The sequence below is a fragment of the Dama dama genome, chromosome 33 (genome assembly GCF_033118175.1).
Source record: "Dama dama isolate Ldn47 chromosome 33, ASM3311817v1, whole genome shotgun sequence".
Taxonomy (NCBI): domain Eukaryota; kingdom Metazoa; phylum Chordata; class Mammalia; order Artiodactyla; family Cervidae; genus Dama; species Dama dama.
Genome location: NC_083713.1, coordinates 33,078,258 through 33,221,662, shown reverse-complemented (window position 1 = coordinate 33,221,662; position 143,405 = coordinate 33,078,258). Strand labels below are relative to the sequence as shown.

At 38.3% G+C, this 143,405-nt stretch overlaps 1 protein-coding gene and 1 non-coding gene across 3 annotated transcripts; one reads left to right on the top strand and one right to left on the bottom strand.

The window, feature by feature from the left end:
- Positions 1-54,861: 54,861 nt before the first annotated feature.
- On the bottom strand, positions 54,862-142,916 carry TTC21B (tetratricopeptide repeat domain 21B). Of its 2 annotated transcripts, XM_061135712.1 has the most exons (29): positions 142,780-142,916; positions 137,280-137,409; positions 137,080-137,190; positions 132,792-132,958; positions 130,549-130,671; positions 127,678-127,835; positions 122,495-122,579; positions 121,318-121,416; positions 119,738-119,930; positions 119,231-119,328; positions 118,747-118,947; positions 115,206-115,335; positions 110,802-110,959; positions 108,593-108,817; positions 107,285-107,523; positions 105,624-105,696; positions 104,553-104,663; positions 103,699-103,837; positions 101,126-101,232; positions 99,547-99,735; positions 96,644-96,754; positions 95,669-95,750; positions 81,022-81,172; positions 80,722-80,883; positions 78,415-78,610; positions 64,604-64,828; positions 60,781-60,901; positions 56,812-56,879; positions 54,862-55,413 (listed from the first exon to the last, which is right to left on the bottom strand). In XM_061135712.1, exons 1-29 carry the CDS (start codon positions 142,798-142,800, stop codon positions 55,336-55,338), a joined length of 3,951 nt encoding a protein of 1,316 aa, XP_060991695.1. In that variant the 5' UTR covers positions 142,801-142,916; the 3' UTR covers positions 54,862-55,335. The 2 variants fall into 2 exon arrangements, with proteins under 2 accessions (XP_060991695.1, XP_060991696.1); XM_061135713.1 differs by lacking the exon at positions 99,547-99,735.
- On the top strand, positions 68,731-68,922 carry LOC133051382 (U2 spliceosomal RNA). The gene has a single exon (XR_009691869.1). It is a non-coding gene; the product is annotated as a U2 spliceosomal RNA (small nuclear RNA).
- Positions 142,917-143,405: the final 489 nt, after the last annotated feature.

The following is a 143,405-nucleotide window of genomic DNA, read 5'->3' as shown; positions in this document are numbered from 1 at the left end:
ATATTTGACCTTTCTTTGCCTGCTGAGATTCTAATACTTTGCTGAGGCTCATTTTATTTGCAATCTTGTCAAACAATCCAACTTCACAAATAATGAGTAAGCAAGTACCATGTGCAAGACATTCATTCAGAAAATATTTTCAGCCTCTACTGTGGATTATGCATGTGAGATGTACCTACAAGAAAAAGAAGAGATAGAGATGAAGAAGAAGAGGGAAGGGGAAGAGGAAAAAGAGGAAACTATCCCTGCTTTTAAGAAACTTCAAAGCTTCCTGGGAAGAAGACATGTAACCATAACAGGAATGTAATTCATGTGCTACCTCCATGTACTGAGGGTAAGACAGGGTAGATCCTTGAAGGAATAACATGGTGTTATTAGAGAAAAGGAAAATGGATGCTGGCAGGCAAAAACTACTGCTGAAAAATACAATCTGAAACTTGAGTCATGCCCCACAAAGAGATTGATTGAGTTGAAGCACAGGCAGTGGAAAATACATGGATTTTGGAATTAAACATAATTTGGATCCTGTTTTTGCCAACAGGCTGTGTGACCTTGAACAAGCTATTTTGCTCTCTGAACCTCATCTCCAAAACAGGAATTGTGATGCCTGGCTCTAAGTGTTAATGTAAATGTCTGCTCAAACCTCTAGTCATTTTCAAACAATGGCCCAGAGTATCTGGTGCCAACACTTAACATTAAACTTGGGCAAATATCAAACCTGTCAGTGCCTCAGTTTGCACAGTATTACCAAGTCTACTTCCCACAGTTGCTGTGAGAATTAAAGTTAATTATGTAAAGGGCCTAAAAGAGTGCCCACACATTGTAAGCACTATGATCCTTTGCTATTATTACCAAGTGTTTAATGATGCAACCCAGGGATTGAACCCAGTTCTCCCGTATTGCAGGCAGATTCTTTACCAACTGAGCTATCAGTGAAACCCTAATGATGCCACATGAGCCATTAAATTAGCATCCTAACTGGATGGCAGACACCCAGTAAGCTTTTTAAAATTAAATACAGAGCAGTGTGCTAAAAGTTATGAGAGATATAAACTTGTACTTTTGGGAGAAGTCAAAGAAAGAAACAATAGCCTACTTGTAATATTCACAGGTAACCATGACAAAGACAGTATGTGAAAATATTGCAAGAAAGAACACATAGCTCAGAAATACAAAAGATCAGGAAGAAAAAAAAAAAAGAAGGAATTCCCCCATGGTCCAGTGGGTAAGACCTGGCACTTTCATGACTGTGGACCTAGGTTTGATCCCTGATTGGGGAAGTTGGGGAATTAAGATCCCACAAGCCACATGGCATGGCCAGTACACACACACACACACACACACATTTAAACTATGATGGAGATATTACCCTAGAAGCATAGGAGTGTAGGGGAAGAAAAGGATATGTTTTCCTGGGTGGAAGAGAAAATAATGATCCTTGAGTCAGCAATGCAAGGATAAACAGGCTATTGCCAGGTGGACTAACATAAGGGAGACATTTAAAGGCAATGCAATAGGAGAGTGCTGCGTGTGTTGGACAGAAAAGCAAATAATTCATGGTAGATGAGTCATAAGGTGTGAACTTGGGGCCATCACTTGACTGATGGAGATACAAAGAAAAGAAGTCTTTCTGGATGATGCATGCTGGAGATCGTTTTTGTTTTTCATGTTCTTTTTTCCTTGCCTTCCTCCATTCTTTCTTCCTTTATAATATTTGAAATTAACACCCATAATGTGCTAGAGAAATATGTCTTCCCTTATATCACCGCTGACATGACACAACTTTGTTATGTGAGAACTGGTATGATATGATAAAGATTTTTACATGTTACAATAATCCCCTTTTCCTCCAAAATTAGTCTCTTTCACTAAATATCTTGCTTATGCAGTGATCATACTCTCATGTTCCTGGTGAGCAGGGACAGCATACAATTCTTTTTACAGTCCACTGGGATTTATAATGAATAGACAGGCAATAAATTCTTGCAGTGTTGAATTGAATTGCTTTGAGACCTTAAATGCTCTAGAAAATATCTTCTTCACAACTTAGTGCCAAATTCTTTCAGAACTAAAAGCTGGATTTTTTTTTTTTAAGGGAGTGTAAGCTTGTAGAGATTCTTTCTCTCTGGTTTAGTAGCATCTATATGAGATTTTCAGGAGCATTGAACATTCAAAGGGCTTCTTGGGTGGCTCAGTAGTAATGAATCTGCCTGCCAATGCAGGAGATGCGGGTTTGATCCCTGGGTCAGGAAGATCCTCTGGAGAAGGAAATGGCAATCCAGTCCAGTATTCCTGCCTGGGAAATCCCACAGACAGAGAAGCTTGGCAGGGTACAGCCCACGGGCTTGTAAGAGTGGGACACGACTGAGCGACTAAACAACAAACATTCAAAACTGAGTGTTTTGTTGACCTGAAATCAACACCCATCACTGTTTCCATTTTATATAGTAAATTCTTTGGTTATTCACATTTTTATTGTGAAATGACTCAAGTGAAAATCAAAATTTTATCAAATTTATTATAATAGGGAGAATTTAAAATGAGGTACAGACTTCAACCTAACAACTCTACTTCTAGAACTTACCTACCCATTCTTACATGTGCATTCAAAGACATATATATCTGAATGTTTAATGAAGCATTGTTTGTAGAAAAAGAAAGAAGCAAGTAACAACTCTCTATCCTTCAACAGATACCTGATCAAATAGATTATGGTACATTCATATAATTAAATATTTTGCATTCATTAGAAAGAATAATACAGACCTACAGAGGCTTATTTGGATGATCTCTAGGACATATATTTAATTTTAATATAAAAGAAATAAAGAAAAAGTAAAACTAGGTAAAAGCAAGAAAATTCCCATTTGTGAAACATATATATTTTTATACATTAATTTATTACATACAAATGCTGTGTGTGCACAGAAAATTTCTGAAAAGATAAGCGAAAAAGTATGAAGGATGATTACTTCTGGATGGGAACCTGGGAAGCAGGTATACTTTTATTGTAAATCCTTTGTATTCTGCATTTTTGCAATGCCAATGTATTTGCCGTTAAAAGTTATTTAATTGAAGAAATGGAAAAAAGGTCATTTTTAGTAAATTTTATAGCAGCTTTCTGGAGAGTAAGTTAATATACAATCTTGGTATGAATGTCTATATTTATATACTTGGTTACATTATAAGAGCATTTCCAAATAGCTCAAGTCTATATATAGGATTATCTTAAAGATCTCAAAATAAAGATAATTTACTATTGTTTTAAAAGGAAACATATTCTATACACTTTGGGAGAGAGAGAGAGAGCAGTGCCCTAAAGAGCAGCTTTTTTGCTTTTTTATATTTTGTTAAACTGAGTACAAACTAGGAAAAACTGTTCTTCCAGACTACACAGTAAAATTGCTTTTATTTTCCTATATTCAAAGGTCAAAAGAGCCTGTTGCTCTTCAGCTCATTTGAGTACAGTTTCTCCTTGCTCTGGAACACAGTTGGCTCCTGGGGAAAGAGGCCAACTTTTCAGTTTCTGCTTTTCATGGTTTCTGTCCTCCCCTGGGCTTCACTGCAGGTCACTCACACAGATAAGCATTATGCCCAGAATAAAACTGGCTTTGTTTATCTGGACTAATAAATGAATGGAACCAGTTATTTTCATTGGCTTGGTCTGGAAGGAAACCAAACTAATTTCCACAGACCTTAAATTGGACCTAAACCAAGATCCTTGTCCTTATTAGTAATAAGAGCAATAACGATGAACCCCTGTAAAAAAGTTAAAAAATCACAAAGATAATACGTATTAACTACCAGGAATAGGAATTTGGCTAAAACTAGAAACTGACACTGGGGCCTCTGAAAATTCAGAGATGTACTTCATTTTCATTTCAATGAGTTTGAGGCTCACAGGTCAATGGAACCTTTCTTTTTTATTCTAGTGGCTCCGGTTTCCTTGTGGTCAATTACCCTAATTAAGTTATTCTGCCTTGTGCCAATTAAGCAGGTACTATTTGTGTGGTATCCTCAAAACTTTTGTACAGGCTTCTGTTTTACTCTGGAAACTCTAATAACTCACAGTTGCATTTCTAGGGTTTCTGACAAGGCATCATACTTTATTTCCCAACTCATTAATGGTGCAGTGAGATTCTGACTTCCATTATGCACATATAATAAAAGATTATACCAGTGATCTTCACTCAGTTGATGAAAGCAGTTACTTCTACCCAAAGGGTATAGTTGTCCCCAGTCAAGATTCATGGTTGGAAATGGCAACCCACTCCAGTATTCTTTTCTGAAGAATTCCATGGACAGAGGAACCTGGCAGGCTACAGTCCATGGGGTCACAGAGTCGGACACGACTAAGCAACTAACACTTTCTAATTATACTCCCTATATTGCCCCTAAATATATTCCCATTAAAATATTTCAGAGTATTATCTTGCTCAAAGATAGAGACAGTTTCTTAGTCCTACTTCCAGGACTATTGTTTATAGTTTTATGATTTGAAAGTTATTTATCTATTTTCCCCAATAGTTAATTTGGATATATTAAGAATGAAATAACCTCTTACTGAAAGGATTTTTAAAGAACTTAAATCATAATTTCCCATAGTATGCATTTTTAAATGAAAATGATTTGTTCTTTCTGTGATTAAAGAGTAATGCCTATTTATTGTAAAACAAAACAGACAATTCATTAAAATGTAAAAAAGAAAATTCACCCATATTCGTAAGCACCCAAAGAAGTCACTCTTTTCATGTACCTTCTTTCAGACATTTATGTGGACAGATATTAAATACATACACATTTTAAAAGACAAAGATGAGGTCATACCATACTCTTTCAGGTAACAATATACTCTGAGCTATTTAAAATACATAAAGATAGATGATTAGATAGATAGCCTATCTCCACATCACTATTTATAACACTACATGGTACTATTGTACTTATTTCACCAATTCACTCTTTATTAATATTTAAGTAATTTCAATTCAATTTTAAATAATGGAAATATCCACATGTGTTTGTCTGATATCTCTTTTAGAAGATCACTGACCATGAATATTTAAAATGTTTTAAATGTATTTTCAGCTTTCCCTCCAAACATGTTAAAACCCTAAGTGTGATTTTAATATCCTTAAAGAGTAGTTTCTACTTCACAGGAAAGTTATCTGGAAAGAGCCTTTGGGTGACAGGTGGTGAGGAGGGAAAGTGCTCTAAGAGATGAAGACAATAAGAAATGCATTTCTTAAAGAAAAGTCATCTGTGAGAAGATAGAAAAATGAGTATAGTTTGGAAATTTTCTTTAAAAATCATGAAAAAGATACGAGTTACATGAAGTCAGGCACCAAATTCAGAGAAGTTGCTGAGAGAACACTCTTGCGAGCCAAGTTACTCAAAGGAGAGAAACCCAAAATGTTTAGTTTTAATGAGCAGGAATTTTATTATTTTGCTCTGAAGACTGGATAAGATAGCAGATCTTGCCTACATCTATTTTCAGATTATAATATTCCCAGTTTTTCAGTGAGCCATAAAAACAAGTCCAAGTCTGCCTTTTCCTATTTTACTTGAAAAATGCATTGTCTCTTTTTCCCTCACACATCTTCAGTTTGGACCAGAAGGTACTGAGTTAAATCTAATTAACAAATGTTCTCCAGGAGAAAGTACATCTAGAAATAGAATTTATTTTGAAAATATTCCAAAGCGAATTAAGATACTTCTCAAACTTCTTCTAGTATTTAAATCCAGATGTGTTTATTAAATGGCTAAAACTATAGAAGTTACTAGCTTCCTAAAACAAGCTCTCAGCAAACCCATGAACTAGAAAAATGGATCCTTTTGGAAACTATTTTTCAATCTTCCTATCCTTTTTCAGATGTCCAAACTCACCAGTTGACACCACTTTGCCCCTGTAGACCTCTTCTCTCCCAGTCCAGTGTGTTCCATTCAGGTGGGGATCAAATTTTTTTCAGTCTTTACACCCACTGAAAGCTTTAGTTTTTGACAAAAGTGAAAGTGATAGTCATTCAGTCATGTCCAACTCTTTGTGACCCCACGGACTGTAGCCCGCCAGGCTCCCCTGTCCATAGTATTTACCAGGCAAAAATACTAGAGTGGGTAGCCATTCCCTTCTCCAGGGGATCTTCCTAACCCAGGGATCAAACCCATGTCTTCTGCGTTGCAGGCAGATTTTTTATTCTGAGTCACCAGAGAAGTCCTTGTTTCCTCAAAGCACTCCTAAATGGTGCTCACTTATCAGATGAACTCCTTTCAAAATTAATGACTGATGACAGTTCAGCTCTATTACTACTCCAGATAACCAGAGAAATTTAAAAGGGACCCTTCATGCCTCAGTGGAAAGAAAATCTGTTACATAAAGAGAATTCAGGCTTCTTGCAACAGAACGTTTTCAAGTAAATGTCTAAGTTTGCCAAATGAGGCAACAGTTCCTGGTTGCTATTCACATTTACAGACGCTGGTAGAGAGATGTAGGAAGATGCAAGAGACACTGGGTTCACTGAGATTATTCTTTGATATGCATCTTAACTAGATTTCCCAGGTATGCTCATGGTAAAGAACCTGCCTTCCAATGAGACACGGGTTCCATCCCTGGGTCAGGAAGGTCCCCTGGAGGAGGGCATGGCAACCCACTGCAGAATTCTTGCCTGGAGAACCCCATGGACAGAGGAGCCTGACAGGCTACAGTCGATGGGTCACATACAGTCAGACACAAGTAAAGCAACTTAGCACGCACACACGGATCTTAACGGTTTAGAGCCAGTATCCTGTTTTTCTCCATCCTGAGTTCCTGTCAGAGGGCAGGGGGCAACTACAGTGGTGGAAGTCTTGACAGCAGGCAACATTTTTTGGTCCACAATAATACATATCCCCAATTTTTTTTTACCTATTGTTCACTGTATTGACTTTTCAATTTGAGATATCTTTATTGATTGATTTCCCTGCATTTAAAATGATGATCAAGGGGCCCCCCAGCACAGCCCACAAATATAGGTCCCTTTCTCAAACTTCCCACTGTATTTACAGCACACTTTCGAGTTAACTCAGTGCTTAATATTTATGTTGCTAACTGCACATACCACTCACAGCTGAGCCACACCATGTTTTGCAAGTGCAACTTTCTTCTCTTGTAGTAATTTTTGTTTTTCCTGGACTTTAACAAAGTCCTGTACTATTTTGTGTCCTTAGCCTCCCATGTACCTATTATTCACACATCCTCAAATTTTCTAACACTGCTGTTAAACTTCTGGTAAAATCAGACCCGTCAAGTGACATATCAGTGCTGCCTTTTTCACGGTAAAAGTCTCCATGGGGCTCTCTGTCCTTCTGTGCTCCAGGCCTGCTACACTGCAGCAGTCCTGGAAATTTCCTCCACCCCGGAAATGGATGACCATGAGCATCCATTCTCATCTGCCATCTACCCCTCAGTGTTTGGATTTCATACCTTCCTCTTTTTTTATTTCCTCTGTTATTTGGAAGAAGCAAAGTGGTCTGCTGAGAACGGGGACTTGAGAGAGAAACATGTCGAGGGATTACATGTCAGAAAATACCTTTACTGGGTGCTCTGGTCTGGCTGTGGTTTGGCACCATACAGCATTCAAGATTGGAAATCATTTTCCCTCGGAGTTGAAGGCACTGCTCCAACTGGAACATGGCCCATGTTGCTGTTGAGAAGTTCAGTGGGTTCTAAATCCTTTTAAGAGCTTATTTTTCTCTCTGGAAAACATTTAAGGTCTTTATCTCTGGCTTTTTGATGGTGAGCCTTGATATAGATCTTTTTTTCACTCATTATGCTAGACCCCTGATTGTTGCTGTTTAGTTTCTAAATCGTGTCCAACTCTTTTCAACCCCATGGACTGTAGCCTGCCAGGCTTCTCTGTCCATGGGATATCCCATGCAAGAATACTGGAGTGGGTTGACATTCCCTTCTCCAGGGGATCTTCTTGACCCAGGGATTGAACCTGAATCTCTGTATTGCAGGTAGATTTTTTTACCATCTGAGCCACCAGGGAAGCCCCTAAGCCTCTCATTTTCCTGTGACTTCTATTAATATCTTATTTTCTAGCTCAGCTTTTTATTCAAATTTCTGAAAGTTTCCCTCAAAATTTGTGTTATAATCCCTCTGTTTTTATTTGTATCACTGCATTCTTTTTCATTTTAAAAATCTCTTTTTTCCCTAAATGTTCTTTGTAAAATAGCACTCTTTTCTTGTTTCATAAGTGCAAAACCTATTTTTGTCTTTGCAGATACTATATATAGAGACTTTTCCTGCTCTTCCATGAATGGTTTCTGGTATGTGATGTAATGGTTATGAACTTGGACTCTGCAACCAATTCAAATGCCAGTGCTGCCACTGACTATGACAAGTAACAGGCAAGTTACCTGACCTCTGTTTATCAATTTCCTCAGCAAAAAGAGCAGTAATTAGAGTGCTTACTGCATAGAGTTGTTTGGAGGTTCAAATGAGATTAATAATATACTACTCACTTAGAACAGTACCTGGAAAATGGTAAGCCCATATGTTATTCATCTACTTCCTCTGAGTCCCCTCCCCCCTTTTATTTGTTTTGTTTTAGTCTTTATCTTTTGTGTTACTTTCCTCCCATACCTGATAAACCTTGGCAATGTGATCATATTTAAGAATGAGGAGCTAAAAAGCTGACTGGAAGCTCTTCGTGTGTCTTTGGGCTCCTGAATCGCCATGTTGCAAATCTGATTCCCTAAAGCTGTCCTGCTGGAGAGGCCACATGATGACAGAGATGTCCTAGGAGCACCAACTGTCAGAATCACCACATGCAACCGCATGAGACACCCCAAGTGACAACCACCTGCTGAGTTCAGTTAACCTCCAAAACCATGAGAAATCCTAAAAATAATAAATGATTGCTGTTGATTCACGTCACTAAGTTATGCAATAACTATGCATGACTTACCCAGAGGAGAAAACGGCAACCCACTTTAGTATTCTTCCATGGAAAATCCTGTAAACAGAGGAGCTTGGCAGGCTACAGTCGCAAAGAGCAACTGAGCTTACATGTGCATAACTTAAATTATACAATTTAGAAATAATACATAGAAGGGGAATAGGCTCTGGCATGAGTAAAGGCCCACCTTTGATCAGATCCCGTCACTTGTAAGTTTCAATTAGTTGTTCAGAAACAGCATCTTAATCTCTATTCTCTGGAAGTCTACTAGACAACATCCTTGTCTGATTCTCTATAGACTTCAAAACTGCTTCTCTCTCTATTCAGGTCAAAATAGTCATAGCATCATGACTGAGGTACAGTAGGAGATGCCCTCTAAGACATAGCCATCACTTGTTTTCTAAGTATTGAGAGGTACAGTGCTTAGTTGCTCAGTCATATCCGACTTTGCGATCCCGTGGCCAGCAGCCCGCCAGGCTCCTCTGTCCATGGGGATTCTTCAGGTAAGAATACTAGAGTGGGTTGCCAAGCCTCCAGAGGATCTTCCCGATGCAGTGATTGAACCCATGTCTCCTGTATTGCAGGCAGATTCTTTACCATCTGAGTTACCAGGTAAGCCCGAGTCCTGAGATAATGCGTAATAATAGACAACCTGCAGCAGTGTAACTGGTACCATCTTATCAATTTTCTCACTCATCTAAATTCATTCTTGTGCCAGAAATAGGAGTTCAGGAAAGAGATTTATTGCAAACTCAAACAGTACTTAAAATTAAGGAAAAGGGAAGTGAGATGAGAAAGCCAGAGAAATCCGCTCAGAAGGTAAAAGAATCCTTTGAAAAGAGATGCCCACCAAAACTGGCTTGACTTTTAGACACAGATAGTCAGCATTAAATGATGTGCAACATAATTGCTAAGAGTGCATTTGCTTAAACCTTGGTGCAGCTATTACTCTGTGAAGAGAGATTTTTGGACTTTGAATACCTTGACAGAGACTTGTGTCTCCATGTATTTCTTTCAAGTCAATAGAGGTTGTTTACATTTCACTGCTCATTTTCTTCTCTCACTGAGAACAAGATTAGGCTTCCCCTAAAGAAGCCACTGCTACAAGGATGGGTAAAAGCAGATAGGAGTCAAGGAGATCTCACAAGCAAGAAGGTAACTAAACGTCCAATATGAAACACAAATCTAAGTAGCTATAAACCGTGAGATCAGCCATTCAGAATGTAACTGTCAGATTCAGTTACACTTAAAATTTTACTGTGTTTATTTGAACTGTTTCAGAGCTCTGAGTTTAAGATAAATATCATAGTAGGTTAGCAGGGAAAATTTTTTATCTCTCCTAATCTTATTCAATTACAGTGAACTGTGGGGAGCTATCCTAAGTTGTCCAGAAGTTATGTACTGAAAGTACTGTCATTACCATTCACTGTGTAAACCTTAAGCCTCAGCAGTTAACTGCTGTGCGTAAGAACATGCAGAGGGTGAAAATCTATTCTGTAAGTAATTTATATTCAAAGAAAAGATTTATGCATTTTAAAATCTTACACTGCCGACAAATAATTCAGCCACCTGTTTTTTTGTTTGTTTTTTAAATTTAAGGCAAGGGATAAACTTTATTTTTTTTTAATTGTATTTTCTATCACTTTAATTTTTTTTTTTTTTTTAATATGGAGCCCAAGTCTCATCAGGCTTTTTTTTGGGGGGCCTCACCACAGCATGCCAAACTTCCCCAACTGGGGCTTAAACCCAAGCCCCCTAGAGTGGAAGCTCAGAGTCTTAACTACTTAAGACCTCCTGAACTCACAAACAGTTTGAACACAGCCTGTCTGCAGATGGGAGCAGCTGTATCCCTGCCGTGTTAATTGCTTGACCTGAAGTCTCTCAGCACTGGGGCCTACAGGTTATTGGGTAGGGCCAGGTGTCGACACTAATGAACAGGAGGGACGGTTTTGAAATTCACCCGTCAGCCTCTGCATGCGCCAGCATCCACGCCAGGTTTCGCTCCCAAGATCGGTTGCTGCCAGTGCCTATGTCTCCAGTGTGAGCCACAGGCGACCTCCACGTCTCCAGGAGACTCTCCAAGACCAGCAGGTAGGACTGGCTAAAGTTTTATCAAATTACTGCTTTTGTTCTGTGCATGTGGGATTTAGTGTGGGCCTTTCAAGGGTAAAATCTCTATTTCCCCCAGTCCCGTGGGACTCCTGAAATTAAACTCCACTGGCCTTCAGAGTCTAATACTCTGGCAGATCATCTTCCCTGTGCAAGACCTTTGGGCCAGGGACCCTGACATGGGGCTCAGGACTCTCACTTCTTCAGGAAGAACCTCTGCAATATAAATCTCCAGTTTGTGAGTCACACATCTGTGTGTGGGGGGCTTGAGTTTGCTGCCAGTCTGCCCCGCTCCCCATCTCGTCGTAGTTTCTTCTTGATGTTGTTAGTTGTGGATCTTTTCTGGCAGGTTCCAGTCTTTCTCATCGATGGTTCTTCTGCAGATCATTGTGATTTTGGTGTGTTTGTGAGAGGACTCAGAGATTTTCCTACTTGGCTACCTCTGCCAATCTCAGAATTGGTTTCTGGAGCCAAATCTCTCACCTATCAATATAAAAGGTTAAGATGATGAAGTCAAACCCGTGACTTCACTCCAGAGTAATCTATGTCTCATCAAGCAGTAACACATTTTATGAAAGGAATATATGCTTCCACTGGTGGAATTTTAATCATTGACAAGTATCCTTAGGAGAACTTTTGTATTTTTCTTCCTTTTAGAGCAAGGAAAGAAGACAGGGATAGGATGGTAGGATGTGAGGTAAAGAGTAGATTGAAGGAAAGGAAATCCTCTCTTGCCATAGGTCCCCCAGTTTATTTATATTTTAAAAACTCTACCTGTTTTGTGAGCTTTGTGAAAAAGTTGTTATTGAAAGTGGATTGTTGTGAGGAAATAGAAGTTTATTAGTCTTTACATCCATGTCTACATACATTTATGTGTATGTGTGTTATGAATTTGCCACTAAAAATATCAAGCATCCATGGGACGAGTTGTCTGTCTCGCTAGGTAAAATATCACTCTCAAGGCAAAGGGCCTGAAGTGCTGGGAAATGGAGTGAGATGGCCTCATGGAATAGCAGGAAAGAACTCTCACCACTGATAAAGGGTCCTAAACTGAGTTGCTTCCATAACACAACCACATTCAGTTGAGTGGTTGAAGCCTTTGAGTATGCCACCTGAGATTTGGCAGCTTCAAGGGCCAATTCCACTTAGAATGTCAAGAAAAACACCTCTACATCTCTCTCAGCTGCACGGAGCCCAAGGAGCTGCTCTAAATGAAAAGAAACCGCTTCCTCCCCAGCCCGAAAAGAGCCAGCTGAGAGCGGGCCCTTCTCCCTATCCTTGGTTTTCTGGTTTTCTCTCTTCTGAATCAAAAGAAGTTGGAAGATTGAGGAGAACTAAAGACATTTTGGTTTTTCCTTGTCTTGGGATAAAATTATCTGCCACGAAGGAATGGTAAAAGAATGGAACTGATTAAGGGCTTTAGGATGAAACCCAATATATGAAACTTTTTAGCACCAGCTGGTTATTAGTTCTGTGAGTGACCTGCGATTAAAACTTATCTTTGAAGACAACTTCATCGCAATCTTCAAGATGAGAAAAATCTGGGCTCATTCATTCCTTTTTCTTATTCAACATAATTCATCATTATTCATCAAATACTGACTGATGGACATGGAGGTGGCATAATACTTCTAGGTCTTTTTGTTTCATGTTAGAGTATAAAGTGAGTGGGAGCCTAACTCTGACAACTCAATACCTAATACCAAGAAAATGGAGATGGGGTTTGGTTTTTGTTTCCTCCTAATATTTTAGGAGGCTTCCCTGGTGGCTCAGCTGGTAAAGAATCTGCCTGCAATGAGAGATACCTGGGTTTGATCCCAGGGTTGAGACTATCCCCTGGAGGAGGACATGGCAACTCACTCTAATATTCTTGCCTGGAGCATCTCCAAGGACAGAGGAGCCTGGAGGGCTACAGTTCATGGGGTCACTAAGAGTCGGACATGACTTGAGCGACTAAGCAGAGCACAATATTTTTAGAGGCCCCTGTCTCTCCTTCCAATTGAATTTCCTGATGAAGTTATAGAAGTTTCATTGTACAATGACTAGGGAATGACCTTGGTCCTTAGCCCTTTAGAAGAAATGATCAGGGCAATGGGTCACAGTGGTTCCCACTTGCTTACAGTTAAGAACTTTGGGGAAATTAGAGGGCCATTCGGAAAACTCAGCAGTGGCCACAGGACTGGAAAAGGTAAAATTTCATTCCAATCCCAAAGAAAGGAAATGCCAAAGAAGGCTCAAACTACTGCACAATTGCACTCATCTCACACGCTAGCAAAGTAATGCTCAAAATTCTCCAAGCCAGGCTACAACAGTCTGTGAACTGTGAATTTCCAGATGTTCAAGCTGGATTTAGAAAAGGCAGAGGAACCAGGGATCAAATTGCCAACATCCGCTGGATCATTGAAAAAGCAACAGAGTTCCAGAAAAACATCTATTTCTGCTTTATTGACTATGCCAAAGCCTTTGACTGTGTGGATCACAACAAACTGTGGAAAATTCTTCAAGAGATGGGAATACCAGACCACCTTATCTGCCTCCTGAGAAATCTGTATCTGCATAGATAGAAATCTGTATCTTCATGTCAAGAAGCAACAGTTAGAACTGGACATGGAACAACACACTGGTTCCAAATCGGGAAAGGTGTACGTCAAGGCTGTATATTGTCACCCTGCTTATTTAACTTATACGCAGAGTACATCATGAGAAATGCTGGACTGGATGAAGCACAAGCTGAAATCAATATTGCTGGGAGAAATATCAATAACCTCAGATATGCAGATGACACCACCCTTACGGCAGAAAGCAAAGAACTAAAGAGCCTCTTAACGAAAGAGGAGAGTGAAAAAGTTGGTTTAAAACTCAACATTAAGAAAACTAAGATCATGGCATCTGGTCCCATCACTTCATGGCAAATAGATGGGAAAATAGTGGAAACAGTGACAAACTTCATTTTTCTGGGCTCCAAAATCACTGCAGATGGTGATTGCAGCCATGAAATTAAAAGACGCATACTTCTTGGAAGAAAAGCTATGACCAACGTAGACAGCATATTAAAAAGCAGAGACATTACTTTGCCAACAAAGTTCCATCTAGTCAAGGATATGGTTTTTCCAGTAGTCATGTATGGATGAGAGAGTTGGACTATAAAGAAAGCTGAGCGCAGAAGAATTGATGCTTTTGAACTGTGGTGTTGCAGAAGACTCTTGAGAGTCCCTTGGACTGCAAGGAGATCCAACCAGTCCATCCTAAAGGAAATCAGTCCTGAATATTCATTGGAAGGACTGATGCTGAAGCTGAATCTCCAATACTTTGGCCACCTGATGCGAAGAACTGACTCATTGGAAAAGACCCTAATGCTGGGAAAGATTGAAGGTGGGAGAAGGGGACAACAGAGGATGAGATGGTTGGATGGCATCACCGACTCAATGGACATGAGTTTGAGTAAGCTCAAGGAGTTGGTGATGGACAGGGAGGCCTGGCGTGCTGCAGTCCATGGGGTCACAGGGAGGCCTGGCGTGCTGCAGTCCATGGGGTCGCAAAGAGTCGGACACGACTGAGTAACTGAACTGAACTTACTCCCGAGCCTCAATTTCCTCAGGTTTCAAATGGGCATCACAACAAAACAAAACCAACTTCACAGAGTTGGAGATACCTTCCACCCAGAACCTGATCATCATATGTGAGAGAATGCATCCAAAGTCACTAACTCAGAAACTCGAACCAAGTTCTGTCTAGTTCAGTTTGTAATTAATCTAAAATGCTGGCAAAATGCTTCACCAGTTCAAAAGATGAGTTGATTTGTTTCTCCCTGGAGCTCCCCACCACTCAGGTGTTTTGAGAAATGATATTATAGCAGTAAAATTAGATGACTCAGCCTGGCCTTCTTCCTAGAGGCAAGTCCTAGAAATTCCCCCCCTGGTGTTTCTGCTGGTCAGAAACAAGTTCATGGAGAATTAAAGCCTTACTCTCCTCATTTGATGAAGATATTTGGCAAACATCATCATATAGTTCCACAGGCATTAGTCATTAAGGGATTTAAGTCACTGAAGAATGGAAAAGCCTGTTAATACAAGTTTTAGACCTAGAGTGGCTTGGACTGACCTGTCTGGCTCTTTCATCTAATTTGGCTGCTGATTCTCAAAGATGTAAACTTTAGGGGTATGTTTAGACCATCTGTAGCTTGAAGCTGGGCTTCCCTGGTGGCTCAGTGGTAAAGAATCTACCTGCCATGGCAGGAGACATAGATTTGACCCTGGGTTGGGAAGATCTCTTGGAGTAGGAAATGGCAACCCAGTATTCTTGACTGGGAAATCCCATGGACAGAGGAGGCTGGCGGACTACAGTCTATGAGGTCACTAAGAACTGGCCATGACTTAACAACTGAGCAACAGTAACAACAACACAAACTTCAAGCATATTGAACAGCCCTACCATTTTGACAAAACTGAGGATATGACTTGTATGCATGTGTCTTCTGTGTCTAATGGGAAGAGAGACAGAAAGTTCCATAAGAGCAAGAACTGTGTTTTGTCTGATACATCACAGGTGCTCAATAAATGAATAAATAAGTGAATGCCAGCAGAAACCTGTGACAAGATTAATGTCTTATCATTAATTAATATTTGGGAAATTTGAATGATGAAGAGTGGAGTAAGAAACAGAATAAGAAGAAATGAAGCCACATTTCTTATATTTGTTACATTATTAAACACAATGTAACATTATTTGTTACATTATCAAACACAATTTGAAGAGAAGCCAACACACCTAGGAAGGCAGAGCTTGAGAAGCCTGCTGACAAATGGAGCCTGATCACCCAGAACTTGCCTAATCTCTGGCCTTGGTGTTAAGATAACATATTTCCTTACGGCTGAAATCAGTTTTTCTATTATTTGCAGTCAAAAGCCTCATAACTGACTGTACATCAATGCATTTACTTCCACTAAAGCAGATTCTTTCCAGTAACCAGAAATGCACTTATCTCCCACTCCAGATGCTCCTTCCTATACTAGAAGATCTAGGAAAGCTCAATTAGTCATCAGATGATTCTCTCTCTCTCTTCTCCTCCCTAAGGGTGGAATCCTTTACAGGGAAATAGGATAGTTATAGAATTATTTTCCAGATGATTTTAACTACATGTTTAGAAATCCTGTTGAAATATTGCTACTCAGAAACAGAGTGTCACTCTTGTCACTGGGAAATTCAGTTCACTCCAGAGCAAGACTTTTTTCCCCTCTGGGACAATGGTAAAGACCCTCTGTCCTTGTTCTTTCCTTTGATGCTGTTTGTATAAATCATTTGTCTAACAGAATTACAACATGAACCTTACATGCAAGAGCAAAATTTTCTAGTAGCCATATTTTTAAAGGTAAAAAGAAATAGGTGAAATGAAATCTAATGATAGATTTTATTTATTCCAAATATCTAAGATATCTTTTCATGGAAATTCCCTGGCAGTTCAGTGGTCAAGACCCCACACTACCACTGCAAGAGCTGTGGGTTCGATCCCTGGTCAAGGAACTGGAATCCTATAAGCTTTGTGGAGCAGCCAAAAAGGAAAAAAATGTATGTGGGTATATATACATTTTTTTAACATATACTCAATACAAAAGTGTTGATGAGTTATTTTACTTTCTTACCTTTATATACTAAGTCTTCAAAATTCTATGTGCATTTTATATGTACAGCTCTTCCCAATCTGGACTGGCCACATTTTAGGTGCTCAATAGAGAGTGCAGTTGTAGCTGGACATGAATCTCCTTTATTTCTGTTTCATCCCAAGACATATTTGATTAGGTTATTGTATTATCTTTTCCTCGCAACCATCATTAAACTAGTGTCATTCCATCCCTTTTTTCTGATCTAATGCAACTTTATATATGTCATAATTTCTAATAAAGAGCTATAAGCCAAACTTCTCAGTAGATTTGGAGGAGGCTATTTCTCTTTATCCAAGGATTTCCCTATTATTCTTTACTGAATATCACTTTTACTGGTATTAGATGGAAATAATATAATTCATGAAATGGCAACCCACTCCAGTATTCTTGCTTGGAGAATCCCATGGATGGAGGAGCCTGACTAGCTACAGTCATGGGGTCGCAAAGAGTTGGACATGACTGAGCAACTTCACTTTCACTTTTAAACTGTGTATTGACCAAAAGTAGACATGGTGGAGTGTTTATGCCTGGTAAGCAGAATAACTAATGCAGCAAATGAACATTCAGTCCAAAAGCAAAGTTTGCTAGTTGATCTTTTGGTTAAAAGGTGTTTTTATCTGATTAATTGGATTTTAACCATGTTGAGAAATAGACTAGCTGAGATAACAAGAGATAGTGTAGCATGAGAAAGAGCATGGGCATCAGAGTCAAACAAACTGATCTCTATTGCTTACTAGCTGTGTAGTGTTCAGTGTATTAACTTCTCTGTACTTGTTTGTAGAATGAGAGTAGCATGAGAATGATAACGTTGAAAAGTGAAAGTGTTAGTCACTCAGTTGTGTCTGACTCTTTGAGACCCTATGGACCATAGCCAGCCAGGCTCCTCTGTCCATGGCATTCTGTAGGCAAGAATACTGGAGTGGGTTGCCATGTCCTTCTCCAGGGGATCTTCCTGACCCAGGGATTGAACCTGAATCTATGCATTGCAGGCAGATTGTTTACCATCTGAGCCACCATGGAGAGAGCATAAGCAACAGAGTCAAATTCAACTCTATTGCTTACTAGCTGTGTAACATTCAGTGTATTTATTAAATTCTCTATACTTCATCTGCAGAATGAGGGTAGCTTGAGAAAGATAACATACTATGACTGAAATTGTTAGTTCTACCCCAATTTCCACTCTTCCCTTCCTGGTCAATAACGACTCCCTGAAATGTAGCTGGACACCAGGAAGCCCCAAATCAAGGCCTTTGCCTCCCTCACAGCCAGGTGTGTTTATGCCATTAACTTCTGGCCAAATGGGTAAAAGTAGATGTTGTATCTGAAACTTCCAGAAAGTATCCTTATAAAAGGGAGGATGCCCCCTTTCTTCCCTTTGTTCCTTTCTGCAAGCTGGAATTCAGGTATGATGGATGGAACTGAAGCAGTCAGTTTAAACAATGAGACAGAAGCTGTGTATTGAGGATAGTAGAGAAAAAACAGGAATCAGGGTCTCTTACGATCATCACCACAAATGCCCTAGATTATTTGCCCAGGCTTTTAGAATAGAAATGCATTTATATTTTTATTATTTATTTGCTTTTGGCTGAGCAGGGTCTTCACTGCTGTGCCCAGGCTTCCTCTAGTTGCAGCAATCAGGGGCTCCATTCTAGTCGTGGTGCTTCCTATTGTTGTGGCTTCTCATTGCACACCACATGCTCTAGGACACTCAGACTTCAGTACTTGTGAGGTGCAGGTTTAGTAGTTCTAGCTCCCTGGCTCTAGGGGCCAAGCTTAGTTGTCCAGTGGCATGTTGAATCTTCAGGGACTAGGGATTGAACCCATGTTTCCTGCATTGGCAGGAGGATTCTTAACCACTGGATCACCAGGGAAGTCTTGCATTTCTAGGAAGTCATTGCACTTCTAGGAAGTCATTTGGCTTCCCAGGTGGTGCTAGAGGTAAAGAATCTACCTGCCAATGCAGGAGAAGCAAGAAATGTAGGTTCGATCCCTGTGTTGGGAAGATCCCCTGGAGGAGGAACTGGTAACCCACACCAGTATTTTTGCCTGGAAAATTCCAAGGACAGAAGAGCCTAACAGGCTACAGTCCACGGGGTTGCAAAGAGTTGAACATGCCTGAGCAACTGAGCACTGGAAGTCATTTAAACATTTTTATTAATTAACTTTTGTAAAATTATTTGCAAAACAAATGAGATTGTCCTTAAAATAGTAGTAGTAGCAACTTCTTGGCATTGTGAAGATTTCATTAGGTAATTCAGGGAAGTACTTTGCAAAATGTCTGGTACACAGTGAGGGAGTAATAAATATAACCTGTTAAGCTCAATAATGATGATAATTGAGGTTGACCATCTTTCTTACCTCAATCTTAATAAATTGATATTGTCAGAGAAGTGATTTCTTACCCCTGTATAAAAGAGAGTCCAGGTGAGGTCTTTAAAATGAACGTAATGTAATTGAAACGTGATGAAAGTATGTAATTACTCACTATATATAATATTCCTCATCTTATATGTTCATTTTAAAGACCTCACCTGGACTCTGTTTTATGGAGGAACGGGTGTCATGTTCTGGGAGGATTGGCAGACTGTCCAGGGTCACCCTGGCCATGACTACCCAGTTCAGTGCCAAAACTGAGCATAGAACACAGTCCATCCATTTACCAACTGGTGAGGCATCTAAGAAGGCATTTAGCTTCTAAGGTCATTTGAGAACCTAAATGAACCCTTGTAGGAAGGAGAGATACTTGCTGGGTGGGGCTTCCTGGGCCTTTGAGACCAGTGAGGATTTAAATGAGCCTAATTACTCCTGAGAAGGCAATGGCAACCCACTCCAGTACTCTTGCCTGGAAATCCCATGGACGGAGGAGCCTTGTAGGCTGCAGTTCATGGGGTCGTAAAGAGTCGGACACCACTGAAGAGATGCAGCAGCAGCAGCATAAAAATATCAAACAATTAGGAAGGGTGAAAACAGAAAGCTTCACGTTTCAAGGACATGACTTTCACTTTTCACTTTCCTGCATCGGAGAAGGAAATGGCAACCCACTCCAGTGTTCTTGCCTGGAGAGTCCCAGGGACGGCGGAGCCTGGTGGGCTGCCGTCTCTGGGGTCACACAGAGTCGGACACGACTGAAGCGATTTAGCAGCAGCAATTACTCCTGAATAGCTACCAGGCAATCAGTGACACAACCTGCCCTGGGGAGAGAAATCACAGGGTGTGGTGGGCAACAAGTCCCTCGGAGGAGCTGACAAGGGTTTTAAGAAGGGTTTGACTGAAGCTGACTGAGGGCTCTGGGGCAGAGGAGGGGCTGTGACCAGAACTGTCACTCAGAAGAGGAAAATGATAAATTTACTTTTATGAATGCTACCCTTCTTATTGTAAGTCTCATAATTTTGCCATTATAGATTTTTAAGTGTGATTACACTAGAGCCTGAGAAAAGACTAGGTAAGGATTACAGAAATAGATTTTTAAAAATGCAAACACATAATTCTACCTTCAAAAACATTAGGTGCTCAGATAAAATGTTAAAAATAAGTCCAAGTGTACCTTACTTCCTCTACTGGAGTGTTCAGGAACTTAACATGGATCTGAGGTGGGTTGTGATAGGCAACAAATCACCAGCTAATCCTCTTCCACTGTATCTCTGATTTCTTGTGAAGCTGGAGCTTTGAATGGTTCTAACTGGGTCAGAAATAACACTGAACTTAGTACCATCATATGCTTCTTCTGCTCCACCAAGAGCCTCTGAGGCCCTGAACCCAACCCTCACAGCTCTCAAAAAGCTCTGTGCCTTGAAGAAAGGACACCTTTCTATAAAACATCCACCAGAAGGGGGAGCCTTATGATAATTCACACAAAGATGTTGCTAGTGGAGGTCTTACCTGGACTGGCTGACATGGGCTTGGGTCTCAGCTAAAGTGTCCTCTAGCACCATCATTCCTGTTTAAGTAATGCCATTTTAAAGCCAACAGGCTCATGGAATCACAGAATTTAGAACCAGGATTGAGAAGTCTGATGGGCTATAGGCTATAGGGTTGCAGAGTTGGACACGACTGAAGTGACTTAGCAAGCACACACTCACACAAACATCTTAGAAATGACTAATCCCAAATCTTTTTATAAATGAGGGAACTGAGCCATAGAGAAGTAAAGAATTTTGACTAAGTTTTGATAATAATAACTTTTATTCAACAATATTATAATCTTTATGAGCTTGTTCATAGACTCACTTTTACTAATACATCACAAAAGCTGATGTACTTAATCTTAAAAAAATTTTACTGGAGTATTGTTGACTGACGATGTTGTATTACTTTCAGGTATACAACAAAGTGATTCACTTATGCATGTACTGAATATATATTCATTTTTTTTCAGATTTTTTGCTTGTATAGGTTATCATCAAATATTGGATAGAGTCCCCTGTGCCATACAGTAGGTCCTTGTCGGTTGCCTACATATACTGGTGTGTATATGCTAATCCCAAGCTCCTGATTTATCTTTCCCCACCTTTGATTCCTCCCCTTTGGTAACCATAAGCTTGTTTTTAACATCTCTGAGTCTGTTTCTGTTTTGTAAATAAGTTCATTTGTATCATGTGAAAACAATTCGATTCCACACATTAGTGATATCATATGATATTTGTCTTTCTCTGTCTGACTTCACTTAGTATGACACTCTCTAGGTCCATCTGTGCTAAGTCACTTCAGTTGTGTCCAACTCTTTGCAATCCTGTGGACTGTAGCCTGCCAGAGTTCTTCCATGTTGCTGCAAATGGTATTATTTCATTCTTTTTTTATGACTGAGTAATATTCCATTATATATATATGTGTGTGTATGTGTACCACATCTTCTTTATCCATTCCTTTGTTGGTGGAAATTTAGGTTGTTTCCATGTATTGGCTGTTATAAATAGTGCTGCAATGAACACTGGGGTGCATACATCTTTTTGAATTATGATTTTCTCCAGGTGTATGCCCAGGAATGGGACTGCTGGATCATATGGTAGTTCTATTTCTATTTTTTCTTATATACTTAAGAAAGTTTGAGCTATATTTAAGCTATAATTTCAAACAGATGGATAAAAATACAGCAATTCAGCTTGCTGTTTAGGTCATTGAGAATGTTTGGTCCTCAGTATAGACTTTGACATCCTGCTATTCTACTACTGTTCTGCTAGTTTACTACTGTTAAAATTTTACTAAAATCTTGTGGTCAACTCCTCTGAGAAGTTTTTCCTTTCCTTTTCAGAATAGTTTGGGTATTCCTCCTACATGCCTGCCCATGACCTTGGGCTTTCTGGCTGATAACATTTGTGACACTATCTTACAGTTGTCATATATAATTTTGGTTTCCTATAATCTGTAAGCTCTGTGAAGATGATGACATTGGATATTTCTTTACACCATGGTATCCCCAGTATTTAAAATAGTGTTTGGAACTATTAAGAGGACTAAATAAATGTCTGCAAAATGAAAGATGAAAGGGATCAAAAACAGAGGGATGCGTGAAGAAATCGGGATGATGAAATGGAATTTTTTAAAAGTGTGTTCAGGAACAAGAATTAAAGCTAAAAATGAATGTAAAGAATTAAGTAGTTCCCTAATTTACAAAGTTTTAAGATTTCCAAGTAAGTGTGATGGAGTATGTAATACAAGCCAAGAGAGTTCCTCATGTATACTTCGTGTGTCTATTTGCACGTGGGGGTCTACCACTCTACGGTGACAGACACTCTAAGGTGACCCTCACATGACTCCTGTCCCCAACAGTTCACACCTTCATATATTGTACTTCCTACCACTAGTTTGTGGCCAGGACCTGGGACCTGCTTATAACCAACAAATGTGGCAAAGGTAATGAGGTGTCACTCCTGTGATTGTGTTACCTTTATATAAGACTCCCATTGTGTACACACACACAAGCACACATGCTCACAATCAGAGACACAGAGAAAGTACTTTGGTCCAAGTCAGCCAGCAATTAAGTTGTGAAATTGTGATTCAAATCTATACTTAACAGTTTTCACTACCTGGAAATTCCCCCTAACAATCTGACTTCCAACTTTCATGCCATATGTTAAGCCCAGGGATACATAGACAACTGTCCTGATTCACTTCTATCATTTCGTATTAGAAACGTGAATATGCTATGCTTGTTTGCTAAGTTACTTCAGCTGTGTCTGACCCTGTGACCCCATGGATCATAGTTTGCCAGGCTCCTCTGTCCATGGGATTCTCCAGGCAAGAATACTGGGGTGGGTTGCCATGCCCTCCTCCAGGGGATCTTCCTCACCCAGGGACCGAACTCGCGTCTCTTATGTCTCCTGCATTGGCAGGTGGATTCTTTACAACTAGCACCATCTGGGAAGCCCAAATATGCTATGGAAAAAAAAAAAATATATATATAAATATTAGGAAAATGTGAAAAGACAATTTGCAGATGAGAACTCCAAATGGTTAATAAGTATACAGTAGAGGACTTCCTTGGTGCCTCAGTGGTAAGGAATCTGCCTGCCAATGCAGGCGACACAGGTTTGATCCTTGATCTGGGAAGATGCTACATGCTGTGGAGCACCTCAGCCCATGTGCCACACACTGAGCCTGTGCCCTAGAACCCGGGGGCTGCAGCTACTGAAGACTGTGTGCTCCACAAGAGAAGCCACCACCATGAGAAGCCCATGCACTGCAATAGCAATGGAGACTCAGCGCAGCCAAAAATAAATACAATTTAAAAAATAATTACACAGTAGAATGGCCATCCTCACTAGTAATCGGACAAGCACAAATCAAAATGGGCTATCCCTTTATACTCATCAAATTGGTAAAAATCAAAACTTTCAAAGATACCAAGTGCTAGGTAGACATGGGAAACTTTGTATTCAGTTAGTATCTGTTCTAGAAGTGATGAGATCAGTTTGCAATACTTGGAGAAATTTAGCATGTGCATATTCCAGACCCAGCACTAGATTCTACTACCTAGTCTGTAGGAGCTGGGAGCTAGGTGTCAATCTAGATCTATTATTACGGGAATGAATAAGTAAAATGTGTTGGATACATTCTGTGGAATAACATGGAGTGATTAGTAGCAATGAATTGGTACATATAGCACCATCTTAAAAAATATAGCACTGAGTGAATAAAAAGTATGACAGAATGAGGTCTGTGGTTACAATACCGCTTACATAAATTAAAACATGCCTATGGTATTTTTCAAAGATATTTACATATTTAATAACATCAAACTCTTTAAAATGGCCATCTGTAGGGAAGGGGAAAATGGATGGGAGGTTTGGGGGGACAGTAATCAGGAATGAATTGAAAACGCATGTAAAAGAAAGCAAGCCTGTGGGAGAAGGCGAGGGTGGGATGTTTTGAGAGAACAGCATCGAAACATGTATATTATCTAGAGTGAAACAGATCACCAGCTCAGGCTGGATGCATGAGACAAGTGCTCGGGCCTGGTGCACTGGGAAGACCCAGAGGAATCAGGTGGAGAGGGAGGTGGGAGGGGGGATCGGGATGGGGAATACATGTAAATCCATGGCTGATTCATGTCAATGTATGACAGAAACCACTACAATATTGTAAAGTAATTAGCCTCCAACTAATAAAAATAAATGGGAAAAAAAAAAGAAACCAAGCAAGGGCCCTTGACCAGACTAATGATTGTCCCTTATGAACTAAAGGGTATGTTGAACTCATCTCTCAGCCCTTGAGGTCCTCAAAAGAACTAAAATGTTGTGGAATGAAGCTCTATTGTTATTGGCTAAAGATCCTACATCAATCTGGGATATTTCAATAACAAAAGTATGGGTACTTTTTATTGGGAGAGGAGCCACATCATAATGGCACTTCAAAAGCTAAGGGGAATAGAGGGAAATTGTTTCTAAAAATAAAGTGAGTAATTTCTTAGATTTGTGCTTGGAAAAAACACAATGACTAATGTTTTGGCAAGGTGTTAAAATTGTGCATTAGTCTTATCTTAATGGAAGAGAAACTTTTTGATGAAAATTTTCCATTTGACCTAAGCAATCTTGTGGTAGATCATTATTCTGCACAAACAGCCAAGAGAACCCTTCAGCCTGGATTTCATGGTGCATCCCACTCATATTCTCCAAGCAAAGCTATGGAACCTGTGCTTTCAGGTCCCTGCAGATACCCAGCTCAACAAGAGCTTTATACTGGTCAGTCTGATTTCCCAAGGAATAAATTACTAGGAATAGTTGATATGAGTTCAGTTCAGTCACTCAGTCATGTCCAACTCATTGTGACCCCATGAACCGCAGCACGCCAGGCCTCCCTGTCCATCACCATCTCCCGGAGTCCACCCAAACTCATGTCCATTGAGTCGGTGATGCCATCCAGCCATCTCATCCTCTGTCATCCCCTTCTCCTCCCGCACTCAATCTTTCCCAGCATCAGGGTCTTTTCCAATGAGTCAGCTCTTCACATCAGGTGGCCAAAGTATTGGAGATTCAGCTTCAACATCAGTCCTTCCAATGAACACCCAGGACTGATCTCTTTAGGATGGACTGGTTGGATCTCCTTGCAGTCTGAGGGACTCTCAGGAGTCTTCTCCAACACTACAGTTCAAAAGCATCAATTCTTCTGCACTCAGCTTTCTTTATAGTCCAACTCTCACATCCATACATGACTACTGGAAAAACCATAGCCTTGACTAGACGGACCTTTGTTGGCAAAGTAATGTCTCTGCTTTGTAATATGCTGTCTCGGTTGGTCATAACTTTCCTTCCAAGGAGTAAGTGTCTTTTAATTTCATGGCTGCAATCACCATCTGCAGTGATTTTGGAGCCCAGAAAAATAAAGTCAGCCACTGTTTCCACTGTTTCCTCATCTATTTGCCATGAAGTGATGGGATGCCATGATCTTAGTTTTCTGAATGTTGAGCTTAAGTCAATTTTTTCACTCTTCTCTGAATTTCATTAAGAGGCTCTATAGTTCTTTGCTTTCTGCCATAAGTGTGGTATAATCTGCATATCTGAGGTTATTGATATTTCTCCCAGCAATCTTGATTCCAGCTTGTGCTTCATCCAGCCCAGCATTTCTCATGATGTACTCTGCATGTAAGTTAAATAAGCAGGATGACAATATACAGCCTTGACGTACTCCTTTCCCAATTTGGAACCAGTCTGTTGGTCCATGTCCAGTTCAAACTGTTGCTTTCTGACCTGCATATAGGTTTCTCAAGAGGCAGGTCAGGTGGTCTGGCATTCCCATCTCTTGCAGAATTTTCCACAGTTTATTGTGATCCACACAGTCAAAGACTTTGGCATAGTCAATAAAGCAGACATAGACATTTTTCTGGAACTCTTGCTTTTTTGATGATCCAGCAGATGTTGGCCATTTGATCTCTGGTTCCTCTGCCTTGTCTAAAACCAGCTTGAAAACATTTTACATTATTTAGATATCAGGCTCAGAATATAATTTCAGTCTAGTATATCAGAAACACTACACTGAAATTGTAAATGAATTTCTAGATGAATTAGAAATGATAAATGAGTAAATAAACACACAAAAGCAAACCAAACAAAACAGAAAACATAGGATACATGACCTTGCCTTCAATATAATTATCACCCTTGGCTACAAATTTGAGAAAGAATGTCCCATAATAAATTATCATTTCAAAATATTTTTTGCCTATTTTGATAAGTAGCAGGTAGATAAACAAGAAAAAAATGAAGTGAATGAGAAGTTACTTCATTTGTTTATTCTTTTAGGAGATAATGAAAGCCTTAAACTTCGATATGTTTATAACCTCAGTGTGCCTTTCATTGGTATCTTCTTTCTCTGCCTTCTCTTCTTTCTGCCACAATGCTTTTAGCTAATCCCCCTTTCCTTGGCCATCCCCATGACTGTTGCAGTCACATTCTCTCCTGTGGGTGGGGGTGGGGAGGAAATCCATGGACTTCATGACCACCACCTAGAGAGGTTATTTTCTCCCTATTTCCATGTGTGTGTGTGTCCCCAAACACCCAAGGAAAATTCTAAAAGCTTCGTGGTATCCTTTCTGTTCAAAATTAGTTAAATCAAGCTATCACAATTTTTATTAAGGATTTTTCTATCTACTGATAGATATGTGTATCCCATTTGGAGTTCATAGTTTATTTCATTCTACAAAGTGTTCAACCAAAAGCATTAGAATTTTAGAATTTTAGTAGTACTTATTTTATTGTACAGTTCTTGTATTTTACTAGTGAGTTCAAAGTAAATTTTTTTTCTTTTCTGTCTTCTGCTAATGCCAAAATTTTCAGAGGCTACCAAAATCTGAATATTACTTTCTCCTGGTTACAGCAACAGCCAAATTTAGCATTGGAAATTACAAATATTACTTAATCTGAAGAGATAGCAATAGAACTTCCTAGATTTTTTTCTCATTAGAATGCTACTCTCCAGATACAGTGTTATGAATGAGACTACATCCATAGACTTAGCAGCAAAATTGTATCAAAATCATAGTCATTAATTTTCCTTGGACATCCTCTAAAGCTGCTGACAGTACTTAAAAGTCAACCTGCCAACAGAAACCTTTCATGTACCAAACACAGTACTCTATCCCTGGTAGGCATTGTGTAAATACACACAACTTCCCTTTCCTTAATCCTCAAGAGAGCCTTAACTAGTAAACATTTTTATCTCATTGTTACAAATAAAAGAAAAATAATAGTAGTAACCATCTGGTCCCACTTAGTATGAAAGAAGATATAACTGCCTACTCAGGCTGGAAACAGAAACCATGTGGTGAAATCGTTTCTGAATTAGTCTGCATTCTCCCAACTTAGTCTCCCTTAAGCATCAGCCACCATCGCTCTTTGCAGGAATGCAATGGTCAGAGTTGAGGAAGGCTTGAGTCGTCTGGGCTCTGCAGTGTCCTGCACCGTCCATTCAATCCTATGACTGTTCAAACAGTGTGAGGACCACTGAATGCATTCACCAGTTGTTCTTGCTGCATAAACACAATCAGAAGGGACGCAGCAGACTGACACAAAGTCTAGAAAGTGGAAACTGCAGTATGCTGGGCTCCTACAGTCACTCTCTTCTAATCCAATGATGTTTTAAACCAGTTCTAATGGAAGATCCTTTTTCATTTTTCAGGTTATTTTCCTGAAAGGGGTGCAAAATGTTAGAAGATAATCTTCTAATTCCTACCTCATTTCTTCAGTGTTATTAAGTAACAATGGGCAGTCAACCCTAATATCATACTGAGATGATACTTTTGTGTAAATTTAACATCTTCATTATACTTGTCACATATATTGTATTATAAATTTATAGGCAATAGATAGCCCCCACAAAAGAACCCCGTTCCTTTAAAAGTGACAAACCTTTAGGCATATTTCTGAGCCACATTCAGACAATATCACCAATAAATTTATAGGTGATAATTTTCAAGAAGAAAATTGTCAAACAATCAGTTTATCATCTGTAACAGAAGGTAAATAATCTATATTTGATACATTCTGTGGTAATTATAAGAAACTTTTCAATGATGGTATATGCAAACATAAATGTGAACCTAAATTTTTTTCTGGTATACTTATTAGAAGGACTATAATGACAATTAAAACTTTAAAGTAATTTTTAAAACTTGATTTAAGAATGTCCAGTGGAAAGCCAGTATTAAAGCATACTATGACAGTAATGAAAATATCTATACTTCATTAAATTCAAACCATCCTTCTTACATTTTCTACCTTAAAAGTCAACAATTAATCCATGTTATCATAATTTATTTTGTAATTTATTTCAATTTAATACTTGCAAGATTAACTTATCTGAAACTTCTCTTTAATATTTTAAGTTTCAGATTTCTTGCTAGGTTTCTGAAAATACTGAATTTTCTCTCCCTTGATGTATAAAAGGAGTTACTTTAAAAAAAAAAAAAAAAAGTACATGTGAAATGTGAGTGGGCTTTTATACTATCTTGGTTTAAATTATAAAGGTACAGAGAGAAAAATGCAAAAAGATAACTGTCATGTAGACTATTCAACTAGTTCATTTTGTATTTTCTCTCTTCCTCTATAATGAACAAGCAGAAAATAAATCTTTGGCATTCCAAGGATGATTATAAAGTAGCCTCCATCATCAGATCACGTAGATACACATCACCTGACATTATAATGTGTCTCTCTGCGTGTTAGTCGCTCAGTCATATCCAGCTCTTTGTGACTCCAGGGGATCTTCCCAACCCAATGCAGGGGATCCAACCTGGGTCTCTTGCATTGCAGGTAGATTCTTTACCATCTGAGCCACCAGGAAAGCCCCAACATTATAGTAGAGGCACTACATAATGTTGTTCCAAAGATCAGCTGAAAAGCTGGAGTTTACATCAGTGGCTGTGATGAAAGCTCCTCATGATTTGACTATAGTTGAAACCTCAGAGACTTATGCACTGAGCAACAATGAAGATACTATATTATCAACTAGGATTATAGCAAAACACCACAAACAAAAATCCCTTTCAGCTCATAAAAGAAATGATTATCACAAGGAAGGAGAAGTGACTTCTTCATTTAAAAAGCAATCACAGAGAATATTTTAAAGTAAATATAAACTATCTCCACCCTACCCCAGAAGATGTTAAAACCACATAGAAAAATGTCTAAAGTAAATACAATAAACTCACAGATGAAAAACCATTTATAGGATCCATTTTAGGATGTGCACTTTGCTAAATGATCTGCAAAATTAGAAAAAGTGATTCATTGTAGAGATGCATTATCTGAAGAGTACACAGTGTCCAGAAATTCTGTTGCTTCTTTCATCACAATCAATGTAATGTTTGCTTTAGTAAGGATGTGAAGTTATTTATATGAGGAGTAGGAGGAGGAGGTAAAAAGCTACAGAACTAGTATCAAGCCAAGAAGGAAAAGGCAGTGTCAACAATGTTCATTTCACAATGTGGCAGGGGGATTATTAAAATATATCCTTCAGCTAACATATAAAAATTAAAAATCTCATTAAGCCTAAAAAAGTTTGTTTCCACAAACCATGTGCTCTCTCAATACCATTAATAGCTGTTTAAATTTGGCTCATGAAAAAGCTGAAGTTGTATTTCTCATATGCCAGAATGCATGTCAGTTAATTCTGCAAAGTTTTGCCACTTTCATTTCATGCACACTTGTGTCAACAATCTGTCATTTTATGTTTCAGTAAACCTGATGTACATGTTATTCTCCCATCAGTGACAGAGACTCACTAAGTAATCATGAAATCTTTTCTAGGAGACCATGTTAAGTGCTAGAACCCCTCTCTAATGGAAAGTTTTTAAAAAAAGTATTTAGTTAATTAACAATGTTCTGTTAGTTTCAGGCATACAGCAAAGTGATTAAGTTATACATACATAAGTATCTATTCATTTACAAGTTCTTTTCCTGTTTAGGTTATTAGAGAATGTTGAGCAGAGCTCCCTTTGCTATACAGTAGGGTCTTGTTGGTTATCTATTTTAAAAATAGTGATGTGTATATGTGAATCCCAAGTTCCCAATTTCTCCCCTCCACCATATTTCCCCTTTGGTAACCATAAATTTGTTTTCTAGGTCTGTGAGTCGGTTTCTATTTTGTAAATAAGTTTATCATTTTTTTAGATTCCACATATAAGCAATATCATATAATATTTGTCTTTTTCTCTCTGACTTCACTTTGTATGATAATCTCCAGGTTGATTCTCTCCAGGTTGATAATATCTTTGTTGATAATCTCCAGGCAAATAGCATTATTTCATTCTTTTTAACAGCTGAGTAATATTCCATTGTATATATGCCATGTATCTCCAGTATCCATTCATCTGTTGATGGGTATCTAAGTTGCTTTCATGTCTTGGCTATTGTAAACAGCGCTGCAGTGAACATTGGTGTGTATATCCTTTTGAATCATGGCAATTCTTTAAAAAACTTAAAATAGAGTTACACTATGATCCAGCAACCCCATTTCTGAGCATATATCCAGAGAAAACTATTCCTAGAATGTTGACATTCACTCTTGCCATCTCCTGTTTGACCACTTCTAATTTGCCTTGATTCATGGACCTAACATTCCAGGTTCCTATGCGATATTGCTCTTTACAGCATTGGACCTTGCTTCTATCACCAGTCACATCCACAACTGGGTATTGTTTTTGCTTTGGCTCCGTCCCTTCATTCTTTCTGGAGTTATTTCTACACTGATCTCCAGTAGCATATTGGGCACCTACCGACCTGGGGAGTTCCTCTTTTAGGATCCTATCATTTTGCCTTTTCATACTGTTCATGGGGTTCTCAAGGCAAGAATACTGAAGTGGTTTGCCATTCCCTTCTCCAGTGGACCACATTCTGTCAGACTGCTCCACCGTGACCTGACCGTCTTGGGTGGCCCCACACAGCATGGCTTAGTTTCATTGAGTTAGACAAGACTGTGGTCCTGTGATCAGATTGGCTAGTTTTCTGTGATTATGGTTTCAGTGTGCCTGCCCTTTGATGCCCTCTTGCAACACCTACAATCTTACTTGGGTTTCTCTTACCTTGGACTTGGGGTCTCTCTTCCTGGCTGCTCCTTACCTTGGAACAGACTGGTTCCAAATAGGAAAAGGAGTACGTCAAGGCTGTATATTGTCACCCTGCTTATTTAACTTATATGCAGAGTACATAATGAGAAACACTGGGCTGGAAGAAGCGCAGCCGCTGCTCCTTACCTTGGACAAGGAGTATCTCCTCACGGTTGCCCCTCCTGACCTTGAACTTGGAGTAGCTCCTCTCGGCCGCTCCTGCACTGTTGCAGTCTGGCGCTCTCCATCGCCGTCCCTGACCTTGGGCAAGGGGTAGCTCCTCACAGCCAGGCTTCCGCGTGGTCCGTCACAGCTGTCGTGCTTCTGAGCGGTCCATCGTAGCTGTCGCAGCCGGTGCGCTTCTTGGGTCCCATTTGTTCATTGCCATCACTCTAGGAGATAAATCAAAAAAGATACTGCAGTGATTCACGTCGAAGAGTGTTCTGCTACTTTGTCCTCTAAGAGTTTATAGTGTCAGGTCTTACATTTAGGTCTTTAATCTATTTTGGGTTTATTTTTATGTATGGTGTTACAGAATGTTCTAATTTCATTATTACACATGTAGCTGTCCAGTTTTCCCAGCATCACATATTGAAGAGACTGTCTTTTCTTCATTGTGTAGTCTTATCTCCTTTGTCATAGAATAATTGACCATAGGTTCATGAGTTCATTTCTGGGCTTTCTATCCTATTTCATTGATCTATATTTCTGTTTTTGTGCTAGTAATATACTGTTTTGATGACTTAAGCTTTTAGTGTAGTCTGAAGTCAGGGAGCCTGATTCCTCCAGCTCTGTTTTTCTTTCTCAGTATTGCTTTGGCTATTCTGGGTCTTTTGTGTCTCCATGTGAATTTTAAATTTTTGTTCTAGTTCTGCAAAAAAAAAAATTCCATTCATAGTTTGATAGGGATTGCATTGAGTCTGTAGATTGCCTTCAGTAGTATAGACAGTTTCATAATATTGATTCTTCTAATCCAAGAACATGGTGTATCCTTTCCATCTGTTTGTTTAATATTATATTTCTTTAATTGGTGTATTATAGTTTTTGAAGTACAATTTTTTTTTTGCCTCCTTGTTTTTGTGACAAGAGTCACTCATGTCTGACTCTTTGTGACTCCATGGGCTGTAGCACCATTGCTCCACGTGGGAAACCTAGGTTTATTCCTAAGTATTTTATTTGATGTGATGGTCAGTGGGATTGTTTATTTAATTTCCCTTTCTGATCTTTTTTGTTAGTGTATAAAAGTGCAAGACATTTCTGTGTATTAATTTTGTATCCTGCAACTTTACCAAGTTAATTGATGAACTTAGTAGTTTTCTAGTAACATCTTTAAGATTGTCTATGTATAGTATCGTGTCATCTGCAAATAGTAACAGTTATACTTCTTTTCCAATTTGGATTCTTTTTATTTCTCCTCTGATTGCCAAGGCTAACACTTCCAAAACTATGCTGAATAAAAGTGGTGAGAGTGGACATCCTTGTCTTGTTCTTGACCTTAGAGGCAATGCTTTCAGCTTTTCACCATTGAGAATGATGTTAGCTGTGGGTTTGTTATATATGGCCTTTATTATGTTGAAGTAAGTTTCCTTTATGCCCACTTTCATAGAGTTTTTATCATAAATGGGTGTTGAATTTTGTCAAAAGATTTTTCTGCATCTATACAGATGATATGGCTTTTATTATTGAATTTGTTAATGTGGCATATCACACTGATTCATTTATGGATATTGAAAAATGCCTGCATCCCTGGGATAAATTCCACTTAGTCATGGAGTAAGATCCTTTTAATGCACAATACAGTACATTCAGTTTGCTAATATTTTGTTGAAGGCTTTTTGTGTCTATGTTTATCAGCAATAGTTGCCTGTAATTATCTTTTTCATGGTATCTTTCTCTGGTTGTGATAACAGGGTGATGATGGCCTCATAGAATGAGTTTGGGAGTGCTCCTTCCTTTGCAATTTTTTGGAATCATTTCAGAAAGATAGTTGTTAACTCTTCTCTAAATGTTTGATAGAAGTTGCCTCTGAGGCCATCTGGTCCTTTCCTGGACTTCGGTTTGTTGGAAGTTTTTAAGTCACAGTTTCAATTTTAGTACTTGTGATTGGTCTCTTAATATTTTATATTTCTTACTGGTTCATTCTTGGGAGATTGTACCTTTCTAAGAATTTGTCCATATCTTCTAGGTTTTCCACTTAATTGTCATATAGTTGCTTGTGGCAGTCTCTTATGATCCTTTGTGTTTTTGTAGTGTCCATTGTAACTTCTCATTCTTCATTTCTAATTTTACTGATTTTTTACTAATTCATTTTTCATGATGAGTCTAGCTAAAGGTTTATCAGTTTTGTTTATCTTTTCAAAGAACAAGGTTTTAGTTTCACTGATCTTTTCTATTTTTCATCTCTATTTCATTCATTTCTGCTCTGATCTTTATGATTTCTTTCCTTCTACTAACTTTGGTTTTTGCTTGTTCTTCTTTAGTTGCTTTAGGTTGTTTATCTGAGATTTTTCTGGGTTTCTGAGAAAAGCTTGTGTTAGTCTAATCTTCCCTCTTAGAACTGCTTTTGCTGTGCCCCATAAGTTTTGGGTTGTCATGCTTTCATTTTCCTTTGTCTCTAGGTTGTTTTTTTTTTTTTTTTTAACTTCCTCTTTGATTCTTCAGTGATCTATTAGTTGTTTAGTAGCATATTGTTTAGCCTCCACTTGTTTGTGATTTTTACAGTTTTTTCCCCCCTGTAGTTGATTTCTAATCTCCTAGCATGTGGTCAGAAAAGATGCTTGGTGTTATTTCAATTTTCTTAAATTTACGGAGACTCAATTTGTGGCTGTGCATGTGATCAATCCTGGACAATGTTCTTGGTGCATTTGAGAAGAACATGTTTACTTTTGGATGGAATGCTCTACAAATATCAATTAAGTACATCTAATCTAATGTGTCATTTAAGGCCTGTGTTTCCTCATTCATTTTCTTCTTTTAAACATGTATTTGGTTGCACTGGGTCTTCATTGCTATGCGTAGGCTTTCTCTAGTTGTGATGTGCAAGGGCTACTCTTCATTGTGGTGCATGTTCTTCTCATTGTAGTGGCTTCTCTTGTTGCAGAGCACAGGCTCTAGGGCATGTGGGCACATAAGCTCAGGAGCTGTGACTCATGGGTCCTAGAGTGCACAGGCTCAGTTGTTGTGGAGCATGTGGTGCATGCTCCATGGCATGTGAAATCTTCCTGGACCAAGGATCAAACCCGTGTCCCCTGCATTTGCTGGTGAACTCTTATCTACTGTGCCACCAGGGAAGTCTTACTCATGATTTTACACATGATTTTCTGTCTGGATGATCTGTCCATTGATGAAATCGAGTGTTGTAAATTCCGCCACTATTATTGCGTTACTGTTGATTTCTCCTTTTATGGCTGTTAGTCCAGTGGGAAGTTGAAAAGGGACTTCAGTTTAACACCTTCCTCAGGGGATTCTGACACAACCCCCAGGGGTTATAAAACATTTACTGTTTTGAGAATCAGTAATCTTTGAATAAGGACTTCACAGATGGCACCAGTGGTAAAGAACCCACCTGCCAATGCAGGAGACATAAGAGATGTGGGTTTGATCCCTGGGTCAGGAAGATCCCCTGGAGAATGGCATGTCCACCCACTCCAGTATTCTTGCCTGGAGAATTCCATGGACAGAGAGGCTGGCAGGCTACAGTCCATAGAGCTGCACAGAGTCAGACATGACAGAAGTGACTTAGCACGGATGCGATCTTTGGATAAAGACAAAAAAATCTATGTATTTACCTCATGCCAGTTTAACAAACTTCAAGAACATGGTGGTTATAGGTTACATTCACATGGCATTCATGATCCTACATTTGGTACAGCTTTGAGGGATAGCTATATCTATATGTTTGTCTGTCTATCTATATATATTTTTCCTTGTAGCAATGAAAGAGTTATCCCTATTCACCACTTGATTGTGATCACCAGCCTAAGAAGGCTGTCCAGGGGGTAAGGGTCTGGTCAGGCCACAGGATAGAGAAGTTTCACTTTGGTATATTTGCTCAGCAATTCTAACCAAAAATAATAAACCAAAAATCAAAGTCATATGTTTACAGTAGTATTAGTTGCAGTTTCAGGTCCAAGTAAATAATCTAGACCTTTCACTCAGATGGTTGGCTCATAGGAAGGTAGAAGGAAGAGGTCAGGCAAAATCTGGTTGTGAACATATTCACTTGCACCTGAAACAATTAGCTTTAGTAATCAAACAACTGCTGGCTGACAGTCTTTCTGTTCCAATGAAGGAAAACTATATGACAATGCAACCTCCTTATAGATAGGTGTCATTATCCCACCAGTTGATGCTGTCATAGGTTCCCTCTCCCTACTCAGAATCTAGGTATTTCTTTCCCCACGTGCCAGGAGTGGTGGCTGCAAATGGTTCACAGCTAAGCCTCTCTCCAGGAATTATCCTTGACCTAAGATTGTCTCCCCTCCTAAGGGGAGGTGAAGAGCAGCCCACACGCAACACAGGGCCAGGAGGAGGGTGAAACAAAGTGAGGAGTGAGCCTCAATGCTAGACTTAATAGAGTGTCAAAAAACTCAGAAATCAAGATAAATGATATTTTAATACACTATTTTTAAAAATCAAGAATGAAAAGAATCCATGCTACTCAAAATATCACAATTTTAAATAGAGACAGTATCAGTAATAACCAATTCCTCCTTTTACCTGAGGCTCCAATATAACCCTGCACAGCTCTGTCACTTATTCTTTTTTTTTACCCCCTTTTCTGAGTGGGGAACCACACCACATGACTTGTGAAACCTTAGTTCCCTCACCAGGAATCAAACCTAAGCCTTTGGCAGTAAGAGTGTGGAGCCCTAACCACTAGTGTGAAAATGTTAGTTACTCAACCATGTCTGACTCTTTGCGACCCCATGAACTGTAACCCATTAGGTCCCTCTGTCCATGGAATTCTTCAGGCATGAATACTGGAGTGGGTAGCCATTTCCTTCTCTAGGAATCTTCCCAGCCGAGGGATAGAACACAGGTATCCAGCATTGCAGGCAGATTCTTTACCATCTGAGCCACCAGGGAAGCCTATAACTACTGGACCACCAGGGAATTCCCTTACTTATTCTATTTTTATTCAATATGTTCATTGCATAATTTTGCATTAGTTTAGATTTTTTAATAGTGCAATAAAATATTATTTACCTCAGTTACTGAGTTTTTTGGCACCCCTAAATTTTGTCCTTGAGGAGAGGACCTCCCTTGACTCACCCTAGTTCAAGCCATGGTGAGTGGTATCAACCCCTGGCTTGTTTGCCTCACAGGCTGACAATGCTGAAGGGTCACCTAGCACCACAGTCCCTGTGGGCTCAGCTGAGACCTGTCTTGTGACTTCATCCCAGTCCAGTCCTGCTTCCCTCAATCCCTTAACAGTGTTATCCTCAAGAGGACTCCTGCAGGCAAGTCTCTGAGTCTTTTTTCCTAAAATATCCCAGAGGACAGGTGACAATGGAAGCTCAGAGAGGCTGAGGGACTTGCCCAAGTTCTCAGAATTCCTCAGTAGTGGAGATGAGAACCCAGGTTAGTATAATTGAAAGCCAGTGCTCCTCATTGTAACACCCTATGCTTCTAGGCCAGGATTTGGGACAATAGTCAAGTAAGCCAAGGTCAAACCCAGACACTAACAATCCCCATGCACTCTTCTACTGAAATTCCTAATTATGGACTGGAAATCATGCTTTCTGATTTTCAGGAAGTAAGCCTCTGATTGTCAGACCATGTGGCAGGCAGAAAAATCCACCCCCCACCCTTCCAAGATACCAATATCCTATCCCAAAACCTATGAATATGTTAGCTTACATGGCAGAAGGGACTTTGTAGATGTGATCAAGTTAGGGATCTTGAGATGTGGAGATTATTGCATTTGTGGGTGGGCCCAACATAAACACGGGGGTCCTTATTAGGGTAAGAGGGAGGCAGGAAAGTCAGAAAGAGATGTGATCATAGAAGCAAAGGTCAGTCACATGACCATGGGCCAAAGAACTCATGAAGTCTCTAGAAGCTGGAAACATCAAGGAACAACTCTCCTAGAGCCTCCCAAAAGAAACACAGCTCTGCCACCACCTTGATTTTAACCCCTTATATAGGACCTGTTTTAGACTTCTGACTTTACAGAAGTGTAGGAAAATCAATGTGTGTTGTTTCAAGCCCTCAGTTTGTGGTGATTTGTTACTACAGTGATAGAAATCTAATAGACTCCTAAGGCACAGCTTTTGCCCTGACATCATGGCATCACTCACATCCCTCTGAGTTGTCTTGGATCCCAAACAGAAATTAGACAGAACCACAAAGGAATCTGATAACGTCTTCTCAGTTGTATAACATTTTTTAAATTAAAAAAATAACTTGAAAAAAATTAAAAAAAAAAAAAAACTTGAATGTGTGGAAGGATTGATCTGTTCTGACTCCAGATGGTCCTATTCTCCTGGTGACAGATGGAAGTCCAGGACAGGCAGCGCCCATCGATCCACATGAAAGGAGGGGAATGACTGTTGTAACAAGGCCAGCATGACACAAGAACTCTTCAAGGCACACTTTTTACTTTTCTGATTCTTTAGCGATATCTTTTGTTTGAACTGTAGATATTCCTTTCCTATTACAATTTTAGTTCAGAACCAACTGTTTTGTTTTTCTTCTTTCCTTGCTTTACTCACATAATTGAGAGTTTAAGATCCTCCTGCTATTTGAGCAAAAGTAGACATTTTGTTGTTCTTGTCATTGATTAGATTTGGGGTCTGAAGTGCCATCAAGGTTTAACATGAAAATCTGAATATTGAAGAGATTTTCTTTTCTAGATTAGTTATATGAAAAGGGGCTTCTTTGGTGGCTCAGTTGGTAAAGAAGCTGCTTGCAATTCAGGAGACCCAGGTTTGATCCCTGGGTCAGGAAGACCCCCTGGAGAAGAGAATGGCAACCCACTCTAGTATTCTTGCCTGAAAAATCCCATGGGCAGAGGAACCTGTCAGGCTACAGTCCAGAGGGGTCACAAAGAGTCAGACACAACTGAGTAACTAACACTTTCACTTTCTTTCAGATGAAAGAGGACAAAATCCTTCGGCTAGAAGCCAAAGAGAATTTGGGGCATCAGGAAAATATCTTGAACAGAAACAGAAAAGAGCAGGGCTTCACTCCAGGCAAGGAAAGGGTTCTAGGATGGGGACAGACAAGGAGAGAGAGGAAATCACCATGTGTATATGAGTAGGGGTTGTTTTTGTTGCTCAGTGCTGACTGATTCTTTGCAACTCCATGGACTGCCACATGCCATGCTTCCCTGTCCTTCACTATCTCCCAGAGTTTGCTCAAACTCATATCCATTGAGTCGATTATGCCATCTAACCATCTCCTCCTCTATTGCCCCCTTCTCCTCCTGCCCTCAATCTTTCCCAGCATCACGGTCTTTCCCAGTGTGTTGGCTCTTCACATCAGGTGGCCAAAGTATTGGAGCTTCAGCATCAGTCCTTCCAATGAATATTCAGGGTTGATCTCCTTTAGGATTGACTTGTTTGTTCTCCTTGCAGTCCATGGAACTCTCAAGAGTCTTCTCCAACACCACAGTTCAAAAGCATCAATTCTTCAGTGCTCAGCTTTCTTTATAGTCCAACTCTCACATCTGTACATGACTACTGGAAAACTATAGATTTATCTAGACAGACCTCTGTTGGCAAAGTGGTATTTCTGCTTTTTAATACACTGTCTAGGTTTGTCATAGCTTTTCTTCCAACGAGAAAGCGTCTTTTAATTTCATGGCCACAGTCACCATCCACAGTGATTTTGGAGCCCAAGAATAAAGTTTCTCACTCTTTCCATTGTTTCCCCATCTATTTGCCATTAAGTGATGGGACTGGATGCTATGATCTTCTCTTCTTGAATGTTGAGTTTTAAGTCAGTTTTTTTCCCACAGTTTTTAAGTTTTTACTCTCCTCTTTCACTTTTATCAAGAGGCTCTTTAGTTCTTCTTCACTTTCTGCCATAAGGGTGGTATCATCTGAATATCTGAGGTTATTGATATTTCTCCCAGCAACCTTGAATCCAGCTTCTGCTTCATTCAGCCTGGCATTTTACATGATATACTCTGCATAGAATTTAAATAAGGAGGGTGACAATATACAGCCTTGATGTACTCCTTTCCCAGTTTTGAACCAGTCTGTTGTTCCAGTCTGTGGTTCTCACTGTTGCTTCTTGACCTCCATACAGGTTTCTCAGGAGGCAAGTAAGGTGGTCTGGTATTTCCATCTCTTTAAGAATTTTCCAGTTTGCTGTGATCCATGCAAAGGCATAGTCAATGAAGCATAAGTAGATGTTTTGGAACTCCCTTGCTTTTTCTATAATCCAACGGATGTTGGCAATGTGATTTTCGGTTCCTCTGTCTTTTCTAAATCCAGCTTATACATCAGGAATTTCTTGGTTCACGTACTGCTGAAGCCTTGCTTGAAGGATTTTGAACATAACTTTCCTAGCATGTGAATGAATGCAAGTATATGGTAGTTTAAACTTTCTTTGCATTGCCCTTTTTGGGGATTGGAATGAAAGCTGACCTTTTCTACTTCTGTGGCTACTGCTGAGTTTTGTAAATGTTCTGATCTATTGAATGCAACACTTTAACAGCATCATCTTTTAGGATTTGAAATAGCTCAGCTGGAATTCCGTCACCTCCACTAGCTTTGTTTATAGTAATGTATCCTAAGGACCACCTGACTTCACACTCCAGGATGTCTGGCTCTAGGTGACTGATCACATCATCGTGGTCATCTTAATGACCTTAATTTGGTCATTAAGACCTTTTTGTACAGTTCTTCTGTGTATTCTTGCAACTTCTTCTTAACCTCTTTTTCTTCTGTTAGGTCCTTTCCGTTTCTGTCCTTTATTGAGCCCATCTTTGCATGAAATGTTCCCTTGGTATCTCTAATTTTCTTGAAGAGATCTTTAGTCTTTCCCATTCTATTGTTTTCCTCTATTTCTTTGTTCACTTAAGAAGGCTTTATCTTTCCTTGCTATTCTTTGGAATTCTGCATTCACATGGGTGTATCTTTGCTTTTTTCCTTGGTCTTTGCTTCTCTTCTTTTCTCAGCTATTTGTAAGGCCTCCTCAAACAACCATTTTGCTTTTTTGCATCTCTTTTTCTTGGGGATGGTCTTGATCACTGCCTCCTGTCCAGTGTTATGATCCTCCATCCACAGTTCTTCAGGTACTCTATCAGATCTAATCCCTTGAATCTATTTGTCACTTCCATTGTATAATCATAAGGGATTTGCTTTAGGTCATACTTGAATGGTCTAGTGGCTTTTCCTACTTTCTTCAATTTAAGTCTGAATTTTGCAATAAGCAGTTCATGATCTGAGCCATGGTCAGCTCCTGGTCTTGTTTTTGCTGACTGTATAGATCTTCTCCATCTTTGGCTGCAAAGAATATAATCAGTGTGATTTCAGTATTGACCATCTGGTGATGTCCATGTGTAGAGTTACCTCTTATGTTGTTGGAAGAGGGTATTTGCTATGATCAGTGTGTTCTCTTGGCAAAACTCTGTTATCCTTTGCCCTGATTCATTTTGTACTCCAAGGCCAAATTTGCTTGTTACTCCAGATATCTCTTGACTTCCTACTTTTGCATTCCCAGTACCCTATGATGAAAAGGACATCTTTTTTTTGGTATTAGTTCTAGAAGGTCCTGTAAGTCTTCATAGAACTGTTCAGCTTCATCTTCTTCAGCATTAGTGGTTGGTGTATAGACTTGGATTACTGTGATGCTGAATGGTTTGCTTGGAAACAAACTGAGATCATTGTCTCGTTTTTGAGACTGCACCAAGTACTGCATTTGGGACTGTTTTGTTGACTATGAGGGCTATTCCAATTTTTCTAAGGGATTCTTGCCCACAGCAGTAGCTATAATGGTCATCTGAAATTAGCCCATTCTGGTCCATGTTAGTGCATTGATTCCTAAGATGTTGATGTTCACTCTTGCCAACTCCTGTTCAACCAGTTCCACTTTACCTTGATTCGTGGACCTAACATTCCAGTTTCCCAAGCAGTATCGTGCTTTACAGCACTGGGCTTTACTTTCACCACCAGACACAACCACAACTGGCTGCTGTTTCCACTTTGGCTCATTCCTTGTGGTGCTATTTCTCTGCTCTTCTCCAGGAGCATATTGGACCCCTACTGACCTAAAGGGTTCATCTTTCAGTGTCCTATCTTTTTGCCTTTTCGCAATGTTCATGGGGTTCTCAAGGCAAGAATGCTGAAGTGGTTTGCCATTCCCTTCTCCAGTGGACCATGAGGAGGGGGAGTGAGGGAAAAGGGGCGAGGGGAGGTGGTTATAGCTATGCAGGTGGGACCTTGAGCAACCTTGCAATATTCTTGCCCAAGTGTGTGCTCGCAAGATACAGTTCTACTCATGGGATCAGAGGCATCGCTGGGAAACCTTAGCTTTTATCCAAATGTGCATCTCCTGTCCCTGAGGGCTCAGTTAGCTGTACTTGCTTTCTGCTTCTCCTGAAGTTTGCACTCCATCAGCTAACATCTTGTTTGGGTCCTCCCTGAGAAAAGGATTCCTATCCATTTCCTTAAATTTTGCTGTGTCTCTAACTTCTCACCTCACAATGCCCCAGGACATATACAAACTCAAGAGAAAGAAGGTGGTGGGGCAGGGGTGAGGGAGTTCTGGTCTTAATGGGGTAGCATAACAAGGAATCCTTCAGGCCTAAATGGAGCCAGTCTGACTGATTCCCCTTCCAGCATCTCCCTGTCTTTCCCATGAGCTGGGATAGTAGTTAATAACTTCCTTTTACCTGATAATAGTATAATGTGTAAATGTAAGAGCCACCTTGCACAGAGGAAGGAATATAAAGGTCAGAAGTCTTGGTATACATCAACATATTTGTAATTGCTTGCTAATCAATTTGGAGAAGCAGGGGTCTTTATGGTGGCTTTCTCCCTGACTTGGAAATGTACTGGCCTGGGCAGTTATCATGTTGTTGAGACTCTCAGCAGTACAGGCTCCACTAATCTCCTGGTTAAACTGAAATAGTACAGCCTAGTACAGTATAAGTCTGGTAGAAAGAAAACAGGTGGCAGAATTATGATTTTGAACAAGTAATTCATTGAAAATTATTTTATTAGAGTTATTTTCTCCACTTTTTAAAACTAAAATTTGTGCTATTTTGTATAGTTGGTCATCTATGCTAGTGGCTGGGTACCTTTTTTTTTTTTTTTTAAATATTGGCTTAAGTACTGTGGAGTGAGAAGTGCAAAAGGATCAGATGACGTGCTTGTTGAGGAGCCGTTGGGGTTGTCTGCTCAGCAGTGTTCTGATCCATTGGATATGGTGGGTGACCTGTTGCACTGGGTGGCCTCCATCCTCACCAGGGTGGAGGGGGCTGGCTTAAGGGACTGCTACTTGAGTCTCTACATGTGGCTAAGTCTGTAACATGGACAGGAGCAGTGAACTGTCTGTGAGAGCTGAAGAAAATGTGTGTGTCGTGAGGGTTCAATTTGCCCGGTGCAGAATCGGTCTTCAGTAAGTATTGAAGTAGGTGGATACTGACACGGCCAAAGCAGCAGAGGTTGACAGTCCTGTCTGCATTTCAGTCCCTGCTTCCAGTTGCTTGCTGCTTCTTAGCTTCAGTGCTGACCTCAGTAAGCCTCATGATCCTTGGAACTTTACCCTTAACTCAGGACATCTTACGTTGGTTTCTATTTCTAGCAAACTGTGACCACAGTTAATAATGAGGAACTTGGAATTAACTTTGAGATAAACATGAAAAAAGTCTATAGAATTTATTCTCTTTATATACGTGTGTGTATTTACAAGTGTGTGTGCATGTCTGTGTAGTGTCGTGTGTGTACGTGCGTGTATATAGGTGTATCTGCATATGATTGAGACAAATTCATCAATGTCCCTGAACTCTGGGCCTTATGTCTAGAATAAAGGAGTAAGAATAAGTGATATGAATTGTTAGCAGGTTATGTTTTCTAAGAATGATGTCAATAATTTGTTAATAAATCACCAGAAGATATTCTGTTGTCAGATAAGAGAGCCCAAGTATAGGCACTTTGATAGATCTTCTGGAAGTTTTTCTTTGGTGGTCACACGTTATTTTAACTTTGCCCATGGAAGGCAATCTCTGGTCTGAGGAATATGGTGACTGAAGGTGCTGGAAACACCTGTGTGGGTAGAATAGCAACATTTAACTGTAAAGTAGCAGCAAGACTTTTTACCCTAGAAAACTGGCCCTGGAGGCAAACTATGAGGAGTGCCATATTAGTATGGACAGGATATTGGCAGGAATGCTGCACCAAATTGGAATGCCCACAGGAGGGATAACCAGCAGTAGGCACCCCCAATTTGGCTGCCTTCTTTTTGACTGGACCTTAGTATCCGTCGCACATCAAACAGAACGCTGGGTGTGGCCCAGGTGTTCGGTGATGATGGAACGCTGTGTTTGATAAGCTAAGTTCATGACACCTGCTATCAGTGTTTAACCCCTTATCAATGCCAAGTACTTTACATATGTTTTCTTATTTCATACTGTCAACAATTCTTTTTTCATTCCTTTTTTAAGTGTTAGGAAATTGGGACTTAAGGAATGAAAGAAACTTTCCCCAAATCATACATAAATGGCAAAGGATGCAAAGTCAGGTTGTCTGACCTCAAAGCCTCACATGCTCTACTGCCCCTCTTTTCTCAGCCATAATTGGAGGCAAGTGAGAATGAGACATTTGCTTTATACCTGATTTAAGTCTCAGTTATAAAGACTTCACAAAACAATATGGATCTGAATCATGATGTTCTCCTGAATAGCATCAGTAGCCTAGAAAATAAGGTTATGCATGTGCTCAGTTACTAAGTCATGTCCCACTCTTTGCAACCCCATGGACTGTAGCCCACCAGGCTCCTCTGGCCATGGAATTTCCCAGGCAAGTATACTGCAGTGGGTTGCCATTTCCTTCTTCACAAGGTCTTCCCAATCCAGGGATCGAACCCTCATTTCCTGCATCGGCAGGAGGATTCTTTACCACTGAGCTACCTGGGAAGTCCACAAAATAAGATTAGGAAATCATAAACAGTTCAAAAATTGCATGTCAGTGTTGTTAGAATGTGGAAATGCATGGATTTCTAGCTGTTATTTTTGCTGTGTATTTTCAGAGTCTGAAAAGTCAGCATATCTTATATAGCACTCGTCTCAACGTGGCTCGGCTGTGCACGTGGGCTTTCCTGGCATGTGTCATTGTTCTCCCTTCTCCTAGACGCCCTAAGTTAGGACACTTCTGCCACCCACCGAAGTTTACTTCTAAAAAGCTAATAGTTTTAGGGAATAGCAGAGGGGTTAGTTATTTTTTCAAGTTACTGTGGAGAAAGGGAATAGAGGAGGTTCTTCCCAGATGTCTGATTTCTAGTCAACATGCTGCTTGAGTCCCTGGTTGAACACACTTCAGCCATCCTGTGCCTAAAGGAGGAAAACACTCCCGCCTCACGTCGCTATGGTAACTGATGCTCAGCAGGCAGTTGCAGTTTCATTTAACATAACTGGCTTTTAGAACTTGAGGGCTAAGTATGCTTTCATGTAAGAGAAAGGGGACGACGAGCGATTTAATTAATGTGCTTCAATTTAACATAGGGATACAGGTCACTTTCACTGTTTGACCGTAGCATGTATAGCTCTGTTTTATATGTGTCAGATCTAAAACATCAAAAGGTGGAATATTTCTCTTATCATGTGTGAAGTGCACAAAGTGGGCCGAAAAGGACACAGGGGTTGTGTTGGAGCCTTTGCAAAAGGTTTTTCACTTTATAAAACCATCTCGGCTTGAGAGTGTATAGGAGAATTGCTTCCTCTTCTCACATCCACAAAGGAGGCCTGAGAGATGGGTTGCTAGGCAACCCCACATGGAAGACTGGGGCGCTTTGAAATTAACATAGCTGACCTCCCCATCATCTCTGCAGCTCTGCTATTCGAAACTATTTTGTGAGGCCGTAGGACTCAAGAAAATAGATATAAAATGTAAATACAAAAATAAAGAATAGGGGAAATAAATCTGACTTTTTAAAGAAATGACCACAATTCACTCAATGAAAAAATGAAAAAAGGCAGCAGTTTGAAAAAGCAGGTTGAGGGGAAAATGGTGTTAGTTGCTATAAACCAGAAACTAGTATTTTGTTTAACAGTCTCAGAAGAAAATTTTCTAACTGTTTTTAGAGATGTTTATAACTGCCATGTAAACCATCAGAGCAAAGGCCTAAAAATACCTAAGGGCAAAAAAAAAAATAAATCTACTTATGGTCATATGTATCTACTACATATTTTATTAAAAAAGAAATACAAAAAAAATAAAATAAAATAAAAAAAAAGAAATACAAAAACACTTCACCTCTCAATCCTCAGCACATGATGTTTTGCTTAAGCTCCAGTCTCCTACTTTTTTTTCCTGCCAGGGCATCATTAATGTGACACTGGTTGGCGTGGGAAGGGATAGTATTTATTTTGCAAGTAGATGAATATTTGGAAGGAATCTGCAAAGATGGTCTATGGAGCAGAGCACACCCTCCTGTCATCAATAAATTATTTTGTTTGATTTTTAAAATACTTCATACCACTGGGAAATGCTTATAGTAACACTTTAAAATATGTTGTCAAATTTATAAACATTAAAACCAATCAAAATGGATGGTACTAGGAAAAGTGGGGGGAAAATCCTGAGTTCTTTTCAGTACATTTGTTTTTTGTGAGTCTTAGGGTGAAGCAATTCTGAAATTATTTTCTCGATTGAAGAAATGAACAAATATGATGAAGTTGTTGGGACTCAGGATCTCACTGTGGAAGAAAGGACATGCAAATTACAATTTGGGGAACACAGAAAGAACCCTATGGTGATAAATTGGATTTGGAAGAGCTGGTGTAATTTTGTGACTTCTAAAATGTTTCAGTATGTGTGTTTTACACCTGTATATGCATGTATATATGTATGCACATATATATGTGCATGTGTGCATATATATGCACATATATGTAAGCACATATATACATGCATATGTTTTCTATTTGCTGAAAGGGTTTAGAAGCACTTCATCCAAAGTGGCAGTGAACACACTTTGCACTCAGATCTTGATTTCTAATACATTGCCCCATTCAAGGGAACCAGGGCTTCTTAGAGAAATGGCTGATTGCAGGGCTGGGACAGGGTAATTAGAAGTTGAAGCTGATATTGTTGTTAGAAAGTAGGAAAGTTCTTTAAAACAAAACAAAAAAAAAGGCAAATGAGGTGGCTTCTGTTAGCCAAATCTGAGACCATTTGAGCACCAAAATAATCAAAGGCATTAATGAATTATGAACTATTGAAAAAATGGGAACTCATGAACACATATGATATTAAATAATAGATGAATTAAATATGTAAAAAATAATAAGGAACGGGCTCTTGCTTATAGTAAATGCTGAGGGCTGACCTATATGCAGATCAGGAAGCAACAGTTAGAATTGGACATGGAACAACAGACTGGTTCCAAATAGGAAAAGGGGTACGTCAAGGCTGTATATTGTCACCCTGCTTATTTAACTTATATGCAGAGTACATCATGAGAAACGCTGGGCTGGAAGAAGCACAAGCTGGAATCAAGATTGCTGGGAGAAATATCAGTAACCTCAGATATGCAGATGACACCACGCTTATGGCAGAAAATGAAGAGGAATTAAAAAGCTTTTTGATGAAAGTGAAAGAGGAGAGTGGAAAAGTTGGCTTAAAGCTCAACATTCAGAAAACTAAGATCACGGCATCTGGTCCCATCACTTCATGGGAAATAGATGGGGAAACAGTGGAAACAGTGTCAGACTTCATTTTTGGGGGCTCCAAAATCACTGCAGATGGTGACTGCAGCCATGAAATTAAAAGACACTTACTCCTTGGAAGGAAAGTTATGACCAACCTAGATAGCATATTACAAAGCAGAGACATTACTTTGCCAACAAAGGTCCGTCTAGTCAAGGCTATGGTTTTTCCAGTGGTCATGTATGGATGTGAGAGTTGGGCTGTGAAGAAAGCTGAGCACCGAAGAATTGATGCTTTTGAACTGTGGTGTTGGAGAAGACTCTTGAGAGTCCCTCGGACTGCAAGGAGATCCAACCAGTCCATCCTGACAGAGATCAGTCCTGGGTGTTCATTGGAAGGACTGATGTTGAAGCTGAAACTCCAATACTTTGGCCACCTCATGTGAAGAGTTGACCCACTTGAAAAGATCCTGATGCTGGGAGGGATTGTGGGCAGGAGGAGAAGGGGACGACAGAAGATGAGATGGCTGGATGGCATTACCGACTCAATGCACATGAGTTTGTGTGAACTTTGGAGTTGGTGATGGACAGGGAGGACTGGTGTGCTGTGATTCATGGGGTCGCAGAGTCGGACACAACTGAGCGACTGAACTGAAGGACTGACTGGAATATGTAGAGAATATGGAATATGTAGAGATACTAGAATATCTTCATTTGTAATCATCATAGTGAATATCAGATCAAGCAGGAATCATACTAATCTAGGGGAAATTTTTGAAGGAGCAGAATATTTGCATGATCTGAAAATGTCTCCTCAAAAATTGGTTATTAGTTGCAAGGGAAAAAACAACTATATAGTAGAAAAATGTGACTTGTGGAATCAAAATTAATGTCACCAGTGAGGGCAGATGGACATGTATGTTTCCAGATTTGACACCTTGAGGACATCACTTCACTTATACAATATTATGGCCAGAAATGCTCAATTCAGATTCAATCTCAGGGAAATATCAGACACACAAAACACAGGAACATTCATATTTAAAAAGGGGGGGGGGTCAGAGAACTGTATTTTCAAAAATGGCTGTTTTATAAAAGGCAGAAGGTGGCTGTGGAAATGCCCTAGATTAAACAAGACTAAAGACATGACATGTAATATCCAATCCCAGAATGTAACTCAACTGGAGGGAAAAGATGTTGTAAGGGATTATTACTGGATCAGCTGGCAGTAAAGAGTGGCAGATTAAAAGTTTTGTATTTATCTTGAACTAACTGATGTTCATAACTGTACTATGATTATATTGGAGAATATCCCTATTCTCAGGAAATACGCAGTGATGTACCTGGGAGTACAGAGTCATGTATGATGTATGCAACTTACTCTCAGAATGTTCAGAAAAAAAATTTATGCATAGATGTGTATATGTGCATGTGAAAACATATGTATAAAATTTGTATACACACAGAGATGACACAAATGATGAAGCAAATGAGGTAAAATATTAACAATATTTTAGTATCTGGATAAATGGTATGTGGGTGCTGTTTGTATTTACTCATGAAACTTCTTTTAAGTTTGAAATGATTTCCAATTGAAAAGTCTAAAAAAATCAAATTTTCTTTCTTTCTGTGGAAAAGACCCAATTTTTATTGGAACTAAAATAATGAATATTTACATTTTAAGAAATCTATGACAACAGCAGTAACTTAATGCAAAAAAGATACTACACTTCTTAAGCGACAGTAGAGTCACTTGTTTAGCCCAGAGAAGTGATATCAGGATCTAGACACATCTCACTGGCCCCATTTCTTCCCCTAGCATCTGTGTGGTCAGTGTTCCATCACTTTAACTTTGCTCTTGGGTGCTCTCAATATTCTGGGCTTTTCCCAATCCCTGTACTCCCCTCCAACTATCCTTTGCAGCTTGTGACTTAAGCTAATGTGAAAAATTTGCCGACAGTTTTCCAAGGAAGTATATGTCAGGGAGTTTTCATTCATTGACTAGAGTAACTTCAAGTATTTAACTTAAACTGCTTAAAAAGAACATTTATGTAACCGCTTAGCATTTTAGCACATTTTTTCCCTCCTGTGTTAAGCTTAGTGTGTTTTTCAAAAAAGTTTAATCTCTGTGAAACAGGACCTATTACCCATTATAAGTGAGGATACTACTGCATACTTCACAGCCCTGTTCTTAGTTTTTCAAGTGTCTTTCTTTTGGTGGTGGGGGAAGCTTCTTACATCATTTACCAATTAAAAATAAAACTAGCCTGGCTTTGGAGCAAACAAATAGTAATTACTTTCTCAAAATATACTTGTTCCTTTAAAAACAGAGTTTCTTTAACATTGCCAAAAGAATTTTGTTTGAAGATAAAAATAACATACACACTATTTGAAAATAGCTTGGTTTAAAGATTGCCATACTCTAAGGTTATACCACTCGGAAGGAAGACATTTAGAACCTGCTCATTACTCAGCTTTCCTCATTTATGGGATCAAATTGCTTTTATGGGCAGCATGCCAGATTCATTTATGTGCACTGCAAGGCAGATTGTAGAGTCAAGCATTTCTCTGGAAAACATCTGGTTCTTAAGAGTATTAAAAGGTGGGTAACACTTTTTTTGCTCATAACTATGATTTACGATGTTACAGTAAACCCCCCTCTAATCTGGCAGGCAAACTCCCAGCAGCCACAAACAGGAACCTGGAAGTAAGTGAAAAATACTTCAGAGCCCAAGGCAAACAGAGGCCCCCAAATTCCATGCATAGGAAGGAATGGTACTGCCTCTAGGTCAAAGTCTGTTTTAATTATTATAAAACTGATGGAGCCAATTAGCATAAAGACTCCTGGGCCACCTTTATATATAACAACTCTTTCCACAGTGTTTTTGTTCCTTTACTGCCTTCACAAAAATCACACATCCCTCTAAACTCTCATTCTTCTAAACCACCCCCGGGACCCCTTTTCCTACTCAGGCTTCCTCCTCTTCTCTTATACTTTCAGTATCTACTTTCTCCCATAAATATCCCAAGATACTCCAGTATAATAGCTCCTGTCTTAAAAAACAGGAAATAAAAAATCTTTTCATAAACTTCTGTAGCCATCACTCTATTGCTCCCTTACCCTCAGCCCTACAGCCAAACACTTTTGTCTCCTGTCTCTATCCTTTCCACTCATCCTTTGTTCAAGTTAGGAAGGGGTCCTCTTCCTGCAAGGGGGTGGTTGGAGGTGTGTGACCCAGAGTGTTAGCTTCTGCTCTGCTCCCCGGGCAGTTGGGACTCCCTGCCCGGGTCTCACACCACACAACCATTGTGTCTGGGTATGACTTCGCTTATTTCCTCTGACTTCATACTAATTACGTTTGGTAGGATCATCATTAAGACTGTTACTAGAATCATGGGAAGTGCAGAAAGTGGGTTTTGCTGCTGTTGTTTTTTTTTTTTTTTTCCCAGTATTTAGTTTTGGCTGTACTGGGTCTGCGTTGCTGCACGGACTTCTCTCTGGTTGTGGCAAGTGAGGACTACTCTCTGGTTGCGGTGTGCAGGCTTCTCATTGCAGTGGGTTCTCTCGTTGCAGAGCACAGGTTCTAGGCACTCAGACTTCAGTAGTTGCGGCTAGTGGTCAGTAGTTGCAGTTCCCGGGCTCTAGAGCACAGACTCAACAGTTGTAGGGCACAGGCTTTGTTGCTCCAAGGCACGTGGGATCTTCCTGGATCAGGGATCGAACCTGTGTCTCCTGCATTAGCAGGCAGATTCTTTACCACTGAGCCACCAGGGAAGCCCTCTCATTTCTTTTCCCCTGTGGCTGCAGGAGTGTGCTCTTCACTCCTTTTGACGGGGTCCTCACATCTCCCTTAGTAACTCCTGGGCTCTCCTGTTATCAGTGCTGCTATCAGCACTCCCCTATTTCCATTTTCTGGCAGAGTATTTTTCTAACGTCTTGAATCTTCTCTGACAGCTGAAATAAACCAGATTACATTTTGTTCAAACCATTAGTAGTAAAGTGTGGGCGTTAAGAGTTGAAAGAATGTCAGTGTCAGTTTTTGTTTAGTTTTTTTTTCTATTTATCTTTGAGAAAGCTATTCTTTTTTTAAAAGGAAAATAAAATCCTTTTTGGCGGGAGGGGGGTATGTGTTCATTGCAGTTAACTTCACAAATGGCACATTTCTCATCACTATTTCATCACGCAGATATAACTACCTTTAAAAATTGCATTAGTTTCATTAGTTGTGTGTTGTCTATGTATATCTATCTATCTATCTATGTATATATCTATTTGGTCTTCCCTGGTAGCTCAGCTGGTAAAGAATCTGCCTGCAATGCAGGAGACCCTAGTTTGATTCCTGGGTCGGGAAGATCCCCTGGAGAAGGGAACGGCCACCCACTCCAGTATTCTGAATTCCAGTCCATAGAGTTGCAAAGAGTTGGACACGACTGAGTGACTTTCACTTCACTATACATCTACTTAGTAAGCAAATTAATTTTATATGAAGTTATGTTTCCTGAATTTTCACTTATTATTTTGTAAGACACCCAGCAGTTAAAAATCTTTGAAAAACATTTTAAAACATGAATAATAAAAAAAAAAAAAACAACTTGGAAAACGGCTTTGATGACCACATAGTACTCCATTATCAGGTAAACTAATATATTCAACCACTTCACTTAGGTTGAATGTTTTGACAATAACCATAAAACCTAAACTTTTTGCTTTTACCAGTTTTTAAACCAAAAAACCTTGAGAAAATTTCTGATTGTCTCTTATGATGAATTTCTCTAAGTAAGATTTCCTGGTCAAAGGATGAAATCTTAATTCACACTGCCAAATTGCCCTTCAGAAAGGGTGCATGACACTTCTACCAACAGAGGATGAATGTGCGGTTCTTCTTGCACTGTTGCCAATCTTTCACTAAAAAAAAATATACATATATATATCATTTTTTACTTTATCAGCACTAGCACAGGTTACATGATCCTGTTAAAAGGCTCTTCACTTATCACCAGACCCAAACTAGGAGAGTTTCTCTCAGTTTTAACTGGTCTTTTGGTTTCCATAGTGATTCTATGATCTACCCTAGTGCAAAGTTTAACCTGGCTTCCTCAGCTGTCCATGCATAAAACCCTTCTTTCCAGAATTGCTCTAGGTTCTTGATTTCTGGAAAAGAAAGCTATTTCCTTTTGGGATCCAGTTCTTCATACTAGCTGACCTGAGGTCAGAGGACATTGAACTTACAACTGCTTCCTTATTATGAGCGTGGTGGTATTCAAACCCCAGATTCACAGAAAATTCTTTCATTCATGTTGTGTCCCTCCTTCTCTACCTTACGTGTGGACCCTAAACTCTCACTGAACATGCTATGGGAACTGATTCCTTCAAGTAGCAATTCGGTTCAAGTTCCAGCTTTCCTGGATGTGTGATCTTGGGCATGTGAACAAGAAAAGCATCAGAAATTAGCAAGTGCTAAATAGAGGGTTTAAATACGGTGACAGAGTATAGCCTGACATGATGGCTACTTTACAGAGTGTCAGTGGACATGGACAGGACCTCTGAGCAGGTGATTAATAAACTGATAACTGAGTGAAAGAAAGAGTAAGCCTAAACGGGGAAGCTTGGAGACAGTGAGCTGGGGATTAGGGAGAGGACAGCAGGGAGAGAATTCCAGTAGAGGAGGGAAGGGTAAGTCTGCTCAAAAATTAGATGAAGTGAGATTTATACATGTAGAGTGGGGGTGGAAGTGTGAGAGAGAAAGAGGCGAGAAGGGAAGGGGAGACCATGCGTGAGAATTCCTGGCTCCTGTGGGCCTGTGCTTCTGAGCGGCCCGACTGGTCCTGTCGGTCTCACCCTTGTCCTTCTTGTCTCTTTTCTCCTGTGAAGGTTCTTCTCAGGTGCAACTACTGCTTGACCCTGTTCACAGTTTGTAGTAATAGACCTGTTATTTATTAAGAGCCTAAGTAAGATTCATTATAGGTTTTATGTAAGTTCTCTCATTTAATTCTTAACGACAATCTGAGGAAGGTAATTATCCTGATATGCTTCTTTATGGATGAGAAAACCGAGGCTCATAGAGAGCCTATGTACCTTGAGAAAGGTGAACCATCTAGTAAGTAGCAGAGTCAAACTTTAAACCTAGGATGGTCTGACTTCAGGTCCACATTCCTCACCACTGCATTACACTGCTCCTGGCTTAGGCTTCTCTTTAGTAGTTTCCACATCTGTAAGGACGTTCATTCCACTCACTTCTTGTTCCTCATTACCTAGCTATCTCTGTGATAGAACACACTTTCATCTGCTAGCCAGATGCAGATAAGAGAATGTTTCTTACAGACACAGTCTCTCTTAGTTATGGAAAGCATCTCAATTTAGGAAAGGCTGGTGCGAAATCCAGCTTCTGACAATTTTTCTGTGAGCTTGGGCAAATTTTAGATTGAGCTTCATATCATTATCTGAAAAATATTATTTCTCTAGAGAGTTGATTGAGAAATAAAAGACATACTTTAAAGAAAGTTCCCAGGATAGTATCTAACAAATGGCACAATAAGTGACTGCTTAAGAAACAAAAACAAACTCCTCATTTTATAGATAGGAAAACGGATTTGGAAATGTCTTGCTGGGAGAACAGATGTTCTTCTTTCTCCATCCAATTTCCATGTTTCTAGCATTTTATAATGCAGGCTCACTGGACCTGCTAAGGGTATTCTGTTGTATTATGTCCTTAACAATGTCCATTCAGATTGAAAGTTTTTCCTCCTAAATTACAGAGAAAGATAATGTATCACAGTGCCAGATTTGTAGAAGAGCGATAATGATATCTGTATCATAGGACTGTGAGGACAAAATGTAATAAGATGTGTTTTAACAGACATGAAATATTTCATAAATGCTCTAATTATGAAACATTTCCATGAAACACCATCACTAAAAATGACCAGAAATCTTATAACACATAATTAGAATTAAGAGGACTCTGGAAAATTGGAGAAGTGATTTGAAAGAAGAATGTAACTCAAAAGAAATAAACATGAAGTACTTTAGGAAAAGGAGGTGACTTTTAAAAACTTAATTGAAAATGCAGTTAAAATGGAAGACTGTGTTTATTGTATTTTTAAAGCAACTGAAAAAAGATGTAGATACACTAAAGATGATGCTAAGAATTGAGTTTATGAGGATCAGGTTTATGTTGTGCTGCTATGCTCAGATGCTCAGCTGTGTGACCCTACTGGACTGTAGCCCACCAGGCTCCTCTGTCCATGGGCTTCTCTACGCTAGAATACTGGAGTGGGTTGCCAATCTCGTCTCCAGGGGATCTTCCCGACCCAGAGATCGAACTCGCATCTCTTGAGTCTCCTGCATTGGCAGACAGGTTCTCTACCACTAGCACCGTTTGGGAAGGTTAACTTCAATTCAGTGTAAAGTGTAAGTACCTCTCCCATGTTGGCGGCAGGAATGCTAGGGATAGTGGGGCATGCGGTTGCTTTTTACATGGTGTGCTTCATGAGTCCCTGCTGACTGAAAATATTCTCTACCAGGTTACAGTGTCTAAAGTTACACCAAAAGACCTTGTCTTTGGGCTAAGGTTAAATATTGTTATAAAGGTCTACCTATTTAATTTAAGGTACTGGTTATTTCTTAAAAGAACCTCACTGGCATTAAAAGCAAGAAGAATCAATTCAACAAAGAAGGGGAACTCACAAACACTCTTTATACTTTTCCAAAAGATTCTTCTAAGAAAGTCAGTTTCTGTAATACTATGCATTGACATGGGTAGTTTACCCTGAATTTGCAAAACTCACCATGTGTTTTGAGTTCATAAATTTCATAAAATGTTTATTAAAAATATGTTTTCTTTTTTATAAATATTCACATGGACACTTACTCAAACCTTTGAAATAACAGAATATCACAAAAATGTTTAACAGAGACCAACAGTATTTTAAACATATTTCTTGAAAGAAACAATATCACTTAGAAAAGATATAGGATACTTAACTATCTAGATTTTAACAAAATATTCTTTATAGAAATGGGTTATATAATCTTTACCACAGAAACACCAAATCTGCACCTAATCAAGAGAGTCAATTAAATAAACCAGCTCTCATTCACTTTCTCATCTGAAGACATCCATTTAACACAGTGTTTCTATTTAAATGCAACAGCAGCCTCTGCTGGAGAAAGTATGCTTTCTAATACAAAGTATTAGCTTAAACCTATTTTGTACTGGAAGAACTCAGATTCTTTCCATTTCTTGCTTTGAAAAGTTAAAATAATTTTCAAGGTCTTAAAGATGTGCGAGCCTTATCAAGTATATCCTTTCTGATTTTGGGGTAAGTTGGATGTGCTTCAAGAACCTGCAAACACACAAACAATAAAACAAAAACTTATAATTCATTATCAAGAACTGGGGAGCCACAAAACTTACTAGCAATGGCATTACAGTTGAGATTACATTATAATAATATTGCAAATACAACACTTTTTAAAGGTGACATCCGAGATGTGACATGATGACCTATTTCTATTAACAGCAGTTAGATGAAAATGGTAAAAATGTACCACTACATGTGGAAAATACAAGATATAATTATTTACTTAATAGATCAGTTATAGAAAACAATTATGATCAATGATTTAAGATACTTTTTAAAATTTAGCTATTTATACATGATATTTAACAAATCCTTAGAGATATGTTTACCCAGGGGTACACATCAGATTTACCTGGAATGATTTTGAAACATACAAATTTCCAGGTCTACTGAGTTGAAGAGTAGGGTGATAGTCATAAAGAAAGAAAAATCAAAACTCCACAAATGACTCTAATATATAACCTTAACCTTAATGTGAAATGTTGCCTTACATAGAGACTCAGTAATCAATAGCAATCACTGGAGCCAAGTATTCACCACAATGATGCTGACACAGTTATCTGGGATAAGGTACACTACATAATTCTCTACTAAGGTGCTTTTCTTGGAGCTCCCAACAACATTTAGTACAATGCCTTGTATGAATATCAATGGGATAATGTATATATAAAGAAATTGCAAATTCTAAAACTGCGACTCAAAAATTTGTCATTTAGCAAGGGATCATTTAGTCAGAAATCAATTGTCAGTTGCTCAATCATGTCTGCTGCTTTGCAACCCATGGACTATAGCCTGCAAGGTTCCTCTGTCCATAGAATTCTCCAAGCAATAAAACTGGAGTCGTCATTCCCTTCTCCAGCGGATCTTTGAAACTCAGGGATCAAACTCCGGTCTCCTGCGTTGCAAGCAGAGTCTTTACTGCCTGAGCCATCAGGGAAGCCCAGAAATCAATGACAGAAGTGTAACTGTATGGCTTCTAAATGACAAAAATACCTCTTTAATTTATAAATCTGAATCCTCTAATAACCAGACTTGGACACAAACATAAGAACTTCTATTCAGAACAATGACCTGGAGAATCTATAATAATCTTCAGATATTTTCTGAATTAAGGATTAAGTTTGTTTAACATGCTTCTCCTCTAGCCTCCTTCTTTAAATTGACAAACCTTATTTGAGTCCTAATTAAAAACATGTTTTTGATTTAAGTAAACTTTATTTTCTAAACTTTGAAAACTGGTAATTTCTTCCAGATGTATCCGACGAGGCATTGAACCAAAATAGTACATCCTCTATCTCTATTCACGTACAACTTGATATTAAACAAAAGTAGGAAATAGCACATCTGAAAAATTTTAAGAAATATAAATTTAAGTGTTACCTGGTGACATACGTCAATTGCATCCACATATCTTTTTGCTTTCAAGTAATTAAATGCCAGTTTGTATCCTGTAAAGACAAAACCCCCAGCAATGATATAGTATTATTTATTTATAGAGCACAGTGTTAGTATTACCTTTCATGGCTTCCTCCTTTGTTTGCTTATGCTAATATTAGAGAACTCTTAGTGGAGGGTGATGACTGTACTGTGATAGAAACGATAAGATAACAGAAGGTGGAGTGATATAAAAGGAGAACAGGTACCAGAGAAAATGGAGTTGGAACAAGGGACCACCGTTGGGCTACAAGATGGCCAGCCATCCCACAAATATGGTTTTGCAACTTACTAGAAAAGCCCCATTTGTTTCAGATTACAGTAAAAACTGATCACAGAGCAGTAAGTGATAACACAGCTATTCCTTTATACAGTACTGATGTACTTAACACATCAGGCAAACTGGTGCCTGAGGTTTACATACTGTTAGGAAAGAACATAAGTTATTTAGGTAATTATGGAAGTACATGAATGATTTCAGAACTGAGATAAATGCTATGAAATAAAGGCACAGGCGAAGAGCACTGTAATAAGAAATCTGGGGTGGGTGTCAGGCAATGTGTGAAACCTGAAGGAAGAGGCATAATGTAGGCCAAAGGGGTGGGAAGAGAGAAATCTGTTGGGCAAAGAGAACTGCCCACGGAAAGGCCAGTGGCAGAGGGAGACGCGGCAGCCAAATGGACCTGGAGCGCTGGAGGAGCAGAGGGCACTGCAGCAGGGGGCTGACTCAGAGGCAGAGCATTAGTCATTAGACGGCCACGTCAGCCACATGTGATGTTGAAATGGCACATTGCAAGGGTTATTCATTTATTTAACATTTTTAGTTATTTCTTTTTGGCTGTGCTGGGTCTTACTGGGCACATGCTTTCTCTAGTAACTGCAATGAGTGGGCTTTCTCTCGGTGAGATGAGCAGGAGCTGCTCTTCAGTTGCGGGGTGTGGGCTTCTCACTGCGGTGGTTTCTCCCGTTGTGGAGTACAGGTTCTAGGTGCGCGGCCTCAGAAGTTGCTGCATGGGCTTAGTTGCCCTGCAGCATGTGGAATATCCCCAGACCAGGGATGGAACCCATGTCCCCTGCATTGGCAGGCAGATTCTTAAACAGCTGGACTACCAGGAAGTCCAAATACTGACATTTTTGAAGAAAGTTTTAATACATTCTTAAATAACTGTTGTTCTGTAATAAGAATGCTAATTTCATCTCCTTAGTTTCTTTAGTAATAAGCAAACTAAGGAGATAAAAAAGTAGATTCAATAAATAAGATATAACACAATGTAAAATAATATGTAACTAATAAATATATTTTGCTTTACCACGTAAAAATATTAAAAGGAAATTTGAATGCTGCTCTTGGACTTTAATCAAAGGACCCTTGAAGAAAATTTTTAGAATTTCAAAACAATGTTTTAATTAAAAGAATTATTGGCTAATGCAATCATGGTAGCAAGAAGGAAGGAATAGAAATTATCTAAAATTCACAGCATTCAATTCACACACACAAACACATACACAATTAGAAAAGTCCAAGATGAACACAGTATCAGAGAGGTAACCTTGATATCATAGGAAAGGAATTATAAAACAGAATAATAAATAGTTTGTGACATTTAAAAAGGAAAACAACTTAAACATGTCATGCCAAATATGGAAACTAGAACCAAAATAACCTGGATATAACTTTTGGCTTCCGGTTTCCTGACTAACTTTGAGACCTTAGGCAAGTCACCGTTAGCTGTCAATTTCAAGTTTCTGCATCCAAAAATGGGAAAAATAACCCTGCTCATCTCTTAATGTAAATTTAAAGATCAAATGAAATACTTGTGAAGTGCTTTAAAAAATTTCAGAGTACCACACAAATACTAATGTTTTTTTTTTTAACTGTGATACACTAAAGTAGAAGCAGAAAGTTGTCATATTGAAACAAACTCGATAGATCATTTCCTGCAAAAAAGAACTTTAGAGAGGAAATGAAGAGCTACACATGGCAAAGAACATGTGTACCACAGCTTCATTACACCTGTCAGGCTTCTAAGAATTCAACTCTGTGTAATCAGGAAAAAAAAAAAATGGGGGGAGAGAGCCTGAGCTCCTGAAAGCAAGAAAACAAAAGCACCAACAGTGTAAACAGCCCAGTGACTGTCAACGTAACCCGGGAACGACTGTGAAGACAGAAACACGGCTATGTTCTCCTCGCAGTGGGCCTCAGTTCCTAGTGTCATTCACAGTGACAGCGCTCAGGCTTGAATTCTATGAAAAGAACACAACTATGATTTTTAGGATTTCCTGACAAATGAAAAAACTGCATCGTGAACTTGGCCAGAAAGGCTGGGAGTACTGGATGCAATGATAATCTTAAAAAAAGAAACTGTAAGAATTAATTGAGAGCCTCAGAGAAATGTCTGTTAAAGAGAGGTCAGAGGAACTGATAAAATCACCTATAAAGTTCAAAGAGAACACAATGAAAGAATGAGTGACCTGGAATCTATTTGCTGGTCTTTGAAGGAACAGAGTATTTAAATAACTAAACTTCTAATTGCATTCCTTCTGGGGAATAAAGCATCGGAATTACATATATTTTAAGGATTTTAAGGAATTTTCATATTACAAGCGGAATTTATTCTGTAACATGAACAAAACCTGAGAAGGAAAAATACTGTCTACAAATTAGTTTCTGTGCTCTGAACAAGTCTAGTAAAATAACAGACCTGAGAAAAATAAAAGGTAGGGGAAGTCCTGAACTGACAGCAGAAGATGACCTATGTGACTGTAGATTAAATCTGAGTCATTACCGTGACACAGATGCTAAAAAGACAGATGTCATCTTGAGTTGAATTATCAACTACTCAATGCCTCATTTAAAAAAAAAAGCTTCATTATACATACAATTCATTCTTAAATCACACTTAACAATTTTTTCATTTCTAGTACAACAGATCAGGAGGGACATGGACAAAAAGAACAGCCTTTTCCAAACTTATTTGGCCATGAAATCTAATCTCTTCACGGTCAACTCTTTTTTAAAGAAGTTAACTATCAGTATCTCACCCGGCATTCCAAAGCAAGTTTGGGAAATACTATTTGAGAGTTTTCAGGAGACAGCAAGGAGGGCGAAAGACTTGATAGCAAGTCTTGGGAAGAATGAAGAAGCGCCTGAGAACTGTCTGGCGAGAAACAGGAGAGACATGATGGAGTTTGCAGTTTGAGGGCCATTATGTATAAGCGGGGAAGAACTCTGTGGGCTGCTCCAGAGAACAGACAGGGCAGTGTCAATGAAGCTGCTTTCAGCTCCACACAAAGAAAGAGAAGCCTGGGGGTGAGCTCCCTCACAACGCGGGTGTCAGTGGTTACCAAGTATATTCCAGGTGCCGCCCATCTGTTAGGGACGTTGGCGACCAGCCTTCCTCAAACCAATAGTCTACCACTGGGACAGGATGATGTTACATCCAGATGCTCAGGGGAAAAAAAAGTTCCATAGTCAACTTCTCGTGGGAAATGTGTTCTCTGCGTGATATCCACCACAATGCATATTAGGGCTTAGAGTCTTTGAGAAGTTCTGTAGTAAAGCAACCAGCAGAACTTGATTTAATGCAATGTTTTTCTCACTTCTTTCACAATGAACACTTTCTCCCACAGTATTACATTTTTCAATTAGAGGGTGCAGGGAGAAAGGGGGCAGAATTAGATTAGAAGTCCTCTAAGGCAACTGAGGTCGTGTCTGAATCTCAGCAAACTATATGTAATAAATTAGTAGCTAATAATCTATTATGAATGTACAATTTATTTTTCAGGAATGACAAAGGATGCTGGCTGTTAATGTATATTTTCTCCTTAACAAGAAAATCAAATTCATTTAAATGAAGGTTTACACATAAAACCCACGTTTCCGGTGAAAACCTAGTGCTCAAACTTTAAACTCACCTACTGCTGGATTTGTCTGGTTGCTATGTTTCCATGCCATCTCATAGTTTAAGGCAGCATCCATATATGCTTGCTCTTTTTCCATAATGTAGCCCATATATTCATAAGCTTTGCAGCATGACTGAAAATAAATACAAGACGTGTCAATAGATTAAGCTTGATATCAGTGAGATTTTATGGAGTGCTTATGACTATAGAGGTCAGTCATATTAACTTATTTAAATGGCCCATAAAACAGTGGTTTTCAGTCTTGGCTATGCAATCACATCATCTATGGGACTTAAAAAGATTCTGATGCCAAGCCCCCATCCCAGAATCAGGATTTCTGGGTGAGAGGGAAGGACATGTTTTATACATATACTTAACACTTTTTATTACAAATAATTTTAACAGATATAGAAATAACAGTATAATGGACCCCATGAATCCATTTCTTTAACAATTAATGCCTAATACCGTCTCACTTCTACCCCATATTTGTCCCTCTGTATTGTCAGACAAAAAAATCCTCAGATACTATATCACTGCAGTGATAAATATTTTAGTATATCTCTTTAAAATAAGGACTTTCTTTAATCATAACCACAAATTATCATACCTAAAATATAACAACTCCTTGACATTACCAAATATATAGTCACTATTCAAATTTCAAATAGCCTTAACATGATTTTTTGTTTGCTTGTCAGGATGAGGATCTAAATAAGGCTCACACACTGTGACTGGTTTGAAATGTCCCTAAGCTTCCTTTTGATCTAGAGGTTTCCTCTCTGTCTCTCTCTTTCCTTGCAATTAAATGTAGGAAAAAAATGAATGTTTATCCTAGAGTTTCTCACAGCCAGATTTAGTTGAGTGCATCCTTGTGGTAGTTATATAATACATTCCTATGTCATTGATATTTCCTGGAAATTGTATTAGATCTAGAGGTTTGGATCTGATTTTGATTTGGGGGAAAGAGATGAAGCTACTTACTTCATAGACCACTGCTCTGCCAAGCCACACTGCTCCTCAGGAAAAAGAAAAAATGCACAATGCCGCATACATGTTTTTAGGTATCTTATAATGGCTATTTTTTCCCCAGAATGTTAATTTTAAAAAATTTGAAAAACAGAAAAGTAGGTATATTATAACTCATATGTTGTTTGTTATTTTTATGTTATTTTTCTATTTACTGTAATTTCACTTTCCTTTAATTCAAGAAGATACACCACTAATATTTTCATGAAAACTATTAACCATTAAAAAATATAAACATGGGATCAGGGTACATACACATTTACCCTTTTGCTGAAGGCTTCAATATAGCTGAGCATAGCACTGTAAGATCTTGTTTCACATTTTGATACTTTTTTTTAATTTTTAAAAAATACTGCATAAATATCATGCATCTTGATGTGATGTACTGAGTGTTTATGTCCCCCTAAATTTATATGCTGAAATCCTAACATCCAATGTGACGGTATTAGGAAGTGAGGCTTTGGGGAGGGTCATTTGGGTGGAGCCCTCCTGAATGGAATTAGTGCCCTTATAAAAAAGGAGCCCAGAGAGCTCTCCTACTCTCTTTTTTCTGCCCTGTGAGGACACAAGGAGAACTCAGTAGTCTGCAACAGGGATGTGGGCCATCACCAGAACCCAATCATGCTGGCACCCTGATTGCAGACTCCAGCATCTATTAACAAAACTGTGAGAATAAACTTCTGTTGTTTATAAGCCACCCAGTCTGATACTTTGTTATGGCAGGATCACTTAAGATAATTACATTAAGGGTCCCTTTACAGTTTGGACCCAGAGTGAGTGTTTCACTGGTCTCACCCCCAGTCTGACTCTGTCAGATCGTGTGTTCTTTACTCAGGAGGCACATAATGTCCTGTGATGTTATACCCATTCATTAATTCAAAATGGTTGGAAAATATTGACATTCTATCATTCTTTCCTCATTGCTTCATCAGCTGGACAACATCTATAATGAGAAACATCTCCTTTTCCATCATTTCATTTCCCAGCAGTATTATTCACACAGAAATGGCAGGAGAGATACTTAATTCTTTCCCTTTACTTGCCAGCTTTAGAAATAATAGTATAATAGTTTATTAGCATATTTCAGTGGTGAACAATTAGGTTTTTTTTTTTCTTTTCTTTGTTATATCTTTGTAAACTCATGGATTTAAACCTATTTGGTGTGTTACTCAATGCAGTCATCACTGATGCCTGAAGTGTCTCAGCTTCGGCTAGCGAGAGTGTCCTTGAGTTGGCTCTTCAGTCCCTGACATGACTCCAATCATCTCTGATAGCTTCCTTGCCATCTGGTATGACAGGATGGTCTAGTCGTATCTTGTACATTTCCTGCCCAGGATCTGGATGATCTCCATTTTTAAATTATATAATTCAAAGTTTCTAAGCTCTCGTTCCTGAATCTCATGCTTCCCATATGGACATGCCTAAATAACCATCGTGTTCAACCTCTAAATCAGCCGTCATGTTCAACCATGCAATGTACTGCTGTCTGAGTTCTGGCAAATTGAAATTCTACCTGTATCAAAACCTTAATTCCCATGAAATCTTACTTACAGAGGTCAGTTATTTGGCAATTTAGATTTTTTAAAGTCTATTAATAAGTATTGTGTTTTCTTAAGGCCAGTGTAGCTTAAATCACATGCACAAACCATAAGTTGATAAATGTCTTAATACTTTTGGTTTTTCAAGTCTCTAAAAAAATTAGCTTAATAGTATTAGGTGCTCATGACTTCTCTTTAAAAAACAAATGATCCATTTTGAATTCTAATTGGCTCAAAGAGAATAAACCATAGATTTACTGTGATTAAGACTTTGAAGTAACTGATAAGAATCCATAAAGATAAATACCCTTAAGTTTCTAAGTTGAGCACAATTATTTCTCAGTAAATAGGAACATTCTTAAAAAAGGTCATAAAAAGACATCCTTTTGGGGGCAATTAAACACCAAAATGCACTGTTCATAAAGAGCCTTAAATTCTAAGGACTTCAAGATTTTCAATTTTATACCTAATAATAAAGACATTTTATTAAACAAATCAAATGCTGAAAAGACTTCCCCCATAAAATATATTATGCAGAGTGTATTCTAATAATGTGAAAACAACATGCAGCTGCAGTAAATTCATCAGGAGTATTTAATAGGAGGGACAGACGTCCGCAATTAATGTTCTTCTGCAATTTTCATTAGTTCTGGGATGAGATGGATAATCACAGGCAAATGCTTGACATTCCAAAACACTTTTGCTAAGTAGGGCAAACCACAGCTGAAACTTGAAACTGCATACATCTTTATTTTATTTTCAAGGGCAAATAGCTTATTATTAATGTTTATATCCTGATTGTGGTAGAAATAAACATTTAATTTTCCCAAAACACAGAGAAATCCCTAGAAATGGACCAATACTCTCTAAAGTCTATTATAGAATGTTTATACAACCATGGCTAACAATCATTCTTTCCTCCTCAGTCTCCTACCCCGTGGGCTTCCCTGGCAGCTCAGCTGGTAAAAGATTTGCCTGCAATGCAGGAGACTCCAGTTCGATTCCTGGGTCGGGAAGATCCCCTGGAGAAAGGACAGGCTACCCACCCACTCCAGTATTCTTGGGCTTCCCTGGTGGCTCAGACGGTAAAGAATCCGCCTGCAATGCAGGAGACCTGGGTTTGATCCCTGGGTTGGGAAGATCCCTTGGAGGAGGGCATGGTAGCCCACTCCAGTGTTTTTGCCTGGAGAATCCCCACGGACAGAGAAGCCTGGCAGGCTGCAGCCCACGGGGTTGCAGAGTTGGACATGACTCAGCTCAGCACCTACCCTGTTATGCCTCAGGCACCGTTTTATCAGATCCTCGGCCATGTCATATTTTGCTGACTGAATATAAATATCGGCAAGCAGCAGCCAACTCCTCTCAAAGTCCTCAGCATCAATAGGATTCCAGTTCATTTTTGCAATCCGCTTCAGCTGATTTCGGGCCCGGGGAGTTTGTTTCAAGATCATATGAGCTGTTGCCATTCCCAAAAGTGCTGGAACATGATCCTTCTGTAAGAAAACAGATGTTTAGACCCCCAGATAAACAAACATAAAATGTCTCATGTTTCAAAGAGAAACACATGGAAAGTAGCAAGTGCCACATAATATATGGCCTGGCCTGTGGATTCTATCTCTGGCTTCACTTAAATACTGTGATATCGTCATTATTTAGAACATCAACTAACCTCAAGCTACCAGGAAGAACCATCTGGCCAAGGGAATTCAGTAAGAAGGCAAGTGCCATAACCACACAATTCCAGGCAATAAGGACAACTTGATTTTTAATGGAGTTGACTGTTTTGGTTTTGTACAGAAATAGAAAAAATAAAATTCTATCTCAATGTAGTCCTAATTGTACATTTATCATTCTGGTTCCTTAGTTATTTCACCTGTAAATCAGATAACCAACAGAATGATATACCTGCAAATGATATTCCTTATCTAGACTGACTTCTATTGCTCCTTTCCCTATCCCTTTTCATTTATTCAAAAGCATTTTCTTCCAATAAAGTGTGACCAGGGAAATGTTATTAAGGCATGCAATGAATTAATCACTTGGGAATTATATGAAATAATCTCATGCCTTAAAATATGCCTTTAGATTTGGACTCTGCAGATCCTTAATAGTGACTATAAGAGAGATGTGATGTTTTTAAAGATAGAGTTCAAAGTTAGAAAATGCCACTCTGTGAAATCAACAAGCTAATAAAAACTGGTATAAAATGGAGAGGGGCTTCCCTAGTGGATCAGTTGGTAAAGAATCTGTCTGCAATGCAGGAGACCCGGGTTCAATCCCTGGGTTGGGAAGATAACCTGGAGAAGGAAATGGCAACCCACTCCAGTGCTCTTGCCTGGAGAATTCCAGCACTAGCCATCTATTCAGAAAATTACATACTAATTATTGCTTTGGTATGTTATCTGATAAAGCTAAAGTGCTTCTTAAATTTCAGCAGAGGGATTATGATGATTTTTTTGTGTGTATGTGTGTGCACAAATTTGCCAGTTCTTTTTTTTTTTCCCTTTTAAAAAAATTTCATTATTATTATTATTTTTTAACACCAGAAACATTTTGTATTGGGTATAGCCGACTAACAATGTTGTGATAGTTTTAGGTGAACAGTGAAGGGACTTAGCCATATATATACATGTATCCATAGCTCAGCTGCTAAAGAATCCACCTGTAATGCAGGAGACACCAGTTTAATTCCTGAGTCAGGAAGGTCCCCTGGAGAAGGGATAGGCTACCCACTCCAGTATTCTTGGGCTTCCCTGGTGGCTCTGATGGTAAAGAATCTGTCTCCAATGCGGGAGACCTGGGTTTGATCCCTGGGTTGGGAAGATCCCCTGGAGGAAGGCATGGCAACCTACTCCAATATTCTGGCCTGGAAAATCCCCATGGACAGAGAAGCCTGGCGGGCTTCAGTCCATGGGGTTGCAAAGAGTCGGACATGACTGAACAATTAAGTACATTTCTCCTCCAAACCCCTTTCCCATCCAGGCTGGCACATAACATTGAGCAGAGTTCCATGTGCTATACAATAGGTTTTTGTTGCTTATCCATTTTAAATATAGCCGAGTATACATGACCTTCCCAAAGTCCTTAACTATTATTTCCCCCTCCTGCAACCATGAGTTCATTTCTAATCTGTGAGTCTCTTTCTGTTTGGTAAGTAAGTTCATTTGTATCATTACTTTTTAGATTCTAGATATAACAGATATCATATGATATTTCTTCTTTTCTGTCTGATTTACTTAACTCAGTACAACACTGTCTAGGTCCATCCATGTTGTTGTAAATGGCCTTATTTCATTCTTTTTAATGGCTGAGTCATATTCCATTGTATGTATGTACCACATCTTCTTTATCCATTCTTCTGTCGACGTATATTTAGGTTGTTTCCATGTCCTGGCTATTGTAAACAGTACTGCAAAGAACAATGGGGTGCATGTATCTTTTGGGGCCATGTTTTTCTCTGGACATGGATTCTCAGGAATAGGACTGCAGGGTCATATAGTAGCTCTGTTTTTAGTTTTTTGAGGAACCTCCATACTGTTCTCCATAGTGGGTGTACCAATTAACATTCCCACCAACAGTGCAGGAGGGTTCTTTTCTCTCCACACTCTCTCCAGCATTTGTGAATTTTTTGAGTGTGAGGTGATATCTCATTGTAGTTTTGATTTGCATTTCTCTACTAACTAACAATACTGAATATCTTTTCATGTGCCTATTGGCCATCTGTATATACTCTTTATTTTTTTAACTATTTTTTTTTTGGTATATACTCTTTAGAGAAATGTCTATTCAAGTCTGTGGCCCATTTTTTGAGTGGGTTGTTTGCTTTGATGCTATTAAGTGTCACAAGCTGTTTATAAACTTTGGAGACTAATCCCTCATCAGTCACATCATTTGCATATATTTTCTCCCAATCTGTGGGCTGTCTTTTCATTTTATTGTTTCCTTTGTTATGCAAAAGCTTTCGAGTTTAAGTAGGTCCCACTTATTTTTTCTTTTACTTCCATTATTCTGGGGGATGGACTAAAAAAGATATTGCTGTGATTTATGTCAGAGTATTCTGCCTGTGTTTTCCTCTAATAGATTTTAAATGTCCAGTTCAACATTTAGGTCTTTAATACATTTTGACTTATTTTTGTATATGGAGTTAAGGAATAATCTAATTTCATTTTTTTTTTTTACATGTGGCTCTCCAGTCTTCCTAGAACCATTTGTGGAAGAGACTGTCTTTCTGACATTGTGTAGTTTTGCCTCCTTTGTTACAGATTAATTAACTACAGGTGCATAGGCTTATTTCTGGTTTTTTTGGTATGCTGTTCCACTGATTTATACTTCTATTTTTGTGCCAGTACCACACTGTTTTAATGACTGTAGCTTTGTATAGTCTGAAGTCAGGATGCCTGGTTCCTCTGGCTCTGTTTTTCTTTCTCAAGATTGCTTTGAATATTTGTGGTCTTTTGTGTCTCCATACAAATTTTGAGACTTCTTTGTTCTATTTCTGTGAAAAATACCATTGGTAATTTGATAGGGATTGCATTGACTCTATTGATTCCCTTGGGTAGCATAGTCATTTTGACAATATTGATTCTTTCAATACACGAACATGGTATACCTTTCCATCTGTTTATGTCTTTTTTTATTTATTTCATCAGCATCTTCTAGTTTTTGGAGTACAGGTCTTTTGTCTCCTTCATCATCATCAGTTCAGTCACTTAGTCAGGTCTGACTCTTTGTGACCCCATGAACCACAGCACGCCAGGCCTCCCTGTCCATCACCAACTGCCAGAGTCTACCCAAATCCATGTCCATTGAGTTGGTGATACCATCCAACCATCTCATCCTTTGTCTCCTTAGGCAGGCTTATTTCTAGATATTTTATTCTTTTTGATGTAATGGTAAACGGAATTGCTTCTTGAATTTCTCTTTCTGCTCTTTCATTGTTAGTGTATAGAAATGCAACAGATTTCTGTGTATTGATTTTGTAACCTGCAAAATGAATTTACCAAATTCATTGATGAGTTCTAGTTGTTTTCTCGTAGCATATTCTATGTATAGTATCATGTCATCCACAAACAGTGACAGTTTAACTTCTTCTTTTCCAATCTGGATTACCTTTACTTCTTTTTCTTCTCTGACTGCTGTGGTTAGAACTTCCAAAACTATGTTGAATAAAAATGGTGAGAGTGATGCAGCTCAATACCAGAAAAATGAACCAACCCAATCAAAAAGTGGGCGGAAGAACTAAACAGACATTTCCCCCAAACAAGACATACAGATGGCTAATAAACACATGAAAAGATGCTCAACATTACTCATTATTAGAGAAATGCAAATCAAAACCACAATGAGGCATCATCTCATGCCAGTCAGCATGACTGCCATCAAAAAGTCTACAAACATTGCTTCTCGGCCTTTTGGCTAAGATCAAGTATAGTATCTGTTCTTATCAGTTTAATATCTGATACGTCCTCTATCATGAGGACAATATATTAAATGGATTTTTGGAGCAGGGAGTTGGAATAGGAGCTTGCTCCGTCCACTCCACACATCGACCTGGTATTGCAGTACTTCCAGGAATGGTGCACTCCCCTCGGGGGAGACAGAAAAAAAAAAAAAGTCTACAAACAATAAATGCTGGAGAGGATATGGAGAAAAGGGAACCCTCTTACACTGTTGGTGGGAATGCAAGCTGGTATGGGCTTCCCTGACAGCTCAGTTGGTATAGAATCTGCCTGCAATGCAGGAGACACTGGTTCGATTCCTGGGTCAGGAAGATCCACTGGAGAAGGGATAGGCTACCCACTCCAGTATTCTTGGGCTTCCCTTGTGGCTCAGCTGGTAAAGAATCTTCCTGCAATGTGGGAGTCTTGGGTTTGATCCCTGGGTTGGGAAGATCCCCTGAAGAAGGGGATTACCTCCAGGATTACCCCTCCAGTACTCTGGCCTGGAGAATTCCATGCACTGTACAGTCCATGGGGTCACAGAGTTGGGCATGACTGAGAAACTTTCACTTTCACTTCACTTTTCACAGCCACTATGGAAAACAGTGTAGAGATTCCTTAAAAAAATTGGAAATAGAACTGCCATATGACCCAGCAATCCCACTGCTGGGCATACACACTGAGGAAACCAGAACCAAAAGAGACACATGTACCCCAATGCTCACTGTAGCACTGTTCACAATAGCTAGGACACGGAAGCAACCTAGACGTCTGTCGGCAGATGAACGGATAAGGAAGTTGGGGTACATATACACAATGGAGTATTACTCAGCTATAAAAAAGAATGCATTTGAGTCAGTTCCAGTGAGGTGGATGAAACTGGACCCATTATACAGAGTAAAGTAGAAACACCAGTACAGTATATTAACACATGTATATGGAATTTAGAAAGAGAGTAAAGATGATTCTATATGCAAGACAGCAAAAGAGAGATGTAAAGAACAGACTTTTGGACTATGTGGGAGAAGGCGAGGGTGGGATGATTTGAGAACAGCACTAAGACATGTATATTACCGTATGTAAAATAGATGACCAGTGCAAGTTAGATGCATGGAGCAGGGTACTCAAAGTCAGTGCTCTGGGACAACCCAGAGGGATGGAGTGGGGAGGGGTATGGGAGGGGGGTTCAGGATGGGGGGGACACATGTGCACCCGTGGCTGATTCATGTTGATGTATGGCAAAAAACATCACAATATTGTAAAGTAATTATCCTCCAATTAAAATAAATTTTTTAAAAAAGTGGTGAGAGGGGACATCCTTGTCTTGTCCTGATCTTAGAAGGAATGCTTTCAGCTTTTCATCACTGAGTATGATGCTAGCTGTAGGTTTGTCATATATGGCCTTCTTAATGTTGAGGTATGTACTCTCTATGCCCACTTTATGGAGAGTATTTTTTATCATAAATGAGAGCTGAACTTTGTCAAAAGCCTTTTCTGCATCTATTGAGATGATATGGTGTACCACACTGATCGATTTGTAGATGTTGAAAAATCCTGGCATCCCTGGGGTGAATCCTACTTATCATGGCATATGATCTTTTAATGTATTGTTGGATATGGACTGCTAGTATTTTGTTGAGAATTTCTACATCTATGTTCATCAGTGATACTGGCCTGTAATTTTCTTTTATTGTGATATCTTTGGTTTTGCTAACAGGGTGATGGTGGCTTCATAAAATGAGTTGGGAAGTTTTCCTTCCTCTGAGACTTTTTGGAACAGTTCAGAAGCATAGGTGTTAACTTGTCTCTAAATTCACCTGTGAAGCTGTCAAGTTCTGGATTTTTGTTTGTTGGGAGATTTTTAATCATAGTGTCAATTTCAGGGCTGAGGATTGGTCTGTTCACATTTTCTATTTCTTCCTGGTTCAGTCTAGGGAGACTGTACCTTTCTAAGAATTTGTCCATTTCTTCCAGGTTGTCCATTTTGCTGGCATATAGCTGTTCATAGTAGTCTCTTATGATTCTTGGTATTTCTGTGGAGTCAATTGTAACTTCTCCTTTTTCATTTCAAATTTTACTGATTTGAGTCCTCTTCCTGTTTTTCTTGATGAGTCTGGCTAAAGGTTTATCAATCTTGTTTATCTTTCCAAAGAACCAGCTTTTAGTTTAACTGAATTTTGCAATTGTTTTTTTTTTCTATTTCATTTATTTCTGCTCTCACCTTTATGATTTCCATCCTTTTACTAACTTTAGGTTTTGTTTGTTCTTCTTCTCTAGTTGTTTTAGGTATAAGGTTAGGTTGTTAATTTGAGATTTTTCTTGTTTGAGGTAAGATTGTATTGCTATAAACTTCCCTCTTAAAATTGCTTTTGCTGCATCCCATAAGTTTTGGACCACTGTCCTTTCATTTTCACTTGTCTCTAGGTTTTTTTTTTTTTAATTTCCTCTTTGATTTCTTCAGTGATCCAGTGGTTGTTTAGTAGCATATTGTTTATCCACCACCTGTTTGTATTTCTTAGTTTTCTTTTTTCTTGTAGTTTATTTCTAATCTCATAGCATTGTGATCAGAAAAGATGCTTGATATGATTCTGATTTTCTTAAGTTTACCAAGGCTTGTGTTATGGCCCAACATGAGCTCAATCCTGGAGAATGTTCTGCATGTACTTAAGAAAAATGTGTAGTCTGCTGCTTTTGGATAGAATGCTCTATAAATATCAGTTAAGTCCAACTTGTGAAAAGTATAATTTTAAGGCCTGTGTTTCCTTATTGATATTCTGTTTGGATGATCTGTCCATTGATGAAAGTAGGGTACTAAAGTCCCCCACTATTATTGTGTTACTGTCGATTTCTGCCTGTATGTGTCAGTATTCGCCTTACATATTGCGGTGCTCCTATGTTGGGTGTCAGTTGAGAAATTGGCTAATAACCTTATGGGTTTTTCCTTGGATGTTATTTGTCTTTTTTCCCTTGCTGCTTTTGATAATTTATCTTTGTCTTTAATTTTTGTCAGTTTGATTATCATGTTCTTTGGTGTGTTTGTTCCTTCTTGGGTTTATTCTGTCTTGGACTCTCTGTGCTTTCTGGACATGGTTGACTCCAAAGTATTGTAGTTTCAGCTTCAGCATCAATCCTTCCAATGAATATTCAGGGTTGATTTCCTTTAGGATTGACTGGTTTGATCTCCATGCTCTTCAAGGAACTCTCAAAGAGTCTTCACAAGTATGACAGTTCAAAAGCATCGATTCTTTGGTGCTCAGCCTTCTTTATGGTCTAATTCTCAAATCTGTACATGACCACTGGAAAAACCATAGCTTTGACTATACAGATCTTTGTCAGCAAAGTGATGTCTCTGCTTTTTAATACACTGTTTAGGTTTGTCATAGCTTTTCTTCTGGAGCAAGCATCTTAATTTTATGACTGTAGTCATGGTTCACAGTGATTTTGGAGCCCAAGAAAATAAACTCTGTCACTGTTTCCATTGTTTCCCCTTCTATTTGCCATAAAGTCATGGGACCAGATGCCATGATGTTAGTTTTTTGCATGTTGAGTTTTAAGCCAGGATTTTTTTAAGCCACTGTCCTCTTTCACCTTCATCAAGAGGCTCTTTAGTTCCTCTTCACTTTCTGCCATGAGGGTGGCGTCATCTGCATATCTGAGATTGTTTCTCCTGGCAATCTTGATTCCAGCTCGTGCTTCATTCAACCCGGTTTTCACATAATGTACTCTGCATATCAGTTAAATAAACATGGTGACAATATACAGCCTTGGTGCACTCCTTTCCCAATTTTGAACCAGTCCATTGTTCCATGTCAGGTTCCATATGCTGCTTGTGTCTTGCATACAGGATTCTCAGGAGGCAGGTAAAGTAGTCGGGTATTCCTATCTCTTTAAGAATTTTCCACAGTCTGTTGTGATTCCAACAGTCAAAGGCTTTAGCATAGTCAATGAAGCAGAAGTAGATGTTTTTCTGGAATTCTCTTGCTTTTTCTGTCATCCAACGGATGTTGGCAATTTGATCTCTGGTTCCTCTGCCTTTTCTAAGTCCAGATTGTATATCTGGAAGCTCTCAGTTCATGCACTATTGAAGCCTGCTTGAAGGTTTTTGAGCATTACCTTGCTAGCATGTGAAATGAGTGCAACTGTGGTAGTTTGAATATTCTTTGGGATTGAAATGAAAACAGACCTTTTCCAGTACTGTGGCCACTGCTGAGTTTTCCAAATAGCTGGTATTTTGAGTGCAGCACTTTAACAGCATTGTCTTTAAGGATTTTAAATAGCTCCACTGGAATTCCTTCACCTTCACTAACTTTGTTCACAGTAATGCTTCCTAAGGCCCACTTAGCTTCACACTCTAGGCTGTTTGGCTCTAGGTGAGTAACTGCACCATCGTGGTTATCTTAATGACCTTAATTGGTCATTAAGACCTTTTTCTTTACAGTTCTTCTGTGTATTCCTGCCAGTTCTTCTTAATCTTTCTGCTTCTGTTAGGTCCTTACCGTTTCTGTTCTTTATTGAGCCCATCTTTGCATGAAATGTTCCCTTGGTATCACTAATCTTTTCAAAGAGATCTCTAGTGTTTCCCATTGTTTTCTATTGTTTTCCTCTATTTCTTTGCACTGTTCACTTAAGAACACTCTTTTATCTCCCCTTGCTATTCTTTGGAACTCTGCATTCAGATGGGGACATCTTTTCCTGTCTCCTTTGCCTTTTTCTCCTCTTCTTTTCTCAGCTATTTGTAAGGCCTCCTCAGACAACCGTTTTGCCTTGTTGCATTTCTTTTTCTTGGGGATGGTTTTGGTTACCACCTCCTGTACAATGCTATGAACCTCCATAGTTCTTCAGACACTCTGTTAAAGTTCCAATGTGTAATTTGTTCTAATTAAGGAGTGACAGAAAGGGTTTTATTTGAATGCCAAATATAACCAATTTGGTAAGGATTTTGAAGACATGTGGGATATTATTAATTACTGAACTGTACCCTTATGCCAGGTGGGCTAGAGAGGAAAGTATAATAAATAGAGACTTAATATGTATTTGTCAGTCAAATCCTAGGACAGCTCACAAAGAGAAGGGTCCTGAAAAAAAATGCCCAGATCTATTCACATACTAAAAATATCCCACACTATACATTTAAAGTAAGCTCCCAGATTTAAAATTTACACACCTTGAGTTTAATTAGAATTAATCAATTCCTCACAGCTTGATCACTCCCAAGTGAACTGAAGAATGGCTTCTAATACTGCACACCTGCATTCCAACCCTGCACTGGACCATGATAGCTCTCCTGGAGCAGACATCCTCAGATGTTCTCTCTTAGGACGTCTGTACCACCTTCTCTCTCTCTCAATCTAAAGTGCACCAACTTTATAGCACAAAAGGCGCTATAGCTCTGCTATAAATGATGCACCTTTACAGTTCAAGATGAGGGGAAGAAAGGAAGTGGACCATTTCAGCTTGGGGTTAATGCATCTTCCACTGTTTCCTCCCATGTCTTCCTGTCGCATCCCTGTTTTTGAATCAATCAGAATGCCACACAGGACTGTGGACATACCCTATGCTTCACGGCCTCCCTGCCTTTGTTCACATTTTCCCCTTAACTGAGAATATACTTCCTCCATCTCTGCCTGTGAAAATGCAGTTTATCCTGGTTTTTCTTATATCATTACTTCCTCCACAGAAAAGTTCTCTCAGCTCTCCTTATCCTGTCCCCTCCAGCACTTTTATTTGCAACTTTAGAACAGAATGTAACAGATTTTGCTTTACATTACAGTCAGTATGCTTGTCTCTTCTTCGGTAGGTTATGAGAAACTTGAAGACAGGAACTATATGTGGCTTCTCTTTGTGAGTCTATGCTTAGCACCCACTGGTTACTCAATGAATATTCATTACATTTAATATATACAGCCTATGAGTTAAAAGGGAAAAATGCAAGATAAAATTCACTTATGAAACTTCAATTCATACATCAGTCTTTGGACAGTGTGGTCAGCAAGCAGATTTGAGGACAGAATATTACTAACCACACATGTTAGGATGACAAAACGTAAGGCAGTCTCACCAAAACAAACAAACAAAAAAAAAAAACTGGCGCAGCCTTTCTAGGAAACAGCTGTGAGGTCACTTAGTGCTTTTAGGGTTTTCTCTTAAGCCGCACAGTTCGAAACCACCTTCCACAATAGAACGTGACTCCACAACATGCAGTAGCTCTGACACCTTACTTGAAATGGTGCTTCATCATGTTCTTACAGATTGTCTTAGACTTATAGGACAGTCCTATTTCTGGATCAGCTGCTGTCATCCATCTGCTCCCGCACAGTCAATCCCACTGAGCGCAGCCCCTGAGAACACTATTTCAATGCCAGCAGAAGCTCGGCGTGAGGATGGACTGTGTAGCTGCTGTCTTGCTGTTTTGTTCCCAGGCGGGCTGACGGTGGTGGTCAGGTGCCACCAGAGATACCTGCACCCAAGTACCAACAGGAGCTGTAGGTTTTCCAAAGCCCTCCAGAGTCCTGAGAGACAGGGGAAGGGGTCAGCATAGGGTTTTGGTTTATCGTTGTCGCTGTAATCTTCGAACCAGAAGAAAATACAGCAAAATTCTGTATATCCTCTGAGAGGCCCCAAGTTATTAGTCTTTCATGGTGGCAGAACATACCAAGTGTATACTTAGAACTAGCTATTACCAACTGTTGATGGAGCTGTTGTTTAGTCACTTTAGTCATGTACGACTCTTTGTGACCACATGGACTATAGCTCACCAGGCTCCTCTGTCCATGAGATCTCCCAGGCAAGAATACGGGAGTGGGTTGCCATTTCCTTCTCCAGGGGATCTTCCTGAACCATGGATCGAACCCATGTCTTCTGCATTGGCAGGTGGATTATTTACCACTGAGACACCAGGGAAGCCCATTGATGGAGTGGGTACCTAGGATTCTTTCCTTAATAACAAGTAATTGGAGAATAAAGCACTGTATGAGGGAAGGGAAAATAGATGGCCCAGAGGGTAACAAGGGTGGTGTATTTGAATGGGGTGAAAAGAGAAAGTCTTTGATCTAATAATAAAAATTCATTATTGTTAAATATTATTATTACTGCTGCAGGGGATGATTACAGTCTTGCTAAAGAACAATATTATTATTTGCATGACTGAATTACAAGTTGTCAGTACTAATCTCACTTAGCCCGTAGAGCTGGAAAAATTTCAAGTTCACATAAGTGGAAAGGTGATATCAAGGCACTCAGGTATTTATTTTCACTTAGTAGGTTAGCCTAGGCTATACCTATAGCATAGATGATAAAACCATTCCCTTGAGAATTAACTTTTGCCCTCCTGCAGAATTTCCCTTCTCTAGAACTCATCATTGTAATAGAGATAAATATAACAACACATTTGAATACAGAGTATAACAATACATTTGAATACAAAGTTCCAAAGAATAGCAAGGAGAGATAAGAAAGCCTTTCTTCAGTGATCAATGCAAAGAAATAGAGGGAAACAACAGAATAGGAAAGACTAGAGATTTCTTCAAGAAAATTAGAGATACCAAGGGAACTTTTCATGCAAAGATGGACACAATAAAGGACAGAAATGGTATGGACCTAACAGAAAAAGCAGATATTAAGAAGAGGTGGCAAGAATACACAAGAACTATACAAAAAAGATCTTCACGACCCAGAGAGTCACGATGGTGTGATCACTCACCTAGAGCCAGACATCCTGGAATGTGAAGTCAGGTGGGCCTTAGGAAGCATGACTAAGAACAAAGCGAGTGGAGGTGATAGAATTCCAGTTGAGCTATTTCAAATCCTAAAAGATGATGCTGTGAAAGTGCTATACTCAATATACCAGCAAATTTGGAATATTCAGCAGTGACCACGGGATTGGAAAAGGTCAGTTTTCATTCCAATCCCAAAGAAAGGAAATGCCAAAGAATGCTCAAACTACCGCAAAATTGCACTCATCTCACACACTAGTAAAGTAATGCTCAAAATTCTCTAAGCCAGGCTTCCACAGTATGTGAACTGTGAACTTCCAGATGTTTAAGCTGGATTTAGAAAAGACACAGGAACTAGAGATCAAATTGCCAACATCTGCTGGATCATCAAAAAAGCAAGAGAGTTCCAGAAAAACATCTACTTCTGCTTTATTGACTATGGCAAAGCCTTGACTGTGTGGATCACAACAAACTGGAAAATTCTTAAAGAGATGGGAATACCAGACCACCTGACCTGCCTCCTCAGCAATCTGTATGCAGGTCAAGAAGCAACATTAGAACTGGACATGGAACAACAGACTGGTTCCAAATTGGGAAAGGAGTACGTCAAGGCTGTATATTGTCACCCTGCTTATTTAACTTACATGCAGAGTACATCATGAGAAATGCTGGACTGGATGAAGCACAAGCTGGAATCAAGATTGCCAGGAGACATATCAATAACCTCAGATATGCAGATGACACCACCGTTATGGCAGAAAGTGAAGAACTAAAGAGTGCCTTGATGAAAGTGAAAGAGGAGAGTGAAAAAGTTGGCTTAAGCTCAACATTAAGAAAACTAACATCATGGCATCCGGTCCCATCACTTCATGGCAAATAGATTGGGAAACAGTAGAAACAGTGGCTGACTTTACTTTTTGGGCTCCAAAATCACTGCAGATGGTGAAATTAAATTTCATCACTGCAGCCATGAAATTAAAAGATGCTTGCTCCTTGGAAGAAAAGTTATGACCAACCTAGACAGCATATTAAAAAGCAAAGACATTACTTTGCCAACAAAGGTCCATCGAGTCAAAGCTATGGCTTTTCCAGTAGTCATGTATGGATGTAAGAGTTGGACTATAAAGAAATTTGAGTACCAAAGAATTGATGCTTTTGAACTGTGGTGCTGGAGAAGACTCTTGAGAGTCCCTTGGACTGCAAGGAGATCCAACCAAACCATCCTAAAGGAAATCAGTCCTGAATATTCATTGGAAGGACTGATGTTGAAGCTGAAACTCTTTTAATACTTTGGCCACCTGATGTGAAGACTGACTCATTTGAAAAGACCCAGATGCTGGGAAAGATTGAAGGCAGGAGGAGAAGGGGACGACAGAGGATGAGATGGTTGGATGGCATCACCGACTCAATGGACATGAGTTTGAATAAACTCCGGGAGTTGGTGATGGACAGGGAGGCCTGGCGTGCTGCAGTCCATGGGGTCGCAAAGTGTTGAACACGACTGAGCGACTGAACTGATAACACATCAGCATGTAAAAATGCCTTCTCTGAAAACAAAGGTGCCTGATGGAAAATCATACCAAACTATATACCTAATTTTTAATAACTGTAAATAATGAAGTCAATCTTCAGAAAATAAACAACTAATAAAAACATGTATTTCTACACCACCAAGGAAAGGTGCTGGTGGAGCACATGGTAAAGAGTCTGCCTGTGATGTGGAAGACCCGGGTTCAATCCCTGGGTCGGGTAGATTCCCCTGGAGGAGGGGATGGCAACCCACTCCAGTATTCTTGATTAGAGAGTCCCCACGGACAGAGGAGCCTGGCGGGCTACAGTCCATGGGGTTGCAAAGAGTTGGACACGACTATGCGACTAAATACCTCAAGGAAACGTAACACGTGACGTTGAAAAAGAAAATCTACTAACCTCAGAGGCTGCTATTTCGGTGAAGGTAGTCAATGCCTGCTCCACATTAGATTTCTGTTTGGTGGCCATTAGGCAATAGTTTTCCATTATGCGAAGCTGTACATGACCCTGAATGGTCTGAGGTTTTAGTTCTTTAAGGAGCTTTTCTGCTGTTCTCACTGCTAACTGCGCAGACTCTTGCTTCTCAGTTGAATTACTGTATGCAATTAAAAATAAATCTGTTAGTATCTATTATTCATGAAACAAAATTCATTGAGATTAGAATGAGCTTGAGGGTACACTGGTTTCTACTTTTCTCACCAATTTAAAACTAATCCTATTGAAGACTGTCACTTATTCTTTTCTAATATAAATTAAAGCACAGTTAGTTTTAAAAAACAAAACTAACATAGCTTCAATCAAACATCATTAGACATTTATTCACTTTAAACTGAAAACAAAAAGTGAATACTATCCACCTGTGGTAAGTGTATTCATTTAATACAAAACTGAATTCAGGATAAGTAGAATCATCCAATTATCAAATAGCATATTTGCTCAGAAAAAGAAAAAAAAAAGACTATAAACTATTGTAAATCAACTGTACTTCAATTTAAAAAGATTAATTTTTAAAAAGGAGGGAGCAGAAAGTAACTATGTTAAAGTTCTTACTATGTGCCAAGCACTGTATTACTTCATTCAATCAATGTTGAATCCATTTTATACATGAGAAAACCAAGGCTCCAACAGAGAAAGTATTAATAATTTTCCAAAGGTCACATATCTCTATTAAACCTAGGATTTGAATCTAAGTTTGCCAGACATATAAAATGTACTTAATTTTCCTCACCCTGTTGCCTATTAGACTTTTAAGAAAAGAAATTCTGTATTTGTCAAAAGGTTGTAAATTTTAAGTGCAATAACAATTTGTGCAACAGCAATTTTCTTATATACTGACCCACCTGAGACCCACCTTATACACCTGAATATAATGTATTAGTAAATCAATTAACAAAAAGAAATTGAATTCTCAAAGGCTAATAATCACTGAAGCCACTGATCTTTTCAGGCTTTTACCTTCTCTAAACATTTTACACTGTTGGTAACCTTCTTTTCTCCCAAGATCCTCTTTGTTTTTTGTAAGATTACAGTTTTCCTTCTCTTTCCACCAAAGTGACTGTCCTTCGCTTACCTCTCTTCCTCCTTCAATCTCCTTGAGTGTTAGCACACCCCAAATTTAGTTCTTAGACATCCGTTACTGCATTCTACTTGAAAACAGGTCATTGATGGGGTCCCGACTACCCACTCAGCACTGGTCTCCCAAATCTGTATCTCCAGCTGTGACTTCCCTTTTGAGTTCTATATTCTGAGTTTGGTGTGTTCAACCCATGGCTGAAGATTTCCATGTGGACAGCCTTTAGTTGCATAACAACAGTAGGATACTTTAACCTTTCTAAAACAAACAAAAAATAAAAATGCCTCTCCCTTACTGTAAATCCTTCCATGGGCCTCTATAATCCAAGCCTTCAAAGTTGTCACTGACACATCTCAACAACTGGGTCCACTTTCTCCCACTCCTCTATGCAGCTTCCCCCGACTGCTATGATTTCTATGAATTCCTCCAACACTTAACACCAATTTAACCCATTTCTGTTTTGTTGGAGATTGAATGGTTTCAGATACTGTCTTGCCTACCAGGTCAATTGCATGTTCCTGGGGGCAGAAACCGTCTCTTCTATTCCCTTCCATCCTTATACGCTCCCCTCCCTGCCTTCCCCGATTCTGAGGAAAGGACAAGACCAAACGCACAGACAGAAATATAACCACTGACCAGCGGTGCGCCACAAGGCGAACAGCAGGTTCGCTGCGGCCAGGCAGGACTCAACCTAAACCTTGCCTCCACCGTATTCTAACTCCATCACGTTAGACAGCTTAACTTTGAGCTTTTTCACAATGTTGTAATGGGGAATAAATATTAATAAGACAGTGCGTTAATAAAGTATAGAGAACAGGGTTTGGCAGATAGCTATCATGTTAGGAAGTTACTGTTATGTGGACAATTTTTTCCAATGTAATCAAACTCTACAATTCATCCCATTTTTTAGAAAGTAATTGGGGGGCTGTCTTTAATAACATCTGTTCTGATTTAGGAAACCTTCTATAAGCATTTCATACTTGTTTCAGGAAAGAGTTATTTCAGCTGATTTATTCATTAAACTTTCATTAGTGCTATTCTGGAATTTAGTTCTCCTTTACAAAATACCCTTGCTTATTTCGCCCCTAACAAGTGTGTTTTTTTTTTAAGTGTATCTTGCAACTACTACTCACCCCAGATCTGCATCAAGATTTTCAAATACTTCACCTCCAACAGTTTCATTATCTGGATTCAAACAGATTTCAATCATATTATAAAGGGCATTTTGGCCCCAGTCACTGTCTTTCCGAGCTTTATTAAAATGTCGAAGGGCATCATTTGGTTCTCCAGTATACCTTGTTAGATGTTAAAAAAAAAAATTACTTATTTCAATCACTACAAACTTTAAATCATTTATAATTTATTTAGTAAATAAAACTATCACTTCAAAATGCAGAAATTTGTAATTCAAGTTTATTTGCCAATAAATTTACCAAAGATATAATCCTTTACAGTACTGAAATCCTGGCTCCAGTTTTGCTCTGGAGTTACGTTTCTCAGCCATTAAGAAAAATCGTGGAACATCTTCAAGTTTTCCACATCTTCTTAAGAAATCAATTAAACGAGATAACGTCATATAATTATCTAGAAACAAAGAACATTTCAGTTATGGACAACATTTTACAGCTTTTGTTTTGATGGTTGAAATCTTACTTTATTAAAGTATAGTTTGCTTCAAATGAAGTGCAATTTAAACATAAACAAAAGGAGTGCCTTAGGGGTTGTAAGTCCCTAAAGAGACTGTATGGACACTGGATGAATTCTCAAACAATAAAGGTGGGGTTGGCCTGGTCACAGTGAGAGAATGTTCATTATAGGCAAATCTATAAAATGCATACTCGTTGTGACTTACTTTTCAGTCATTCCTGGGACCAAAACCTTCTAGAAAGAAATAGCCTCTGCACAATCTAAACTCTTAGAAGTACAATTCAGTAGGATCAACTTGATTGCACAGGACAAATCTGTCTCTGGGATCTACTTTCTGACTTCTGCTTCCGAGGTGGTGCCAGTGGTAAAGAACCTGCCTGCCAATGCAGGAGAAGTAAGAGATGTGGGTTCGATCCCTGGGTCAGGAAGATACCCTGGAGAAGGGCATGGCAACCCACTTGAGTATTCTTGCCTGGAGAATCCCATGGACAGTGGAGTCTGGTAGGTTATAGTCCATAGGGTTGCACAGAGTCGGACACGAACGAAGCGACTTAACAGGCAGGCAGCTAGGAAGCAGGTGAGAACATCTTGATGATAACGTTTAGGGTGGGCAATTAGGAATTTTACTCCAGACGTGCCTTAATGTGTATATGTACCTGAAACACTAGATACCCACTTGCCATATTATAACCTTAACATATTAATCCCAGTATTTTAATCCTATTTTATCTACTTCTAAGGAAAGAGTTAGTTATTTAGTCTTGGGTAGAATTTTCTGGCAGGCTCTGCCAGAAATTAAATCTATTCAGTCCTTTCTAATCACTAAAATACTAAATTTGGGGAATCATTTTAATACCTATTTTTTAAGATTATAAAAATAATGCATGGACACTTCAGAAAATTTGGAAAACCATAGAAAAGTATAAAGGAGAAAAATAATCCCTCATATTCCCACCAACTAGAGATTACCACATTTTGGTACATTTCCTATGTTTATGAGTGGAAATCAATTTATAAATATTTAAATACAAACAAATATGTTTCTTACATATATAAAAGTTAGAGTCACATTTGGGATTCTGATTTTGACTCAGCATTGTATAGTAAACATTTCCTAATTGTCATAAAATGGTCTTCAAAAACATTTTAGTCACTGCACTCTTGTCTATCACACTGATAGCTCACACTTTATTTTTGTATAGTTATGTTTTTTAGGTATTGAATCTTATAAGTATCTGTTAGCACAGGACGCACGGTAGAGGATTTATAAAATTCCTTATTTATATAAGCTATTCTGATCACTTTGATGGGGCTTCCCTGATAGCTCAGTTGGTAAATAATCCACCTGCAATGCAAGAGACCCTGGTTTGATTCATGGGTCAGGGAGATCTACTGAAGAAGGGATAGGCTACCCACTCCAGTATTCTTGGGCTTCCCTTGTGGCCCAGCTGGTAAAGAATCTGCCTGCAATGTGGGAGACCTGGGTTCCATCCCTGGGTTGGGAAGATCCCCTGGAGAAGAGAAAGGCTACTCACTCCAGTATTCTAGCCTAGAGAATTCCATGGACTATACCCATGGGGTCACTGAATTCCTAGAATTAAAGCACACACATACAAATAAAAACTTTTAAAAGCAATTTATCCTGATTCTATTTTCTAAGGAAAGAGAACATGCCATATAATCCAGCTCTTCCACTTCTGGGTATATACCCCCAAGAACTGAAAGCAGGGACCTAATGAAATATTTGTACACCAGTGTTCACAGCAGCCAAAAGGTGGAAACAACCCACATGTCCATCAGTGGGTGCACGGATAAACAAAACATGGTGTATATATATGTGCTGCTGCTGCTAAGTCGCTTCAGTCATGTCCGACTCTGTGCGACCCCACAGACAGCAGCCCACCACGTTCCCCCGCCCCTGGGATTCTCCAGGCAAGAACACTGGAATGGATTGCCATTGCCTTCTTCAGTATATATATGTAAAGGCATATTATTTCAACTTAAAAGGGAAGGAAATTCTGATGTGCCACACACAACATAGATAACCCTTGAAAACATTGAATTAAGTGAAAGAAGCCAACAAAAAAAGAACAAGTACTGTATGATTCCATTTATAAAAGGTATCTAGAGGAATCAAATTCATAGAGGCAAAAAGTAGATGGTGATTGTCAGGGCCTGCAGGAAATGGGGAGTTAGGGTATAGAATTGCAGTTTGAAATGATGAAAAAGTTCTCATGATGGATCATGGTGATGGTTACACAAAAATGTCAATGTACTTAATGCCACTGAACCACACGCTGAAGAATGGCTAACATGGCAAATTTTATGTATGTTTTAACAAATACAAAAAAATCATTAAAAAACAGGAACCTCTGTGGGCTTTGCATCTACTCTTTTACATGATGTCAAAACAATCCAGGTTACAATATAACCATTTGTCTTTTTAAAAGTTTTATTGACATATAGTTGATTTACAATGGTATGTGAATTTCTGCTGTACAGAAAGTGATTCAATTATACAAACATACACTTTTATTAATATTCTTTTCCATTATGGTTAATCACAGGATACTGAATATACAAGTTTGTGCTATGCAGTAGACCCTTGTTGTTTATCCATCCCATATGTAATAGCTCACATCTGTTAACCCCAACCTCCCACTACATCCTTCCCTGAACTCTCTTCCCCATGGCAACCACAGCTCTCCTCTACGTCCTTGAGTCTGTTCTGTAGACAGGTTCATTTGTCATATTTTAGATTTCACATGTAAGTGATATCATATGCTATTTGTCTTCCTCTTTCTGACTCACTTCACCTATTATGATAATCCCTAATCCATGTTGCTGCAAAAGGCATTGTTTCATTCTGGTTTTCATGGTTGAGTAATATTCCATTGTATATATGTACTACTACTTTATCCATTCCTCTGTTGATGGATATTTAGGTTTCCATGTCTTGGCTATTGTGAATAGTGCTACTGTGAACATAAGGGTGCACGTTTCTTTTTTAGATTAGAGTTTTGTCTGGATATCTACACAGGAGTGGGACTGCTGAATCAAACGGTATTTCTATTTTTAGTTTTCTTAGGACCTTCCATTACTGTTTTCCATAGTGGCTGCACCAACTTACATTACCACCAACAACAGTATAGGAGGGTCCCTTTTTCTCCATATCTTCTCTAGCATTTGTTACTTGTAGAGTTTTTAATAATAGCAATTCTGACCGGTGTATGGTGGCATTTCATTGCAGTTTGATTTGCAGTTCTCTAATTAGCTATGTTGAGTATCTTTTCATGTGCCTATTGTCCCTTTATATTTCTTTGGAGAAATGTCAAGTTAGATCTTCTGCACATTTTAAATTGGGTTGTTTTTTGTAGCTGTTGAGTTGTGTGAGCTGTTTGTATAGTTTGGAAACTAAGCCCTTGTCAGCTGCATCATTTGTAAATATTTTCTCCCATTCTTTGAATCTTTTCATTTTGTTTATGGTCTCCTTTGCTGTGCGGAAGCTTTCATCTTTAAAGAACTAGCACTTGGTTTTATTGATATTTTCTATTGCTTTAAATCTCTATTTTATTTATTTCTTATTTGATCTTTATTATTTTCTTCCTTCTGCTGACTTTAGGTTTTATTAGTTCTTTTTCTAATTCTTTTAAGTGGCAAATTAGGTTGTTCAAGATTTTTCTTGTTACTTTGAGGAAGGCCTGCATTGCTATAAACTTCCCTCTAAGAATTGCTTTTGTGGCATCCCATAGATTTTTGTATGGCTGTATTTCCACTGTCATTTGCCTCAAGGTATTTTTTAATTTCCTCTTTGTTTTATTGTTTATTCATTAGTTCTTTTAGTAGTATGTTCTTTAGTTGCCATGGAATAATTTTTTCTCATTTCTTTTACTATTGCTGATTTCTAGTTTCATGACACTGTGGTCAGAAAAGATGCTTAGGATTATTTCTGTACTTCTAAAATTCGCCGAGGCCCATTTGTACCCTAGTATGTGGTCAATCCTAGAGAATGTTTCAGGTGCACGTAAAGAATGTGTACTCTGGTGTTTTTTTGGGGGGGATGGGGGGTTTAATGACCTGAACATATCAATTAAGTCTTAACTGTACTATTGTATCACTGGGGATCTCTGTTGCCTTATTCATTTCCTGTCTAGAAGACCTGTCCATTGATTTAAACGAGGTGTAAAAGTCTCCTATTATTGTATTCTTGTCGATTTCCCCTTTTATGTCTGTTAGTGCTGTTTTAGGCATTTGGGTGCTCCTATGGTAAGTGCGTATATACTGCTGTCACTGTTGTTCAGTTACTGAGCTGGGTGTGCCTCTCTTGTTACCCCATGGACTGCAGCGTGCCAGTCTCTTCTGTCCTCCAGGATCTCCCAGTTTGCTCAAACTCAGGTCCATTGAGTCGGTGATGCTATTTAACCGTCTCATCCTCTGCCACCCCCTCTCCTTTTGCCTTCAATCTTTCCCAGCATCAGGGTCTTTTCCAATGAGTGGACTCTTCACATCAAGTGGCCAAAGGACTGGAGCTTCAGGATCTGTCCTTCTAATGAATATTCAGGGTTGACTTCCTTTACAATTGACTGGTTGGATCTCCCTGCAGTCCAAGGGACTCTCAAGAGTCTTCTCCAGCACCACAGTTCAAAAGCATCAATTCTTTGGTGCTCAGCCTTCTTTATGGTCCACCCCTCACATTCGTACATGTCTACTGACAAAACGATAGCTTTGACTATATGGCCCTTTGTCGGAAAAGTGATGTCTCTTCCTTTTAATACACTGTCTGGGTTTGTCATGGCTTTTCTTCCAAGGAGAAAGTGTCTTTTAATTTCATTGCTGCAGTCCCTATCTGCAGTGATTTTGGAATCCAAGAAAAGAAAATCTGTCACTGCTTCCATCTTTTCCGTTTCTATTTGTCATGAAGTGATGGGACTGGATGCCATGATCTTAGTTTTTTGAATGCTGAGTTTTAAGCCATGTTTTTTTCACTCTCCTCTTTCACTCTCATCAAGAAGCTCTTTAGCTCCTCTTCCCTTTCTGCCATTAGGGTAGCACCATGTGCATATCTGAGGTTGTTGATATTCTCCCAGCATTCTTGCCTCCAGCTTGTGATTCATCTAGCCCACCATTTCACAATATGTACTGTGCATAAAGGTTAAATAAGAAGAGTGACAACGTACAGCCTCGACATACTACTTTCCACCAATTTTGAACCAGTTCGTTGTTCCATGTCCAGTTCTGTTGCTTCTTGACCCACATACAGGTTTCTCAGGAGGCAGGCAAAGTGATCTGGTATTCCCCTCTCTTTAAGAATTTTCCACAGTTTGTTGTGATTCACACAGTCAAAGGCTTCAGCATAGTCAGTGAGTCAGATGTTTTTCTGGAAATGTTGCTTTCTCCATGATCCAATGAATGTTGGCAATTTGATCTCTGGTTCCTCTGCCTTTTCTAAATCCATTTTGTACATCTGGAAGTTCTCGGTTCACATCCTGCTAAAGCTTAGTTTAAAGGATTTTGAGCAAAATCTTGCTAATGTGAAATGAGTGCAATTATATGGTAGTTTGAACATTCTTTGACGTTACCCTTCTGTGGGAGTGAAATGAAAACTGACATTTTCCAGTCCTGTGACCACTGCTGAATTTTCCAAATTTGCTGACCCATTGAGTGCAGCACTTTAATAGCATCATCTTTGGGGATTTGAAACAGCTTAGCTGGAATTCCATCATCTCCACTAGCTTTGGTCATAGTAATGCTTCCTAAGGCCCACTTGGCTTCACACTCCAGGATATCTGGCTCTATGTGTGAGTGACCACACCATTATGGTTATTTGGTTCATTAAGACCCTTCCTCGTATATTCTGGGTATTCTTGCCATCTCTTCTTAATCTCTTCTCTTTCTGTCAGGTCCTTACAGGTTCTGTCCTTTTTCATTCTCATCTTTGCATGAAATATTCCCTTGATATCTCCAATTTTTTTGAAGAGATCTCTAGTCTTTCCCATTCTATTGTTTTCCACTATTTCTTTGCAATGTTCACTTAAGAAGGCCTTCTTATCTCTCCCTGCTATTCTCTGGAACTCTGAATTCAGTTGGATATATCTTTCTCTTTCTTCCTCGCCTTTTGCTTCTCTTCTTTCCTCAGCAATTTGTGAAGCCTCCTCAGACAACCATTTTGCCTTGTTGCATTTCTTTTTCTTTGGGATGGTTTTGGTCACTGCCTCCTCGTCAATGTTATGAACCTCTGCCCATAGGTCTTCAGGTATTCTGTCTACCAGATCTACTCCCTTGAATCTATTTGTAACTTCCACTGTGCAATCATAAAGAATTTGATTTAGGTCATATCTGAATGGTCTAATGGTTTTCCCTACTTTCTTCAATTTGAACCTAAATTTCACAATAAGGAGCTGATGATCTGAGCCACAGTCAACTCCAGGTCTTATTTTTGCTGACTGTATAGAACTTCTCCATCTTTGGCTGCAAAGAACATAATCAATCTGATTTCAGTATTGACCATGTGGTGATGTCCATGCATCTTTTGGTTTGTTGGAAAACAGCATTTGCTATGACCAGTGTGTTCTCTTGACAAAACTGTTAGCCTTTGCTCTGCTCCATTTTGTACTCCAAGGCCAAACTTGCCAGTTGTCCAGTTATTTCTTGACTTCCTACTTTTGCATTCCAACCCCCTATGCATATATGGAGACAAGTGTAAAATCTTGTATTGATTCTTTTGTCATTATATACTGTCCTTCTCTAACTTTCTTTATGGCATAGGAACTCTGTTCAATATTCTCTAATAACCTAAATGGGAAAAGAATTTGAAAAAAAAAAAAAAAGAGTAAATATATGTATAACTGAATCAGTGAATTTCTCCTTTTAAAGTCTATTTTGTCTGATATGAGCAATGCTACCCTGATTTCCTCTCATTTCCAGGAAATATGTTTTCCATCCCTTCACTTTCAATCTTTGTGTGTCCTTTGACCTAAAGTGGGTCTCTTGCAGGCAGCATATTGTAGACTCTTGGGGTTTTTTTCCTTCTTCCTTAATCCAATTTGCTATTCTGTCTCTTTGGATTGGAGCATTTAGTCCATTGACATTTAAGGTAATTATTGACAGATAACTAACTACTGCCATTTTAACCTAACTTTCCCATTGATTTTACATTTCTGCTTTATCCCTTTTTCTGTTTCTTTTGTGGCTTGATGATTTTCTCTTGTATTATACTTATGTTCTCTTCTTTCTGGTTTTTGTGAATCTACTGTTATGTTTTTGATATGTGGTTATCCTGTTTTTCAAGTATGTTAACCACATCCTATATCTACTTGCCTTCGACTGGTAATCATATAGGCTCAAACACATTTGAAGATATGAAAAAAAAAAATCTACTTTTTCTTACTCTCCTCAGACTCATTTTATAATTCTGATGTCCTCTTTTACATCTTTTATGGTTCATTGTGGTTATCATTACTTTCACTGAATTTTTTTTTTTTTTTAAGCCATGTTCTGGCTTATTAGGATGATTTGCTTTCTAATTGTGATTTTCTCTTTCCTATATATTTTTTCTTCTTTCCTATTCAGAGAAGAACTTTTGATATTTCCTCTAGGATTTAGTAATGCTGTTTCTTTTAGTTTCTGCTCATCTAAGAAATTCTTTTTTGTGCATGAAAAGAGCTATTCTTTTTTTAAAAATGTTTATTTTATACTGGAGTATAGTTAGGTATACAGTGAAGTGACTCAGTTATACATACACATGTATTCATTCCTTTTCAAATTCTTTTCTGATTAGGCTATTAGAGAATATTGAGCAGAGTTCCCTGTACTACACTGTCAGTCCTTCTCAGTTATCTATTTTAAGTATAGTAGTGTGTATATATCAATCCTAAACGCCCAACTTATCCCTTCTCCTTGACTTTTCCCCTTCAGTAACCATAAGTTTGATTTCTGTGAGTCTGTTCCTGTTTCGTAAGCAAGTTCATTTGTATTTTTTAGATTCAGCACATAAGTGATATATGATATTTGTCTTTGTCTGACTTACTTCACGTAGTATGAAAGTCTCCAGATCTATCCATGTTACTGCAAATTGCATTATTTCATTCTTTTTAATGGCTGAGTAATATTCCATTGTACATATGTATTACATCTTCTTTATCCATTCATCTATCAATGAAGATTTAGGTTGTTTCCATGTTTTCCCTATTGTAAACAGTGTTACAATGAACATTGGGTGCATGTATCCTTTCAAACCAGGACTTTGACTGGATATATGCCCAGGAGTGAGATTATTGGATCATATATATGGTAGCTCTATTAAGAAACCTCCATACTGTTCTCCATAGTGGCTGTACCAATGCACACTGCCATCAACAGGGTGGTAGGGTTTCCTTTCCTCCACATTCTCTCCAGACTTTACTGTTTGTAGACTTTTTGATGATGGCCATTCTGAGTGGTGTGAGGTAATATCTTACTGTAACTTTGATTTGCATTTCTCTAATAATTAGCAGTATCGAGCATCTTTTCATGTGTCTCTTGGTCATCTGTATGTCTTTTTTGTAGAAATGTCAATCTAGGTCTTCTGCCTATATTTTGATTGGGTGATTTATTTTTTTGATATTGTGCTACATGAGGTGTATAGACCTTGGAGATTAATCTCGTCAGTCTCATCATTTGCAAATATTTTCTCCCATTCTGTGGGTTGTCTTTTTGTTATGGTTTTCTTTGCTGTGCAAAAAACTTTAGAGTTTACGTAGAGTTTACCCATTTTTATTTGTTTTTATTTCCATGACTCTAGGAGATGGATCCAAAAAGATACTGCTGCAATTTATGTCAAAAATTTATGTTTTTCTCTAAGAGTTTTATAGTATCAGGTGGTCTTACATTTAGGTCTTTAATACATTTTAAGTTTATTTTTCAGCCAGTCTATATATGCTGGTTGGAGCACTTAATAAATTCATGTTTAAGGTAATTATCAATATGTACTTTCTTGGTGCCATTTTGTTACTTGCTTTGAATTTGTTTTTGCAGGTATTTTTCCTTCCCTCCCCTTTTTTCTCTTGTGATCTGATGACTAACTTCAGTGTTTGGATTTCCTTTTCTGTATCTATTAGAGATTTTCAATTTGCAGTTACCATGAGGTTCTGATATAGCAATCTATATATAAACAAGATTGCTTTTAAGTTGCTGGTTTTTTTATTTCAAGTGCATTTTCAATATCCTGCATTTGTACTCTCCTCACAACTGCTGGTTTTGGTATCATATTGGTGTGTGAATGACTTCCTACCTCTGTACTTCTTGGAGGACCTGGGTGTCTGTTTCTTTCTTTAGGTTTTGGGAAGTTTTTAGCCATAATTTCTTTATATGTGGTTTTGAGCTCTTTTTCTCTTTCTTCCCCTTCTGGAATCCCTATTATGCATAGATTGGCATGGTAAATTATCCAAAGGTCTCAAATATTGCTTTCATTTTTTTTTTCATTGACCTTCTGTCCTGATTGGGTGTTTTTCATTATTCTATCTTCCAGGTTACTTATTCATTCTTCCGCATTATTCATTCCATTATTCATTGCCTTTAGTTCATTTTTTGTCTTGGTAAATGAGTTTTCTAATTTTCCTTGGTTCTTTTTTTTTTTTTTTTTTTTAATTTTCTAGTTCCTTTCTACAGTACTCTGCATTTCTGTTGACAGCCTTTCTTAATTCCTTCAGTATTTTCATTATCTTCTTTTTGAGATTGGTATCTATTAACTGAAGAGGTCTGTTTCATTGCCTGCTTTTTCAGGGGAGTTCTTTTAGTCTTTTAACTGGGAGTGGTTCCTCTGCTTCATTTTACTTCTATTTCCCTTACTCTGAGTTTAGGAGAAACAGTGGTCTTGGAGGCCTATTTATATGTGGGAGCATCCCAATGGAGCTCATGTGGGATTAATATTTTTGGTGTGAGGGTTGTTTATTGTATGGATGCTTGCTGCCTCTTTCCTTAGTGTGGGCTAGTCATTATCCCCTTAAGAGGATATCCAGATGCAGTTGCTGGTGCCCAGTCCTGGGGTTCTCAGCAGTGGTGGTGGCTCACACACGCCCCTAGAACATGCACTGGGAACAGAGGCAGCTCGTGACTGCACAGGGAGTCCGGGAGGACGGAGTCATTGGCTGGAGACCTGCCTAAAGCACGGAGCAGAGCAGTGCTGGCAGCTCCCGACCACCTCTGAAGCCCTAGGGGCAGTGCTGGTAGCTCACGACCACCTCTGAAGCCCTGGGGGCAGTGCTGGTAGCTCACGACCACCTCTGAAGCCCTGGGGGCAGTGCTGGTAGCTCACGACCACCTCTGAAGCCCTGGGGGCAGTGGTGGTAGCTCACGACCACCTCTGAAGCCCTAGGGGCAGTGCTGGTAGCTCACGACCACCTCTGAAGCCCTAGGGGCAGTGCTGGCAGCTCCCGACCACCTCTGAAGCCCCGGGGGCAGTGGTGGCTTACAACTGCTCCTGGAGCTCGTGCAGGCTGTGTCTTGACCTCTGAGCGCTCACAAAGGAAAAAAGGCTGTAATGGCGAGTTCCATCCCTCCCCTTGCACACCACCCACACAGTGATGCCCAGCCTCTAAAGCAGACCAGGCGTCTTCTGCCTACATCCTCAGGTGCAGTTGCAGACTCTAGCATCTTGAGGTTTCTGCATAGCCCACCCCACTTTACTCCCTGGATCTGATCTCTGAAGCCTGAGCTTCTCTACCAAGCCCCCACCCACACATGTGTTTCCGGGTGGTGAGTGCAGAGTGGTGACTGGCTGTGCAGGTCTCCCTCCGTTCCAGCTGGGGCAAAACCAGTTGCTGCATTCTCCAAGGCTCCAAAGCGCCCCCTCTGTTTCAGCTGATCTCCCATTCAGGGGACTTCCCAGGGTGCAAGAACCTTTCCTCTTTCACAGCTCCCTCCCAGGAGTGCAGGTTCCACCCCTAATTCCTTTCTCACTTTTTTGCTTTTCTTTTTTCTTTTGTTCTACCAGGTTATGTGGAGATTTTCTTGTCCTTTCAGAGGTCTGAGGTCTTCTGCCAACATTCAGTAGATATTCTATGACAGTCATTCCACATGTAGATATATTTTTCATGTATTTGTGGGAGGAGGTAAACTTCATGTCCTAATACTCCGCCATCTTGACCACACCCCCCACCCATATTTGCCTTTCTTAACCCATAATGTTTGGTTTCAAAATTTTATTGCCTCTGCCTTTGGCATCATTAAAAAGAGGATATGATATGAATATGGTTTTGTAAAGAAGATTCAGATATTTGTATTGTCCTTAGACTATGAAACTCAGCTTCCCTGGTGGCTTAGACGGGAAAGCATCTGCCTGCAATACGGCAGACCCAGGTTTGATTGCTGGGTCAGCAAAATCCCCTGGAGAAGGAAATGGCAACCCACTCCAGTACTCTTGCTTGGAAAATACCATGGATGGAGGAGTCTGGTAGGCTACAGTCCATGGGGTCACAAAGAGTTGGACAAGACTGAGCAACTTCACTTTCTATGTTTCTTTGACTATGCAAATTCAAGGAAATTACTCAAATTCTCTGAGTCTGGGATCACTCACTTTCTTAAAATAGGATTGTAATATTGACCTTGAGAGTGCCATGGAAATCAAGTAAAATAAAAGCATTAAAGAGCTTAAAACTACAAACATCAACAGTAATATATATAATGCCAAATATTGTAATAAAAACTAGGACTACCCTATAAAAAAGCCATAGAATCTAAAAGCTATATTGAATTAGACAGGAAGTAAATTTAGGATGAAATTTGTGGCCCCCATTTTTTGGTATGACTTTGCTAATGTGTGTAATGTATGATATTGCTGATATAATCTAAAGTCAACCTTAGGAAGCCAGTTTCTTGAATAATTATCACCTTAAAATATTACTGAAATGCATTTATTATTAGTTGAAGTTATAATTACCACTGATAGGTTAGATTGCATTAACTTGTCTTTTGGTTAACCATGAAATTTGACAGAGGATAAATTTGTACACTTAAGAAATCTGTCAAAAGATGAAATGTATTATATTCTGAAACATGATTATTCATGTTCATGATTATTGATGAATAGTGAGGACTTACTAAAAAAACAAAAAAAACCACACAGCATACTGTGTAACGAGGAATGAAGTGTGATGGAATTTCAGTGCACAGAATTCCTAACATTGCCTGGGGGAGGAAGAAAAGGTTTCACATTGGACAGACCTTCGAGCAGCCTGAAGGGCAGGAGGGGGATCTTGTTATTCAAAGGGCAGACAGCATGTGCAAAGACAGGACCGATAATCGAATGGTGAGTGCAGTGTACTGAATTAGAGGAAGTGGGATACAAAATAGAGATGGAAGGATACCCCTGGCATATATTACTATCAAAATAATGCTCTATTTTAGACTTTTAAACTTTTTTTAAAGCAGAAGAATAGTTTTAGAATGAATATGATAGTCCTGTAATGGCCTGGAAGAGCAAGAGCCCAGAGACTGGAAGATTAGCTGGGAAACTGCACTAGCCCATGTGAGAGGTACGTGCTAAGTCGCTTCAGTCCTGTCCAACCCTTTCAGACCCCATGGACTGTAGCCTGCCAGGCGCCTCTGTCCATGGGATTTCCCAGGCAAGAATACTGGAGTGGGTTGCCATTTCCTACTCCAGGAGATCTTCCCAACCCAGGGACTGAACTTGTCTCCAGCTTGGCAAGTGGATTCTTTACCACTAGCGCCAGGTTAATAAAGCCCTTAATTAGAGCAGGGGGCTAGGAGAAGATAGGATGTGATAGTTCACTGTTAAGCAGAGAGAACTAATGGGACTTGCTAACCAATTAGTGTGAGGGACGGGGAAAACTCAGGATGATCTGGAGATTTTGAGAGAGAAAAGGTTGTAATCTGTTAAGAGTGCAATAATTAGATCTGTAAAGAGAATTTTCTACTAGCTAGGTTAGGTCAAATTAATACATTTCTGAAGTAAGCTCAAACACAATATTAAAGTATAAGATGTTCTACTGAGAAGGAGCTGTAACACACATGAAGTATTGTGCAGGTTTTAGAATAATTCTGAAAAAACTGACTAGTAGATAAGCTTATAAAGTCCTATTAGGAATAAAGGATAGAATGCAAGATTAAAAGCATAAAATATTACATAGACAATAAAAGTTTACTTAAAATTTTGTATTTTTAAACAACTTGGTATTTTGCAGTCATTCATTGATCCATTTAACCAGTAAACATTTACTTTGCAGCATCTATGTACCTGGAAATATATCCGATGCTGGTGGCTGTATACTTCTCACATGCTGGATGTGGTGTATGAGGAAAAGATGAGACAAAGGTAACTAGAAGGCTGGGGACCAGAGCAAATGCATAATGGATAATGCCCTTTACTGAAAGAAAAAGAGAAGGAGCAGGTCTGGAGGGAAGGAAAAGACCCGGTGTTCTACTTTGGACAGGTTAAGCTGAAGAGCCTCCCAGGCACCCGCGTAGGAGTGCAAACAGGCAGTGGTGTAGATGAGTTAAGACTGCATCCCGGACAGGAAGGACACCGGGTCTGGATGAAGTCATAAGAGTGTGGTGAAGGTATTAAAGATGGGGCAAAAGTTTGAGATCAGATGTCTAAAACATTCTGAAAATTAAACGTCATAAAGAGTAGATAGATCTAACAAAGGAGAGTGAAATAGAACAGTCAGCTGGGAGAAGAAAAACCAGGTAAGCCCAGCATCCCAGAAGTGAAGAAAGGCTCTGATGAAGGATGGGGATAAGCTGTGCTAAATACACTGTCAGACCTGGGGAAGCAGAGAACTAGAACTAGACCTGGATCCGGAAACATGGAGGTCCCTGGCCGCCCTGACAGCCTCCCTGGAGTGCAGGAGACAGTGAAGACAGAAATCTCTGAGGAAAACCAAGCGATGGAGCAGGAGGCGGGAGGGGAGAGTGAACGGAGAGGTGGGAGGTGGTTTCTATGTATTTACTGATGCCTTCAAGGTGGGGAGATGTCACAGCCTATTTACATGCCAACGGCAAAGAAAATGATGGTGCAGGAGACACAGACGCCAGAAGGCAAACCCTTCAGGAAGCAAGGGGGAGCATCCAGTGCCCACCTGGAGCCGTGCTGCAGGTGGGGTGGCAGACCTGAGGTGGGGAAAGGGCTGGGGGCAGGCTGACCTGGGGACAGAAGCGAGAGGAAGAAGTGTAAAACGGAGTGAGTGAATTCCTCAGAGAGAGACAGCAGGATTGCCTGGTAGCATCTGAGGGCACATTTGGGGTTGGTGGTCTTAAAATGAGACCAGTGACTTTAATGACCAGTCATTTTCGTTATAATCATCTGAGCTGCTCAAGGGCAGGTGTGGCATAAGCAGTGTTGGATTTGACCAAGGGTGTGGTTTTTTCAAGAAGTGTAACAGCCAAAAAGAGAAAGGGAGTTAACTGCATTTGAAGATAAAACCAGCAGATAGTTACCTGGTTTTCGTTCTAAAAGCTGCTGTAAATGAAACACGGCTTGTTCATAGTCCTGTTTTCTGAACATGAGATCTGCCATCATCTATAAAGGTAAAAGTTGGTTCTAAAAATACAGCCATGTATTTCACAAAGCATATTATTCCTATCAAGGCTGACTGCTATGAAAACACATAGGAGAAACATGAGGGCAAAGTTTTATAAAACAGAGCCATTTAAAATTCAAGTACACCTTAAGCAGATTAGCACTGAGATCCATCAAGGATGTGAAACAGATCTCTCTGTTCACAAAAACTATTTTTAGCAGAAAATATGTTTTAAGCAGTTATTTTTAAAACAGAAATTTGAAGGAAACTGCACTCTATGTGTTATCATAGAGAAGACACCTCACTGGACTTTGTAAAAATAACAAGAAAATCTTTTAAAAACCCAAAATAATATTTCAAAGGAATTTAAAACGAGCAAGACTTACTGAGATTTTCTTATTATGTGTTTTAACAGGGAGAGTTCTTGTATTTTTCAGTTACAGTGACTCATTTGTCAAATTATTAAATGAACCTCACAAACTGTCATCTATGAAGCTGTCTGAAAAACTAACAAAGCCTCAACCCTCCTAAAATTGAGAAAGACAAGCAAAACTACTTAAAACACAGTGTCTTAAAATGTTATATGAAGAATTTTCTCTTTAATTCAGAAAGTCTGACTGAAACTGTTAAAAACTCCAGCATGTTTAAGTAAATACTTTAGTCTTTAGGAAATTATAACTTGATCACATGAACCATTCCTGACCAGGCATCCTTTCAGTCATACAGAAAAACTAAAAATGTACTAATAATCTTAAAAATATTATTTTTGCCAAAAGCCAAAAAGAGCCCGGCCGCCCATCTACTACTAGTGTTATCAGGTAAAATTTGAAACTGCCACATGGAATAAATACAAAACACGACTGCCTCGCTGGCTGAAGTGCCCTGGACTAACCATGGTGGCGGCCTCGCTGTCCTGGTCGCTCTGGAGAAGCAGGGCACAGTGCCGCAGGCAGGCGTCGGGGTCGTCCTGTACCAGGTACAGTCGGGCCAGCTCCAGCGTTATCTGCAGAGAAAGGCAAGGGTAATCAGAAACAGTCTAGAGCAGAAAGTTAGCAAAGTGTCTAGGGCACAGATGTCACTTGACCAAAAGTTAGTGCAATAAAAATGCCAACCACGACAGGCAGGTGAAGCTATAGGGTTGCTCATCTCTAGTTTCTCTTATACTGGAAAAATTAAGGAAAAACAGGCTGCAACTCACTTGAAAAGTAGAGAGAGACAAAGCATTGTGAAAAGAACAGGTCCAAAATTAGCAGCTAAGATTCTAGTCCAAGCATCTCCACGATGGGGCCACGTCCCTTTACCTCTCTAATCCTGTTTCCTCATTTGTAAAATATCAATTAAAGGCTTAAAGCAGATACGCTCCAGATTTACAACTATGATTTCAGTCACTTCAGTCGTCACTGAACAAGGCACCTGTTTGGTTGTGACTTAAAAAACACTATTTTTGCCTTATGTCTGAAAGAGTTATATTAATTCAAAATGTTCAATCTTAAACTTCAAAATTCTAGAACATGGCTGTCTTGTGTTTTACATCACTTACATATTTAGACACTTACCGGACTATTTTTTAAAAATATTAATCATCTACCAAGATCTGAGAGTAGAAAATCCTAGAGATGCTAGCTGAAAACTATCAACACTAGCAGACGGTTCCTGTGGGGAACTGACTGCCCCCATTCCCCTCTGCCTTCTGGCAGGTAAGTCAAGAGAGAGGTTTGAAGGAAGACACATGCACGTGAAACTACAGGAAGCATGTAAAAGAATGAAATTAGAACATTCTCTAACACCACACACAAAAATAAACTCAATATGGGTCAAAGACCTGAATGTAAGACCGGACCTATAAAGCGCTCTGAGGAAAACACAGAACACTCTTTGACATAAGCTTGCAGCAGCATCTTTTTGGATCCACCTCCTAGAGTCATGAAAAAAAAAATTAACAAATGGGACCTAATTAAATTGAAAAGTTCTGCACAGCAAAGGAAACCATAATAAACAAGATAATCCATAGAATGAGAGAAAATATTTGCAAGCAATGTGACAACAAGGAATGAATCTCCAAAATTAACAGCTCACGCAGCTCAATATTAAAAAAGCAAAAAAACCCAACCAAAAGATGGGCAGAAAATCTAAATAGACATTTCCCCAAAGAAGACATACAGATGGCCAAAAAGCAGGTGAAAAGATGCTCAATGTCACTACTTATCAGAGAAATGCAAATCAAAATTACAGTGAGGTGTCACCTCACACTGGGTCAAAAATGACCATCATCAAAAAGTCTACACCAGGTCTCCCGCATTGCAGGCAGATTGTTTACCAGCTGAGCCACACGTTGAGGTTTGACAGAAAACAACAAAATTCTGTAAAAACAATTAACCTTCAAAAAAAAAAAAAAAAGTCTACATCAAATGCTGTACAGGGTGTAGAGAAAGGGAACCCTCCTACACTCTTGGTGGGAATGTAAATTGGTACCACTGCTATGGAGAACGGTATTGAGGTTTCTTAAACAACTAAAAATAGAACTATCATATGATTCAGCAATGTCATTCCTGGGCATATATCTGGAGAAACCATAACTGGAAAAGATACATATATCCCTACGTTCACAGCAGCACCATTCACCACAGCCAAGTCATGGAAGCAACCTAAATGTCCATCAACAGAGGAATAAAGAAGATGTGGTACATATTAAAATGGAATAGTACTCACAAAAAAGCTGAAATAACGCCACTTGCAGCAACATGGATGGACCTAGAGATTATCATACTAAGTGAACTCAGAATAACTAAAATCATGGTATCATTCATATGTGGGATCTAATTGTTAAAAAATGATACAAATGAACTTATTTACAAAATAGAAACAGATTTATAGATATCAAAAAGAAACTTATGGCTACCAAAGGGGAATGTAGGGGGGGGATAAGTCAGGTGCTTGGGATTAACACATGCACACTACCGGGTACAAGATACGGTTTCCCCTGTAGCTCAGCTGATAAAGTATCCACCTGCAATGTGGGAGTCCAGGGTTCGATCCCTGGGTTGGGAAGATTCCCTGGAGTGGGAAAGTATCCCACTCCAGTATTCTGGCCTGGAGAATTCCATGGACTGTATCGTCCATGGGGTTGCAAAGAGTCGGACCTGACTGAGCAACTTTCACGAACGAACACTGTACAGCACAGGATCTCTACTCAACATCCTGTGATAACCTATGTGATAAAAGAATCTGAAAAAAAAGAATATAACTGAATCACTTCACTGTATACTTGAAACTAACATTATAAATCAATGATACAGGCCAATAAAATCAAAATAAAATTTTCAAAAAATACTGGCCATATATATATTTTCTACACTAATATTATCTTTAACACTTATTCTAACATTGTGCCAATTGAGGTTAAGAGATTCAATCTAGCCACTTTTGTAACATCCAGCACTAAACAGCAACTGATATACAATAGGTATTCAGTTAACTGAACTGAATCCTCTGGATTCAGGAATTTGAGATTGAGAAATTGTTTTACAGTAATTCTTAAAACATAGATGAACATAAAGAAAAGCTTACAGATTTACTTTTTATCACTTGTTCCATAATAATTTTTAGACTCTAACATTATTAATTTAAGCCATCATGTATTTTACAGTATTTATAAAACCAATATTAATATTTAAACTTGTATTTTTGGTACATTTCTTTTCAAATCTTTATAAATAAGCTATTAAGAAGTTTACATTTGGGGAATGAGATGACATCTGGAATATAAGGTCCTGAAAATTTTATAAAGGTACTGACCTTATTATCTGTCTCACAATGAACAAGAGCTTCTCTATAAAACTTAATTGCTTTTTCATAGTTTCGCTGAGCAACAGAATGTTTTGCAATCTCTGCACAAATTTCAGCTGCTAAATGTTTCTGTGCAGGAACTGCATCTGGCTGTTCCATCTGAACACGTTTTAGCACCCGAGCTTGTAATTCTCGAGCCTAGTAAAATGTAAGGATAAAAAGCAATTAAAAAAAGAAGTAGAAAAGAAATGAAACAATTCTCAATAATTCACATGTAGCATAATTTTACAGGTTTATTTAAGCATTATTGGTCTTCAATCTAACAAAGCCTGATCCAAAGATAATGTCCTAATTGAGGTCTTCAAAAGGTACTTGTTTGCAAATGAGCCATGCACTTATCTTTGAAACTTAAAATACTATAAAAGTACAGAGTCTTTTATATGCACTCTCTGAGGAGGAAATGCAACCATGGAACAAATATTTAGAAAAGATGTCTAGATACTATCATTAAAAATTGTAAATGTTTATTACATTAATAAAATAGTACCTAAAAGTTATTGAATCAAATATTGGCTGGTTTCAGGGAGTAAGTACATCCACATACTGTCAATGGCATATAGATCAGTCTAGTCTTTCTGAGGGGAGCACCCTCGTAAAACATGCTAACTCTCTAAAATCACTGAGGCTATTGAACTTAGCTGTTCCATTCTTGGGAAGGTATTAAGGACATCACTTAGAAGGAAAAATTTTAAAATGATGAGTCTGAAATCTAGAGATTTTAAACCCATTAATAAAAATCTACCATTAAAGAAGCCTCAAAGTCTCCAAGATGCTAATACTGAATTATTGTTCCAAACATTAAGAAACAGCATGTCTTAGAGAACAGTCTTTCTCTTGAATGTATGTGCACAAACATTGAACAAAATATTAGCAAATATCTTTAAATTCCAGCAATATCTTTTTTAAAAAATCACAAACTGTCATTTATTTCAGGAATATAAGGATGGTTTAACATTTGAAAATCAATCAATATACCACATTAACAGAAAAAAAATTGGAAAAAAAGTCACATGACCATCTTGACAGATGCAGACAGTGCAGTAGATAAAATTTAAGTTATGTACTAAAAATACTGTTAGCAAACTAGAAATTAAGAAATCATCAAAACATATCAGCCACTTATATTTAGGAATACATCTAAGGAAACATGAAAAACCTCTACATTTCAAAATCACAAAGTATTAACGGAAATTAAAGAAGATATAAATAAATGGAAGAAATAAACAGAAAGAAAAGTGAGTTTAACTCCCGCCTGTGACACTACTTGAGTGAGTTCTTACAAGTTATTAAACTAAGCTTCTTCGGTTGTAAAACAGGATTAAAAATATCAACTTTCCCTAATTGTTATAATAATCAGCAATGATATTTTTAAACAGTACAATCCACTGGCATTCAAATGTTATTTCTATTTGACTTATCTTCCAGAACAGCTGGGTCAAAAGACTGTCTTTTTTTTTGTATGTGGTACGTTTCCTTCTGAGACCACCACCCACCCTCATTCTGTCACAAACGAAGGTATTTTCATTACCTGTTGCAATGAAGTGACTGCATCATCAGGTCTGTCCATTTTACTGTAAACTTTTGCTAGAAGAACTTGAGAACGTCCATCCTCCATGAGGGCCGACAGTTCATTTACTATGAAAGAAAATATACTGGGAAAAGTTATGATTCATTTAAAATGTTTACATTTTCCTACAAGTTCTTAAACTTGATTCTGAAAAATAGTGAATTAAGCTTAATAATGTTCAGTAAGTTAACTGAAGAATGGCCAAATTTGGCAGAGGGGGAAGGATTTATGATTAAAAAGTGGCCTGAAGAAAGGTTAAAGAGCTGTATAGCAACTGGAGACTCTTCTTAGACATATAAGAGAACAATACAACACAGTAAGAATTTCGATTTTCATCAAGTGTGTAAGCATTTCCGTTTATCGAAGTTATTCAGAGACAAGATAGGGTATTTGGTACATGCAATTAAGATAACTGCTATTTTTTTAATAGTAGAACTTAACAAAGTGTATATATATATATATATGTACACACACACACACACAATAAACACTGACTTTGATGTCAACCTGTCTGGTTTCAAATGGAGGCTTTATCACTTGCTAGTTAACAAGATACAAATTGAACAGGGTATCTATCCTCTCTGTTCCTCCCTTTCATCTGTAAAGTATAGGAAATAATAATGCCTATCTCAAAGAATTATTGTAAAAGTTCAGGTTCATAAATTATTAAATAAGTTAATAGATGCAAAGCAATTAAAACAAAGTCTTGTACATGGCAAGTGCTCTTTCAATATTTTATAAACCTAAGAGTATTAAAAGAACTCTAGATAATTAACACAAGTTGTTTCTCCCACCATTTATCAGGTGTGTCATACTATGTTTGAAGCGGTTTACGTACATTGTTTCTTTAAACTGTCCACCTGAGAGGCATGTTTTGTTATTGCTATTTTACAGGTAAGAAAAGGCGTACAAGGAACCACAAGGAGGCTGTGACGATGGTGAGAGCAGGCTGGAAGGAGAGGTCCGCGGGGCGACAGCATGCCCCTGTGGAGGCCGTGTAAGCCCCTGGAAGACTCCAGTTAACTCTGAGCGAAATGGGAGACAAGGGGTAGCTTGAGCCGGCGGGTCCGGGCTTCCACTGTTTAAAAGGTCCAATGCTGCTGCTGGGTTGGGAGTAACTGTGTCGGGGTGTGGGGTTGAGGGTGGAAACAGGGAGGCCAGGGGGAGGCTACTGCTGTAATCTACATAAGCAGGGACAGGGTGACAGTGGTAGAATAAGGAGACACAGGAGAATTCTGAATACATCTGGAAGAGCCAAGAGGGTGTCCAATGGACAAGGAGAAGGGTGAAGGCAAGGATTTTGGCTCTCTGAAACTGCAAAGAAAAGATGAAGTTACAGAGATGAAGGCCGCACAGGGAACAGATGTGGGATATAGGCACATATCCTATATCTGCCTAGAGGCAGATAAGGAATTCAGTTTCAGACATGTTAAATTTAAGATGTTTATTAGAACCCTGGTGCTACTCTTTATCAGCTAGGTGAACCTATAAACATCAAGAAAACTGAGTATCAAATTGTTAATTTAAAAATGGAGATAATTATATCTGCCTCAAAAACTAATGTAAGCACTAAGGCATCTAAGTACCCACTGGCTGTCCTAAGCAAATAATTATTAAATGAAAGTATTTATACTGAATAAATGTAATAGGCTTATGCCCATGGAAGTAAAACATACTCCTTTAATCTCTAAAACCTTTTTAAAAATGCACATCCACATTTTAGGCCATCTGTAGTGTTTCAAGCGAGGTCTGACAAGACTCATGCAAGTATTTCTATGGAATTAAAAAATGCATTCAACTTAGTAGGCTTTAAGCATCAACTTCAAATATACACTGGACTATTACTTAGCCATTACCAATAATGAAATAGTTTTATCCGCAGCAACATGGACGGACCTCGAGATTATCACATTAAATGAAGTAAGTCAGAGAAAGACAAATATCATATGATTATCACTTATATGTGGAAACTAAAAAAAGATACAAATGAATTTATTTATAAAATAGATTTACAGACTTTGAAAACAAATTTATGGTTACCAAAGGGGAAAGTTGGAAGGAGGGATAAATTACGAGTTTGGGATTAACAAAGACACATCACCATAATCAACAAGGACCTACTATATAGCACAGAGAACTCTCCTCAGTAATCTGTAATAATCTATATAGGAAAAGAATCTGAAAAAGAATGGCTATATTGTATGTGTATATATATCATATATATGTATAACTGAATCACTTTGCTGTACACCTAAAGTTAATACAACATTGTAAATCAACTGTCCTCTAATAGAAATAAAAATTAAGTTAAAAAAACTTCCTTTATGTCGCTTTGGAAAGTAAAGTGTTTTTCTATAACACAATTAACTTTCATAAATCTGTTTATATTTTTAAATATCTTATTTTATTAGATTGACATTCTGATAAGTGAAACCAACCTCACATATACTAAGGATGTAATACATACTAATATAATATCAAAATTAAAAGGATCAGATATATCAGGTATACTTTTTAAAATTAGATTTTCATACCAGGTTCATGAGCTAGAGCATGCTGAAGAACTTTTTCTGCTTTATCATACCACTTCAATTTTAATAAGAGCTCAGCCAGGTCATAGCAGAGATAATTTTGTTGTCCACTTTTCAGAGCAGCCTCATAATAAGTGATTGCCTAAACAGAATCCATTTCAGTTAGGAAAAGAAAAGGCGGTGAGAGTGGCATTCAAGCATAGATCCCACACACATCATGACTTACAGCAACCGGAAGTAGCCTAAAAGCAGCTTATGCGCGGACTTCCACTATTGGTTAAGAATGCCATTTTTCTTACAGAATCACACATCACAGAAGGCAACTAGTATTTCTTCTAACAAAAAACAAAAGAAAAGTACTCAAAATTTTTATTCCAAAAGTTAAGTGAAATTTACTGACTGAAAATTCTTTGCTAGGTGTTTTATATATATGTTCAACAGTTACAAGGAGTAGGGCAAGAATATAACAACTAGAGGAAAATCCATTATCCTAACTAGAAAGCAAAAAGAAAAAATCCTCAAAGCACATGGCTCAAAACTGGTTCAACAGAAAGGATATCTATTATGCTTTGTCATATAATGAAAGAGATGTTAACAGTAAACATATCTTAATTTACTTGATGGCAAAATTTGGGTGTAAGATGAAGCCTCACGTAAACTTTAGGGTAGCAATGTAAAATGAAGCAGAGAAGAATCTGAGACACCGAGAAAGTCCTTAACACAAATTCCAGATTTGTAACAACAAATTTGGGGTTTCAACCATTAAGATACAAATAATGCTTGCTGAAGATCTCTCATCGAGCAGGGGGTTCGTAAATTTGATCCAACAGATATATCTTAAAATGTGAAGTATTTACCTTTGAGTAGTTGTGAGTTTTCACAAGGGCTTTCCCAATTTTGCTTGCCAATGTTCCGTCCTTTGGGTTGTGATTTAGTGCTTGCTCATATGCTACTATGGCTTCCTCAGGCTGATGTTGGCAGATACAAAAAACAAGCAATAAAATAACAGCTTAGTTGGCTCCCATTAAATGGCAACACCTCTGTAACTAAGCTCTACATCTGGAAAACTTAACAAGACTAATAAAGCACATATTAATTCCAGAAACATTAACAATTTCAGGGAAATGACAGTCACTAGTGCAGGTATTACTAGGACAATCCCAACCATACTAGGTAGGCCTAGGTCCTCATAAGTAGTCATATGAGAACTGAGAGATAGCTTCTTGACTTGTCATCTGGCGGTCATTAGAAAAGACAGAATCAGAGAGTCAGAGGATCGCTTCCCTTTGAAGAAAACTCCATCTTAGCCAGTAGCTCTTCTCACCCTTTTAAAGGTGACTCTCACTTTACTTCTGGTATCATCTCTATCTCAAATGACAGTGCTGAATAACTGGATCTTCATTTGAAAAAAATAACTACAACTTTTTAACTGTCATGGTGGTCTCCTTTTTATTGTGATGACCCAATCTTCAACTATTAAGTAAACATTTGTAAAATTAGTAAAATGAGAGGAGGGGAACTGGATAAAGGTGGTTAAAAGGTACAAGCTTCCAGTTAAAAGTATTACAGATGTAATGTACAACATAATAATTAACAGTGAGGTATATTATATGTGAAAACTGTTGAAAGAGTAGATTCTGAGAGGTCTCAACACAGGACAAATATTTTTTTCTATTTTTAAAATTTTGTACCTATATAGGATGATGGATAGTCACTGAACTTATTGTGATAATCATTGCATTATGTATGCAAGTTAAATCATTATGTTGTATCTTAAACTCACAGTGCTGCATGTCAATTATAGCTCATTAAAAATGGAGGAAAAAAACCCAAATTCCTTTCAGTAGAATGTATACTAATCACAAAGAAGAATTTTTAGTTTTTTGTTTTATTTTTAAATCTACGTACAGTAGTATCAAAAACTTTACCTCCTGAATATTCATGTATGCATCACCAAGGAGAAGAAAAGACCGAGAACTGGGCATCCTTTCAGCCATTTCTCTGGAAATCAGATGAAGTCTACTTAGTATAATGAAAACAATTTCTTCTTCTAAGCCAATAAAAGAAAAGCTCATGTAAAGTAATTAGCCTCCAACTAATATAAATGAAAAAAATAAATAAAAAGTATAAAAAAAAAAGAAAAGCTCATGTATTTCAATAAACGAATAGCCTTTGAGTACTCTTTTTATATCCCACAGTATAATACATACTATTAAAACCCTACCAATACTCACACCCAGATTGTTTATGCTAGGTCAACAATTTTTTCCATTAAATTTTTCCATTTCCTGAAAAGCAGGTAGAAGTATACTGACAAGATAGAAATATGTAAGCTCTCATTACCCAGAAATATGTTTTGCTCTCCTTAATTCTAAAATGATGTGGGAATGAAGTTCCAAAATATGACAAATATTTATTGTCATCCTATGTGTTTTGAGCGCTGATATTCATGTAAGTCATATACAGCAATAAAAATACAAAATTTTCTACTTCAATATTTGCTGCTTTTTATCTACAAAATGTAAACTGCTAAAGGTCAAAATACCAGCTCAAATAATGTGATGCTAAGTCTTTAGTGTATACCTCATTTAATTGGTCCAAAAACTAATGAGAAAAGAGAATTAAGACTTTATAGATAATGCTAGGAGTTCACTATATAGCTAATGTGTCAGATCTGCTTAAAAAAATAAAATAAAAAACTATGCTTTTAACTACTATACTATAATGCATCCAAATACATGTACCCGATTTTAAAATACGGCCATATCATTAAGATGATAGTGCTGATCTTTTAGAAATATCATAGAAAACATAACTTAGGAAACTCCAGCCCATGCAACTATACAACTATACAGGAGTGCTTCTCAGTTTCTTTGCGTCACTCAGTAACTACAAAGAATCTGAACAGATTTCTGGGCTTTGGTATTTACAAAGTATAGATGAATCAGCATGACTTAATTCATCAACATTCTTAAGGATTAAAACATTAATTTTCTTTCACATGGATTGTGTGCTTGTATCTATCTTTTCGTTTGGGGAGAAGTGTAAGGGCAGCCTGTGTGTGCATGTGCACCCTCAGGCCTATGTGTTATGTATCCCACCAATCCTAACGGCATCAGCGTATGACACTTTAAACCCCTGCCATGTCTATAATCCATACCTTAGTGTGATGTATACTAAGCCACAGTTCTCTTCTGCTCTGAGACAGTGTTAAACATGACTACTCAGTCCCTGAACTGTTACATTACATAATGCTTTCAAGCTATTAGAATACACATAATTGTTGCTCTTTTCCTTCCCACCCAGGAAGAGTCAAGGTCCAAAAATAACACCTGAGGAGGGAGACTGAGCTGAGAAACTGGAGGGAGTCACAGGTTGAAATAAATCCTAATTACTATGATTCAGGTTTTAGGGAGAGTGTGTAACCTGGTTAGAGTGATTGTGGCTGGTGGCAGGAGAGGAAGCAAGAACACATTAAGGAAGGGATCTATAAAGTATACGAAAAGCAGCTAAAAGGAAGAAAGAAATTTGGGGATTAATTTTAGGAGATAAATGTGTTAAAATATAATGGGCTGAAAGAACTATTTACCTGTAACAAGTGATATACAACATTTTCTCTTTTCTGTGCTTCAGATATATATCTGCCATTTTTTCCTTGGCCTCTATGAAATACGGCTGCTCGGCTGTAACATTCCGAAGCATGCTTAAAGCCCTCTCCACATCTCCCTGGGCCAGAGCTAAGTCTGCGTTAGCGATAGTGACACGCAGCTCTTCAGATGTCCCAGAAAATTCATGGATGGCATCTTGTAAAATTTTGGCTGCCTCGTGCTGTAAGAGTGACATCCAGATAACATTCAAAACTATAACAAATCACACTACAAATGAAGGTCTTCTAATACAGAATGAACAATAAATGGTAGCACAGTTTTGATATTTGTGATATATTGATCGATTTTTGATAAGCACAAAAATTTAAAACTAAATTCAGAGACCAAATTAAGATGACATATTTGTTAGCTGAAAAGTGTTCTTATAACTATGACAACAGCAGTTGGTACATAAGAGTTGCTGCGACTATAATTTAATAAACATTTATCTTGCATCCAGCATTGTATTAACCCATTACTTCTTATGACAATCCTCCAAGGTAGTTACTATAATTACCTCCACCTTACAATAAGGAAAATAAGACTCAGACAGTTAAGGAGTTAACAAATGATGGAACCAACCAGCCTGACTCCAAAGCCTAAATTCTTTGTCATGTTCATTACTGCATCTTCAGTGGGATCCAGTCCACAGTCACCCTCTGGACCAGATGGTTCTTCATTACATAGCAGGTTATTCCCTACACTAGGACACCATTTTTGTTATATCCCAGGTGAATATATTTCCTAATTTCCAAATCTGTACCTCAATGAACCTAAAATATCATTTATTTTAATTCATCTCAACTTAGGAGATTCTAAAAAAATTCTAATTTAAGAAATGTTAAACCAAGAAAAAAAATTGTGCATTGTAGAATCAATCTATAATAGAATTGGTTCTCCTCATTAAATGCATTTTATGTTAATTTGTTAGTGAAGTAGAAATTCTTTGAGCTTTGGCAAGTACCTAGACATAGCCTTAATTTCCACTAAAATATGAAATATGAAGTAACTGATTAGCACCTGCTGTAACTTAAAAAAGATATAAATGATAAGTTCCTCATTTTCTATAAGATTCTAATTCTTTTCTCAGATTTGCATTCATGTTTGCTTCCATCTGGTGCCAAATGATGAGAAACAAATTTTCTAAACTTAATCACTTGTTCAAGAGAATAATTTTCGCATTTTCATTTCCTATAACTATATATACTTGGATAACAAAGTTCAGATCTGAGCAATTAAGATTGACCTACCTGTTCTCCATTTAAACGGTGAACCTCTACCAACTCAAGAAAGATTGATAAACGATGGCTTGCATCAATTTCAGTTTTTCTGTATTTTGACTTTGAGGAAGATCCAATTCTCCTCATTCCTGGTAAACTCATTGCCATGTGCAGAGTTTTAATTGCTTCTCCTATTTCTCCCATTTTCTTTTGTGACTGAGCTTTTATCAGATGATAGAGAGGATATTCTCTCACCTGAAAAAATAATATTCAGAAATCCTTCCTTGGAGTGCTTACAACATCAACACATAGTTTACAATCCATAAAATGCTACGATAATAGGAAGGCTGAGGACAGTCTACCCTGTGAATGCATGACGTCTTTTTCTGTCCTCTTACTCATGTTCTGATCATTTACCGAAAAATCAGAATTCAGGTAACCTGCCACTACCGAGTATTCCCCTGGTTCATAAACAGGTGCTGCTACCACGACAGGAGAGAAACTGCACACAGAGTTTAGAAGCCCAGCAAGTGTATGTGAAGAAATTATTTTAGTTTTCAGAAAATGAAATTTCTTTATCTGAGACTTCTCGTACTGAAATGTAAGTTATCAGATTTCTACAGTTTCTTTTTATTTTCTAATTCTAAGATTAAACATTTCAGGGCATGTTAATCAAACATGGGTTTTTACCCTTTGATACTACTCTGAAATGTGTACTACTGAAGCTTCTGTCTTTAGTTTGGCTACCAAAAGCATATACAGAAAAAATAAGAGAATGACAGACGATGAGGAAGGAGTCAAGAAAAGAAGATGGTCCAGAATGAGATGATGTGGCAGCTATCTAACCTCTAGGATGGCTTTAGTCCTCCTAAGGCTGGGTTCTGAGCCAGAGCTAGGCATCAGGTTTACCTGTTGTTCTTGTGTAAACAATCACGCTTATGCTCTGATCTCAGAGATCTTGATTCATTGGGTGGGGTGCTGGCACTGGGGTCATGATGTACCACTAGTCTTAAGAACTACCATCCTAAGAACCAAGTGTTACTTTCTGCAAACCTTGCCTGCAACTTGAATTCTCCAGTTAACTAAAGGGTTCTCACATCAAAGAGTCAAAGACACTGCCAGACAAAAGAAAAAGTCTGAGGAGTTCCTAACATGACTTCAGGAAGCCTCTGAAACTAGATTTTCTATAATGCTCAGGGATATGGGATGTTTATACTGAACGTCTTGGATAGAAACCTATCCAACCTTATCCAAACCACATACCAACTTTCAAAATGACTAGGCATTCTGTGATGATGTATCCAAAGTTATTAAAAATCAAGGTCCAAGAAAGAGACAAATAATAAAATAAAAATCCTAAAACATAAAAATGTTTGGCACAATGCTCTATGTTAAAAAGCAGAGACATCACTTTGCTGACAAAAGTCCATATAGTCAAAGCTATGGTTTTTCCAGGAGTCATGTATGGATGTGAGAGTTGGACCATAAAGAAGTCCGAGTGCCAAAGAATTGATGCTTTTGAACTGTGGTGTTGCAGAAGACTCTAAAGAGCCCCTTGGACTGCAAGGAGATCAAACCAGTCACTCCTAAAGGATATCAACCCTGAATATTGGAAGGACTGATGCTGAAGCTCCAATACTTTGGCCATCTGATAAGAACAACCAACTCATTTGAAAAGACCCTGATGCTGGGAAAGATTGAAGGCAGGAGGAGAAGGGGACGACAGAGGATGAGATGGTTGGATGGCATCATCAGCTCAATGGACATGAGTTTGAGCAGGCTCTGGGAGATGGTGAGGGGCAGGGAAGACGGGCATGCTGCAGTTCATGGGGCGGCAAAAAGTAGGACAGGACTAAATGACTGAACAACAACAATGCTCTATAGTTGACAACTATCTTTATATATATTCACAGTACATTTAATGTTCATTAAAATCGTAGAGTATTATTATATAAGTTTCATAGAAAAGAAAACTGAGGTGCAGAGAGCGAGAGGTGGAAAGACCAGACACCAGTTCCAGGTCTTTTGTTGCCAAGTCCATATAGTTTTGTTAAACTAAACCACAGGTGCCTCCATTTTTTTCTCCTACTGCTAACGAGTTCAAAACATTTTCCACTAAAAAAATGCATTTATTAGCAAAATGTTACAGGCTAAAATACAAAATAGTTGAACATGTAAACATTTGCTAAAGGTTTAAGGACAGCGATATGACTTATCCACTTGAGTCTGGAACACTTACCTTAAAATTATAGCTCAGGCATAGTTCAAGAGACTGAGAACACAATTTGAATTTTTCCTGAGACAGATAAACCTGAGCCATCAGGAGATGAGCATCGGCATAGGAAGGGCTGTGTTCTAGGCAATGCTGCAGGTTATTGTAAGCTGCTTCGATATCACCTGGTGAGGAAACAAATCACTACTACAGTAAAAAAAAAAAAAAAAAAAATGATTAAGAGGAAGTCTGAGAGAAGAGGGAGAAAAGTAGTCTATGGACAGTTCTGGTGTTTGAACTTGAAGTCCTCAGCTTAAACTACCTGCACTACTATTAAATCGCTTCACTTGTGTCCGACTCTTTGAGACCTTGTGGGCTGTAGCCCACCAGGCTCCTCTGTCCATGGGATTCTCCAGGCAAGAATACTTGATTGGGTTGCCATGCCCTTCTCCAGAGGATCTTTCCGACCAAGGGATGGAACACCCATCTCTTATGTCTCCTACACTGGCAGGCAGGTTCTTTAACACTAGCGCCACTGTCCACTTCTTTCTAGTGTGCATGAAAGAATATATCCAAAGCCAGGCCATCCCCTTGGTGATAAGGAGCAAATCAGAGTATGTGAAAAGATCAGAATCCATCACCACTGTTACTGACAGTCCTATAAATGTACTTTTACTTTCCTTGTCTAATTTTTTAAAATTTTTAACCTCTTTAAAATATGTAAAACATAGAAATTTAAATAACTGGAATGTTACAGTGCCACATTAACAAGAAAGATTTAGTCTAGCAATCATTCTTGGCCAGAAATTTTACTACTGCACAAAAGACAAAAAAAAGCATAGGAATATAGTCCAGAAGTTTAGAAATGAGAGTTACAGATTTTAAATGCCTCTTAATGCTAACTGAAACATTCAAATGTTCTGGAAACACATCTATTGTATATCTAGAAGTCATCTTTTTTTTTTTTTTTAAATTGTAGCTGTTTTACAGTATTGTGTTAGTTTCAGGTATAAGTAGTGACTCAGTATTTTTGCAGATTATATTCCATTATAGGACATTAACTACATCTGGGAGTCTTAAAACAGAAGGAAATGATCAAAATGAAAGTGATGGAATACTGGATTCCACCTTAGCTGACAGCAAAGGGAGGAAGAGGCTCTTCAGAGAAACACCAGCACAGACTCTAGGTGCTAGAAGTTTCGTGATATAACCCACATTGATACACATTTAGCCATCTCATAAACTGGCCTTAAGCAGGTACAGCTAGACCAGAGCCCTGTGTAACTCTGTTAAATTATTATCTGTTCAATAACTCTCTGTGACCTTACCTGACACCTCAACAGACAAAATAAGGCTTACAGTCAGGCCTTCGGTCCCAAAGGCTCAACCTTCTTATAACAGAAATCCATTTAAACAGAAAACATTCTTCTTAAAAACAGGGGATTGATAAACAAAAATTTGGCTGAGTTAGTACAATAACTTATTAAAAGAAGTGTCAAAATCTGTCAATTAACCATCAAGCATAATAAATATTAGAGTTTTCATTCTGATGCAATCCAACACTCAGAACTCCACAGGCAAAAAAAGAAAGATGGTTAAGCATAATAAATTTGCAAGCAAACTACCACCCCCACATTCTTTTAGGAAAGATAAGGATCACGGAGATAACCTGAAAAAAAGTGATTATTACTGGGACTCCCCTGGTGATCCAGTGGTTAAGAATCTGCCTTGCAAGGTGGGGGACATGGGTTTGATTCTTGGTCAGGGAACTACGATCCTGCATGACACGGAGCAACTAAGCCCATGCGCCACAGTGAAAGATTCCACGTGATTCAGTGAAGATCGTGCATACTGCAACTAAGACCTGATGCAGCCAAATAATAAATATATTTTTAAAAAGAGAAAGATTATTTCCCCAAAGAAGGGTTTGCAAACAAGAGCCGGGAAAAAAAAAAAGAGAGAACTATGTGAATAACTGAGATCTTTTTTGCTTCTTCTATAAAGGTAAAGCGAAGGAATATGGCCAGTTAGCTTTAGAAGGCCACTAATTACTTAAAAATGGACAAACAGGTCATTGTTTTGGGGAAAAAAGGCCATACAAACAAGTATCACATCAATATCACATTCTTATCTGAGAGCGGCTCAAATTCTCCAGAGGAAAAAATGAAAGAAATTTCTGTCCTGCAGTTCTGCCTTTGTCAGGGTCTTCTGTAATAAAGAATTTGGCTGGCCTTGGTTCCTGGGAGACCATCTCTAAATCTTGGAATCTCCCGAGCAATAAAAGTGTCTTTGTTATTCCTGGTAGGCCCTGATAACTTATGCTAATGTGACTAAGGGCTGGCCAGGTCAGAGATCCCAACCATGTGATTAGCGGGGTACGGACTCTGAGTCATCCATACCAGCCTGACCTGGGGAAAGGGAGCTGGAGGCTGAGTTTAATTATCATGTCTATGTAATAAAACTCTTGGGTACTGAACCCTGGGTGAGCTTCCCTGCTGCTAATGTTCTAGAGGTGTTGTCATATGTTTATGTGTCAGAAAGTTGATATGTCCTGACTCCTTCACACGTGGGACCCTCCCAGACCTCAACCTCTGCATCTCTTCCTTTTGCTGGTTCAGATGGATATTTTTTTGCTATAAAACTCTAATCCTAGCTATAGGGCCTTCCTGACTTCTGTAACTCTTCCGAGTAAACTACTGAACCTGAAGGGAGTCGTCAGAACCCTTAAATTTGTAGCCAGCAAATCAGACATGCAAATGGCTCTGGGAACCTCTGAGCTTGTGGCTGCCGTCTACAGCTAGGGCAGTCTGATGGAGACTGTGCCCTTAACCTGTAAGTCTGGCCCAACTCCAGGTAGTTTGTACCAGAAGTCACTGCAGTTGGCAGCTTAGCAAGAATACGGCTGTTTAGACATGTGCCAGCACGGTATCACATTATTTCAGGCTGCTCTTTTTAACAATGGGGTTAATGTACAAGACTTTCATTCCTAGCAAGAGTTAGTCGCTCAGTCATGTCCAACTCTTTGCCATCCCATGGACTGCAGCCCACCAGGCTCCTCTGTCTGTGGGATTCTCCAGGGAAGAATACTGGAATGGGTTGCCATTTCCTATTCCAGGGGATCTTCCTAAAACAGGGACTGAACCTGGGTCTCCGGCATTGCTGACAGATTCTTCACCACCTGAGCCACCAGAGAAGCCCTTAACTCCTAGTGAAAGTGAAAGTCACTCAGTCGTGTCCCACATTTTGCAACCCATGGACTGTATAGTCCATAGGATTCTCCAGGCCAGAATACTAGAGTAGGGAGCCTTTCCCTTCTCCAGGAGATCTTCCCAACTCAGGGATCGAACCCAGGTCTCCTGCATTGCAGGCAGATTCTTTACCAGCTGAGCCACAAGGGAAGCACTTCATTCCTAGACACTTTGGCAATGAAGTATTACTATTAATATACTGAGACTGATTTATATAAAGATTCAAAATAAATAAGTGTTGAATAAATTAATCACAGAACTCAAAAGTCCCATTTGAATTATCTAGTAGGTGACGTCCATTCTAACTGAAAAAGAAAGTAGAAATATCATGTGGCTCAACAGAACTCACTTAGGAGAAGGTATCAGAGAATCACTTCTTACAACTAGAGTATTTTAGAGGTGAAATTAACTCTTCTGATAATTTGGTTCTTTTTTAAAAATAGTTAAAACCAAGACCCAAAAAATTAGTAAAGTCAATCTCTTAACTCTTTCTATTATGTATAGGAGGTAACTGAATGAATACATTTAAGGTGGTTTCTGCCCCACAGGACTTTACAAACTTACTTTACTCTGCATAGCATGTAGCCAGCAAAGACACATATATACATAAGGCCCATATGATGGTCTACTTACATATGTATTGCCAAACATGTGTGTGTCCTAAAACGCCAAGGTTACAGCTGAGGTAATTTTTTTTTTGAGGTTATTTTTTTAAAGCTATGAATTACCAATCACAGAAACTAGATAGGAGTTAATTTATTTCCTAAGTATCTGAAACCTGATAAACATAAGATTTGATTATGCCAATGAATCAATAATGATGGATTATGATCTGTTCAAAGGAGAGATTAAAGACTATAAATTTTTACTGCCTGGCCTTAGTACTATCTGATGGACTCTTTTTTAAAGTGGTAGAACTATATTTTTCCAGAAGTTCATTTGAATCACAAAAGTTTATGATAATCTTTTGTAAAGAACTAAATAGTTAAGAGTTGTACAGTTTTATTCTGTATAAAAATTAACTGTATAAATTAATTAAAGTTTAATTAATATACTGTGCATATGTAAAATGTGTATTTTGTGTGACTATTCTTCATATATGAGGGGTGCTTAGTTTGTTCATACTTGTTCTTATCAACATCAGAATATAAAGGTTATTTTAAGCTTTTAATGTACACCTTACCTGACAAATACTTCACTTTTGCTATTAGGAAGACAGCCTGCAGAAGACCAGGAACGGTTCTGACTATAGTCTCCAGGATTGAGGTACAACGTCTGAGAAGTAGAGAAAGAGGTTGCCCAGGACTTGCAGGCTAAACAAAACAAATCAGCAAGTCATTTTCATAAGTTTTTAACAGTATTAGGCTAAAAATAAACACATTATTAATTGTAATGTGAAGAGCAAAACCCAAAGCTTGCCCAATATCTCACTATGACTAGATTAATACTAGTTTATCTCCCTGGGATCTATGAACAGACTATATAAACGATGGCTTTTGCTCAGCAAAATAATTGTGAAGTTACTATACTGTTACTAATTTGATAACATATGAAAGGAGCGTTTATGTTCAAAAGCTTTATCAAGGAAACACACCTGTTCAAAGGAACAATGAGAGGCAGAGTTTCTTGCTGGAACTGAGAGTCAAGGGAATGTGAGTTCTAATTCTAAAGCTGTCTTGGGAGTTTACTCAATTCAATAACCTACACCACCCTCGAGAATACTGCAAAGTCAGTTTTTAGAGAATTCAGATTTTGTCATCCTAGTAAAAATTCAATGGCAGAACACATGCATGTACACTACACCAAATGTCTCATATTCTCCACTTTTCTGTCTGACATGTTGTAGGCCCTCAATTTTTTTCTCTTTTAATTAACAATGAATTTAATAACTAAAGTCGTACTAGACGACTTGTTTATTCTTTTAATGGCTATCTACTCAATCTTTATCCAGCAGTTATCTGCTCACAACTTAGAAATGTGATATTAGATTTTAAATGTCCAATGTTTACTCTCCTGCGTTACCTTACTAATGCTCCTTCCTTTATCTGAAGGACCATCCTCCCATCCCCATAACCTTACACAGATTCTTAACTGAAGCACAGCCTCTTACTGACAACTGACCCTACAAGGAGCCACTGTTACTAACAAGAAAAGTGTGGTATCTTCGATGCTGAGGCACCAAAAAATGTGTGCTCAAAAGAATTTTCAGAGCACAACTATTGGTGCCTAGAACACTTCAACTTCTTGAAATTTCTAAAGCACTTATCTAGGTAATAAATTTTTTTTTAGCATTCTTTGTCTTATTAGTCCTACAGTAGCTTCATATTTAGTTTTGCCTCTTTTATAGGGCTAAGGGTCCTTATGTGTCTTAAAGATGAGGCTTTTAAAACTTTACACTGTAATGGATATAGTGTATATTCTTAAAATACATTTACTTTTTCAGTGCAATTGAAAATAATGAAAGTACAGGTAACAGGGCGAGGTTCTAATGTCGTCTGCCCCTTGCTAAAAATTACTCATTGAAAACAACCATCATTTTTCCTCTAATTTCAGAACGAATCATAGTAAAAAATCCAGGGCTTATAAAGACAATCTCTAAGATAATATCTGCTTGATTTTTTTAAAAAAAGTGTGTATTTGTAATAGGGCCAAAGCAGTAGAAAGAGAGCTGGAGAGACAAGTCTGCCTTTTTGATATTTCCCCAGGAAAACAGCATTTTAAGTGCTAATTAGATTCCATCATGCCGATGAAGCTTACATTATGGAAAAATAGAATGTCTGTGCACTAGGGACCCAACTACAACTTAACACATTATTTCTTGCTCCTTTTACAGTTTACTCTCAGGCCAGCTGCCAGAAGAAGCCTTTTAAAATGCTGAACTGGATCATGTGGGAAACCCTCTGGTGGCTCCCCACTGTTCTCAGAACTGAAGTCAGAGAAATTACCACCAGTTCCCAATGATACCTTACGGTGACCACTCCCTGCCTCCTCACTCGGTCCCAGCCACTCTCCTCTCCTTTGTCCCTTTGGGCCACTGCACAATGGCTCCTTTTGCCTGAAACACTCTATGGTATATTCCCACATGACCTTGAAGTTTTTGTTCAAATTTTACCATCATAATGAGGCCTACCTAGACCACCTTATCTAAAATTATTGCCCCCTTTCACTCTGTTCTGTTATTTTCTCCTAATATACTACAAGATAGATTGATTGTATTATGTCTCCTCCTGCTAGTATTCATGTATTAAGAAGGCAAGGAATATTGTTTGCTTTTACAAAACTATTTCCCCAACTCTGAACAGTCCACTGGGAACCCTACAGCATTTGTTGGATGAATTCTAAATACTGCATGAGTACTGAAAAATGCTTTCCAACTCATGAGCAACTGAAAGCAGATCATGACTGGAGAAACAGATCAATCCCAAGTGCAATTCCAGAGTGGTTAGTTGAAAAAAATTGGTCATGAAAGTCTGGAAAAGGATATGATGATCAATAAAAGGCAGCGTAAGCTCCCTAAGGAAAGGTCATTATTTTCATTTCCTTGTTAATACAGTTACTGAAGCTGTAACTTCAGGGAGAAATCAGGGAGAATACTAAAAACTATGCTTTCAAGAATGAAGTATTTGATAGTGCATGCCATGATATCTCTATGTTGAATTGTGAGTTGAACATAACAAAGTTGTGTCATCTGCTTACTGCCTGTAATAAAAGAGCGCTGATGGATACATGTCAACTTGGAATGAACTCTGTGGTAATACAACAGAGGGTTACATTCTCAGTGTTACTTGGAGCCACATAGGCAGATGATGTTTGACAACAAAGATCCATATAAAACAGACGACAGTTAGGACCCCAAAGGATACAATAATCTGTAATTATGGGATAAGTATGAGGAGATAAAATTTCATAGGGACAAATGTAGAGTCCTACACTTAGGTCCAAAGTTATAGTGATTAACAGATCTAAGGACTCTGGTTAACTGTTAAATCAACAGGGGTTGATAATGTAATGTGATTCACAAAAAAGAAACTGATGGACCTCCAGAATTAGGAAGCAAAGAATCTGATTTAAGTTTTGCAGGCCAAATCCACATTTGGAATAGCGAGCTTAATCAGGCACTGATAAAATCAAGAATATCCTCAGACTCACAACCAGGGATCTCAAACTATGTCATAAAAAAAAGAAAGGGTTGGAAACCTGGGACTGTTCAGAAACATGAAAATTAATTTCCTACATCTGGTCTGTGAATGAGGAATACACTAAGTAACTGGACTTGCTCCATGTCACTCCAGAGAGCAAAAGGAGGACCAGTAAACAGGTGAGTTTTTTAACACAAAGCAAAATCTGACTTAACATAGGAAATACAGTCTAATAATCACAGTTACATAAGAACTGTATCTTTGAGTGCATCCAAAGATGGGATGGACAGTTAATGAGGATATTATAGAGTAGATACTAATACAAGGCGGATGCCTAAATTAAATGACTTCTAATAGTTCAAATTCAAGATTTTAAGATTTTATGAATTACAAATCAATATTTATAAACCAAAACATTAGCTGATAGTAATCATTACTGTAAATATTTTCATTAAAAACTATTTCAACTAATATAGATACAAATACTTTCATTTTATAGTCTCATCTGTAGAACATAATTTATTAGTACCTTTCATAAAACATCATGTAAATGCATCTTTGAAAATAAGTCCCAGAAATACACACCTGCATTGGACAGAAATTCAGATATTCTGTAATAATTTCTAGCAAGAAATCAGGATTTAACTTTTCAAAATACTGTATGCCAAGAGGTAAATCCTCCAATTGTGAAAAATGAGTGTCCAGGACATCATCTAACAAATTAATAACCTCTTCTTGTCGTTTATTTTTCTTCATAGCAAGAACTGCATGTAAATAGGTTAATTCCTGCAAAATAAGTAGTTTTCATAAATTACTCCATACAGTTATAAAGCCATTTATTTCTACTTAGATTTCAAATGTATATGAAGAGATATTTATAAGCACTATTTGTTCAAACTTAAATATTAGTTTACATGGATTTTTAAAATCATGTGGAAAATTAATAAACATAATTACATATTAAAATGAGTGCATTAGTCCTCTAAACCCATTGTTAAATTTTTAAACATTGAAAATTTCATATTTAATAAGCAGTTAGAATCTACCCTGATAAAATAAAATACTATACCGCTGATTTTCCAATAGACTGCTGAACTTCACTAAGGAATTCTAGATGCTGATCTGCATCCTGTAGTTGCCCTTCTATTAATTGACACTGTATAAATCCTAAAAAGAAAACAGATGAAAATGGGAAAAATCCACATCATTCCAGGCATGTACATCTTAAGTTAACACAAACAATATTAAACAAGGTTTCTCTTTTTGGCCATAAAACAAAGTTTTAGATTAAAAAAAAAGATTGAAAAGAAATGGGTAGCTTTGTATGCACATAAAATCAGTTACTAAGGAATTCATAATTTATGGGAATTATCTCATAAAAATCTATTACCTACAGATAGTTTTTAAGAAACAAAAATTCTATTTTTAAAGGTACATGAATTTTTTCTGTAGATAATAGAGAACTGTTTAATTTTAGGAAACTACAAAATATGTCTTTTCTTCTTGAAAGGCAGGTATTAAAAGCAATCATTATTTGCATCTGTATGAGGAACATTCATAGATACAGTTATCATACCAATTAGAGCAGAAACACTGGTTTCATCTAGTGTCATGGCGGTCTTATACCACTTCAAGGCCTCTTTAACTTTCCCATGTAAAATCATTTGGTATCCAAGCTCTGTAGCAAATTCTGATTGCTGAGGATTTAAACTAAAAGCTTTTTCTAGCAATGTTTGGGTTTTCTGAAGAATGAGTTGACTACGTCCACACTAAAAAGAAAAAAAATTAAGTTAAACTAAAACAAGTCTACTAAGATGGAAGAATTTGTTTTTTCTAAATGTACATATGAATAATTTGTATTTCACAGATGAAAAATATGGGGAAAATTATTTCATAACTGAAGAATAATAAATCTACTGCATTTACTATCTAGATAGTACATCAAGAGTTTATATCCTATCAGAACTTAAACATCCTAATGAGTACTGCTTTTAAAAAACAGCTCTCCTGAAAAATGTATTGCTTCTATGGTACTCCACCAGCATGTTTTATAACTCGCTTTTTAAATTGTTTCATGACTGTCTTATAATTAGAGAAGAAAATCATTATTTAAGGTTTATATATATTTACATACATGTGTGCATAAATACAGGATAATATAGAGAGATGTATATGTTTTATTGAACTTTTATTGCATTGAAAACTAGGATAAGAATTTGATTTACCCCTAAACACAAGTGTGCCACTAGTGAGAACCATGCCTTATAATCCTCTTGAAAAAAAGCCTTCAAAAATATTTCAAGAAATGGCAATGTTGTCAGAATTAAGTATATACTTTTTGAACATCATTACTTTGAAGACTTCTTACTTACTGAATTGTTTGATTTGCTGTAAACTAGTAACAATTATGCGTCTGCAGTAGGTAAATAAAAAATGTTAATATTCCCCACTAACTCAAATTTCTGTAATGGGGAGCAGTTTCCCTAAATTTCATTTGATCTGACAACCTTTGTTTTTAATTAAGAGAATTCAGTTTATTCATGTCCTTTAACAATTAATAAACTTAATTATTTTCTTTCAACTTTATTTTAATAATTATTTTACTTACTGTGCTCTTTTCCTTATTTTTTTCTAGCATAGTTTCAATCCTCTCATTTCTTGTATTGGTTTTAATATTCTGCTATATTTATCTATTCCATTTCCAATTACCTTTTTATGGGTGCTTGTCATAAAAATCATTTCTTTACTATTACAAAAAGTAAGACAGAAACCATTTCCTCAACCCAAATAGTCTATTACTTACTTCGAAACATTTAAAAATCAGTTTTAAAAACATATAGCAAAGAACAACCTTAGTCATAAATGCTATGCTCTGGTTAAAATAAATCACTTTCCATTTCCTTTGTCTGGAAGGCACTTCCGTATTAAAGGATTCACAAGTGCCACTTCCTCCATGAACCCTCCATGATGGCTTTTTATAGCTGGAAGCTGTATCTCCTCTGAACTACCTCCCTTAAGAATCTATCACATACTCATAGGCACATCTATGAATTTTCTAGTATTTTCACTCCAGGCCATATGCTTTTTGGTGCCTCAACATTTGTGACTAATTTTATACTTCCAGCTACAAATAACAGAGCTTTGCAGTACTCTTACAATTCTGCTGAAGGCTATTGTGATTGTATAAAAAAGTTGAGCATTCTGTGGTTCCACGGCATCCAACGCATTTCCTAAGTTTTCCAGCTGGGTGGCAGCCTAAAACAAAAGTATTCAGTTTAATTTTAAAATACACTAAGAATAAAAATAGCATAATACATGGCACCTACATTAGTAAATTAGTATTTATATGTTAAAAAAATCTTTGCTTTTATCAATTCCCCTTCTTCCAATGAAATCATATGGTGCAAGAGGGTAAAGGATCCTTCCATAAAAAGTGCAATGATTATAAGTAAAAATTGCATTATAAAATGTGCATCTTTAATAGTTGTTACTGAATAGAAACCTTTGGGTGATATCCAAATATTCAAAGATACCTATAATATCCAGTTAACTATACATGCCAAGCTCCTTCTCCAATAATTTATGACACATATGAGATATGAATGATAACTTATTTTTACAAACATTAATATTATATGAGGTGAGTCCTCGGATTACCTATATAGCCTGGTTTATATTTAAAATATTTTCAAAACCAAAAAAATCAGATACTTGAAAAATAATTTCAATGCCTGGAAAATTTACTCTAGATTTGCTCTACTAAGATTCTTCTAGTATTTACTGAAGTATTTACTAGGTACTATCACATTAACCCATTTAACCCTAAATAAGAGTCTAAATCTATTATCTGTTATATTATTGACTTCAGAGTGGATTTTGGCATCCCATAAACCAAAAGGTATAGTCGACGTGTTCATTACCAGAGAAACGTGTACCTTATAAGGTTCAATGGGATTTCATCCTAACCCATTTAAATTATGCAAACTCAATAAAATTGTAAAAGTACTATGAATTATATTTTCTATGTTCTCTTCCATAACCAGTATCACTAGTTACATTAATCATGTATCATATGACACATGAGTTTTACATAGAAACAGCATCTGCTGTAATTAATAATTTTTAAAGCTTTCAATGATACTTTTAACTATATGATACTTTTGCTTTACTAGGTGATTTAAGATACCCACCTTTTTTAAGGTGTATTTCTAGGACTCAACAAAAACTGCCACGATATACATTCTAAAAGTACTTCAAGTCTCTTTAGTATGTTCACGTGTGTAACTAAATATATATTTAATACAGGAAAGTTATATAGTACAATACAACTTACCTTCTCTATATCCCCCTCCCTACACAAAGAGTAAAGGGCCAGCATTCTCAGTGCTTCCAAATTTTGATTATCTTGCAGCATCAACCTGCAAAAAAAATTTCAGTTAATGTTGAAATAACTTATGTACTATTATCTGACAACTTGCAAAGTTGGTTTGCTGGTCTGATTACTCCACAGTTTAAGTAAGTAATTTTTATTGGTAAAATAACATCTCCTTTATAAAAATTATCAATCTCATTATTTAAAACCAAAAGAATCTCTGGATCTTTATCTTAATATGTTTATAAAGGCAAAATGGTTGTCTGAGGAGGCCTTATAAATAGCTGAGGGAAGAAGAGAAGTAAAAGGCAAAAGAGAAAAAGGAAAGATATACTCATTTGAATGCAGAGTTCCAAAGAATAGCAAGGAGAGATAAGAAAGCCTTCCTAGTGAACAGTGAACAGTGCAAAGAAAGAGAGGAAAACAATAGAATGGGAAAGACTAGAGATCTCTTCAAGAAAATCAGAGATACCAAGGGAACATTTCATGCAAAGATGGGCACAATAAAGGACAGAAACAGTATGGGCCTAATAGAAGCAAAAGATATCAGAAGAGGTGGCAAGAATACACAAAAGAACTATACGAAAAAACATCTTAATGACCCAGATAACCATGATGGTGTGATCACTCACCTACAGTCAGACATCTTGGGAGTGCAAAGTCAAGTGGGCCTTAGGAAGCATTGCTATGAACAAAGCTAGTGGAGGTAATGGAATTCCAGATGAGCTATTTCAAATCCTAAAAAAATTATGCTATGAAAGTACTATACTCAACATGCCAGCAAATCTGGAAAATGCAGCAGTGCCCACAGCACTGGAAAAGGTCATTCCAATCCAATTCCAAGTTTTCATTCCAATCCCAAAGAAGGGCAATGCCTAAGAGTGTCCAAACTACCACACAACTGCACTCATTTCACATGCTAGCAAAGTAATGCTCAAATTCTATAAGCCAGGCTTCAACGATATGTGAACCAAGAACTTCCAGATGTTCAAGCTGGATTTAGAAAAGGCAGAGAGAGGTACTTGAGATCAAATTGCCAACATCCACTGGATCACAGAAAAAGCAAGAGAATTCCAGAAGAACATCTACTTCTGCTTCATTGACTATGCTAAAGCCTTTGACTGTGTAGATCACAACAAACTGCAGCAAATTCTTTAAAGAGATGGGAATACCAGACCACTTTACATGCTCCTGAGAATCCTGTATGCAGGTCAAGAAGCAACAGTTAGAACGGACATGGAACAACAGACTGGTTCTAAATTAGGAAAGGAGTAAGTCAAGGCTGTATATTGTCACCCTGCTTATTTAACTTACATACAAAGTACATCATGCAAAGTACAAATGCCGGACTGGAAGAAGCACAAGCTGGAATCAAGATTGCGGGGAGAAATGTCAATAACCTCCGATATGCAGATGACACCACCCTTATGGCAGAAAGCAAAGCACTAAAGAGCCTCTTGAAGGTGAAAGAGGAGAGTGAAAAAGCTGGCTTAAAACTCAATATTCACACAACTAAGATCATGGCATCTAGTCCCATCACTTTATGGCAAATAGATGGGGAAACAATGTAAACAGTGAGACTTTCTTTTCTTGGGCTCCAAAATCACTGTAGATGGTGACTGCAGCCATGAAATTAAAAGACGCTTGCTTCTTGGAAGAAAAGCTATGACAAACCTAGACAGCATATTAAAAAGGAGAGACATTACTTCGCTGACAAAAGTCAAACCATAGTCAAACCATAGCCAAAGCTACGGTTTTTCCAGTAGTCATATATGAATGTGAGAGTTGGACCATAAAGAAAGCTGAGCATTGAAGAATTGATGGTACTGAACAAATGGGGTAACACATTAGGTTTATCATGCATGGCATGCTACATTATTAGCTTCAGCTTTTTTCACTCTCCCTGATACATGCTTTCTGCCATGTAACTGAGCAGCTCCTTCTACAAATGCTGGCTTGTACTTCACTGCCCCCGACTACAACTTGGAGCTTTTTCTTGGCCAGTAGGATATGGACAGGAATGGCAGTGCGCCGCACCTGTTTCAGAGGCATTGCATATCTCTGCTTGTCCTCTGCATCTCTGTCATCACCAGGAGAAGGTCTTCCTCTAAGAAGCTGGTGCTATTTGGCTGGAGCCCAGAGAAGAACACCCTTAGAGCTGACCTGAGTCCAAACTGCAGCGAGGTTTCATGCCCTCTCAGCTAGACAGGAAACTTGAAGCGGAGCTCCAGCCACATGTGGACTGGGTCAGTGACCCTACATGATCCACACCAAAGTGAGAAATGAGCGCATATTATCACATGGCCTGAGATGTGTGGTTATTTGCTGCACATCAGTAGCTGCCTAAAGATACTACCAATTTGGGATTAAAGAAATCCTCCCCAAATAATCTATAGGTTTCATGCAATTCAACCCAACATCTTACAAGGTTTTTGTATTTTTTTTTTTTAACAAGCTATTCTGATAGTCAACTGCAAAAGGCCAAGAAAACCATCAGAAAAGAAACATGATGGAGAACCTCTTAAAAGATGTCAAAATCCATTAGAAATATAGGAACAAACAGATCTAGTTAATAAGAAAAAAAGGACCAGTGAATATACAGGGGAAAAAAAATAGCTTTTAGCATTAAAAAAATGCTCAATTTCAACACAAACAAGGAAATGAAAATAAAAATAAGGTACCATTCTTATCCTACCATATTGTTTTTAAAAAAAAAAAAAAAAAACCTCACATTGACAATAGCCAAAACTCCTGAGGATAGGGGAGGAGACATTCAATAGACTAATGATGAGAGTATAAGTTAGTATAGTTTCTCCAACTCGGTAGTATTTATCCAATGTCAAATGTGTACATTTGAGGCAGGGACTGCACTCTCTCCTCAAAATCACTCTCCCCTTATCTGCTTGGGCTCTGGGCTTCCCAATCTCCTAGCCATCTCTGCAGGTAGCCGTGGCCAATGTGAAAGCAAGCACTATGTGCCAAGTCCGGGCCTGGACTTGTAAGAAAAGCAGAGTGACTCCTCCACACTCTTTCCTCTCTTACCAGCTGGACACCAACATCATGAGGTTTTAGGAAAAGGCAGAGTTGCAAGACACAAAGAATTTAGGTTCCTTAAAGACAATGTGGAGAAAGGCTGACTGATGAGTCTTACACCCACTCAAAACAGTTACAGATGACAAAAATAAACATATGTTTGTATCTACTTTTCACAGGAGCTTAGCTTACCCTAAAAAATAAAATTCCCTTTAAATCAGTAATTTGTCATTTGGGAAACCAGTCTCCAGAAATACTTCTCCATGTGTATAAAGACATGTGTGTGTGGCTGAGTGGGTAGGTGCGTTCACTGCGATAATTAGAATAGCAAAAAATTCAAAATAGTCTAAATGCCTATCAATGGGGAAAGATAAAATAAACTATATTTACGTTCACCTTATAGACACCATTCATGGCTAATGAAGTACTAAGTTAAAGAAAAATTAAGTTTAAAAACTATGTAACAAGCCTGTTTATCATTTTTTAAATGCCCCCACGATACATACATATATTTTGCACATTATTATGTAGATACTTCCAACTCCCAGCCCACAAACAGTGCTTAGGAAAAAAATCTGAAAAGTATAAATATCAGAAACTTATTTATGCACAAACTGTGGCCTCCAAATACCACTTCTCAGCAAAAGGAGTTAGATTGCCCTGTACAATGGCTGATACCTATAATGGGTCAGTAAATATACAAAATAACCCTGGTATATCTTGCCATATGCAACAGTATGGACACTACCAAAGACTTCTAGGATCATGTCATAAGGACTTGAAGAAGCTACTAATGACCAAAGATAAGTCAATCTGAGCAACTATAATAACCAAAATGGTTAGAAACACTCAAGTTTAATCCATATCACATAAACAAACAAACTCAAATCCTTAATCACCACTGGAGAATGCTAGGTCTGCAAGGGGCCTTTTTTGCTTGTTTCTGAAACCTGGGAATAAGGTCAAAGACTCAAGCATTTATCCAACTTTTCCTATACGAACTGTAACATTAGATAACGAACAAGCTTAAGTTTTTCTTTATAGGAGTATTTTAACTACGAAATGCAGAAGGAAAGATATAATCTTACTATAATTCTAAACCAAGCATGAATTGCTACTAATATCACACAAAAAAGAGGCAAGCAGAGATTATGTCTTTTTGATGGAAGAACACATTAACACTTATGAATTAACTGTCAAACAAAAACAAGTATCGAATGTGAATCTAACCAAGCCTCTGGATCCATCAACAATTTATTGGAAAAACTGAGTATAAGCAACAAGTTATACGCTAATATGGCACACAATCAATACAATTCCTATCATGGAATACCTGCTGGATAAAAATCCTGGTTTCATTAACTTAACAGTAAGAAGAAAAAGAAGAGACTGCTGGAGAGAAAGAGGGAAAAGCAGAGAGGGAAGAAAAGAGAGGGAACCATCCAAGGCCCTCAGACTTCAGAAGAAAAACTAAAATCTTTACAATGATGAACAAGACCCTTCACAACCTGGTACCCCTTCTCCCTCCCACCTCTGTTCTGAGGTTACCGCCTAGTCATCTTGCTCCTTCCCACCCTTAACCACATGACACAGACTCTTGCCTCAAGGACTTTGCACTTGCGTTTCCCTCTGTCTGCAACCTTCTCTGGAATGTCTGCATGCTTGCTCCCTCAGTCAAATGCCATCTTCTCGGAGGCCTTCCCTGATCAGCTGATAAAATCGAAGCCCTTCCCTCAACTCCTTATTTCACGTTCCAACTTTACTTTTTCTCCACTGAGCTTATAACGTTCTAGCACCCTACAAAATTTTATTTGTTTACTTATTACATGGTTCCTCTCATTTGAATATAAGCTTCATGAGGTCAGCAATTATTATCCTTCTGAACCTTAAGAGTGTCTTAGAATAACTACTCAGGTGTTAATATATATTTATGTAAATCAATAAATTCAGCCCTTAAAAACAGTGCAATGTCAAGGTTTTCTTCAATTCTGTATTATTTGAAAAAAATCAAATTGAAAATATCTTATAAGAAAAAACTACACATAGATTTTCTTTTTTCTGGAAATTAAAACCAGATCCAAAGATACTTGTGAGATCTTTTTTTACTTAACCTGTGCGCTGTCTCAACCGTCTGGTCCCAATCCTGGAAGGCTAGTTGTAGTTTCATTTTCTTTACCAAAGCAGGAAGGAAACTTGGAAAATTCATGATTATCTGGTTCACAGTCTCCAGAGCACCTGAATAATTCTGGCGCATCTCAAGGCACTGTGCCTAATGGGAGAAAAAAGTAAAAAGTGACATCAAAACTGTGATCATATACACTTAGGTTCTCACAGCAGGTGAGGTAGAATTCTAGCATATTTAACATTTTCTATATTTTTGCTTTCTGACCTTTCTGTAAGGAATAGTTATCACTTTTGTAATCAGAAAAGTAAGTTTTAATCAAACAAAATTTTGAAACATCACAGAGAATCAAAATATTTTATATAATAAGTGATTTTTTAAAAATTCACTTTTAAATAACAAATATAGGATAAAATTTTGAAATATATATCAAAAAGAATGTATTTCTAACAGAAAAATTACCTTTTAGAATAAAATATTTCCAGGATATCTGTAAGTAGCATCTAAAACTAAGAAATGTTTATCTTTTTAAAAAAATTACTTTCAGCCTTAAAAAAACTACTTTCAGCCTTAAAAAAATTTTAGAGATAAGCAATACAAAATTGCAAAACTATCTCAATATTTTCACTTCTAAGAATTATCTTAAAGACATAACTGGATATTTATGGCAGGATTATTTACAATAGAAAAAGTTAAAGTAACCCAAAATGGCCACATAGGATTAAATGACAGTATATTTATTTAATAAGATTTCAGGTGCCATTAAAGGTCATTATGTTAATTTGTAGATCTATACTTATGAAACAAAGAGGTGTCATTTACAATATAATAAGTTAACCTGGTTATCTCCAATGCTGATATTTATTTTTAATTCAGATATTACTATATTCTAAAATTTTTCTACAATGTACATGTAATTACTTTTGTGGTCAGAAAATATAAATCTACAAATATAGTATGTGCTTTAAGAACAGATGATGAGGCCTATTTATCATATGTCAGATTTTTAAAAACGTGTTACTGAATCCACTTCAGGAATAAATTTAGTCCTAGAATATCTCAGTTCAAAATGAGCATCTGCCTCAACAGATGCACAGTATATCTGCAATACATTCCTGAAATCAGTTTGAGATTATATTCCCATAGAATTAAAGGAAAAGTGTGAGAACCATCCAATGATGCCATTGACTGCATCAAAATAAATTATTTAGACTTCTCAATGGCATACAATATAGAAAAAAGAATAAAGACAATTTTAAAAAATATATAGACACCTTTGGAATCTGTCTGAATAGTTGGTAACTTAAAATAACAAAATCATGCCAACAGAGCACATTTAGTACTTCCTTCTTAGACCATTACCTACCATGTGATTGCAACATACCATATTAAATGAAACTAAATTTGCTATATAATTGGTGCATATCATTCTGGTTGGAATTCAACTAATGCAAGCCTCTGGCTGAATGAACTGAAAAATACATACATAATTGGAATGGGTTATATCAGAAAAAGGAAAAGAATGGGTTATATCAGTCCAAAAAGTATTAGAGGAAAAGGGAAAATCCTCCTAAGCTACTTATATTAACACTTGAAATAGCCCTACCTGAGAAGATTATCTACTAGCTTTGCTTTAAGGACTAGAGAGGAAGAGAAATGATACAGAAAAACTTAAAAAAAAAAAAAAAAAAAAAACTTGCTATATGCCCATAAACTCCTGCAGTGCCATTAGGCAAAACCTGAGTCCAATCAGTACGAATTCTAGTTGTCCTGATGACAAGCATCTGAACAAGCTCACTAGCCATGGAAACTGACAAGGACAATGTAGGGACATTGGCAGTGGCCAAGACACTAATAATCCTCTTTTTCTTTTTTATCCCCTCCCCCAAATTGCTAATTTAATAGACTGTTTTCCTGATATAAATTTAGTTTCTTTCTGCTGAAATTAAAAAAAAAATTTTTTAAGGCATTCAAAGTCATCAACGGGATTGAAGAAAGAGTCGAAGTTAAATACTTCCACCCACCAATGATTTCTAATGACTTTGCCACTTGGTTATCCCTCCCAATGTATGGGTAAGTGATAGCATGCTATTTCTCTTTTCATCAGCTGCCAATCTACCCGGTTCAAAGCAAGAGCCAAAGGCTTTACAGAAGCAGCCAGCCTCTCATCCCTATCCCATCCATGCCCACCTGCCCTGACACTCACCTTTCCCTCAATCCTTCACTTCTCTCCCCTTCACTCATTCTGCTTTAGTCTCCAGACTAAATGAATATGCCTTAAGGTATATGAACTCTCTACCCATCTATTTGTAATGCTCTCCCTAGGGGCTCACATGGCTTCAAACCTCACCTCCTATATATCTTTGCTCAAATGTCACTTTCTCTGACTACATCATTTAAAACTGCTTTCACACCCCAGTTGTACTTCTCGCTCTATATTCTTGCATTGTACTTATCACCTTCTAATATACTATATAACTTGCTTTGTTTTGTCTCTCTCTACCAGTAGGACATAAGCTTCATAAAAGAAAGACGCTTTATTTTGCTCAGGGTATCCCTAGTATGTAGAGTGATGTCTCACACATATTAAGACACATCATAGATGATTGGTGAGTAAATAATATAGGAACTACCACAACTAACAACAGCAACAACAAAAACATTTAAAATTGACCCAGGATTTAAGAATTTGGCAAGGAGTACTTTTCCCTGGTTTACTGTTCATCATCCTATACAAATGCAATTGAGAGTTGAAAGTAAAATTTAAAACCATCATTTTGAGCTACTTAGTTTTGTTGGGTTTCAGATATATTACAAATAAATTTTAAAACATCATTTTATTAATCTAACTCCAACTCACCTTACCCAGGAGAGCAAAAATATCATTCCCATCTTGCAATCCCTCTTCAAAGTATCTTAATGCTTTTTTAGTATAAGGTTCTTTTCTTCTTGTAATATCAAGCCATGCTCTCAAAACCTGTCCCTGTAAAACAAATAATTCTAATATTTTATTTTTTCTTGGAAAGGAAAGAAACAAATGTTGATGGAGTTAAACTCCACATCATTCTTACTTGTTATCAGTCACAAAAATTACTCTACTGAATAATCTTATAAAAAATAAAACTATAATAAAATCACTTTCAAGCCCTTGCCAGCCTCGAGACTTGAGAACTATTATGAATTTCAGTCTTTAAGATTACTACTATAGTCAGTATTAATATGAAGAAGTTTGTAAAATATTCCATTTATGCTAAATAACCAATATTCTTACATGGGGCTTTTCTAATAAACTATTATCAATATTGTTAAACATGTAATTCAGTACATAAATAAGAATTTGTTACTTTTTTGGGGGAAACAGACCAAATGAAATAAGATGAGGAAGAAGTTCCTTGTTTCACATTTATTCAATATTAAGATAATTTGGCAACTATCTCATTCTCTTTGACTATTCCAGTGAGATTCAAATGAAAGGATAAAATGCCCTCAGAAATTTAAAAATGAAGCAGTCATGAACACTTACCTTCAATAATGTTAGTAAGCCAATTGGCTGCAAGGTTTATAGGATTAGAAATAAGATGGATGCTCGTATATTATTTTTCTTTTTAATGCCAAATAAAAAGCTATGAAATCTGCTCCCCTCTGTCAAAAAAAATTCTAGGTGAATTACTAAACCTTCTAAATCTTTAACTAAGATCATATTTACTTCCCTGTATTATACCTGAAAAGATAGGTAAGAATTCTTAAACAGTGCTACTTGTACTCACTAGATCACTGTCTTTATTTGAATTGTTTCAAACTTGTGGATGATTCCCAACCTTTATTTCTAGTCCAACACCTCTTCTAATTTTTTCTCTTCTTTCCAAAAGTTCATCTACTGTCTCCATCTCACTGTTCTGCCAGTGCCTGAAATATAGCACGTCTAAAGGCAAAAACATCACCTCTCTCCAAGATTACCTTCTCATCCCAATGTGTTTTTTATCCACGTTAATTGGTCTCTGAATTATCCAGGCTTAAAACTTCAGACAGACATCCTTGATATCTGACACCTCAGTATCTTTCCTGCACTATTTATAGTAAGTTGTAAAATCTTGCAGGTATTTGATAATTCTCAAGTTCCTATACACCGTATAATTTTAGTGTAGGTCCTTAAAACCTTTTGCAGAAAGCACTATCTTTGCAAAGGGGCCTGCATTCTGGTTTCTTCTCAGGCCAGTTCATCCTGTAAACCTTTGCTATATTCATATTCTGAATTTTCACTTTAAAGTATCACTGACATGATTAAAAATCTTCAATGACCCTCAATGCATATCAAACTAGATACAAATATTTGTACCTACCCATCAAGATCCTTCCATTTGCCCCAATCTACTTTTCCAACCTTTTCTTCCATTCTCTTCTGTATACCCTAAACTCTGGTCAGATGTGAGGTTCTCACTGTACCCAGAACCTACATGTCTCCTTGTTTTCCTTATCTCCATATTATCTCCCATGTTGGGTATATCTACTTCCCTTTTCCATAATCTTTGCTGGTGGAAACTGTATCCATCTTTCATATTTTAGCTCAAATACTACTTCCTTCAAGAAATTCTTCTTCATTCTCCTAACATTTACGTAATGGGTGAATAGTGCCAGGCACAAAGTAAATGAGCAATAAATGCTAACTAATATTTCCCTGCACATTTTAATCACACTTCTCATTCCATTTGTCAATTTTCTCATAATATTAACTGGGTATGTGCTCTACAATACTGCTAGGTGATTCATTCATGAAAGTAAAGTTTATGCATTTCTTATCTTTCTATTAATAGTGCACATAAAGGTGCCCTGTACCTAGAGCAGTGCAATAAGAAGAGTGGGAAGGAAGGAAAGAGAAAGGACAGGAAGGAAGGGAGGGAAGGAAGCAGGAAGGGATCTCATCAAGAGCTAATAGACTGCATTAAAAAAGCAACCTAAGAAAATCAGAATTTTATAAAATATTAAAATAAAGCTGTTAGTTATAAAGTGAGCATAGAGTGGGCAATAACAAAGAATACCACTGAATATATAAATAACGTTAAGCTTTCTTTAAAGATACTATTTCAAAATAAGAAAATCAGCTACCTCTTTACTCCCATTTGATATCTTGATCATTCGGTCAATATATTCTCTCGCTTTATCATGCCGACCAATGTGCCACAAAAACAAGCCTGCATGGTACAAAACTTTTGGTCCAGCTCCTTTACGCTGCTCTTTTACTCTGGCATCTGACTCAAGAATAGCTTCTCTATCTGGGAGAGGGAAAAAACACACTAAGTGAAAATTAAATTCTAGATCAAGAGTTTACGATAGGTTAGATGATTAACAGCAGAGAATATAGTTCTTCTCTTTATAGCAACACTAGTAGAAATAAATGCAAGAAATATGCAAGCCCCAAAATCACTGCAGATGGTGATTGCAGCCATGAAATTAAAAGCCGCTTGCTCCTTGGGAGAAAAGTTATGAACAACCTAGACAGCATATTAAAAAGCAGAGACATTACTTTGCCAACAAAGGTCCATCTAGTCAAAGCTATGGTTTTTCCAGTAGTCATGTATGGATGTGAGATGTGGACTATAAAGAAAGCTGAGCACCAAAGAATTGATGCTTTTGAACTGTGGTGTTGGAGAAGACTCTTGAGAGTCCCTTGGACAGCAAGGAGATCCAACCAGTCCATCCTAAAGGAAATCAGTCCTGAATATTCATTGGAAAGACTGATGCTGAAGCTGAAACTCTAATACTTTGACCACCGGGTGTGAAGAACTGACTCATTGGAAAAGACTCTGATGCTGGGAAAGACTGAAGGCGGGAGGAGAAGGGGATGACAGAGGATGAGATGGTTGGATGGCATCACTGACTCAATGGACATGAGTTTGAGTAAACTCCAGGAGTTGGTGATGAACTGGGAGGCCTGGTATCCTGCAGTCCATGGGGTTGCAAAGAGTCAGATACGATTGAGCAACTGAATTGAACTAAGTAATTTAAAATTTCCTAGTAGCTACAAAGAAGTAAAAAGAAAGAAGTAAAATTGACTTTAATAATATATTTTATTTGACCCAATATATCCAAATGATGATTTCATTTGGATTTCAAAATTAAGAAGATAATTTCTTTTTTTTCCTTCTTTCTAAATTCTGATATGCACTTTACACAAAGCACATCTCAATTAAGATGCTAAATTTTCTTCAGAAAATCTTTATACTTAGATTTCATAAAATTTATTTTGGAAAAAACACAATCATATATTCATCCCTTGCATTCCTATACACTAACAATGAGAAAACAGAAAGAAATTAAGGAAACAATACCATTCACCATTGCAACAAAAAGAATAAAATACTTAGGAGTATATCTACCTAAGACCTATACATAGAAAACTATAAATCACTGATGAAAGAAATCAAAGAGGACACAAACAGATGGAGAAATATACCGTGTTCATGGACTGGAAGAATCAATATTGTCAAAATGGCTATACCACCCAAAGCAATCTATAGATTCAATGCAATACCTATCAAGCTACCAATGGTATTTTTCACAGAACTAGAACAAATAATTTCACAATTTGTATGGAAATACATCCTAAACATATTTCTAACAACTGAATCAACTACCAGTAAAAGTAAATAAATTAAATTTAAAATTCATATCCTCAAGTAAGACACATTTCAAATGCTCTACAGCCATTTGTAGCGAACTACTGTGACTACACTGCCATTCTATGGTTTGTCATTCTCAAGACATTAAAAAAAGTTAGTAACGACTCTAATATAGGACAATTATTAAGGGAAAATCCAGAACTAGTAGTCAAATTACCCTAATTCTTAATCCAATTCTAAAACATCTGTCAGGCTGCTGTCATAGGCCAATGAAAAGTGGTATAATTACTGCTACTCATATAGTTTAATGGGCTTCCCAGGTGGCACTAATGGTAAAGAATCTGCCTGCCAACGCAGGAGAAACAAGACACGGTGGGTTCAATCCCTGGGTCGGGAAGATCCCCTGGAGAAGAGAATGGCTACCCACTCTAGTACTCTTGCTTGGAGAATCTCATGGACAGAGGAGCCTGATGGGCTATAGTCCATGGGATCACAAAAGAGTCCAACATGACTGAGTGACTTCTAGAACTCTAATCACTTCTATTTAATCTGTTATTTATGTGCTTAGGACACAAACGTCAATTAGATCCAAATCCTGGGTCAAATCAGAGTGTGGATCAGTCAGGTAATAGGAAAAAGAAATGTGAAAGTTAAGGGCTGAGATTCTAACAGACTAACTTTTGGGAAATGGCTGCCAAGGAAAGGTACATGACTCTTCCTCTTAACTCCAGTGATATAAACTTAAGTGCAGGATTACCAAGGTACAACTTTTTGAATTTAGGAAACAAAATCTCATTCTGGAGGCCCAGATTGATTGGCAAGATATCCCTTGTGCCCAACAAGCCCATGGAACACCTTCAGAAGTTTTCATCAAAGAGTCGTGATACAGAAACAGAACTTATCAGGGTAGAAGCAGGCATTGCACCTTCCTGCCTACATTTCCATCAAGCAGAGAATCAGTTAGCTCACAAAGCTGGCTCTTGCCAGATATCAGCTCCAGTTCTTAATGCATCACAGCCTTTTCATTACCAGGGCTTTCATCAATATTCCGCAATAACGTACAAGAACAATCTAGGCCCTTTCTCAGGGAGACTGACAGGCTTCTGGGCCTCTCCTGAGTGCAAGCCCACTCAGCATCATCTATGCAAAGTCGAGTGATGACGCAGGTGTCTCTAAACAATGCTTCTGCCTCCATCTTTTTAATGTCCTGGAAATCACATTTTCCAACAGAACCAGTACTCTTGGGAATAACCAATTAAATAACAATTTGTTTCAGGAAGAAAATATTTTGTTACTTTTTTTTTTTGGCTTACTGACTATATTAGCTTTCCTATGCAAACTCTCTGCTCCAGCTATACACACACCTGCCGGAGCACAGAGAAAGGGGATCCAGAGAGGAGCCTAATCCTGAACCATTTTGACATATTTGCCCACCAAGTTCTCCTGTCTGACAAATATGCTTTATACTCAAACCCTAGCTATCCTTCAAAGACAAGACCAATCTCCATTTCCACAAAGCCCTCCCAGCCTACTGATATGGATAAACAGTACATGCCATTTTCAATTAACTATGGATTCATCTGTTTTATTTTGTATCATTTTACTTAATAGTAACATTAGTATTTAATCTTTGTGGGTTTAACATTTTCTATCCCAACTAAATTATAAACTGATGTTGCAAATCACTTCTTACAATTCTTGTGGCTCCTCTTCAGCAGTCCCCAATGTTTTCAACACCAGGGACCAGTTCTAGGAAGACAATGTTACCACAAACTTGGAGGGGGCTGGTCTGGGAATGATTCAGGTGCATTTTATCTAGTGTGCATTTTATTCCTCATCTACTACCGCCACTGATCTGACAGGAGGTACTGGTCTACCACCCTAAGGTTGGGAACCCCTTGCTTTATCTGATACAGTCCCGTGCAGAAAGTATCTAGTTATTAGATTTGTTTACAAGCTAAACATATTAAATAACATTTTATTGATTTGTACATGTATATGTGTAGGAAGGATGTAAGTGATACTCTGATTAAGAAAAAACTTTTCTATTATTTTAAAAAATTCTGACATTTGCTAAGTGTCCAACTACTTGAAACAAAATCTCTTTTTATGATGCTATTAGCTGTTACTAGATATGTATGGATGAACACAATATTATTTCTTTGTTATTACCTAAAATTTTAATACTGTTCTGCCTCAGCCATTAAGATACACTAAATATTAAGACAGTTCACATAATTTAAATTGCTGGTTTATGTATAAAGTTCCTTATATCATCTAATCTTATCTCCCAACCTACTACTGGATAAAAATTTGCTGAATATCTTAAAAAGAGCTAGCCCCCCCTGGGGGATATAAGGGCTTTTAAGAAGCTTAAGATATAGTAGAAGAGAGGAAACACATTTAACTATATATGCACACAAGTTAAAATTGACTGCTACAGAGTAATTTAGGTATACGCCTGTTTTGAGCTGTCCTTTTTTGGTTTAACCATTGCTAATACATAGTCACCTTTATATTAATTCAAACAATTCCTACAGACTAATGAAACTTCTGCCATAGGATATAAGAAATACGAAAGCTAGAAAAGACTCATATTTCTTGTGCTTAATAAACTTAAGGTCTTGTTAGGACGATAAAACAAATATGATATTTATAGTATTCACAGACAATATATAATACAGTATGAACAGACTGAAGGTTAAGCTAATTGACAAAAATCAAAACGAACTGAGTAGAAAAAACTGTCTAAGCATTATACTTAAATACTATACCTGGATTAGGGCTCATTTTATGAGCGTATATCAGTGCAATTAGAGAACAAAGTGATACATCTTGTTTATTCTTAATAGCCTCAAATTCTCGAAGAGCTTCTTGAATTTTACCTGAAAATCAAAATCACAAAGTGAAAAATTATTCTTGGTGCAAAACAAGAATTTAAAACTTGTGGAAGTGCTTAATAATTAGCACGTACCTTCCATTAATGTAGCATAGGCATGATAAAACCTGAAGACTGGGTCACTGCCATAGCTCTTCATTCCCTCACTGGCAACAAGTAACACATGGTGGAAATATCTCTCCTGACAGTAGTAATTAATCAAAGCCTAAAAGGAAATAAAGTTAAGAGATTCCAATGTCCTGAGATACTCTAACAGGCAGGCATTAATCTAAGATCGTGAATAATCTAAAACTCACTGTATTTTTTTCTTCCAAGTTCCTTAAAATATTGTTAAAGGCTATAACTTAGTACTAAGGAATATAGAACATAATTAACAAAAGATTACTAAAATAACAATATTTTCTAATAATTTCAATCTTTTTCTCCTAAATGCTTTCTTAACAATATTGAAGTCAGAGTACTTTCAACTACAAAAAAAGTTAAAAAAAGACTAGAGGCTTCTATCGCCAGACCATAGGTTTCTTAAAACAAACACTTTGTTTCTCTTTTGTTTTTGTAGCATCACAAAGTAACGACCTATTAAACCCAGCAATTTATTGTCAAAGATTATGTTTTCCGAGTTCCACAATAAATAAATGTCAGTAAAACAAAGAATCTATTTTTTAAAGGAAATCACTCTCTTCAGGCTTTTTTCAAAATTATATTATTCATATACAAGGCAGAAAACTACTATCAGCTATGCTAAGTCGCTTGAGTCGTGTCCGACTCTTTGGGACTCCATAGACTGTAGCCCCCCAGGCTCCTCCGTCCATGGGATTCTCCAGGCAAGAGTACTGGAGTGGGTAGCCATTCTCTTCTCCAGGGGATTTTCCCAACCCAGGCATCAAACCTGTGTCTCTAATGTCTCCTGCACTAATAGGCAGGTTCTTTATCACTAGTGCCAGCTGGGAAGCCCATTAGCAGCTATGCTTTATACAGTTTTTCCCAGGATCTTATCTAAGGCTTAGTTGCTAACCTAATCAAAGAGGGAAACCATATTCCATATTCCCCATCACTGAGATACACCTGGTTCACCTCCACGAACCAATTCAGGCCATTCCATACCTATCTAGTATGACTCTTCAGCTGGCTCATCTGTGAGAAACACAAATGAAGCACGCATTGACAGGGTTAAAATGAGTGTCTATACAGTTTCTTTTTTTTTCACTGTCTACTGTTTCTGGAGGGTTACAGTCTGAGAGCTTTTCTAGAACAGCCAGGCAAACGTCCCCTGTAACCTTCACTGTGCTTCCCTCCTCTGGTTGCTGTTCTCCAGCCCCTTCTCAGCCAGTTTCTTCAAAGCATGATTCAGACGTCGTTTCCGAGACCCCCACAGCACATCGCAGAAAAGCGCAGGTTTCCTCCGGAGCCTCTTCCCTGAGGTTGCAAGTGACTTTGTTTGCTACAACTAAGGACACTTTTGGGGCTTCCCTGGTGGCCCAGATGGAGACTCAGGTTGGATCCTTGGGTTGGGAAGATCCCCTGGAAGAGGGCATGGCAACCCACTCTAGTATTCTTGCCTGGAGAATTCCACGGACAGAGGAGCCTGGCAGGTTACAGTCCACAGAATAGCAAAGAATTGGACACTTTTAATATCATCTTGCTTGATTTTCTGTTCAGCATTTAGTATCGCTAAGCACCTATATAACTCTCCTGAAAGGCAGGGGCATGGTAACATAAAAAGGACATGGATTTTAAAGTAAAAAGACCTGGTTTCAAATTTCTGGTCATCTGACAGCACCTCAGTTTGCTCACTGATAAAATGCTGGTAGTAATTTACAGGCCATTGTGACTTGAGTTATCATACTCAATTCCTCTTATTCGGGGGGGGGGGGGGGGGGCGGGAAGTTCCTCCAAACTCCATAAGTTGATATTGAAAAAAAACAAAACAGAAAAACGTGTCAAGACCTCTCATCACAGCTCCAGATTTCTATTTTCAGTTTCTCTACCACCCAAGCCAGACAGACACACCTACTCAGGAATTCTGTCTTCCTGTTTGCACAGTCCCCCTAAGTCTAACCAGTCAGTAGGCTCTTCTGTTCCTCTAGTCTACTTCCCACTCCCCGTGCCAATTTCTACTGTCTTGGTTCAGGTTAGGTTGTCCAGTCCAAAAACATTTACTGAGTGCCAGGCACTGGACAAAGTACAGTGACTATAAAGATGAATACGACATGGTTCGTGTCCCAGAAAAGCCCTAGAAAAGCTTAAGATTTTCAACTGAGACTAGAATCTAAAGACTATTCGAACACACATCTATAGTCGACTAATCTTCAACAAAGGAGGTAAGAATATGTTGGAGTTACAGATACAATGGAGAAAACACCATCTCTTCAGCAAGTGGTGCTGGGAAAGCTGAACAGCAGCATGTAAATCAATGAAGTTAAAACACAACCTCATACCACATATACAAAAAAAACCTCAATGACTTAAAAACTAAAAAATAAACATGACACCATAAAACTCCTAGAAGAGAACTTACGCAAAATATTCTCTGACATAAATTGTACCATTCGTTTTCTTAGGTCAGTTTCCCAAGACAATATAAATAAAAGAAAAAATAAACAAATGGGACCGAATCAAACTTAAAAGTTTTTGCATAGCAAAGGAAATCATAAACAAAACGAAAAGGCAACCTATGGACTGGGAGAAAATATTTGCAAAATATTTGCTTAATATGCAAAATATACAAACAGCTCATACAACTCAGAAACAACAAAAAAACCCAAACAACCCAATAGAAAAATGGGCATAAGACTTAAACAGACATTTCTCCAAAGACATACAGATGGCCAACAGACACATTAGAAAGATGCTCAACATCGTTAATTAATACAGAAGTGCAAATCAAAACTACAATGAAATATCACCTCACACCAGCCATCATTAAAAAAAAATCTACAAATAACAATTGCTGGAGAGAGTGTGGAGAAAAGGGACCCCTCCTACACTGTTGGTGGGACTGTAAGTTGGCGCAGTCACTATGGAAAACAATATAGAGGTTACTAAAAAAACTAAAAATAGAGTTGCCGTATGATCCTGCAGTCTCACTCCTGGGCATATATCTGGAGGAAACGAATTCAAATAAGTACATATACCTCAATGTTCACAGCAGTACTATTTACAATAGCCAAGACATGGAAGTAACCTAAACGTCCATTGACAGAGGACTGGATAAAGAAGATGTGTGTGTGTATATATATATATACACACACATAATGGAATATTAGTAATAATGCCATTTTGCAGCAACATGGATAAACATAGAGATTATCATACTAAGTGAAGTCAGAAAGACCAATAACATATGATATCACTTATATGTGGAATTAACATATAACACAAATGCACTTATTTATGACACAGAAGCAGATTCATAGACAGAAGAGACTGGTAGCAGCCAGGGAGAAAGGGAGATAGGGGAGGGACAGACTGGGAATTTGGAGTTAGCAGAAACTATTATATAGAGAATGGATAAACAACAAGGTCCCTACTATAGCACAGGGAGCTACATTCAATATCCTGTGATAAACCACAATGGAAAAGAATATGAAAAAGAATTAACTCATTTAATTATAAAGAATTAACTCAGTTAATTATAACTGAGTCACTTTGCTGTACACTAGAAATACAACCTTGTTAACCAACCATACTTCAATAAAGCAAAGTTTTTAATAAAAAGACTGAAATATAGTGTAGCAAATGCAACAAAAGGGCTTATAAACTGCTTTGGGAATGCAGGAGAGTGAGGCTGGGGTATGGGAGAATGGAAGAGTAAAATTCTTGGGAAGGACTCAGAAACTGATTCTATTCACAAACTCCTACTTCCTACATACATACTCTTACCCATTCCTCTTTCATGATTCATAAAGGAAGTCGGCCAAAAGAGGAATCAAACACAGAAGGCAGAACTAAGCTATGATTCCCCGGGATCGGGTGAGGATGGAGAGGACTCAAAGCAGCCTTGTATGCTGGAGCGGGGCCCAGCACACTGAGGCATAGGGGCCACATCTGGCCTGCTGCCTGTTTTCACACAGCCAGCAAGTTAACACGTCCAAATGGGTGAGCAAAAAAAAAGAGAAGAAAAATATATGAAACTTACATGAAATTCAACTTTCAGGGTCCGTAAGTAAAGTTTTATTGGAACAAAACCACGCTCATTTGCTTAAGTATTGTCTATGGCTGTTTTCATGTTATGACGGCAGACTGGATACCACGGAGACCCTATGGTTGGTAATGCTTGAATATGTACCACCTGGCCCATTATAGAGAAAGTTTGCCATTTCTAGAGGCTTAAGTAGAACAGGGATAATTGGAAGAGGAGGTTGGAGAAATAACTGGGGTCAAGAAGGACCTCCTATTGAGCTGATTTTCTAGTCTAAGTGTTATCACTTAGACTAGATCATGCTAAAAACAACACTTTTTAGCATGAAAAGTGTTTTTATTGAAAAGTTCATTTAGGTGGCAACATGAAGAACAAATTTAAGGAGACCGGAAAGGCTCCACAGGAAAATAATGTAAAATTTCAGACAAAAAAGCAAAAGACTCTGTCATTTGGCTAAGTGTTCTCCATCCACTCATCACCAGCAAACACCACTACACACTGCATTCACCTGTTTATGGACTAACTCCTCCCCGCCTCAAATGTAGAAAGATTTGGGAGGGTTTTTCTTAGCTTTATTATTGCAGGGCTTATTATCTGCAAGGTTTATTATCTTCAGGGCTTAGAACAATGATAGACACAAGGGACACATTCAATAAACATTTGTTGAATTAATTTAATTAAGGTTTTCGCCAGCAATAGACTATAAAACTTCACTTCGTCCCCAGTGAAGGCGGGGACTGTTCTATTCATTACTATCCCCAGTTCCAGTGGACACACAGTGTTGAACAAGGGAATCAGTGAACAAATGAATGGAGAAGATCATGATCCTAAAAAGTAACTTCTTTTATTTCCAAGTCTCATATTTTGTTTTCGTATCATTTCTTAAGTGGATCGTCATTAAATATTTGCCGAACAGATCCAACAGAGAAGTTGTTGTTCAGTCGCTTAGTCGTGTCCGACCATCACTCTAAAATACTCCATTTTCAAGCCTATGTCTTTAATTGATTTCATAAAATCTTTTTGCTCCTTTTACCATCGCAGGGGGATTGCTGTCACTAGTTTGCTGGAGTCCTTAAAAATCGCACCTCGGAGTCGCACTCGGGGTCATAAAGTGACTAAAAACCTTATGAGCAGACAGGGTGCAAAAGTAAAAGTAAACACAGCCAACAAGATGGGACAAGCACCTTAACGGCAGTTCGGCGGCAGCGCCTGGGGAGGGCTGCCCGACCTGAAGATTCCTACGCAGGGTCGGCGGAGGGAGCGCAGGTGATGTACACCACAGGCCGGCGCCCCAAACGGGGACACCCAGCCGGACTGGGCAGCGGGCACCGCAAGAAACAACGGCCTCGCCCGGTCGGCCCGCGCGCTCCCCCACGCCCCCCGGCCCCTCGCCATCCCCCGACAGCAACACGTGGCCACGTCCTGCCCGCTCACCTTCAGCCCCTGCGAGTCCATGGCTTCCCCAAGGCCAGGCCGCAGGCCTCCCGATCGTGCGCCAGCCTAAGCCTAACAGCAGAGCCAGGGGCTCAAGCCCCGCCGCCCAGGCCCAAACTCGCTCGGGACGCGGCGGGAGGGGCGGGGCGGGGCGGGTCCGAGCCGCCATTGGCTGCCAGTGTGAGGGGGCGGGCCCTCGCGGCAGGGATTCCAGGTCCAGGCGCCGCGGGGACCTGGAGGGAGGGCTGCGGATGGGGAAGGGGGCAGTACCCACCGCAAGCCCCGGGAGGTGGAGGCGGTCCAACGCGGAAACCACCCGAGGAGGGCGGTGGGAGGGCGGTGAGGGGGCGGTCTCCAGGATAAGGAATTAAAGAATGAAGGAAATGGAGGAGAACGGAGGGAAAAGGCAAGTGTGTTTCCCATCACTGACTACAAAGAAAGACACCATTTTCTGCGTGTTTGAGTAGAGGCAGGTTCCCGCACTGCGGCTGTTTAGAAGGCCTGACCAGCTCAGGAAAAAGCCTTTAATTTTCACGTGTAGTAGTTGCATTATGGCCACAAGGTGGCGCAGAAAAATCACAAGTTCTTAACAGAAAGGGATGAGCTTCTTGGGCCTATCTTTGCAA

Coding starts and splice junctions, on each gene's coding strand:
- TTC21B (XM_061135712.1), bottom strand. CDS start 142,800: ATGGACTCGCAGGGGCTGAAG. Junction 121,417..122,494: donor GGGAGGGGGATATAGAGAAG/GTAAGTTGTATT, acceptor CTTTTGTTTTAG/GCTGCCACCCAGCTGGAAAA. Junction 119,329..119,737: donor CAGTGTTTCTGCTCTAATTG/GTATGATAACTG, acceptor TTTTCTTTTTAG/GATTTATACAGTGTCAATTA.